The sequence below is a fragment of the Spermophilus citellus genome (genome assembly GCF_964194105.1).
Source record: "Spermophilus citellus genome assembly, chromosome: 18".
NCBI lineage: Eukaryota > Metazoa > Chordata > Mammalia > Rodentia > Sciuridae > Spermophilus > Spermophilus citellus.
Genome location: NC_138200.1, coordinates 65,456,369 through 65,579,983, shown reverse-complemented (window position 1 = coordinate 65,579,983; position 123,615 = coordinate 65,456,369). Strand labels below are relative to the sequence as shown.

Sequence of the window (123,615 nt, the reverse complement as noted above, 5' to 3'; positions counted from 1 at the left end):
CAATGATCTCTGGGTCACTTATATTACCTAAAACTGTATAAATGTCACATGAAAAAGCTTTGTTGCTCAGGGAAGAATGAAAAGAAATGTTTCTACAAGTTCAGAACAGGCTCTTTTCCCAACTATTTTCAGTCCAAGGCTGGTTGAGTCTGGCCTGGGACGAGGAGGGCAGCTGTGCCTGAGTGTTGTGAGCACTCTCGAGGCGGCCAGGCCTAGCCCTGTGCGTTTTCAGCTGAGGCGGTTTTCACCTTAGAGTAGCTTATTGGGCTGAAACCCCACTGTGAGACCGGGAGCATCTGTGGCTTGGCTGTTGTTCTCCATTTTGAAGATTCATGTGTTTAGTGTGTATAAAGCAAGGGAAGGACGTTCCAGATTCAGTAGAGCTATTCTGTAGCATGCTGTGGTGGCTGAGGGACCCAGAAGAGGCTTTGGAACCTGCACCCCAACATGTACAAAAATAACAGAGTACCCCACCTACCAGGGGGTCTCAGGGCTGGGAGCATGTTTCAGAAATAGCCCGTGGGAGCTAACTGGTGCAGGCCCAGGGGCTGGGAAGCCAAAGGGCACCAGCTGGAGGCTGAGCTCTGCTGCGGGACCAGACATGGCGTGGGCAGCTCCTGGGGGGGGGGGGGCCTCGGCTCAGGAGGTTCTTCCCAAGTCCTGCTGCTTAGTGTAGGCCACAGCAGCATCTGGAGACAGGGTCAGTTTGGCACAGTCCTGGAGGGAGTGCCCTTGTTTAGGGGTGGGATGGGGCTACTGCAGGTTTGGGGCCAGTTTAGACAGGGCGGTGAAGCTGCCTCATGGCCTGGTGTGTTGTGGGAATTCTTAAGGAGGCCATCATCAGGGAGTCTGGGTGGGATCCAGCCAGGCAGGACACGATGCTGTCAGGCTCCGTCCTGCAGACACCACTGCTGCAGTAGAGGTAAGGCCATGCTGCTGCTCACAGCTGACCCCAGGCCATACAGGCCCCAGGAGTCCACACACTGGCCAGAGGACAGGATGCAGGCGGGAGTTGCAGCTCTGCCTCGTCTGCCCTTGCTCTGCGGGTCTGGCGGCACCTCGTTTGTCTCCAGAACCGCGGGTTCCTTTTTTTCCTGAGATGCTCAGAGAAGGGAGGTTTCCATCCCTTTATTGAGGAGCTTAAGAGCAACTGAAAACCTCAGGGGAGTGGTGAGGCCCGTGACAGGAGGTGGAATCCAGGAGTAAAGCACTTGTCCTTGAACAGCTTGCTCGTGGTCCGCCCCCAGGGATTCATAGGAAGCATGTTCTGGATGTGAGGACGTCATGGGGTTGTTGTGGGAGGTGGGCCCTTTAAGGCAAGGGGACTCAGAAGCTACCACTTACAAGGGCTATGTGTTGTACCCTGTACACTTCACAACAGTCTCAAAACTGCCCTTGCTGACTCAGCACCTCAGGAGCGAGGTAATTGAAGAGTCCCACGCAGCCTGTCTCTGTTCCTGTTTGACCTTGCTTGCCAGCCCAAATCTGGTTTTCACTTCCATGTCGCCGTTTAGGAAGTTTGCCAAGCTTGAGGTTTTTGTGAGTAGCTCAGATTTGGTGCATGGTCCGGTACTAAGGACAACCTGCCACAAACTTGGGGGTGCATGGGTGCTTTCCTCCTCTAGGGCAGCTCTGGGGAGACCTCTGGCGGCACAGCTTCAGCACCATGAACATGAAATTGTCCTAGAAGACTACAACCTGTTGGTGGGCAAAGGTGCAAAGGAGGATGTCTCCATGGGCATCCTCTGGTGCCGTCTGGGCAACACTTAGGCACACTCTTGCCCTTGATGTCTAAGTTGGTGTCTATGTTGAGATTTTGAAGCTCATGGTCAAAGCTGTCCTTGCCAAACAAAGGTCTGCACATTCTGCCACTGGCTGTGCAGATCCACTAGGACCCTGTGGATCTTTTGTGCTGGTGGAGTAGAGCAGAGTGGAGCAGTTGCCAGGGCCTGAGAGATGCAGCTTGGGAACACTGGCTTTCCTGGTTCACCTGATGCCTGCACCATTAACTCTTACTCTTAAAGATAACATTGAGTTTGAATAAAGATCTACCTTCCCCTGGAATTGAGAATGCTTTGTTTTTACATGAAACAAGATTTGAAAAGTTATCTTAGACTCTGCAGTGGTGGAAAGCCACTGGTGGTAGACCAGATCCTTTAGGTCTCAGTTTTTCGTTATCTCTAAGTGACACTTCTCTGCCCTGTGCCCCAGCTCTCTTTACCTTACAGGCTTTCTCAGGAACTGTAGCATTGTCATCTTGCCCTGCTTTTGGGCTTCTCTGTCACATATGACAAGGATGTTTGCATCTCACTAGTGCCCTATTCTGAACAGCTGGCCTGTATTCAATGGCATAGTGACTACAGGGCTGTTGAAAAGAACCCAGGTCAAGATGAATTTACCCCAAGTTAGAACAGAATGACATCGTTAAGGTTAAGATCAAATGCATTACGTGCTTTGGAGATTTGCAAATGAAAAAAGAATCAAGAGTTCTCAGAAACTTCATAAAATGGAATAAGCTGACTCTCAAAAGAACTTGAGTTCACCATTTATTAAATTATACATAAGCCAAGCACTTCCTGTGTGTTTTGCTCAGTCCTCATCTTTTTTTTTTATTTTTATTTTTTTTAAGAGAGAGTGAGAGAGGAGAGAGAGTGAGAGAAAGAATTTTTAATATTTATTTTTTAGTTCTCGGGGGACACAACATCTTTGTTGGTATGTGGTGCTGAGGATCGAACCCGGGCCGCACGCATGCCAGGCGAGCGCGCTACCGCTTGAGCCACATCCCCAGCCCAGTCCTCATCTTTTAAGGTAGGTCTCAGTATCCTTGCTTTTTGGATGAGGAAGCTGAGGTACAAAGAAGTTAAACACCCTCAAAATTACAAAGCAGATGCCCGAGGGGGGATATAGTGTTTTGTGATTCTGTATGTATCCATTACATTATAAGTCAATGTGATTAAAGCATGCTAAAGGGAAGATGAACTGCTTGTCATATTGGTGCCATTCAGCATTCCTATGGTGCAGTGAAAGGTTCAAAAAAAAGATGTGCTATAGTTTTTTCTCACCTTATAGCACATCCTGACCCATTAGCATTGTCACATGCTGCAGTTCCCTCAGGCTCAACTTTTAGATGGAAAACGACCTGTCTTCCTATTGTCTAAATTACCCAGGTAATCTTTTCAGATCCTGGTTTCTTAAAGAAAGAAAAGGTAAACCTCTGGCCTTACAAAAGTCCTCCCGGTCTTTCAAGGCACAGGCAGCCTGGCACCAGGTGAGTGCTGGGCGGTCGTCAGGAGGCCCTCCCAGTCGTCAAGCCCAGGCTGCTAAGGGTAGAGGAGGCTGCGTCCATGGCACTGAGGGGTCTGTACGTCTGCGTAGAAGTCGGGGGCATTTCAACCACCTCTCCACGTCTCAGCTTCCACACGCGTGTCCCAAGTAGGTGCCCCGAGGTGCCAACAGGCGATGGAAATGGGCGCCCCTAGCTGGGGAGGAAGGACAGTGGGGTTGCCTGGATGTGGACACCTGCAGGAAGCGATGGCGCTGGAGTGAGAGTTTTAGACGCGTTGACGGCAGGAGCTGGGGAAGGAGAGAGCTTTTCCCCAGCTCGGCCGCGGTCGCTGTGGGGCCGGGGCTTCCTAGGCTGCTCCACGCCCTCCCGCTCCAGCGGCTCCCTGCGAGTTGGCTCCGCCCCCTGCCCGCAAATGTCGCGAGACTTCGGCCCACCCTCCGGCCCGGGCCCGCGGACCTGTGTCCGGAGCGCGCACGCAGGCCCCGGGCGCGCGGAGCACGCAGGGCACGCCCGCCGTCGGACGACGCTTCCAGCCGGTGGCCTCGCGAGAGTTGCGAGTAAACAGCCCCGAATGGAGAGCCGAGGAGCGTCCGCGGCGGAGGCGCAGTTACCCTGGGCCGCTCGGCCCAGAGCTTGAGGCGGCCGCAGGTACGTCCCCCGCACGCGCCCGGCCGCCCGGGCCGCCGTGTCTCCTACCCTCCGCGTCCGAGGCTCGAGACCCCGGGCTTCCCGCGTCCCGCCCGCCCGCACTGCGGCGAGGCGCGCCCGGGCCCAGCCGCCAGGCCCCGGCCACCCTGCTCCCCGGCCGCCGTGCTCCCCGGCCACCCTGCTCCCCGGCCACTCTGCTCCCCGCCCAGGCCCCCGGTCACGCTGCTCCCCGCCGCCACAGTGCCCCTCGGCTCTGGCTGCCACTGCTCCCAAGCTTTGCACTGCTCCCTAGCCCCGGCCGCCGCTGCTCCCGGCCACCAGCGCCCCGCGCTGGCCCGTCCTGCACGCGGTTGGTTAGCTTGCCAGTTCGCTCTTTCTTTCTGTGAAATACACTTTAGCGGAGCGCAGTGCCGCCGTGGCCCTGGACCTCCGGACAGCCGCCCAGTTAGTTCTTGAGGGCTTTCAGGGAGCTGCTGGCGTCAGACTTTACTTAATTGACTGCAGTTCCGTGCGGTGTCGCAGTCTGCTCATTTCGCATCGCTACTGATCCTTCAAATGCAGTTTGAGAAGCCTGCTGGGCACCGGAGAGTGGTTCGCCCTCAGATTGAGTGCCTTTCACACCTTAGGGCCCTGCAGCCTTGACTTGCTAGGCATGTTGTGCCGCCGGAGACTGCTGTGGATCGCTGGCATCATTTTTTTTTTGGTGGGGGGGGGGAGATGCAATGCAAGGCAAGCATTCCACCAGCTGAGCTATATCCCTAGGCTTGGCATCATTCTTATTAAGATGTTTACCCTTTGTTTTAGGCAGAGCCCTTGAGAATCTTCGCCTATTTGTCTGTGCAAATTAGATCAATTATTTATATTACTTTAGATTCTGAATGACACTTCCAGATGTTAGAGTGGAGTAAGACCTCGAGGCTGAATTCTGGAGATTCGCCCTTTTGTGCATACTAGTAAGCATCTCTGACTTCTGGGTCTCAGTTTACATGCAATAGTTCCCCCCCTCCCCAATTTTTTAAATTTTCAGAAATTTTTATTAATATTTATTTTTTAAATGTAAGAGCTTCGTTTTGATAAAAATACCATGCCACAAATTCACCTGTTTGAAATGTACTATGTATACAGTGGTTTAATAAACATGCAGAGTTGTGCAGTCATCACACCAGTCCCCTTTTAGAACATTTCTGTCACCCCAGGAAGACCCCTGAAACCTCTTCTGAGGTTTTTCTGAGCTGATGTGTTTGCCCTTTGTCTTCGTGGTAGCATGAACTGGTGCTTCACTCCTTTTCTTGGCTGAATGGTAGTCCATTCTATGGACAGCCCACATTTTGTTTATTTAATCCTATGCACAACACTTTTTGTAAATAAAATTTTATCTTATGCTTCAGTGTTTGATGCACATGACAGCCGACCTGTTTATTGGGGGGTGCAAGCTGGTATTTGCCATTAGGCCTCTCCTGCATTTCAGTCACCCTTTGTGGTGAAGAGTTGGTGGCTTCTGTGTGGAAGGTGAGTTCTAGTGCAGTGCTGGCTGGGCCGCCGCTGCCCCTGGGCATGAACAGAGTGATTTCCCCCAAGAAGTGTTTGTCATTCTCTTCAAATTCATGTCTTTGATTTTATTTTCCATCTACTGGTGGTGGATAGTTCTTGGACTGCTGTCTTTTTTGGTGGCAGCCATAGTTAGTGACACAACTAGAATAACAAAACTAAAAAGATGAAGGCAAAGGCAGAATGCACATCTCCCAGTAGTGTTTGTAGTGGGTTCTCTGGGAGGTAGGCATTTTGCCTCTCCACCAGATGTGGTTATAGTTTATTAGAAACTCCTCACCTCCCCAGCTATTGATGTTCCAGCCTTCCATTGGTGTTTTGAGTACGGGATGAAGGGTTGAAGAGGCGGGGTCTTTTTCAGCATTGCCTGAGGGAGATTAAGGAGATAATAAAGACAAATCAATTTCTTTCTTGTGGCCTAATCCATTTTGACAAGTTGCAGAAATCTATAAACTATTAATCTTAACCATGTGTATTTGCTCAAGGAAGAGAATTTTAAGTAAAATGAGGAAGGAGGAAGTTTGGGAGTGACTCCTGTGTGGCTGGCTAATCTTAGATGACCAGAGGTTGAGAGCACACTGCAGGGAGCTGCGAGCAGGCTTGCGCAGGAGTCAGGAGTCGCTAATGATGCTGCAGACCACGCTTCTCTGTTGATAAATGGAAGTCTGATAGAATGTGTCTGAAGAAATGGTTCAATAAGGTTTAAGAATGTACCTTTATTTTAAAATGATGTGTCCTGACATTGCTTAATTGTTAGCCTGCTAAACAATGGTAATACAACCAAGTATGTAATTAGTTAGCGAAAGTGGTAGTTTTCCAGCCAATTTTTAATTACACTGGATAGTACCCTGTCATGGTCTAAACACAGTTCAGTCTTATGTGGAGTTATTTCAGTAAACTAGTTTGTTAAGAAGCAAGCCTAGCTTCATAATTAGATGATTATCATGTGATAGCAAACCATTTCCTCTCACCTGAATTGTTTTAAAATTATTTTCAAAGAAATCATTTCAGATGTATTCATTATACACAGAAGTATATCTTTGTGATATTCGCTAATTATGCAAATAATAAGTAGAAGAATCTCAGAGCTTCATGGAATTTTCACTGTTGGTTAGACCAGTGGCTTTCCCAGTGATAGAATTCCTCTGTTTACCTCCCTTTACACATGTTGCATTACTTCGTATACCTGGCACATAGGACTGGAACTCTCTTTTCCTCTTAGTATTTGACATCAGAGTCACCCTTCAGTTACATGTGTTATTAGAGTGCAGCCACATGGAGAAGCCACTGGTGGAAGCTCTGTCTTAATAGAGAATGCGTTTTAGTGAAGATAGGCAGATCTTCTACGTAAGAATTCATAAAAGTTAAATCTTGTTGACACAGCGGATCCAGTGAAGCCTGAGAGGCCTGGAGGGTAGGTGGTAAGAAATGAAGAGCCTTTCTCCAGTGCACCAGCTAGATGCTTGCTCTTTTCAAAGAGTAGCTTTTCCTTAAGCTGGAAGGTAGCTGTAGATATATTTTTGAGAACAATCTAGCATTAGATTTGAAATTTTGTGCTGCCATTTTATCAGAGAATGTGATTTTTTTCTTTAAAATTTATTTGAAAAGGTCTATTAAAGTATTTAATGTTTCATCTAATAAAAGTAACATACTTTGTAAAAATATAAATAAAACAAAATAGCTATGCAATCAACCTTTTAGAAGGTTGAACCGGGGCTGGGATTGTGGCTCAGTGGTAGAGTGCTCACCTAGCAAGGGTGGGACCTGGGTTCGATCCTCAGCACCACATAAAAATAAAGGCATTGTGTTGTGTCCATCTATACCTAAAAAATAAATACTAAAAAAAAAAAAAGAAGGTTGAGCCACTGTTACATTTTGGCATGTACCTTTCAGTTTTTTTTTTTTTTTTTTTTTGCCTCTGTTGCACATAGACACTTTTTTAAAACCAAAAATTTTGGATGCACTGTCTTGTTGAATATTTCATCAGCATTTTTTTCATATTCCCACTTTTGCTGTAACACACGACCACAGACAAAGGCGTAACACGACGTGCATCTCCTTTCTTACAGCTTGGGAGGTCAGAAGTGTCCACTGGGCTGAAGTGAAGGTATGGGCAGGGTGGCCTCCTGGAGCTCTGGAGAGAGAGTGTGTCCTTCCCTCCCCTAGGTTGTAGAGGCCACCTGCATCCCTTGTCCTGCGCTCTTTTTCACATCACCTCCAGCATCATGTCCTGGCAGGATGCTTGTGACTCCACCTGACCCACCCGGATTGCAGAGGCAAGTCTGCAGAGGCAAGTCGCAGCTCCAGATTGCCTGGAGGCACACTCACAGTTAACACCCACAGGTCTGAGGGCGGGACCTGGACATCTTAGTTAGGGACCGTTATTCAGCCTAGCACAGGGACATAGTTTGAGATTGCTGCATGGCATTCCCTAGTGTGAGTGAATCAGAGTTATTTTCCAGTTCCCTCTTATTGCACATTTAGATGGGCTCTAATTTTCCCCAGTTATAATCTTGCAGTACCTATCTTGCTTGTATATCAGTGTCCTTTCAGATTCATGCATGTTGGAATGAATTCTGAGGGGAAATTTTAGAAAATTAGGTTCCCTCTCTGAAGGATGTGGCATTTGGAGCCAGCCTGCCAAGCTCACAGACAGCTTTCCCTTTCACAGGCCAGGGTGCCCCAACCACGGGTGTAGGTCTGATGGGCCTCAGTTTCCTTACCTGAAAGGGAGTGATAACAGGTTGTAGTGAGGATTAAATGAGTTAATAAATGCAAATTACTTACACAGAACCTGTCAATGCTCAGTAAATGTTACTCTTTTTTATTACTGTATTTATTATACCAAAAGTTTTTAAAAATCCCCCCGCCCTTCTGGGGGTTGAACTCAGTGGTGATCCACTCCTGAACTACATCACCAAACCTTTTTATTTTTTATTTTGAGACAGGGTCTTGCCAAGTTGCTGAGGCTTGCCTCAAACTTGCCATCCTTCTGTTTCAGCCCCCCGAATAACTGGGACTACAACTGTATGCCATTGAACCTGGTGTTTTATGAATATTTTGGGAGTTTTAATTTAATGCATATTGGCAAATTACCATTCTAAAAGTTTTTAAGAATTTTTTATATTCAGCAACATATGAGAATAGTAATTTTATTGGGTATGTTGTATTCTTAAACATGTTTTGTATTATGTACTGATTGCTTTCAACTTTTTTCCTGTCAGAATGTTGATTTTTGTAATGTAAATCATGCAGACGTTGAGGTTAATTTTAACAGAAATTTATTGTTAATCTTTTCAGGAAATATGTCAATTCCCTAGAATGAGTGGGCCTTCCATATACCAAGTTTCACATCCACACATTGAACCAACAACTGATGGAAAATATTTGAGATAAAGAAATTGGATTGTCTTTGTTCTCTAAGCAATAGAACATAACTATTTATATAACCTTTACATTGTATTAGGTGTTGGGAATAATTTAGAAATGATTTCAGGTATCCAGGAAGCTGGGCAGAGGCAATACTGAAACCTTGTGCTATTTTAGCTAAAGAACTTGAGCCTCTATGGATATTGGGGGGCCCTGGGACCAATATCCTACAGGTAATAGCTAAGCTTTTAATTTCTTGGTAGCTCTGTCCCATTTACTGGGATGTTTGGGTGTCATTCTGTGTAAAGTTGATGACATAAAGTAACTTTGTAGAATGTCTTTTGTTTGGGGTTCATCTGATATGTCCTCATGGTTTGATTCCAGCTGTTCCTCTCTGGCAGGAACCTCAGGTGGGACGGGCTCTTTTTAGTTCATCTTCCTGCCTGGAGCCAGGACTGCTGCCCGTGGCAGGGAGCTTGGACCACTGGCTAGGCTTCTCTAGTGAAGTTACTCTTTCCTGCTTAATACATACTTTGTGAGAGGCATTTTTAAGACGATGTAAATATCTTTTTCAAACTTTAAATTTATGGTATGTATTTATGTCATTGTAGACTCCTGTTTTCCTGTTTTCTCAGGAGGTTAGGATCTTACTCCTGATGTTTACTGTGATGCTCAGATGTCCCTGGGGTGGCTGGTGGAAGTCCTTCCACTCTGGCTTCCGTGTCTCTGTGACACATCCACATCATTATTTGAGTGCTTCCTCAGTCTCTGGTACAAGGTGTTCCAGACTCACCTGACCTCACCCTGCCCTGCCGGGAGCTACATCTTTCCCTAGGAGCCTGGCTTCTCTTCCTGGAGAGCACGTCCTTTCAGTAGAATGTATGTGTATACGCACATGTGCACACGTGTGTGCTTGTTTATTTCTGCATCTGCCAGTCCATACAGTGAAAACCTGGAGTTTACAGTAGCACTTCAGTTTCAGTCCAATACTGAATGGTTCATTCAATTTTTTTCTTCTTATTTCTGACTTCTTTTTCTGGCATTAAGAAAGTTGCCTTCCATTATCTGTGAAATGTTTATTTAATCAAATCAGTCTTCCCTTTGATGCTGCCCCCTCTCTGCCTGTGCAGTGTCCCCTCCCCAGCTGCCTTCTCCTCACCCTTTGCCCGCCCACCTCCCTGCTGAGTCTAGCACCCACAAATGCCTGCCTTGTGCCCAGCACATTTTCTCAGGGAGGAGAAACAAGGGGAAAGTTAGTGTTTTTCTTCCCACGAGTGTCTGCCCTTGTCTGTGTATACTCGCTCTGTCTTGGGGACGTGCTCCTTAGGTTTGCATTCTGTGGTGGGAGCCAGGGAGGGTCAGCCGATGTCCCAGGGGAGCAGATGTATCAGACCTGGAGAGTGCTTGTGAAGCTCTGGTAAGCATAGAACCGAGGACACAGGGGCTACGATGGTGGCTGGCCTCGGTGACCCCAATGCCCCGCCTCATTCACTAGATTCTAGCACCCTGGTGGTTTTCCTCAACAGAGTTTTTATTTTGAGGCTTTCTCATTCTAGAGTCAGAAAACCAGAAACCTCAGGATGCGTTGTCATGATTTTGAGCCGCAGGCCTTGGGTTTCAGTGCACCTCCTGGGAACTTAAGCAGGACAGCTAGATCCAGGCGAGCAGTGAGGCACCTGGTCATTTGCTGTGATTGTCAGCCTGTCATCCCATGGGAATTTTGTACTCGAAGGTGTCTCCTCCCCTCCTCCCTCCCTCCTTTCAAGCTCTGGTAGGTGTTCAGGACAGGACAGGCACCTGGATTGCATCTAGGTCAGACCTGCACCTAGTGTGCTCCTTCTCTGGAAGGGGTCAGTGACCTTTTAATCACTAAACGGGTATTCTCTTTCACGGCCCTCCTTCGTTATGGAAGAGTCTGATTTGGGTTTCCTTTTGACTCCCTTGTCTGTCTTTTCACTCACCCAGAGAAAATGCCCTGAATTGCTAGAATTCTGACCTCAGGCTTATGCTCACCCTGGATACTGTTCCCAAATTGAGCACGTTCACCATCAGCCACTGCAGGCGCTCCCCAAGCCAGCTCCTGAAGCCTTCTCCCTTCCTCTTAGGGGTGTGCTCTGTTGGTCCAGGTGGACAGGAGGCCTCAGCCTCTCACTCCTGGCCTCTGTCAGCACAGGCTTCCTATTGCTCACTGGGTCCATGCCACATCCCCCTCCTGGAGTATGTCTGTACAGTGCCCTCGGGTGCTCTTGCCTTCTCTTACATCAGAGCAGGGGCTGTGTCTCCTCTGCTCAGAAACACCTGTGCTTCCCTCCCTTCAGAGTCAAAGCTGGACACCTCTCTGACTCACGAGCCTCCCTGGCCTGTCTCCCCACTTCTTCTCTCCTGTCCCACCTTCCCTTTTGAGAAGCCCTCCTCTGTAGGGCTCTGACCTGCTGGCTTCTGGGCTGCTCCTCACATACCCAAAGCCCTCTTGGCCCAGGCTTCTGTACCTACCTGGAAGAGTCTTTCACCAGTTTCCTGCTTCCTTCGGGTCTCTTCTCAGAGACTGCTGTGTCGGCTGAAACTTAACCCTCTTGACTTGTCCTGTTCCCTCTATTTTTCCTCCTTTCCAGATGCTGTGTTTATCACTAGCTTGGTGCTGCGGGTCGCCCTCGCTTCTTGTCTTCCTCCCCACATGGGAAGGTTAGCTCCCTGAGCTCAGATATCTGCCCTGATTTGTTCATTTCTCTATGGCTGGGATAGAGCAGCTCTGCTAGCTGCCTGGCAGTCTCACCCATGCTGTTTGATCTCTGCAGGCTTCCCTCCTGGTGGATGGAGGTGGCTGCGTCCAGTTGTTTGCTGGCTGTTCTGCTTATGCCAGATACCTGCTGGAGCTCCTTTTCCTCTCTGGACATCTTCCTGCCTCCCCCTCACACTGCATGTCCTGCTGGTCCTGGGCGCCTCCTGTGTTCTATGCTCAGTGCTCCACTTCTCCCTCTGTGGTTCCGGGCTCCCAGCCTCTCCATCAGCTTCTGCAGGAGCTGGCTGCAGTGCTCTCACCAGTAGAGGCCCCTTCTCCACCCCAGCAGGGGCCCTCTGAGCTTCCCTGGACTCAGGGGTCACCTCTCCTTTGGCCTCTCTTCTCCTGCCTCTGTTCAGCTGTGTGTTTCTGGCTGGCCTCCCTTGCTGCCTCTCACCTGGAGGCTGTGGCCCTGCCTTCCCTTGCTCTGCAGTGTCTTGGCTTGGTATGGGCTCTATAAAATCAAATGATTTGATGACTAATTGTTTAGACTGTCTTATTCTATTGCTGCCTTGGTGTCCCAATTTCCAAAAACCTGAAGAGTTTATTTTTTTAATCTGGGGGAGAACTGGTGACCTTATGGACTTTTCTAATTTAAAAACCTCCAAACCATCTCTCTCCTTTTCTCTTTAAAAATCAGGCTCCTGCCTGAGTCACGTGAGATCATCGGCCATCTTTCCTGACCACATGGGAGAGGTGCTCACCATCTTTACCTGGGAATGAATTATTTGGAACAGGTTTAATGAAAGTTGATTTGCTCAATTAGGTCAGATTATTACTAGTATTGCTCATTGATATTTGTTTTCTGTGGAGCCCAAATAAGTTTTAGATTCTTTAGCTTGAGGCAGAGAGATTTAAGATTTTTTTCTTTAGTTTTTAAAACATTGAGTGTATGACCTGTTTAAATCTTTTAAATACATATTCATGTACTGTAGCATGAGAACCCTTTTTTTTAAAAAAAAATATTTATTTTTTGTTTTGGTTGAAGTTGGACACAATACTTTTTATTTTACTTATTATTTATTTTTCTGTGGTGCTAAGGATCAAACCTAGGGCCTCACACGTGCTAGGTGAGCACTCTACCACTGAGCCAAACCCAACCCTCTTTTTTTTTTTTTTTTTTTATAATATATAGTTTTTAGTTGTAGTTGGACACTGTACTGTTACTTTATTTATTTCTATGCGGTGCTGAGGATCGAATGCAGCGTCTCACACGTGCTAGGTGAGAGCTCTACCGCTGCGCCCCAGCCCTAGCATGAGAGCTCCTATCACCAGTGACTGACTTTATCTTCTTTGACCAGTAGTTTTTAACTCCTCTTCACATGCTGCATGACACTGTGCTCTTCGACACCCACGTGGGGAAGTGTCAAGCTCAGACTGAAGGCCAGGTGAACTGCTGTACGGCATGCTGGGATGGCTGCAGGTGCCTTCTGCTCCTTTTCTAGTCCTCTGTCTGGCCTTGGTCTGTCTTCTCTCTGCCCTTGTGGTTGGCCTTCCCTCCGCACCTGCTGAGGTGGACCTGACTGTTGTAGGTTTCCAGTATCTTGGAGGAGCCTGTCTTGCCAGCCTTTGTCTCTAGGCCCAGTTCTAGAGATGGGCTTGCTTCTCAGGGTCTTGAAGGTCCTACTTGTTAAATCGAAAATTTCTTTAGCCCCTTCACCCCCTTGGTAGTTTCCCAGTGTGGAAGTGCATGTGGGCAACTGCAGAAACCCCAAACTCCCTGTTGCTCCAAAGCATTGAAGCAGCAGCACCAGTCACTGGGGGAAGGAGTCAGCAGCTGGCACTCCTCCCCAGAGGGGGCCTCCCTGTCCTGCTGTTCCTGCAGCAGCACAAGGCGGTCTTGTCTCCTTTGTCTCCCCTGCCCCTGGCTGCCTGGCCCGTGTCTTGGGTGTGATCCTGCAGCTGACTTTGCTGGTGGTGCTGCTGCAGCCTGTCTCTGCTCTTGCTGCTTGGCATTGTGAATAACATGTGTTTCCTGCAGTTCAGAAATTTTAGAGGTTATGTGTCCGCAAGTAATTTAATTCTCAAATAACAGTTTTCTTTAGCAATAGTTTACCTCACTAACTGCCCTTTCATGTCATTTCCAGTAAAGAGGTAACCTGTTTTTACAACAGATTTACCATGTTAAATTTCTTTTAAGTTTAAGACTTCTGGGAAAATAAATTAATGTGGATAAAACCTTTCTATGCTGTATTCATAGAATTGGTAGGAAGTTTTTTGAAATCTGCATAGTTTCAATGTGTTATTTCTTTTAAAAGGTGTTATGAGTGACTTGTATAGAAATTAGTTTGCTCTTAGGTATTTATTATACAGCAGATAATAAGGATGATTATACTAAGTTTTTACCTGAAAAATTGGTGAAACTTGGGGAAGTGCTGTTTGGGGAGGTGCCGTGGGGATGGAGAATTGGGAATGGTAGGAAAATGCACAATCTGAAACAGGAGCAAGGTGAAGGGTCAGAAGAGAGGATCAGGGTTCTTTCTTCTCTCTGGCTGCCAGGATGTTCACGGACAGTGTGCTTCATATTCCTTGTGTTATTTTGTTATCCTTAATTTCTTCTACTTTTTTCATTTATTTTATAGCTTTTTAAAAAATTTTTAAAACTGCCTTAGAATCCTCCCCATGCACATACAAAAACAGTGAGGGATAAGGAAATAAAAGTGAAATGTATTACCATGGTAGCATGGTAATACAACCTCACATTTACTTTGTAAGTGTTGCCTCTTTTTGACCCTTAATATCTGAATTTTAAGTGTAACTGCATCGCACCTGGCTGTGTCAGTGTGCTCCTAATATCTGTGTGTGCTGTTCTTTTCCCTCTCAGTTCTGCGTACTGTGATTACTTGGTTAATACCCTTGGACTTGGTTCTATGTTGCAAATGGAGTGTAGGACTCAGTAGTCTTGGCTCTGAATGAGAGAAGCCTCACCTTCAAGATGGAGAAGAAGCGGAGAAAGAAATGAGAGCCTCTACGGGCAATACCATGGAAGGCCATGGACTTAACTTTTATTTACGCTGGACAAGACTGTAAGATGGCTCATCAGTAATGTTGCAGTTTTTAGCAGAAACAAGAATTCACTTCTAATCAAGGAAGAAAGAAGTGCGACTTGAATTTATAAGATTTGATGACCATATTCACTTATGACCATGAAGCTCATAAACATCTGGCTGCTTCTGCTGGTGATTTTGCTCTGTGGGAAGAGACATCTGGGTGACAGACTGGAAAAGAAGTCTTTGGAAAAGGCCCCCTGCCCTGGCTGTTCCCACCTGACTGTGAAGGTGGAGTTCTCCTCGACAGTTGTGGAATATGGTAAGAACCTTGTCTTAGTGTCCTCTTGTTAGTATTAGCTTTTCCCGGAGGAGCACAGCCTGTCTGCTTTTGTGCAGTAAATTTCAAGTGGGAGGAGTGCACAGCACTTGGGCAGTGCCTTACTTAGTTTTGTTTCCCAGCATACTTAGCTTGTGTGAGCAAGGAAACGGGCATCTGAATGCTTACCCACAGCTTGGTTCCTGGTGGGGGTTTTTGGAAGTGTTGAATGTTTGTTTTTAGTTCAGGTGACCAGATATGAATAGCTGAGCAAATAGTCTCATATAATCCACTCCGGAATTTTGTTTTGTTTCAGTAAATCTCTGGATTCCTTTTTCCTGTTTGAAAAGCTACATTTCTTTACCATATTTTCTTTTCTTTTTTTCCTCCCCTGCAGTACTAGGGATTGAACCCATGGGTGCTCTACCACTAAGCTACATCCCCAGGCCTCTTTAATTTTTAGTTTTGAGACAGGATCTCGCTGAGTTGCTGAGGTTGACCTCAAACTTGCTGTCCTCCTGCCTAAGCCTCCTAGTAGCTGAGATTACAGGCATGGCTACCCTGTCCTGTTCTTTACTGTATTTCAAACTTCTATAGATGCTTAGTTTTTTAAAAAGAATCCATAGGTATCTGGTTCTGAATGGTGTGTTATTGTGGTCAGGGGATTCATGTACATTGTTTTAACTCCAAACTCTGCACACTGCCATCCAAGGCATTTAAACCAGTCTTCTTGTTTTTTTATTCTTTTTTATTGTGGACTTTTAAGATACATCATTTTCTTTTGCTAGTTAAATTTCAGATTAGATACGATCTGTGTTTTGTATACATAAGTTCTTATTTTTATTTTTGGTCATTGATTTCAGAATATATTGTGGCTTTCAATGGATACTTTACAGCCAAAGCTAGAAATTCGTTTATTTCAAGTGCTCTCAAGAGCAGTGAAGTAGACAACTGGAGAATTATACCTCGACACAATCCATCCAGTGACTACCCTAGTGACTTTGAGGTGATTCAGATAAAAGAGAAGCAGAAAGCGGGGCTGCTGACGCTTGAAGACCATCCACACATCAAACGGGTCACGCCGCAGCGCAGAGTCTTTCGCTCCCTGAAATACACTGAATGTGAGTACTGTGGCCTCAGTTCGAGGACTGCGAGTCTCTGCATCTAGTTCACCTGTCGTGAACATCCCTGGGGCAGGCCTTGTTTTAAATCAGGGCACTGTTGATGTGGTGGGGAGAGGGGCTCACTGCAGGGCCTCACAGGTTCGCCTGGAGCCTCTGCTTGCTGAAGGGAAGACCTGTCCTGGCTTCTCCTCTTCACCTGCTGCTTGTGTTCTTTCTGGGGTAGGTTTTGTCTCCTAGCCTCCTGTGCTCCTTTGGTGTGGGCGGCAGCTGCAGGCCTGAGAGGGGAAGGGGTCTGGCCTCCCTTTTGACTCTAGGCTTAGGCTTTCCTTCTTCCTGGGTTGGGCTGGTGAAGTCAGTTCATCTGCACGTTGTAGATTACATATTTATTGCGTCATGTTTTCCAAAGCATATACATTACCAAAGAAAGGTCTTTTCCTGTTTATCAAAAACCAGGTGAGTACATTGCTAGTTCTATTGTTTACTGTCATTTCTTTCATTGGAAGGAAAAAGGAAAAACATGTTCTTTCTGCTTCATCCATCATGTGCTAGACCTGAGAGTCTCCAGGCATCTTTGGAAAAGTTAACTAATTTGTGTGGTGTGAGGAGCCAGTTCTGGAGTCAGCTGTAAAATTCTGGGATTTGGCTCCTTTAGGGCCTTTTCTCCTCGGCCAGATGTTTTATATTATTTTTTATCCTTAAAAAAGCAATAGCACCCTGAAATGATCCACGAAGAGAAGAGCAAGATAAGGCTGGTATAGTTTGTCAGAATATATACATTGTCAGGCCATTTTGCTTGACTTGGTTTTTATTTTATTTCATTCTCTTAGAAGGTTTTAGGAGACACGGAGATGCCTAATTTTAGCACAAGAACCCTAGACTGTCCTGCTCGGTTTCCTGGCTGTACCTTTTCCACAGCATTTGCTACCTATTGCTTTCTGACATGGTGGTTCTTGTGAGTTGGCTAAGACCTTGAACAGTGAGCTCCTTTTTACCTTTAACCCTGATCTTTGCTCATCATTAAAATGAAGGTACTGCCTACCTCTCCAGATGCTCATGAAAATAGAATGAAATAATGCTTGGGAAGAGAGCTTTACAGGGTGTTCAGGGTGCTGCAAGAGCATCCAGTGGCATTATTTCTTGGCCCTTACTGGAAGAAGGTTTTGCTTTATTTTGGACTGAAGGCTGTCTCACCCTGGATCCTGTATCCCATGGGCTTTACGGCAAAGCTCGCCTCTTCTCCACGAAGCAGTATTAAAAAGATACTGTAAAGGTATCTGTCTTTCTGCTCTTTGAAGATATCCCTGGTGTCCTCTTTGGCACTTTCCTCTCTTTAAGTTAATAATTCCTAGTCCCTTCAACAGTTATGCATGTTACATGTCTCACCTCTCCTTGCCACATTTTATTTTTCTTTGAATACAGTTTTTCTGAAATGTTCCTAAAAGGTGAAGGCCAGAACTGAGAATAATACTTCAGGTATAATCGGTATGTTCAAGGTGAAGCAGAAGCCCACTCCCTTCTTCTAAATATCGTTCCTAATGGGTCTTTCTAGATTTGTCCCTGCCTAACGTTGACTTAAGACCAGAACCAACACATGAAGTCAGTTCAGCCAGTTTCAACTGGACTGGAAAAACAGTTTCTTTGTGAATTGACATGAGTATATATTTTCCAGGTGCCTGTACCTTCATGGAAGAGGCTTGGTAAGGGTGGAAGAAAAGTGGGAATGATTGGCTTTAGAAACCGAACTCTCTGTGGTTAGATTTATTCTTTTTAAAATTGGCTTGAAATAATTTGTTCTTCATTTTTTTTTTTTCCTTTTGGAGAGCTCAGCTACTCTCCACTCATTTTTTTTTTTTAAGAGAGAGAGAGGATTTCAATATTTATTTTTCGGCGGACACAACATCTTTGTTTGTATGTGGTGCTGAGGATTCGAACCCGGGCTGCACGCATGCCAGGCGAGCGCGTTACCGCTTGAGCCACATCCCCAGCCCAATTTGTTCTTCATTATAACAAGGACTTTGAAAGGCAAAAGAAAAACTCTTGCAGTTTTCATCCCCTGCCCCCCCCCCCCACTTTTTAAATAAAGGGATTTACAAATAATAAAATCCATTCTTTTTTAAAAAAATATTTGTTTTAGTTGTAGATGGACACAATATCTTTATTTTTATGTGCTGCTGAGGATCGAATTCAGTGCTTCACACTTGTGAGGCAGGCGCTCTACCACTGAGCTACAGCCCCAGCCCTAAAATCCATTCTTTTTGGAGTACAGTTTAGCAAGTTTTGGCAAAAGTATACAGTTAGGTAGGTATCCACCAACAAAACTGAGTTACAGAATTGTTCCATCACCCTTAGAAATGCTCTTCTTCTCCCTCCTGGTAGTTCTGTTTTTTGAAAGGTAAGAATATTAAGAATATGGAGCCCTGCGGTGGCCACACCTGTGATCCCAGAGGCTCTGGAGGCTGAGGCAGGAGGATTGTGAGTTCAAGGCTAACCTCAGCAACTTAGCAAGGTTCTGAGCAACTTAGTGAGACCCTATCTCAAAATAAAATATAAGAAAGGGCTGAGGATGTAGCTCAGTGGTTAAGCACTCCTGGGTTCAATCCCTAGTACTTCCTCCCCCCAGTATATATATATATATATATATATATATATATATATATATATATGTAAGTATGTGTGTGTATGGAGAAATATACAATTTTAAAAGATTCTATTTTTTTAAATTTTTAATATTTTATTTTGTTTAGTTTTCGGCGGACACAACATCTTTGTTTGTATGTGGTGCTGAGGATTGAACCCGGGCCGCATGCATGCCAGGCGAGCGCGCTACCTCTTGAGCCACATCCCCAGCCCTTAAAAGATTCTATTGATGTTTGGCCACAGATATGTTCAGTGGGATAACATGGCTTTTTCCTGTCCCAGAAGTGCAGTACTGTATTAGTGGCCAGTTTCTTCAGTACCCTCTTGGCTGTTTTCTGGTTCATTGAGAACAAGCTACTGATAAGTAATTGAGTTTCTCTTTAGTTTTATTGGCTTTATTTCTTTTCTTTTTTTTTTTTTTAATTTTTTTTTTTTTTTTTTAGTTGTAGGTGGACACAGTATCTTTATTTATTTTTCTGTGGTGCTGAGGATCAAACCCAGTGCCTCACATGTGTGAGGCTGGTGCTCTACCACTGAGCTACAGTCCCAGCCCTGGCTTTATTTCTTGAGTAGTTATTTGATCAGTTTTTTGCTTTACTTTGATTAGAAAATTCCATGTCAAGAACCATTTGGGAATAATATGAATAATAGGGCAACTAAATCATGCTGTATAATTATAATTCCACTGAGGAAGTCCTAATGAGAGGGAGAGAATCCCACTTTAAACAGGATTTCAAAGTCCTTGCTGCATGCAGAATGGCAGCATTGCCTGACATGGTGTTTTTAGTACTCTGGGTTCTAATTGTTCTCTTCCTTGACTCCAGCTGATCCGATCGTGCCCTGTAATGAAACCCGATGGAGTCAGAAGTGGCAATCGTCACGTCCCCTCGGAAGAGCCAGCCTCTCCCTGGGCTCTGGCTTCTGGCATGCTACAGGGAGGCATTCAAGTCGACGGCTGCTGAGAGCCATTCCACGCCAGGTTGCCCAGACGCTGCAGGCGGACGTGCTGTGGCAGATGGGATACACAGGTGCGTGTAAAGGTGGCACCAGGGGTCACCCTCGGGAGTCCCTGGTGCCACAGCTCTGCCCTTTGCACTTTTGTCCTTGCTGTTTATCAAGCTGGGTGTGGTCACTACCCCTGTCCTTAACTCCTGTTATAGTGGGCATCCAAGTTAGAAGTCACAGGAGCTCATCACTGTTTCTGAGATTAGAGGGGCAGATTATGGAGAGTTTCCTTCCTGTCAGCATGAACGTGAACACGCACAGCCCTGCTCACAGCCAGGCTGGCTGGCAGTCCAGGAAAGGGGTCTGACTTGGCAGAGAAAGAGTTCAGGTTGAGAGGTAGTCCCTGGACATGAGTAGGTTCATGAAAATGGGTTTCTTGCTTCTTCTGCCGCTCCTGGAGCTGCTTGTGTGCTCGTTCGGTGCGGACCTGGTACCTCTTTTGTGAAGCGGCAGCTGAGGAGACTCCAGCGCTCCCCATGGCCGACGAAAAGCCCAAGGAAGGAGTCAAGACTGAGAACAACGATCATATTAGCTTGAAGGTGGCGGGGCAGGATGGTTCTGTGGTGCAGTTTAAGATTAAGAGGCAGTAAACTAATGAAAGCATATTGTGAACGACAGGGTTTGTCAATGAGGCAGATCAGATTCTGATTTGACTGGCAGCCAATTAATGAAACAGACACACCTGCACAGTTGGAAATGGAGGATGAAGATACAATTGATGTGTTCCAGCAGCAGACAGGAGGTGTCTACTAAAAAGGGAACCTGCTACTTTACTCCAGAACTCTGTTCTTACAGACCAAGAATACATTCTCAATTACAAAACTGCAATTTGGTTCCACCACATCCTGATTACTACAGTATAGTTTTCTTTATTCTTTCATTTTCCCCTTCCCCATTCCTTTATTGTACATAGAGTAACTGGTGTATGTGCACAAGCATATTGCATTTTTTTTTTAAACTAAATGGTCAATGATATGTTTTGATTGGCATCAAATGGAGATGGGATGGGGAAAAATACTAGTTCTGTGAAAATATCCCCTTTCTCTATTAGTGGCATGCTCATTCAGCTCTTATCTTTATATTCCAGTAAGTTATTTTGCTCTCACTGTTTTAACAAAAAACAAAACAACAACAACAAAAAAAAAAAACCTGAACAACATCAAAATCCTTGCATACCTTGTTCAATTGGAGAATTTTAATGTTTTTCATTTATCATTGTAAAACCAAGGACAATTTTATAACTTTTTTGTACGTAGCTGTTACATGTAGGGCAATCTGTCTTTAAGTAGGGGTAAATTACTCTTAAAAAAGATTCCTAGATAGTTTTCCCTTCAAGTCAAGCGTCTTGTTGTTTAAATAAACTTCTTGTTTAAAATGAAAAAAAAAAAAAAAAAGAAAATGGGTTTCTTGCTTGAGTTAGGAAGACTAAGTGACTGACCGTCCCCCTTTCTAGTCACTTATTTCAGAACAGAAAATGTTAAGGATCACATTTTATGGGGAGGAAAAAACTCACAACTAGTAAAGTTTTTCTTTTCCTTATTGACTGATCACAGCAGAACTTTCCTGTTTTAACTAATGCAGAATTTTTGCCCTTACTTAGATGTGAGCCATGTCTTGCTCCGGGATACCATAGTTGGTTTGGGTGTCCTCCCACTTGTCTCCCAGACTTGGGGGGCTGCCTCTCCTGTGACTTCTGCAGCTTCCACCTCTTCCTGTGTGCATGGTCTTTAGGCTTAACATTTGGGAGACTAAACATTTCTTTCTTTTTTCTTTCTTTATATTTTAATGGGTGGGAAAAATACCTTTATTTTATTTTTATGTGGTGCTGAGGATCGAACCTAGTGCCTTATGTGTGCCAGGGGAGCTCTCTGTCACTGAGCCTCAGCCTCCTTTTTTTTTTTTTTTTTTCCCTTAGGTACCAGGGATTGAACCCAGGGCACTTGACCATTTGGCCACATCCCAGCCCTATGTTGTGTTTTTTGTAAACACAGCGTCTCACTGAGTTGCTTAGCACCTCACTTTTGCTGAGGCTGGCTTTAAACTCGCAATTCTCCTGCCTCAGTCCCGAGCCTCTGGGATTACAGGCATGTGCCACTGTGCCAGGCTCCAAGACTAACCATTTCTTAAAATGATTGTCTTCCCCTCCTCTCAGTTTTATCTTTTTAGAGTGAGAACTCCCTCACAAAACAAATTCTATGATCGTCAGAAATCATTTTTTCTCCAAAACCAGGTGGTTTCCAGTTTTACGTGTATATTTTTAAAAAGTGCTAGTGATTTTAATGGTTGTCTCAGTGTATTGGTTGTGCAATGTAGTATTGGTAGGTAAAGAGCTCAGCAGATAGACATCACCTTCATTACATTATTAAGTAATATAGGTGTTTTTTTTTTTTTTTTAGATGTTTTCTAAGATTTGATGAAACAAGCCCATCTTGTGTTACATTAATGCAGATAGCTTTTGGCCAGTCTCTGAAATGGATTCATTATAGAAAAGTACCAGGAGCCAGCCCCCCTCAGCTGTGATTAACTCTGTGTGGTGTTTGCAGTCTGTTTCCACAGTGTGTTATTAGTGAGCAGTGTCGGGTGATTGCTGCCTCTCAGGCATGGAATATGGTTTTCCCTCTCTGATGGCCATGCCACGCTTCTCCAGTGGGAGGGTGCTCTGCAGGGCTCAGAGGTGGTGTGGGGATGGTACCTGAAATAAATTACCAGGAGAAAATTCATCAGCGGTCCCATCCTGCAGCCTGAGGCATCCTCAGATGGAGCAGTGGTTCCGTTCCTGAGTACTGATGATTGTTGAGGGGTCCAGGGGATTCCATGCCCAAATCTTGTTTCTTAGCAAGTGATGGCAGTTCTCCACCCTTCTTTCCTTAGTCTTGGCTTAGCCAGTAGCCCTGGAGCATCGACCCAACCTGTGGCACTTGGGCTTTGGCCTCCTGTGACATTCCTTTTCCTGTGGCTTCTGGAGAAGAATATTTTGTAGACACAAATCCAAAAAGATGACTTCTACAAATATGGTTGTGTATTTTTCTTTTTGGAACAAGGTGCTAATGTCAGAGTTGCTGTTTTTGACACTGGGCTGAGTGAAAAGCATCCCCACTTCAAGAATGTGAGGGAGAGAACCAACTGGACCAACGAGCGCACCCTGGATGACGGTAGGGCCTGGCCTGGGGGGCGTGGCCACCTGTGGGCTTGGGGCTTCGCCTTGGCCCTTTGTTGATTAGGTGTGATTTTTCATGTCCTAACCACTCCACAGTCTGATCCCAAGTTGTTATTGTACCTTTGTCATGACAGGAGCTGCTCTGAAGGTCTCAGAGGGTGTGGGACAACAGAAGCTGGGGAGAGGAGGGAGGAATGCCTGGGAGGAGCAGCTCCTGACCAAGGAGACGGTGTGGACAGCCCCAGTGGCACTGGTGTGCTGGGCAGGCAGGTTTGGGTGGAGGGCAGTGGAGTGCAGAAAGCTCGCCATGAGGCCTCTTGGAGGCCTGTGTGGAGTGGACGGTTTGGAATGCTCTGCTGGGGCATGCATTTCCAGCTGTGTCTCATGGGGCTTCCTTTCCCTTGTGCTCACAGGGTTGGGCCACGGCACATTTGTGGCAGGTGTGATCGCCAGTATGAGGGAATGCCAAGGCTTTGCTCCAGACGCAGAGCTTCATATTTTCCGGGTCTTTACCAACAATCAGGTAAGTGTTCAAGGACTCTTGACAATGTCTAAGGAGTCAGTATTGAAATGTAAAGTACGGCCATAGAGCTGGGGTGTGGCTCAGTGATTGAATGCTGCCCCGGGGTCCACCCTCAGCACCACAGACAGACAGAACTGCAGAACACACACACCTGCTTTACAGCAGTGCATGCCAGCGATGCTGAGGCACGTGTGACAGTCTCACTGTTGATCCTTCTGCCTTCATCCCATCACCCCCTTCACCACCTCCCTGGAATGCAAAGACCTTGTCCCCTAGGCCACCTGTCCAGTAGTTCCTTGGTTTCCCATTTCCTCTTCACCCTCAGGTTTGTCTGAGGCCTCTGTGCCACCTGATAGAGTAAGTCCTTCCTGTATGTTTGCCTCCCTGACTGGGCTCCTACCCCTGGAGGGTGGGGACTGTGTTTCTGACCCCTGTATGCAGGCACCTCCCATTATGTCTGGTAATGTGAATGTGCAAGCTTTGTTCCCTCACTCTTCATTTGGAAACTATTTATAGAAAAGAGGAAGGCTGCTGGTGTTTACCTTAAAATTTTAATTCTTGTAGAGTTAAAACATCCCTCAAAAATACTAAAAGGCAACATAGTGATGATCCCTGGACCCCATCCAGAGTGTTCTTAGCTCACTTTGCACATCTCCCATATGGTGGTGGTCTCCATTTCTTGTACCTCCTCTTAGGATATATATATATGTAAATATGTAGCCTTACTTTAAAAAACTTGTTAAAAGCAATTCCTAATCATTTTACTATTTTTCTTCCCACTGTAAACTGAATTTTGTATTTTTAAAAAATAGTAAATGGTGATTCAGAAAGTCATTTATTTTATGTGAGAAAGTAGGAGGAACTGAACATCAGAGACATACTACTGTGAAATACCTGTTAGTGCTGCCATTTGTCCTTTTGTCTACTTAGGACTGAAGATTAGTAGATCAGTATACTGAACCATTCAGAAATGCTGAAGTACCATAGAATACATCCTTTTGTAAGCAGGCAGTTAGAAGCTTGGGGCCTTATCTAGCAAGACGTGCCATAGGTAAGGAGCTGTCCATGGCACCTACAGAGAGGCCACCTGCCTAACACAGCATTTCTCCCTAGGCCCATCCCTGAGAACTTAGAATGTCTGGGTATATTTGTACTTGGTATGTTTCTGATTTTAAGTTACTTAAAAGATATTAAGAAAAATACTTCATGCTTTAAAGAGGCTATATTTACCTTTAGGAACAAACTGTCCTAGAACTTTGAGGCTTTTACGGAAACACTAAGGGGGCTGTTTCACTATAACTAGGTATCTTACACATCTTGGTTTCTGGACGCCTTCAACTATGCCATATTAAAGAAGATCGATGTGCTGAACCTTAGCATCGGGGGCCCTGACTTCATGGATCACCCCTTTGTTGACAAGGTTGGTTGAGTCAGTGCACAAGGACATGAGTTTGGATGATAGCTCCTGCATGTTTGTGTCTCTAGCTATATCATGTCTAGCGTGCTAGTGGCTTTTCATCCGGGTGGGACAGCTTTGTGAGAACAGATGGCCAATGACATGTATTTTGATGTACTAGAGTGCCATAAACCCATTGAGGGAGAGACTTCAGAAGTAGGTATTTGTAAGGGGAACTTGTTGGTTCTTCTGATCTAAACCTACACTCTGAGTTTTCCTGAAAATGGCCAGCAAGCCAATGTCTGCTCTGGGCAGTGCACAGACCTAATGTTCTGGGCGCTGTCCTCCCTTAGACTTACTGGTCCCAGATGTACTGGCCTCTGGAATGGCCAGTGCTGCATTGGAGGAGGCTTTCTTCTTTTTTAGGACTATTTATAGGGTTTGGGGGGACAGTTGCATATTAGTTGTTTAAAGTGCTGTGTTTCGGGGCTCAGGTTGTGGCTCAGTGGTAGAGTGTTCACCTGGCATACATGAGGCACTGGGTTCGATCCCCAGCACCACATAGAAAAAAAATTTAAAAATAAAAAGGTATTGTGTCCACCTACAACTAAAAAGTAAATGTTTTCTTTTTTATATTTATTTTTTGTTTATCGGCGGACACAACATCTTTGTTGGTATGTGGTGCTGAGGATCGAACCTGGGCCGCATGCATGCCAGGCGAGCGTGCTACCGCTTGAGCCACATCCCCAGCCTGAAAAATAAATGTTTTTAAAAAATAGCATAAAGTGCTGGGTTTCATTTGTTTCATTAAGTGAATACTTGCTCACCTCTTAGGTGTGGGAATTGACAGCTAACAATGTGATCATGGTGTCTGCCATCGGCAATGATGGGCCCCTTTATGGGTAAGTAGTCTCCACAAGGGTGATGTTGACAAGGTTGGTTGAGTCAGTGGGTGTTGAGTCAGTGGGCTGGGTGTTTTTCCTGAAATAACTAAAAATTGTCAGTAGATTTGTATATCTGTGTATACTTATTTTTATCTCTCCAAAACTTTGAATTATGAATGTTTTACTGAAAAAAAGAAAAAAATCCCAGAATATGTAATGAACCCCTACATTCTTACCAGTTACTGCAGCTGTCAGTCGTCTTGTTTGATTTTTTTAAACTTTGTTGTAAATAGTGAGTTCTACCCTAAGTTTTTATTCTGTTCTTCTTTTCTTTCTTCCTTCTAAATACCAAGTAAGAAAGAGAATTCATAGTTGCTGAGCGTTTATTGACACCCACTATGTACAAAATCCAGGGACCAAGAAGGAAGTAGACAGGTGCCTGCCTTTCCAGGAAAAGTTAGGTGCGAACATGGCTTGAGGGAGAAGTCCAGGACTAGGTGGGGACAGACAGCTTGGGAGTTGAGGAAAGGGTCATTTGGTTGGGAGAAGAGCAAAGGACAGTCTCAGTGTGCCTGTGTGCTTGTTAGGCATTCAAGAAGCATGAAGTGCTAGATTTTCACTGAAACATCCCCAGCAGGCTCTTGTCTGATTCAGATTCTCAATTTTCTTCCTACCTTTGGCTCTGATTTTTATTCTGCAGATTAAAGTATATAAATAGTTTCTTGTACTGTAAAGCTACTGCAGTCAAACATTTGTCACCCTCCTCTATTGAGGTCCCAGGATGGGTGCAGTTTGGTATTATGGCAAAGGATTTGAGGTAGCCACAGAGATAAGAGAAAAATCATAGAGAGGAACAGAAAAATGGCTGTACTATGTGCCGCGGCACAGTGGAGGGTAGACTGAATGTTTGCGCCCACCCCCGTGTGCACGTGCTTCTGCTGTGACACACTGCATCTGGCTGGCCACATCCTCGAAGTTCCTGCTGAGGGAAAGCAGGTGGCCTGGAGAGCCAGTGCCAGGGATAATATGAGACTGCTCTGGGTGAAGTTTGTGTGGGTCAGAGACATGAATGTTGGCAGTCATAGGGTTTGAGCTTAGTTCAGCAAGTGACCCTGTCCCCTTGTAAGAGGTCCTAGGTCTGGATTTTCTGTAGCATCACTAATGCATATTGTGATTAATAAATATAAGTGAAATTACAAGTGACATTAATAAATATAAGTCACAGTTAGAGGTACAGTGACATACCCTCCCTGTCTCACTGTACCTCTAATGGTGACCAACACTGTTGAGGCATGTCAGATGCTGAGTTTTCTTTCTTCCCCTTCATATGGTTCTCTGGTTGCCACTTCTCTTATTCCCGATGTCTCCACTAAATGGTTCAGAGATAGCCGGTTGTCAATTTTCTGTCCTCTCTTCCTGCCACTATCTCCTCCCACCCAACAGCAGATAGGAGGGAAGCCAGACAGGCGCAACCTGCCTTGTGAGAGCTGAGGACCTTCCCTTCTCTGGCCTCAGCACCTTGCCTGTTGTGGGGGTGCAGTACTGCTTGCACAGTGGTTGTGGGACGAAGCTGGACCACAGTGTTCCAAGTGGCTGTTGAATGTCTACTTCTACTGTCCAAACAGTTTTCTTTTTGCAGAGAAGCTGCCCGTTTGCTCTCTTGGTTTCACGCCATGGAGCAGCCAGGAATGCAGCCTCCTCTATTCCACCACTTTCTATTGTATGTCTGCCAGTTTTCTATTCCGGAATCCACAGTGGCTCATTGTTACCTAATAAATCAAGTGGACATTTTTCTTCTGCTATTCAAGATCCTCTAGAGTCTAGCAGGAATTTGCAAATTTTCCCTGCCTTCCGTGGGCAATTGCACTCCAGAGCTTCTAAGCAGAAAGTTGTGATTTTGAGTATAGTAGAGAAGACAGACCTCAAGAGGAAGGCCTTTGAGGGTCTCCAAATCATTTGTGTGGACACAGTGCCACATACAGACCTGGCATGTCTGTATGTCTGTACTGTCTTTTGCAGTGATAGCAAATGGCATGTGATTGGTCCCTGCAGCCAGCTGGTTGTGGTTACAGTTGACCGCCTGGACATTAGAGGACTGCTCCCAGCACTGGTCAAGACAGAAGCATGTACCTATCAGTACCTTTTGAAATAAGGCATGCATTTGAGAGCCCCTCTTGCTGGAATCTCTTGAGTCCTGTACCCACAACCCTTCTTTGAGCCTCTGAGGCTGTGGTGCCCCTTTTTAGTATCAACGATGATTTCTTTATTTGTCACCCTGTTTTTCTTGACGCCTTCCCTATTTCTTAAGGATTAAAAGCACTGCGAGTATTAAAATGATTAACAAGTCGAGGAAGGATGGGAAGGAAGGTGACATTCTTTCATCAACTTCAGTGGGAGGACTGTTGGTGACCTGTGTACTAGCCTCTGTTCTTGAACTCATGGAAATTCGCAAACCATTTTGGTTCTTCTGAATAACTACCTGGTAGCATATTGGTGGCCAGTGAGCTGAGAAGGTAGAATCAGAGTTTGTTGGATGTGATTTGAAGTCATTGCTTAAAAGCATACACTTCTAGAATCTTGCTGTTAATGTCTTTCTTTTTTAAAAAAACCTGTATTTATTTTTATGTGGTGCTAAGGATTGAACCCAATGCCTCACGTGTGCTTGGCAAGCACTGTGTCACTGAGTTACAACCTCGGCCCTAATAATGTCTCTTAAGCTTCTTGAAATCAGTTGTAATTATTGAGTTGTCAGAGTTTGGTAGTGAAGCTATGATATAAAAAGGTTAGAAATACAATTTTGTAACTGGTTGTTATATGCTTTCAAATCAGCTGCATCTTGACTTCAAATGTTTTTGTTATTGTTCATTTTGTGATAGCTTCTTTGCAGGTATAGTGCACTTGAGGTACTGAAGAGAATGACGTGGGCTTTCCTGTATATTCTTTCTCCTGTGGAGGCCAAGGTTGCAGAGAAATGGTGGTCCCCACATTCTCTGTGAGGGTGCAGATACTTGCAAAAGGTCCATTGAAAGCTTTTGCTTCTAACTGGTGATGCATATGTGCTGATCTGGTGGCTTCCCAGGTAACATCTAGTCAAGGAGGCAGGATGCCTCTGAATGGAACGATTCAAGTAAAAAGAGAACACTTAACCGGTGGTGAATTGTGACATGTCAACTCCTGGAAAGTTCAGGAGAAGTGAGGGAGTGAGTTTGGAGCTGGGCCCACCTACGGGTGGAAAGGTGACAGGACAGAGAGGGCAGAAATGTTTGACCACAACACACAGGTGGCAGAAAACATGACATTTCCCAGGACACAGGGTGGCTATGAGGAGCAGTGGTATGTTGAAGCTACACATTCTTGTCACAGAAGAACCTAATAGAATCTTAAATTTTTCTGGGAGCATTTGCCCTTATTTGAATTGTTCATTTAAAAGTATTTCTCTCCCCCCGTTTTTATGTGTGTCTCAATTTAGCACTCTGAATAACCCTGCTGATCAGATGGATGTGATTGGAGTGGGTGGCATTGACTTTGAAGATAACATCGCCCGCTTTTCTTCCAGGGGAATGACCACCTGGGTATGCTTTTCTATTAGTCTAATGTGGCCCAAGGAGCCTTTGGTCTGAATGCTTTGTGGGTGCACAGGTAGAGAGCAGCTTGTGAGGCAGATCCTCAGATCCACAAATCCAGCAGCCAGGGCTGTTGGGGCGGGCGCTTCATGAGGACAAGAGACCTGGCCCCTCTGGTGCCTACCACCTCAGTTTGACAAGTCCTGAGCTGCCGCAAAGTCCAGGGGCGGTTTCCGAGTTGTATTCCCCAGTTCCTCTTCTTTTTAACTTACTTTCAAGTAGCTCACTTTTAGGTGAGTTGGATTCATGCCTGCTTATTCTGACTAGTAGGAAGGAAAGCAGTTCTCCTTAGGACGAGGTGAGAAGGTATTTTTTTTTAGGCCTTAAGAAGTCGAAGCTAATAGCAGCTTAATAGCAACTTTGCTAATAAAATAATTATGAAATAGTTATGTTTGTATACAAACCAAAGTGGCTCCAGCAGGTTAATAGCTCAGCCGTGAGGAGTTTGACTCTGTAGCTGACCGAGCCTCCTTCACCTGGAGCGGCACTCGGGCTTTAGCCTTGCAGTGCCTGGGCAGCATCTCCCCCTAATGTTCTTTGGGGACAGGCCATCTCTTGGTGTCCTCACTTGACATGTGCTGTGCTGGAGGTCTCAGATAAGGCCCTGGGGGGACTTACCACTTGCTGGGAACGCTTGTCCCCACCAGCAGCTCCGTGTAGGACAGCCCTCCACTTGAGCCTTCATGCCTGGACAGTGCCAACACACTGGTGCCCCTTCCTTCTGGTGCCCCGCCACAGGCACTTGATGCCTCCCCCTCGAGTGGCCCATTGACTTGGCGCTGCCCTCTGGTGGATCCCACTTTGAAGGTCAGACGGTGCTGTGCTGTGCGTCCTCACCTGTGTGTCTTGGCACGTCCTGTGTGTGGTCAGAGGCCAGCAACAGTCACCTGCCGGCCTCAGCCCCACCCTGTTTTCCCTGAGCTGTGATGTGCTATCACAGCCTTGGCCTTTGCAAGAGGCTCGCTTTTCACTGGCCTTTGAGAAATATTCCTGAGTTCTCTCTGAGCTACGGCGGTTGACGTCACCCAGTGCCCCTTGCCAGTGGACTGCAGGCAGGTTTCCATTTCAGAGTACAGACTTGCCAACAGAGTGCACAGTCCTGTTGTGCTCTGACTTTGCCCCAGTTTGCATGAAGCTTAAGAGTACTTCCTTAAACTCTTATTTAGGTCAGTCACCCAGTATCTCGATCATCCTAAATGGGTTCTTATTCCCTGTGGAAATATCTAGTCGTAACTGTACTTTTTTCCTTCTGCAAAAGTTTTTTTTTTTCTTTCCCTTAACTTTTAATTTTAATTTTGTTATTCTAACAACTTTCTAATTTTTAATTTATCTAGAGATAAAGCAATTTCCAGTTTCTAGTTTTAGAAATAAATCAGTGCCTAGCTTCTGGTCCTGCATCTTATCAAAACTAAAGTTTTTTTTTTTCATTTTTTAAAATTATTTTAGCTTTGATGTCCTACTGGTTGTTATAAAACATACTAACAAATACTTTATTTTCTACATTACCACCCCAAGCCAGTACCTCCCTCAGGTGGCACTGTTGAGTCCCCGTTTTCTGTTCTGATTTTACTTGTCATCGCCCTACCCGCCTGAGTGCCAGCTTGGGTGGTGCAGAAACTGAGCTCCTCTTGTTTGTAGGAACTGCCAGGAGGCTACGGTCGTGTGAAACCTGACGTTGTCACCTATGGTGCTGGAGTGCGGGGTTCCGGTGTGAAAGGGGGGTGCCGGGCCCTCTCAGGGACCAGCGTGGCCTCTCCAGTGGTGGCAGGTGCTGTCACCTTATTAGTGAGGTGAGTATTGGGGAGCATAGGCAAGAGCATCTTCCTCGGGATTGGTACACAGGTGGCAGAGTGGACGCGAGGCCTGTGCCTGACTGGGTCTGAGGTCTCTGTTCCTTCCTCTCTGTACGGGAGATGGTTGCCTCCTATGAGGACTGGGTGATGTCTGTGCCCGCGCAGTGTAAGCTGGGGGAAGGTGCTGGGTACCCCACAGGGTGAGTGGCTCTTCCCTCTAATGAGCATGATTTTAATGCTTTTGTGCCCAGCTAGGCAGGGAATCAAATCAGCTCCTTTCCTGCTTGCCTCTGTGTCCTAGGGGATGTGCCTTCAAAGAGTTAAATACATCTTACCACGTGTCTTTAAGGCATTCAGAGTTATATGATGGCACACATACAGAGGTAAAGAGTTTCTCTAGGGAGGCATTATCCCACGTCCATCTTGTATAGTACTTTGTGTGTGTGAATTCCCTTTTAACATGCTCTTAGCGAGTCGTGGTCGGCCAGCCAGGGGCTGGTGTCAGCCCTGCTTTGTGAGAGGTGGGTGTTTATGCTGCTAGGCCCCGACTCTCCGAGTCTTGGGCCCTTTTGGGGAAGCTCAGTCATGCACCCTCACTTTGCAGAGGATGACAGTGGATGGAGTTCTCAAGCACAGGCGTCCAGAGTCAATAGCACGCACGCTCTGCCTTTCAGTCAGCACCTTGTTCTCCAGGTCGTAAAAAGATGCCTTGTGTTAGCCTTCATTTTGTCATTGTACGTTCCCTCAAAAAAATCTTAGTTTTTCTGTCTAACTGAAGTCTTAGTGAGGTACTGTGTCAGCAAAAAAAACTCGACATATTTGAAATTTCTGTTCATTTAAAAATTAAAACAGATAAATGATAGTAAGTGCTTTCATACTTAAAATTATCTTTAGCTGGGTGTGGTGGTGCACACCTGTAATCCCAGTGACTTGGGAGGCTGAGGCAGAAGGATCACAAGTTCAAAACCAGCCTCAGCAATTTAGTGAGGCCCTAAGCAACTTAGCAAGACTCTTACTCAAAATAAAAAATGAAAAGGCCTGAGGATGTGGCTCACTGGTTAAGTGCCCTGAGTGTTGTTTAATCCCTGGTATTTAAAAAAAAAAACCTTGAAAAGTAAGGGAATTGCATGTTGATTTTGGCATCTAATGCTGTGGATTATTTTGTCCAGCATTGTAATTCATTGTAGTTCTTGACAAAGGTAGGTATCTGCCTCTTGCCTTTGTCCTCCCTTGCAGGTCAGAGCCAGATTCTTGAAGATGTTGACATTGGCGAGAGTAATCTTTGGGAACATCCCTGTCCTTGCTAGAAAAGTTGTCATTTTCTTCCAGGTGTGCCCTGCCCTTAGAATGCAGAGGGAAACAAGGGGGTGGGCTGGGGCTCACCCGCTCACTCATACTGTAGTGTCTGCCGAGTGGCGGGGCTTCAGCAAGCGCTCCTGTTTGTAGTCCTGTGGGGTCAGGAAGCAGGAAACCTGGCCCAGCTCTGCCCCTTCCCGTGGGCTTAGCAGGAAGCGAGGGCCACAGCTGCAGTGGGGAGCCCTCCATCACTCTGCAGGGTTCCAGCTTGAAGGAGACCTGCCACTCTTCTCACCTGGAGCAGGTAAAAGTGCCACAGTGAGGGCTCAGAAATAGCTCGTGGTGGTGGCCATGCCACAGGAAAGTGCAGCCTCACCCTTGGTTTAGCTTTATGGCAGGAAAAGGAGAAGGAGGAGGACTGGCTTGTACTGTGAATATCCTTTTATTCTGTCGTTAAGAACTAATCCTACAGGATTTTCACACTTCTCCTGTCAGGTTTCCCACTTAGAAAACTTGCCTAGACTCCAATGCAACCACCAACATGTAAAAATATTGAGGGACTTAGAAGAGATGGTTTCCTTTGTGCCCACTGATGTTTTCCCCCTCAGTGTGGGGATTGAATTTTACCTATATATAGCATCTACACGCACAAACTGAACGCCTCAGTGCTAGAGTTGGCTGGGCTCCTCGCCAGGCAGAGCAGGGCTGAAGTTGCTCAGATGCATCCTGAGTGAAAGCTGAAGGGTCTGAGGTCTGCGTGTTCTACATAACCTTATGCACCAGGTGATCATCCTACACGGGCCTCCAGATCTGCAAACAGGAAGGCCAGGGTCAGCCATGGAGGCGGTGGTCTTCACTCAGCCCACGCCTCCTGCTCGTCCTTACTTACGTTGCAGGGCCTCCAGCATCCACCTGTGTGCCTTTTCTCCTTCCGGCCAGCTGAGGTCTCAGGGTGTCTTCTTCCTGGGCCAGCAGACCTCCCTTCCCCTGAGAGCCAGTACCTTTTTGATATTCTTCCTGCAACCGGTGTGATTGACTTGGTTAATTTATTGGGGAAATAGGCATTAATTACTCTTAAATTTAGCCCAAACAGGCCCTGGCCCATAAGTCACTGAGTAGAGTGGCAGGGGTTAGGGTACTTGGTCCTGAGGCCACTGTGGCAGTTGAGTGTGATAGTCTCATCTCATGTGGGCTCTGTCAGTGATGCTCCTGTTAGATGGAAAACAAGGCTGGGGCCGCACATGTGCAGGCTAAGGTTAGTCTGATTTTCATTCTTCTGCTGAGAGGAACTGAACACATACTTTATTTTCTCACCAGCACAGTACAGAAGCGCGAGCTGGTGAATCCTGCCAGCATGAAGCAGGCCCTCATCGCATCGGCCCGGAGGCTTCCTGGGGTCAACATGTTTGAGCAAGGCCATGGCAAGCTGGACCTGCTCAGGGCCTATCAGATCCTCAACAGCTACAGACCACAGGCCAGGTCAGTCAGCATCTGCCGCCCAGAGGCCTTCCTCTCCTTCACTGGGCTCTTGGGCTTTTCCTCTGCACAGAACACTAGCCTTGAAACCCAGCACTGGTTGCACACTCTGTGAGGCCATGCTGCTGCTAGGGTGCTGGCAGCAGAGTTTATGACACTGTCACCTAACTGCAGTTCTGGTGTCTGTAATATAAATACTAGTGATGTTGCATCTACACGGTGGACAGCTTAGCTGATCATAGTGCAACTATAGACACTGATCCCTCACCACAGGGTGGACGAGTGTGGGCACCACTCTCATTGCACAGCTTCCTCCTCACCTTCCTCACTGGCTCCGGGTCCAGACCCACGTGGGTGTGTTGTGTAGGTCTCTCCACCTCACAGGTCGTCTGTCTTCACTGTTGCTCGTGACTTTGACTCCTCCAGAGTACTAGTGCTGACTTTGTGCGCTGTTTCTTGAGGTGGATTTATCTGATGTCTTCAGAAAGGCTTAAGGTTATTTGTTTTTTACCCTCTGTATTTTAGATTTTTGAGTTTCACCACTAGCACAGAAAACCCCATTCCTCACCTAGCTCTCCCTAATGTTGACATGCCACATAAACAGCACAGCCCCCAAGGCCTGCACATGCACACGGACAGAGTGTGGTAGACCAATGAGCTGATGTGGTACTACGGGTCTTGCTTATTGTCCCTTGCAGGCCCTCTGTTGGGTCTGGGCTCCCAGGTTGCACTTGGTTGTCATGTCACCTGTGTCTCTGAGAATCGCTGTCCCTAGCCCCCTCTTATTTATTCAGTTACCTATATCAGTATGGATGCTTGGAGGTGTTTTCTTAGATATAATCCATTGATGTATATGTATCAATGATGATAATCCATTGATCCTATAGTTTTGTTTGTTCAGATTGCTCCAGATATGGCTGGTGGTAGCTGCTTTCAGTGTGTCTGTGTCTCCTTGGCGTATGTCTCCATCTTGTTTTTATTTTGCCAGTGGACATCCCATCATGCATTTCCACACTCCAGCATGGTGACAGTTCTTTACTTCAGTAAGAGGATGGTATTTGGAAGACCAAGGGCCAGCCAGGGGGTGCACATGTATGCAGACACCATCTGTGTGTATAGTGGAAACGTGTTTGTGCTGTTTCCTGACTCTACCCAACACTCGAGTGCTTCTTAGCCTTCCCTTTCTGGTTCATTACCCCTTCCTCCCACAGTGAGAAGCCTGGCTCTCTTACACAGTTGTACTGATTGTTTGCTGAGTCCTAGTAGGCACATATTGAATGGTTTTAAAAAGAATTACTGACCCATATCTTGTAACTAACTAGAGTACAGTCCTTGTATATGGTGCATTTTAACTTCACCCTTACAGAATTGGGTCAAGCGGTTTTCCAGGGTTACTTAGGTCTTTGCTGTTCAGGCACATTGTAGCATTTGGGTTCCTTTATTTTTTTTTAAATCGATATATTTTTTTAATTAAAAAAAATTTTGTAGATGGACAGAATGCCTTTATTTTATTTATTTTTACGTGGTGCTGAGGATCGAACCTGACGCGTGCTAGGCGAGCGCTCTGCTGCTGAGCTACAGCCTCAGACTTCAGGTTCCTTTTGGATTTCCCCACCTCCCACCTCCTGGTTGATTTCAGCAAGCGGCTGGGCATGTGAAGCAGTACCATGTCCTTCCCTCTTCCACATACCCCTGTTAACAGGCAGGCAGAGTTTTGTTCCTTCTTCAACTCCTTTTGCACAAGTGAGCAGGTGAGTAGAAGAGCAGCAGTGTCACAGTGTCTTGTCACTTTTCCACCTCCCAGGATCCTGGAAAGCGCTGCCAGCTCTTGGTTCCCAGCTTGCGCCCTGACAGCAGTGCCGTGTGACTGTGCCATTTTCGATGCAACACTCACCTGTGCACGGGTCAGAGTCAGGTGTAGAGGTAGCTTTGTTAGAGTGTTTGTCTCCGCTTTTGTTTTGTATGTGGTTTTTTGTACTGGAGATTGAACCCAAGGGTGCTTTATAACTGAGCTATATCCCCGTACTATTTCTTTTTTCTTTTTCTTTCTTTTTTTTTTTTTTTTTTTTGAGACAGGGTCTCATTAAGTTGCGGAGGCTGGCTTAGAATTTGCAGACCTCCTGCCTCAGTCGCTGGGATTACAGGCAGGTGCCAGATTATTCCACCAGCAGTGAGAGAATTCCCAAAGCTTCACGTTGGTTACTGTTTGCCCATCTGACAGATGAGTGGTGACTCCCCAGAGTTGTTTTAATACGCAGTTGTTTGGTTAGGAGTGGGGGACATTAAATGAAGTCTGTGCTCAGGGCATTTCTCCATCTTCCTTGCGAATTGTCATTCATTTCTCTTCCTATTGTTCTGAGGCTGTGTTGTTCCCTCCATTTTTAAGTCTTTTATTAGAGACAGTGACTCTTGGTCAGTGATACATGTCGTAGATCTGTCTCCCAGTTTATTGGGATTTTGTTTTTGAATTTACATAGGGTTTTTTTTTTTTTTTTTTTTTTTTGCCATGTTGGTAATTTTTTTTTTTTGGTCGGGGGTGGGGGGCGGCTTTAAAAAATATTGTTATGCATTGCAATTATACCTAATAGTGGGGTTCATTGTGACAGGTTCATGTGTGCATGTGACATAACTTGCCCCATTTCATTCCCCAGTACTTCCCCTTTCCCTCCTTTCCTCCCTCTCTGGTTTATACAGTGCTGGAGATTGAACCCAGGGCTTCAAATATGCTAGCAAGTGCTCTACCCCTGAGCGCATCCCCACACCACCCCATACTCATACATATGTGTATGTGTGTGTCTGTGTATATAGGCGCACATTTTTAAAATACCCACATGTTTATTTTTGTTTTTGTTTTTTGAAATGGGGTCTCACTAAGTTGCTCAGTCTGGACTTAACAATCCTCCTGGTCTAGTCTCTTGAGTAACTGTAATTACAGGTGTGTACCACCACACGTGGCCGGTTTTTCTTATTTTTTTCTTAGTCAGATTTGTTAGTGTTTCGAATTGCTGCTGCCCCTGACCTTGAGTCCTTTTTCTTTATTTAGTGAAAGGGAATCTTGCCCATCTTCTGATACTTGTTTGCTTTCTTCTGTTTACTTGAGAGTCCCTGATCCATTTGGAGTCTGTTGTACGTTTTGTGACATGCGGATCTAATTGTGTCTTTTGCCAAGTGTCCAACCACTTGTTGCAGGTCCATTTGTTAAAGAGTTCACCCTGTGTCAGGGATTTGAGGTGCTGTCTTCCTCATGTTGTAAACTGATGTGTACTGGCATGCCCCCGGGCTCGCTCCTTCCACCCTCCGGCCCCCTCCCCACTGTCCGGTGGTGAAGACTTTCCAGTTCACTTCAGGGCCTGGTTCCTAGTGGTGTGTTCACCTTTTTCTTGGCTTTTCTTGAATGCTTTGTTCCTTCATGTGAATTTTCATATCGCCTTATCAAAATCCATAACAGAAGCCTGTTGGCACTTTGGATTTTATCAAGTTTTAAATGAACCGAGAAGTGATATTTTTTGATGCTGAATAATTTTGTATGAGGGCAGAGGATGTCTCTGTTCATTCAAGGCTTGTGTGTCTTCTGGGTTTGCAGCTGTCTGCCCATAGGTTTTGCACATTTTTTGGTAAGTTCAAGTATTTAAGCTTTTTGTTATTATATCCTCTAACTGTGGTTTTTATTCCTTCATGTTAATTTTATGTTCTGCTTTCCTGTGAATTACTGTTTGAATCGGTTTTACTATTGATTCTCTCGGGTCTGCCAGGCACACTGACACACCATGGAGTAGAGACGGTCGTCTGTCTTCCTCAGCCAGTCCACAGCCTGTTAGGGTTTTTTTCTGGCACCTTTCACTGCTAATACCTCCGGCAGAGGTTACATCTCACTGGAGACTCTTGGCTCCCTGTGTTGTTGTTGTCAGTGGAAATGCCTCTTGTGTCCCTCCATCAAGTAAGACGCTGGCTTTCTGATCAGGGTTGTGCCTCAGTTATGGTAGAACATCCCATCACTTGTTTTTTCTTGAGTGTTTTTTGTCAGGACTATGCATTGAGTGCTGTAGGCTTTTCCAGCATCTATAAAGGAATCTTTATGAATAGTTTAGAACTACTAATCTGGCTTGTGATATTAATGACTTCCTAATACCAAACCAGTTTCACACTCCTAAAATAAATCCCGCTGCATTTTTATAATACTATTCTCTTAATGTGGTGTTGAATTCTGTTGGCTAATAACAGTTTCTTAGTTGGATTTTATTAGTTGGCTTACACTGTTTACAGAGCATAGGTGCCAGTGAAGTTCACAAGCACGTCAGCTAGAGCAGGCACTCTGCTGACTCGTGCGATTGTAGCCATGTGGCCAGCCGTCAGGATTTTTGGAATTAAGTGGTATCTGTTTTAAATGACTGAAAGTGACACATGCAGATTATAACTGCCTATGAAACTCATAGTATCCCTAAAGACATTGTTTGGATTTGTCTTGGCTTTGTATTTACTGGGCCCAGATAATCTTTGTTACAGTGAGCTGATAAAGCCCTGTTTGTGTGATTGACCTTTGAGCTAGGTAGCCATCCTTAGATGAAGAAGCTGAGCAGAGCCCGTGCCGCCACACACCATGCAGCTTGATAGGCAGGTCCACAAACGCCTGGCCTTCCAGGGAGGTCATCTTGGGTCATTTCTGAAGCACTGGCTTCCTGCCGTCCTCTTACCTGTGCATAGGTGACACTGGTTTTGTGCTAGGAGTGGCGCTGACCCTGCACAGGTTCATTCCAGGTGAGGGGACTGGGAAACAGGCAGAAGCACAGGAGCACTCGTGCAGCAGTTCCCTCCAGGCCCAGTGCCACGCCAGCTCAGATTTTGCCAGCAGTGCAGCAAGGATGCAGAGGACACATGTGAGGGAAAGGGACATCTCGATCAGGGAGTCTGCAGAAATCCAGCTTGGCCTTCCTAAGCTCCTCCTCCTGGCCTGCCCCCCAGGCCAGGTCTTAGAGAGTCGCCCCCGCCCCAGTAGCCAAGTACATCCACCATGTACACATTTCTTCCTGGGAAGCCCCCTTGAGATTCGAGTCCAAGGTTTCCTTTGGGGCCGGTCACACACTCTTCCCTGCCAGCCGATCGTACGACAGTCCAGCAGGCCTCACAGCAGCCTCAGCAACACAGCCAGGTCCCAGAAGCCAGCCAGGGCGGTGGCTGCAGGCAGGTCCTCTACTGTGCCCTGTCCTGCTCTGCTTCCCCTCCACTCTCTAGTGTGATCTCTCTAACCCTCTTCCCTTGTTTCAGTTTGAGCCCCAGCTACATCGACCTGACTGAGTGTCCCTACATGTGGCCCTATTGCTCCCAGCCCATCTACTATGGAGGAATGCCGACCATTGTTAACGTCACCATCCTCAACGGCATGGGAGTCACGGGAAGAATCGTGGATAAGGTGAAACTTCTCTCTGACTTGGTGGTGACTTAGACAGGGCCCAGGCCTTGAGCTCTTAGTTTTCTCTTTCGAAGTTAAGAAAGGAAAGATACTCTTCACCTGTCTCAGGTGACAAAGCTATCAGAGGTAGTGATTTGCCAGACCCTAAGTCTTTGCAGGAAGTCAGAACATAAAGAAACAAATTTCCCTTTTTTCCTCTGAGTTTGGCTCCTGTAATTTACAGGCACACTTGTGATTATTTTATTCCTTAATGAGCATAAGTGAGCCTTCCTATTTAGAATGTATGGTCTTTATTTTGAATTTTGCTTTTATAACATTTTGACTCTTTCCTGTGTCGACATTATCACAACAATAAGGGGCAAGGAAAAGAGCAGAGCCCTCCCTTCCAGCCCCAGCGCACTAGCAGTCACTGTTGAGGGCCCTCTTCCCTAGCCCTTGTTGGAAGTACATATTTTCATGACCTTTGAATGGTAGGCAAACATTTCCTTCTTGAAGTGTACCAGTATACTTTCAATGCTTGTTTGGCATTATCTCAAGTTTGTAGACTATAATTTGTTCACCGTTTCCCCTTGGGGGATAGCAGGAGGCCTTCAGCTGTAAATATTTCACTATCTTTGCATGTATGCTTTTCTTTTCTCCTGAATTATTTTCTTAACATAAACTCCCTGGATTGGAGTTTTGAATCAGAGGGTGTGAACATTATTATAGTTCTTGGCACATGTAACCACATCCTTTCTAAGAGTTCCACTGGCTTAGATTGCTGCTCATGGCATTAAGGGGAGGATGTTTCTCCTGTGCCTGCAACTGGTGGTACATGTCTTTATTTTTGCATTTCATGAGTTTTAAAAGTTGATATATAATTAATATACCATAAAGTTTACCCTTTTAAATTATGCATTTTGGTGGGTTTTAGTATTTTCACAAGGTTGTACCAATATCTCATTCTAGAACATGCCCATCACTCCATAAAGAAATTGTGCCATTGGCCGGGGTTGTGGCCTAGTGGTAGAGTGCTTACCTAGCATTCATGAGGCACTGGGTTCGATCCCCAGCACCACATAAAAATAAAAACAAATAAAATGAAGGTATTGTGTCCATCTACAACTAAAAAAAATATGAAAAAAGAAACTGTGCCAGCCAGGTGCAATGGGCATGCTTGTCATCCCAGCGACTGGGGAGGTGGAGGCTGGAGGATCAAGTTCAAGGCTAGCCTCAGCAGCTTAGCAAGGCCCTGTCTCAAAAAGTAAAAAGGGCTGGAGATATGGCCAGTGGTAGAGTACCCTTGGGTTTAATCCCCAGTACCAAAAACAAAACAAAACCCCAAAACAACAAAGCCTTACCCATTAGCAGTCACTCCCTGCTGCCTCACCTCAGCCTCCAGGCAGCCAGCCGTCAGTTTACCCACAGTTGAATGGCAGCATGTTGCACTGCCTTTCCCTGAGGGGCTTCTTTTTTGCTTGTTTTCAAGGTTCCTGGTGGGCAGGGCCCCATTCCCTTTCAGGGCTGATCAGTGCTCTGGTGTGTGTGTGCCCACTGCCCATCTGTTGGAATGGGTGTGCCTTGGCTTCCTAGGTGGCGCGGTTTCCACTTGACATTCTGAGGGGATGCTGTGCACGAGGCACTTCTCAGCCGTTCCCGAGGTGGAACTCTCGGGTATATTTGCTGATTTATTTCCTTTGAGCATTGCTTCTTCATTTCCTTGGCCTATTTTTCTACTGGAATTGGGATTTCCCTTGTCAGTCTTAGCAGGTCTTCCTGTTGTGGAGAACATGTGGGAAGTCCTGCCTGGCTGCACTTTAGTATTCCTTATTGTGGTGGGGTTTTATTTGTTTGTTTTTGCTTCTGTAAGTTTTTTATTTTGATTTAGTTGAATTTTCATCTTTTGTGATTGCTTCTGTTTCAAAGATTAGAAACTTACACCTACAGAGAGATAAAATTTCAATTTTAAGTTTGTTCTGATTTTCCTTTAATGTGATTGCTAAATTTTCGTCTGTGTTAATTTACATGTGCTAGGAGAGATGGAAGAAAGTTACCTTTTCTCATTTGCTGGCCAGTGACCCCAAGAGCATTCACAAGTCCCTTTCTTCCTCACATTCTGTGATGCTCTAGCTGGCAAATAATTTTCTTTTCGATAATTCTTTTAAAATGCCAATTGACGTGGGCTTCATTCTTGCTATGTGGAACAGGAGGAAGATGAGTGGTTTGGTTTTGTAGAAACCCGGCTGGTAGAGGAGCAGGTGCTTGTGTCTTCCAGGTGGTTGCCTCCTGCCTCCTGCTGTGCCTCCTCCCACCCCCGAGGGACAGCTGGGCAGTGGCCCTACAACTGCAGCGCCCTTCTCCAGCTGTCCGTGCAGGCCATGGGGTGTGATTAGGGTGCTTGGCATCCTTGACTTTTGATTTCTCTGAATTGGTGTAATTCTTTCTGTGTGTGCGACAAATGGGTATCTAACCTGAAGGTGGAATGTTTTCATTATATAAATTCTCTAATCAGATCAAAGTTGTTTATCAAAGTTCTTTGATATGTGACCCCAGTTTTTATTTTTTTATTTTTATCTTTTTTTAAGAAATGAAAGAAGTAAGTTTTTCCCTTTATTAAGGACTAGAATATTTTGTGGAGCTACAAAGTGAGGAAAACTGAACACTGAACAGTAGAAAGACAGTAAATATACAGTGTTTTCCAACAAGCCATAAACTATTTTCAACATTAATTTTTCATTTATTTCTTTAAAAATACATTCAAATATATTTTTAAAATCAGAAAATTCAAAAAGAAAAAAAATGAACTCTCCCTAGTATACCTTGAGGAAGCTTGTTTCTCTGAAAAGAGGCACCTGGACTTCAATCTCTTTCCTGTTACGTAAATATTCATATGCAGGCAACAGCCAATTATGTGCTTTGTATTCCTTTCTATAACACAATTAGTCTATGTTGCTTTTTAAGTGAATTTTAAATACACTTTAGATACCAGTACATATCAACCCACTTTGGACTCACCCATTCTTTAACAAGTTCAATTAAATCCAATGGGATGGATATAACTATGGAAATATCTTTAAGTAACAAGCAAAATGGCCCCTTTACTGGATGTTTAGTTTGTTTAAAAAAAAAAAAAAAAACACTGGAATCTAAAATATTAGACATGCAACATGGGGTCTTACAGGCAAAGTTACTGGGTCAAGAGGTGAACATCTAAGTAATTTTGATACAATTTGCAAAAATAGTTTCTGCATCTTACTAGCAGAAGTGGTGGTACGAAAGTGTCCTGAGAGCATTAACCCCTTCCTGAAATGTGGGGGAAGGAGAATGGGAAGGAGGCTGTATCCTGTCCTGGACTGCAGCACTGTCCCCTGTTTTTATATGGTGGGGAAAAGTCTCCATAAATTGGAGACTCCAAAATAGTGGTTTCTGGACTTTCTACTGCATATCTTCCAGACCCACAGGCTGCTTCTCTGTTCATTAATTTCATTTTGCCCAATTAAGTGAAGTATTTCTCAAAAGCCAATTGGGTAATGTAGGAGTGGAGGTCTGTCTGTCTGTCTGTCTGTCTGTCTGTCTCACTTCAGCCCCAGCCTGTCTCTTGTCCTGCAGCCTGACTGGCAGCCCTACTTACCGCAGAATGGAGACAACATTGAAGTCGCTTTCTCTTACTCCTCGGTGTTATGGCCTTGGTCAGGCTACCTGGCCATCTCCATCTCTGTGACGAAGAAGGCAGCTTCCTGGGAAGGTATCGCCCAGGGCCATGTCATGATCACCGTGGCGTCCCCAGCAGAGACAGAAGTAAGGACAGGCCAGGACATGGCACGTTTCTCTTTACCTTTTCCCATTCCCTGCCAGGAAGGGAGAAACTGGCATAATGCCCAGGGTCGCGATTTCAAGTTCACAGGTAGGAGAGCCTCTAAGTTCAGAAACAGGGCTGTGATTCTCGTGCCACTGTGCCAACAGAGAGACCTCGTGCTGGATTTCAGGCTCGAGAGGAGCACATCAGAAGTGGGTCTTTCCGAGGAAGAAACACGGGCTCCTCCCCTCTAGTAGTTTTCAGGAACACCGTGCCTTCATTTTAATCTCAGCCCTGGAGAGTTTGAGGGTATCAATTGTGATACACGAATGTTGCCTCCGGTGTTTGTTGGTGCAGGTGGTCTTATTCAGACCATTTGGGTTAAACTGGTGCTAGAAACAACATTTTTGACCCTGAACACTTGATAGTTTTTCCTGGGATGGGATATTTCAAGGGTTTTTGTTTGTTTCTTTTGAAGTCAAAAAGTGGTGCAGAACAGACTTCAACAGTGAAACTCCCAGTGAAGGTGAAGATAATTCCTACACCTCCTCGGAGCAAGAGAGTCCTCTGGGACCAGTACCACAACCTCCGCTACCCCCCTGGCTATTTCCCCAGGGACAACCTAAGGATGAAGAACGATCCTCTGGACTGGTAAGCAGCTCCCCAGCCCAGGTGCTCTTGGCACCTCCACCCTGTCTTTCCTTCCACACCAGGGCTGGGCACCTTGTTCCTGCCACAGTTGAGGGTCCTAGTTGTGCCCCAGGAAACCTTTGTCTCCTTTAAAATGTTTACAAATACAGTTAAACAATTGCACAGTAAAAACTCAAGGTCATCCTCAGTTGCTTTTCCTTATCAGATTTCTCCCACTGAGTCAAGGGCAGACTAGATCTGAACCCTTTTAGGTTGCACCCCAGTCCTTTACACGTGGCCTTCTCTGTCCAGCTGAGTCCACATACTTGTTGATGCCTGCTAATGGTCCCCATGCTCCCCCGAATGCCATTCCCCATGTGGCAGACATGATCATCCTCTATAAACATGAACTGTCATGGTTTGCTTCAAACTCTCCAGTAACCAGCCACTCAGACTTGTTCATCTGGCCGCACCCAAGTTCACATGGTATGACCTGCATAGCCCGCCCCTGGCCCCTTTGTATATCCTTGCCTCACTCCCGATGCCCTGCAGAGCAGCTGAGCTGATCTTGGCCCAGGCTCACCTGCACATTAGTGTGAAGTGGAGGAGTTCGGCTCCATGGGACAAGCTGGAGCCAGGAGAAGCATTCAGAAATCTGACCAGGTGACTTACAGGACTTACAGGATCATTTTGCCTTTTAGACTTAGGGGACTGAGCCTGAGACAAGTAGTGGAGGATGAGGGGGCTGGCAGAGCGGTAGGGGCCTGTGGGCCTTCTGCGTGCAGGGCACTGTGGGCAGGTGGAGTTTGAGGGCCGAGGGGCCCAGGCGGGCCTGGGTTTGTCTGTGGGGTTTGGACAGACTACGCACCCAGAGCACGCAGAGGGAAAGCGAGCATGTTTGGCGGGGGGCGAGGAGAGGCGACACCAGGCTAGCTGCGTGTTGTCATACCCTTGTCCTGTGCAGCTTGCGCCAGCTCTGTTTCCATGGCTGCATGCTCAGCTCACGGTCAGATACAGGTGGTTGCTAGCAGTTTACACAAATACTACTGCCAAGGCAAGGCTTCATGCATATTTAAAAAAAATTTCTTTGACTGTTTCTTTATTTCACTATCATTGCGCCGTGCCAGGCCCGTGACCTCCTCTCATTACCGTTGACTGCGTCGTCGGCAGGTCTAGGATGGCTGAGGCGTGTGCCAGCTGCTGGTGCCTCAGGCCTCCTCCACTCAGGATGCTGGGGGCCTCCTGAGCTAACCCTGTGGCTGGACAGGCCTTAGTGGCAAGTGAAGGTGTTACTGCAGTGGCTTATTGCTTTTCAGGAATGGAGACCACATCCATACCAACTTCAGGGACATGTATCAGCACCTGAGAAGCATGGGCTACTTTGTGGAGGTCCTGGGCTCTCCCTTCACGTGTTTCGACGCCACTCAGTATGGTGAGCAGCAGTGTGCTAGCCAGGCCTCTTCCCCTAGAGTCATGTATGCGTGTATGACAGTGGACCTCAATTCCAGTGATAGGCAGTAAAGGGGGCCTGGGGAGCAAGGCCAAGCGGGAGTGAGACTCTGAGTGACACACTAGTGCTGAAGGGGGAAGGACAGGCATTTGTGGTCTTTTTGTTTTTAATTAAAAGAAGTTCTAGCAGAGTTATTCCCCCCACCAGCAGTGTATTTTTATTCCACAAAAACCAGGCTGTCTCCCCTTGTGGAGGTAGCCCACATTCTCCCTGAGCGTGTGCCCCCTGCTTTCCTGACCACAGCCTTCTCACTGTGGAGAGTGCCCACGTTCTCCCCGGGTGTGCCTCCGAGATAAGCGCTGGGTGTTTCTCTGAAGAAGAAAGGCAAACCAAAGACCACACAGCTGGCTGTTCCCTGTGCGTGGTTGTGCCCTGATCTTTAGTTTCCATCTCCTCCCTGGTGGCACAGGTGTCATAGAACAAGCTGTTGCAAATCAGTAACTTGAGGCACGGCTCCAGGAAAACACCACATTTCCAAAACGTTGGTGTCCTGCTGTTCAGAAGTGACAGTTGTCGAATCTGGGCTTTGTTGCAGGGACTTTGCTGATGGTGGACAGTGAAGAAGAGTACTTCCCTGAGGAGATCGCCAAGTTGAGGAGGGACGTGGACAATGGCCTTTCACTGGTTGTCTTCAGTGACTGGTACAACACTTCTGTTATGAGAAAAGTGAAGTTTTACGATGAGAACACAAGGTAATGATAGAAGCTGCTATTTGGATAGAAATTTGACATTTGGGGGCTGGGGATGTGGCTCAAGCGGTAGCCGCTCACCTGGCATGCGTGCGGCCCGGGTTCGATCCTCAGCACCACATACCAACAAAGATGTTGTGTCTGCCGAGAACTAAAAAATAAATATTAAAAATTCTCTCTCTCTCTCTCTCTCCTCTCTCACTCTCTCTTAAAAAAAAAAAAAGAAATTTGACATTTGGGGAATTAAACTCTATCCTGTTACTGATCTTTGTAGGTAGCAGAGTGTGGTGGGAAGAGCTCTCTGTAGGCACAGGAGCACGTGGCTGTAAAGTGAGAGGCTCATGGACCCGAGGTGCCCTTCTTGGAGGATTTCCATCTTTCCTCTTGCTCTTGCATACTTGAGTTTTCGAATTTCTATTTAGTTCTTTTCATCCTCCCATCTCTGTTACAGAATATGCACATTTACATGTACCAAAGGAACTGTTATCCGAAGAGACCATCTAGTTAATTAGTTATTGATTGAGGATTCCTAGGATATTAGAAATATCCTTGTATTTTTGAATTTTTTTTTAATGTAACTTGTACTTTTATAAGCTGCTTTTTTTTTTTTTTTTTTTGGTAGTGCTGGGGATTGAACCCAGGGCCTTGTGCACACAAGGCAAGCACTCTACCAACTGAGCTATATCCTCAGCCTATGAGCTACTTTCTTACCGCTTTTGCCTCATTGATTCCAGCTTGGTCTAGGCTGAGCAATTGTATGTGGTGCATTTTGATGAAGTACTGATTTTCATTTCATGAAATAAAGCTTTAGTGTGTTCTGCACCGTGGTGAAGCAGTTAACGTTTGTAGTATTCACAGTTAAGCTGCTAGTTTCAGTTGATGCTTGCTTGTAGATGGATGGATTGGACTGTGGCGGGGGTGTTCACTTGTGTTGTGGAAAGGGGAAGTGTGCCTGCAGTGTTTGACCTTCTGCCTTCTCTGTGCCTGTCACACTTTTCCAGGCAGTGGTGGATGCCAGATACTGGAGGAGCCAACATCCCGGCTCTGAATGAGCTGCTGTCTGTGTGGAATATGGGGTTCAGCGATGGCCTATATGAAGGGGAGTTTGCCCTGGCAAATCATGACAGTAAGGCTGCATGTGCGCGTGTTTTAAGAGGGTACATTACCACCAGAGCTGTAGGAGCAGAAGCTGTAGGAGCAGAAGCCATAGGCCTTTGAAGTCTTAAGTTTCAGAGAGAGAGAATGATGTGGTTTCCTAAGTAAATTGGAGTCTGTGGAAAGAACTGTCAGTGTTTTTCATAAAGTGTGTCTGCAAAGCTGTGTATCAGCCACTCCAGTTTTGTCCAGGTTTTGGAAATGAAAACCCTTCCTGTGAGCATCCCTATTTCAGTGCTACCTGGGAGGGTCTTTAGGTGCTGCATGATATCCAATAGGAAACACCTTGTAGGTTCCCAGTTATTTATAATATTTTGTTTATGAAACAACTTTGCACATTTCATTCTCCAGAGAGAAGCTTCTGGCTCTAGTTTCTAGCACAACATTTTCAGCATTATTGTTACTGGTCCTACAAGTCCTACTCTGACTTAACATCTGTCTGCAGAAGCCATGTTAATAATATTTTTTTTACTTGAATTTTGAGATGGTTTCTTATTTTAAGTGTAGTAAGGTACAGAAACTTCTCTTGTAAGATAAAAACAATCTGAAAAAAATAGATAATGCTTAAAGAGTTCATTTGGGTAGGCTAGTAGTTGTCAGCTGAACCTCTCGTGTGTCTGCTCCTGTAACTCTGAACAACTGTTTTTTTAGTGTATTATGCGTCAGGGTGCAGCATTGCTCAGTTCCCAGAAGATGGCGTGGTGATAACACAGACTTTCAAGGACCAAGGTAAAGGATCCTTTCCCTCCCTCTCTCCTTTTTTATTTAATAGCTTTATTGCATATGATTTACACACCTTCGAAAATGCACACAATTCAGTGATTTTTAGTGTATCCACAAAATTGTGTATTCATCACCCCCGGAGAAGTCCCATCAGCCATTCTGGTTCCTTTTCACGCTTTCTGCAGTGCTGTTGCTTGGCACCTCATCACGCATGGCATGGGAAGGGCGTGAAGGCGGAGGGAGGCAGAGGACGGGGAGACAGATTCCGACTGATGATTTGAGTGTATGTGTGTGGTGACCCCTGCAAAGGGAATGGAATTCCTTTAGGAGAGGGGTCCACATGTCTGCTTATTATTGCCTGTGAGTTTTTCTACTTCTGTGATTGCTAGATTACTACAGGAAGAGTCTGACCATGTTGTAAACTTCTTAGCTGTGTGAAGATAAGCAGCCATAATCACGGAGTGGCTCTAAGGTCCCCTTCAAGGTGGCGTTCCCATTCAGTTCGCTTCACGTAGACAGCACCCAAGAGGCCCAAGACAGGCTCCACATTAGTCTTTGTGACCACCAGGTGCTTGATGTTCAGGCCCCCTGGTGGGTGTGGAAGAGAAGGGCAAGCTGGGCCACTGCTGCCTTTGAAGGCCAGGTGCCAGAAGCAGGACAGTGAACAGAACCCAGGACATCCTTCCTACAGCTGTCACTCTGGAACTGGGATTCTGAACCACATGACTCCTCTTTGTTGAAAGTGGTGTGTCCCTCGTGGCAGGCTGGTAAGGATGTGCCAGGGGACCGTTTCCTCCTGCAGGTTGATAACTGTTCTTCAGAGTGACCAGCCTCTGCTGTTGTAGAGTCCTGCAGTTGAGAGCTAGGGACAGATTGATTAGTGGAAAATGTAGAATTCCTCAGCTTACCTGTCTGTAGCTAGAAGGTAGAACTTACTTCTGTATTGCCTGGAAGGTGTTTTGGTTTTGGTTTTTATCTTTTGTCAAGGCAGGTAGTTAGTGCACAGATCTGTATTTCCTAGGGTTAGTTTTAATTTTAAGCACATGATGATCCTGTCTTCCCAAGTGCTTGGCACTGTTCATGGGGGTTGAAGATTCTTTCTAAAAGCAGCTCGCACAGGCATGTCATGTCTGGCACCAGGCGTGTGGCACAGGGCAGAAGCCATGCTTTCTTCTTAAGGGTCTTGCTGCCTGTGGCAGTTCATTCATTTGGGGGTTTTTTTCTTTTTCTTTTTCTTTTTTTTTTTTTTTTTTTTTTTCTTCAAGGGGAGGGAAATGTCAAAAGTAGGTTTAAGGATGCATACTTTATTTGGAGGTTCTGATAGAGTCTGAAAATGAAAGTCAGTTGCCTTGGCTTTAAGTTGAATGATCTTTTTTGGATTCACAATAGGACTTTGAAAAGGATGCCTTTTAGAAAAAGGACAAAAACCAAAACCAAAACCAAGACACCTTTGGAAGTCCTGTGGTGCTGGAGCAGAAAAGACTATCATCAAAAACAAAGCTCTTATCAAGCCACGAGGTCACATGGCAGGCAGTGTGCAGTTTTCCCCATTTCTTCTGTTTTCCTGCTTTGTCGTGCCCTCCCTCCAAAGAGGCTTTCTTCAGTCTGCTCCTAGTGAAATACACAGAGGGCAGCAGATACTCTATGTAGCTGCAGGCATTCGAGATGTTATCAGCACAGAAGTGTCGGATTCTGATGAAGTGCTGGATTCGTTTTCTAGTGCTAAGGAAAGCCTTTGCTTTAGGGATCCTGTGAGTTACATGAGACCACTGATGATGGACACTCCTGGCGTTTATCCATTTTTACTTCTTGAGTCACTGAACATTTTAAATTGTGTCATCTGCTTGGGGAAAGGTAGGAAGGCTCTGCTGTTGGAATGTTTGTAATTGTGGAATTAATATAACATCTAAACTGAAGCTGAAAATATGTGGACATACACTTTAAATACTAGTTATCATGTTTATTAACATCCTAGCTTTTAATCACAAAGCACGAAGACGCTGATGTCTGTATATGTGACTACTCATGGACACCTCGGTATAGAATGAGCTGTTGGCTGCTTCCCCTGTACATGAGGGCTGACAGCAGGCTTCCAGCATAGTAAGAAGGGGAAACATTTGTTATTTTAAGATGAAAAGGGACAGGTAACACCTTTAGGAGCACAGACATCGTGTGCCACCATCTAAGTGAAAATGACAGAAGAGGGCATGGAAATACACACATTAGTGAATTTCACTGAAAACAAAAGTGATGGTGCTTAAGATGCACTTTCCTGTCCAAAAAGTTTGCTCTGTTTGTTTGAATATTAGATTTTACAAATTGTTTTTGGAAACTGGAAAGTCATTTCTCAGCAATAACTGTCATATTGTTGTGTTGTTTCAGGATTGGAGGTTTTAAAGCAGGAAACCGCGATTGTTGAAAATGTCCCCATCTTGGGACTTTATCAGATTCCAGCGGAGGGTGGGGGCCGGGTCGTGCTGTATGGAGACTCCAATTGCTTGGACGACAGTCACCGACAGAAGGGTGAGAAGAAAGTAAACAGGCACACAGCCCTATGCCCTGGGTTCCTAGGGAGGCAGAGGTAAGGCTCTGCTGGGTGAACGTGAGTGCGGACAGCTAGGGACTCCAGTCACTTTGCCAGCCTGGAGTGTTTTGATAGGTATCTAAGTGTGGGCCCATTTAGTAAGTAAAACAATACTGCCTCTACTGGCCAAGATACCTCTCCTCCCTTCTCACTGCATTTAGTGGAGAGCCCCTTGATCTGAGTGACCAAGGCTCTGCCCATCCTTGCCGCCCTGGGTTTTGTGTCCCTCCCTGGCACGGCATGTGCAGGTGCCCTGATCGGGTCTGACCCACTCTTCCCGCCTTCTCAGCCCTGTTGCCTGGAGGCCCTGCAGTCGCTGTTCCCCAGGACATGCAGGTAGAGGCTGTGTGAGCCTTGTCAGGGCGGGTCTCCAGTTACTCTCCTCAGGGATGAGGTGTGTCGGGGAGGCAGCCTCCTCTCGTTTTTAGCCTCTTGGTGCATCTTTGAATATGGAGTTTTAAGATTGGACACAGACTGGTGTTTTTCTTATTTATTAAGGAGAAAGCAGAGTGGCAAAAGTGTTAACCTGTTTTACCTGGTAAGGTGGTGATGGAGCCGGAACTGAGACCGAGTCTTCTGACTCAGGGAGACCAGGGTGGGAGGGTGGCAAGTAAAGGCCAGCGATGGCAGATGGCGAGCAGCTCCGTGGGCACTTCCTCCAGTTTTCAGTTGAGGTTGACTGAATCATAAGCCTTTATGTAAATCCTTAGAATATAATTAGTCTTTTTAAAAATCAAAAGTAGTGTTAAAGTCACAGTTAAAAGAAGATTAATGCTTTTATTTCCAGAGATTCTAAGACCTGAGAGCAACTGGTAAGAGTCTTTATTCAAAATTTAAATACCTGAGAGGATGTCTACATCCTTAAATGTGGAATGACCGCTGTGTGCTCTCTCACAGTGACATGCATGGCCCAGAAGTGTTCTTCCAGGAGAGGGAAGCATTTACTGGGACTTCCCCCTCTCGAGTCTCATGTAGTTCCCATCGATGTTAACATAGTAGGTGGGCAGACACAAGGAAAGACCAGAGATCCCAGCTCTTGAGTGCTGCAGAGCTTCAGCAACCACCTGAGGAAGGAGTGGCGCTGAATGGGAGCTGCTCACAGCCTGGTCCAAGATGTCCCTGAAAAAGAATTGTCCATCTGGCTGGGTCCACTGACTCAAAGGCCAGCTCAGCAGGCTCTAGGAGACCCACTTCCTGCTTAAGGGGTGCTCTAGGATGCTGACAGAGGCGCCGGCCCCCTGTGCTCCTATACCTGGAGCCACTCTTCTTGAGTCCAGCGTGTAACGGACATCTCATCATCTCACTGTCTTGGAAGCAGCTCCATTCCGCCCTCATCCATGAGGGGCCCAGAGCCGAGGGTGGCCCTTGGGCAGTTGGTCCTGTCCATGGCAGTGGTACTGCTCTGAGTCTGCCAGCTCGTGCCTTAGGTGGATTCATGTTTCTCAAGAATGGAAGCCAGGGATGTGTCCCTTTCACTTTGACCTAGATTTCTGACCTTTACATGCCTGTTTTCCCCTCCTTTAGAGAGCTAGCTTTCTTTTATTTTCCTGTAGAATTATTTTTTAAAAAATAATTGCCATGGCTGGGGGTGTAGAGCACTTGCCAGCACACGTGAGGCCCTGGCTTCCATCTTCACCACAAAACAGCAAAGTCCTCAACAGCTTGCTTCTGACTCCACAGATTGCTTTTGGCTTCTGGACGCGCTCCTTCAGTACACGTCGTACGGGGTGACTCCTCCCAGCCTCAGTCACTCGGGGAACCGGCAGCGCCCTCCCAGTGGAGCTGGCTCAGCCACACCTGAGAGGATGGAAGGTGAGTGAAGGCTGGAGCTGGCCAAACTCAATGTTGCCACCAGCGGTTTGTCCTGGATGCTGCTGGTGGCCAAGCAGGTGGCAGCTGACCTGTAAGGGTCCATCCTGGCAATTCCAGGGTCGATGGGCATGGAGGGCGTTTGGGATCTCACCCATGCTCCCCTGGCCCTGGTTCATGCTCACTGTCACAGAGGCCATGCTGGCTCCAGGGGTCTGCAGGGATAGCCGCCAGCGTTCATAAGCACTCATTAGGTACCAGGCACCAGACTGCAGTGCTCTAGGGAGGATTAGCTCACTAATACCTCCCAGTAATCCCGTGAAAGGAGATATTATTACGACCAGTTTATAGATGAAGAAATGGGAGCTGAGAGAAGTTAAGTAGTTGCCCCAGGTCGTGGGGCGGGTGTGTGGTAGAGCCAAGGGCCCCCAGCAGAGCTGCATGGATCAGGCCAGTTCACCACAGACTCTGGCTGCCCCAGCACTCTCAATAGACATGTTCTGGGACCATGTAAAAATATGTAGCAGCTACACGAGAAAAGTAAGCAGCCCATCTACTCAGGACAGGGAAGTAGGAGCATCGCAAGTTCAAGGCCAGCCTGGGTAGTTTCTCCAATAAAACAAAGAAAAGGTCAGGGGTGGGGCACGTGCAAGGCCCTGTGTGGAATTCTTACTACTGCTGGAAAAAACTAAATGGGCTGGGATGTGGCTCAGTGGTAATGTGCCCCTGGGTTCAAGCCCCAGTCAAAAGAAAAGTAGAGTTTGCTTTAGTAATATTCCTTAGCCCAGCACATCACAGATGTGTTCACTCAGGTGGGAGACACAGGCCCTGTTTCCGTTTTCAATAGCCACATGTGGCTAGTGGTACAGCACTGGGTGGTGCAGATTTAAGAAACAAAACTTTAAAATTATGGAACCTTGTTTGTTTTGGGGTTTCGCTTTTATTTTTTGCCAGGAAATTGTTCCAGAAGAGAGGATTTTTCTGTGGCAGCTATCTGGTTACAGAGTCTTCAAGGGTGGCCTTGTGCATGTGGTGATGGTCAGCAGACGTTGACTGGCCAGTGCTTTGTATGCGTGGTTCCATTTAAAGGATCTGTGCAGACTCCTCTGCTCCCCTTCCCAGTGAAGGCGAGTGTTGTCTGGGGGCTGCCCATCAGGTCTGGTCCCGAAGCTCGTGGGGGGCGGTCCGACAAGGCACCGTAGGCTGCTGGCAGGAGCCACAGACCAGCTCCCATAGCCATGTCTTCTCCCTGCATTTTAATAACAGTGCTCGTTTCCCTTTTTGTTGGTACTGCTGCTGACCACAGGAAACCATCTGCACCGGTACTCCAAAGTTCTTGAGGCCCATTTGGGAGACCCGAAACCCCGGCCTCTGCCAGCCTGTCCACACTTGTCTTGGGCCAAGCCACAGCCTTTGAACGAGACAGCGCCCAGGTCAGTGTCTGCATGTGCTTTTCCCTATTCCACAGGGCTTGTGACTCATTCCTTTTTTCTTACAAGAGAGAATGGAATTTTACTGCCATCATTATTGGAAAATCCGACTTCCTGGCTTGTTTCTGCTGAAGGTTATGCATGGCATGTGCCCTCACCTTGGCCTTTAGGGTGTGCTCTTTTGTGGTGTCCCGCAGCAGGTGCTTGGGGAGTTGGGGCTGTGCTCCTGTCAGCCCTGTTCACAGCTGCTCACAGCCGTGCTGGAGCAGAAGCTCTGGCCTGCGGTGGGGAGTCGGTGGCTGCGGCAGGTGTGCGTCCTGTTCCAGGTGTTGGTTATGGAACAGACCAGGTCTCTCTCCTGCCCTCACGGGCAGAGGCTGCCCGTCGGCCTGGGTTCTGCCGTGGCAGCCTGACCAGGAAGAGTGCCATGTGCCATTCATGTCCTGTGCCGGTGGCATGGCTGGTGAGGCTCCCTGTCCCACAGCAGCCCTGGCCTCTGTCTGCAGGTCTCTGCTCCTCCAGGGCCGCCTGAAGCCGCACTCCGCCCACTCACTGTCTGGCCTCTTCATCTGCCTCGTTTCCTTTTGGCTGCAGAACTTGAGTATTGCTGCTGTTTCTCTCTTGGGCCAGCTCAGGCCAACTCTTCTCTTTCTTTGGGACATCCCTGCCTGTGCAAGACAACATGACGATGCTTCTCCTGAGAATGGGGGTGGGTTCTGCAGTGGTGCAGTGGGCAAGGTGTCAGGGATGCCATCGGAGCCCTCTCCTCGGGAAGGCGTGGAAATGCTCTCTGCTTTCCTAGTTGCCATAGCAGAGTGCTCTCATACACCAGCCAGTGACCTAGTCGTCATAGCAGAGTGCTCTCATACACCACTCAGTGACCACATGCCTTCATTCAGAACAGGCTCCACAGACAGCCAGAAAGTGGTAGAATCATCACACTGTCTTCTGAGCCGTAGAGTTCTTTCTCAACTTTAATTACTGGGTACTTTCCATTCTAGTTAACATCCCATCATTTAAAACTTTTGATATGTTTCTATTTTTGCATCCTTTTTATTTGTAACCTACTATTATTGTAGCATTCTTTATATTCCATACATGGTCAGAAATTTACACTCGAGGACAGTCAGTACTGGCTACAGTTATGAAAACGCAGTTTTCTCCATAGTGCCATGCAGGACTCTCGTAAGAGTGACAGAATTTCGGGCTGGGGATGTGGCTCAAGCGGTATCGCGTTCGCCTGGCATGCGTGCTGCCCGGGTTCGATCCTCAGCACCACATACAAAAAAAGCCAAAAAATGTTGTATCCGCCGAGAACTGAAAAATAAATATTAAAATTCTCCCCGCCCCTCTCTCTTTAAAAAAAAAAAAAAAAAAGAGTGACAGAATTTCTTCGTATCTGCCTGCCACATAAGTGGTCATCAGACACTGCCGTCAAGGGTGTTGGTCATGTGCAGCTGCTAGGCTTTGATGTTCTCTGTCATTCCCAGCAATTCCTTCTCCTTAATCCATTGCCCTGCTTCATATTCGTCTCATGATTCACATCTGTTGAAATTTATTCTCAGTCCTCAGAGATGGAGACAGATGTTCTGGTCCCTGAGAGGGAGACCAATGTTAGCTAGCCGCGGCAGCCACTGGCCAGGCCAGGTTTCCATCTGTCGGAATGATGGATTTCTCGCTCCTTCACTGGGCATTGGTGTCCTTTCCTAGAGCCACTCTGGGAGTGTCAGCCCCACGAGACACCCCACTGAAGGTGGACCCTCCCCTCCACCAGTGTGCTGCTCCCACCTCTGCTGCCTCTGGAAGTGCCAGCACCGATGTTAAACTCCAGGGCAGGACATCACTGTTAGGTGACAGTGCAGCCCTCACACACCCAGCTACAGACACGAGGCTCGAGTGCCTTTAATCCCATAACTTTTGTCGGTTAAGTTTTCAGACGGGTGAACCCTCAGCTGCAAAGTCACACAAAACAGACCGGCTGCAGCGCCTGTGGGCACTTTCCCAGCCACCAGTAGCTGGGGCCGCTGACGGCTCCCTGCCCTGCCTAGGCATCCTCTCCGCACCCCCCACCTGTATGGGCTCCACACTCCTCTTCCCCTGTGGCTGTCATGGGACCAGGTGTCCTTACCTTCACTTGACCAGAGTAGAAACTGTCTGACGGCTTCCAAATGCACTGACAGCAGAAAGACAGAATTCGTCATTTACAAACATCTCTCTCACTGAAGCCAGAACAGCACGGAGTTTCCCTCCGCGCCCTTCCTTGGACCTCAGTGTCTACCTGTGCCGTCTGCTGCTGGTTGCTGGGGATTGGACACGGGCTGCTTTTTCTTTTTAGTTATCGATGGACACAATACCTTTATTTTGTGTATTTTGTGTGTGTGTGTGTGTGTGTGGTGTTGAGGGTCAAACCCAATGCCTCACACGTGCTCACAAGCCCCAGGCTGCCACTGACTTCTTGAGTTGGCGGTCATATTGCTTGAATGGGCTGCTCAACTTCTGAAGATTAACGATCCTGTGCTACTACAGAGAGCACATCTTGTCTGAGGGTCACCACCACACACATGGAGGTGGTGTTCCTGTGTGTTGTATCCATGCTGTCTCACTAGTTGGTGGCTCGTGTGCTTGTCCAGTTCTCACCCCAGGTGGTTTTGTTGAGGACATGCTGGTGCCCAGCACTGGTCTGTCCAGTCCCTGTGCATGGTCCTGGAGTGCCCTCCACTGTAATGCTTTGCACCCAGCAACGCTTGGTACCCAGTGCAGCAGAAGGCCTCCAGGCACCCACCCATGTCCACTCCTCAGCCTCAGTCCCCCCATCCCTGGCTCCTTTCAGGGGTCCATCTGGACTGTCCTTGTGTTGTGTGGCAATGTTTCCAGTTTTAAGCAGGAAAGGGCTCCTGTTGGCAACACTGTAGACCTAGTAGAACACGGAGAGCTCAGAGCATGGACCACATGGTGGTTTCTCTCAGGACCTTGAAGTGGTCACTTGCTCTGCAGCGGTGGTCAGGCAGGTAGAGGGGGAAACTTGTTGCTTTGCTGCTGCTTAGGTGCTGGCTGAGCTTCCTGGGATGGCATGTTGCTTATCCTTGTTTTCATCTGTTCCCCTGAAGCAATCTTTGGAAACATCAGAAGTTACTCTCCATCGACCTGGACAAGGTGGCGTTACCCAACTTCCGATCAAATCGCCCACAAGTGCGACCCTTGTCCCCTGGAGAAAGTGGTGCCTGGGACATTCCTGGAGGTGAGTCCTCAGGTGCTTCGCCCTTGTGCTGAACTTTGCTGTATCTTGTTCCAGATGGTCTCCTCCTGCCCCTAGAAGGTGGACAGGCCACTCCTGCTTTTACTTTTCCAGGAGCCATGGCAGTCCTGGTTTTCTTTGTGGTGTGGGTCAGCCAGAAGTGGGTCTGCAGGATGAAGGTGTTACTCTTTCTCTTAGAAAATTCCTCATTGATGTTCTAGTCTCATCTTCTTTCGTGCTGGCCAGGTGATACACTTGAAATGTTCCCAAGTCACTTGCACACTCGTGAGAGCTGTGCAAACCAGCAGGACCCAGGGAGCCTGTCTTACGCTGGTTTGCAGCAGCTGTGCTGGCCATAGGTCTCTGGTTCTCTACCCTCCCATATCTAGGATGGCAGTCAGCTGAGCTGGGCTGTGCCCTAAGGTGATCTGTCCTGTGTCCTCCCCATACAGTGCCTTTGACCTGAATAGAATACTCGGGACAAGTCCTTCTTCTTTAGTGAGATGATCTGTACCAAGTCACTCCAGCTGAGTATGGGCAATTCTTCTGCCCCATGAACCCCTGCAGTCTCCCCAAGGACTCTTAGCTCCAAACAGGGTTTTCTGGGTTTCAGGACTTGACCAGAAACCCCTGGGATCAGGAAGGAGTGCCCTTGAGTTGTGGTCACACGACCTGAACAGGTTCCTCACTTCTGAAGATTAATGATCCTGTGCTGCCACAGAGAGCACGCCTTGTCTGATGGCACCTCCGTGTGTGTGTGGTGGTGACTGTGGCGTTCCTGCGTGTTGTACCCATGCTGTCTTACTAGTTGGTGGCTCACAGTCTTGTCCAACCTAACCTGGGATACTGAGGGTTTCACATGTTGGTCACAGGGTGCGCTGATGATGGCTGCAGAGTCATTGACGTTCTAAACCAAGGGTCCTGCAGTGGCCACTCTTGGTTTTCACCCACGTCTTGTCCTGGAAGGGCTTTCCTAGAAATGAGGGTGTGGCCTTCCCAGCTCTTTGCCTTGCTTCCTTCCTCTTCCTTCTTCTATCAAGGCTGATCCATCTTCTGTTGCTGTTAGGGACACAAAATGTCTGTCTGAGCCCCACTGTTGTAGGCTATGACAGGAGCGAAGCTCGTTCCTTCCCAGGAAGAGGGGCCAGAGCCCCCTGCCCTCTGCTAGGAGTGCTTTTGCTTGACTGGGGAGCCATGCTGCCCCCCTCTCTCTCCCACGCTCTGTTAACAGCCTGGGTCACTTTAGTGGAGGCTGAAAAGTGAAGTGTGTCCTGCTCCTCAGCTAATGAAATCAGAGCCGTTGGTTTCTGAGGAGTCTGGCTTGTAGAAAGGGCTTTGGCAGTAGCTCTGTGACACTGCTGACTCTCCATTGTCCTCCTGCAGGGATCATGCCTGGCCGCTACAACCAGGAGGTGGGCCAGACCATTCCCGTGTTTGCCTTCCTGGGAGCCATGGTGGTCCTGGCCTTCTTTGTGGTGCAAATCAACAAGGCCAAGAGCAGGCCGAAGCGGAGGAAGCCCAGGGTGAAGCGTCCCCAGCTCATGCAGCAGTTTCACCCACCAAAGGCCCCATCAGTGTGACGGTCAGACTGGCTGAGCCTGCAAGCCAAAGAGTTTTTGAGGATGGCTCTGGTGGGCAAGCAGAGCCTGGGAGGGTTTCCCAAGAGGCTCCTCTTTCAGCAGGATCCAACCTCCAGTTGCAGCTCAGTTAGAGTGTCCTGTCTGCAGGCCCCCTCCTGGGTCCCGTGCAGGCCTGGTGGCACACCTTGATGCACCTCACACCTGGGCCCCTGCAGGAGGGACTCGGCGGCGGCAGCAGCAGTGGCAGCAGCTCACCAGCAGCTGAGCGCACCAAAGATGGCGGAGAGCTCCTGTTAACTACGTGAGACAGCCACCAAGCTGAGCTGGTTAAAGGCTACTTTCTATATTTATTGTTGGGAAAGTCACTTTAAAGACTTGTGCTATTTGGAAGCAAAGCTATTTTTTTGTCAATGGAATGCAGTTTTTTACTATGACATCATAAGGAATCACTCTCTTTTCTGACTGAGGTTCAAAGGAGACTGGCACAGATCTGTGAAACACAGACCTTTGCTTTATTTTTATAAGTATCGATTGCCATCATGTTTTGTAATTTGGGGTCTTGATTTCACCATTGTCGGTGAAGAAAATTTTCAATAAATATGCATTACCCATATGAAGCTGGAGAGCACTGTGTCCCGCCGGCTCCTCTTCTCATTTCTCTCTGGTGACAACCTGGAACAGGTGCCAGTTGGCCTGTGAGTTTTTCTACTGAGAGCTAAGTCACGGACCACACGACTTTCCACTCTAAAGTGCCCTGTCCAGGGAGTCCTGGGGTTTGCTGAGTTAGGCAGCCATCGCCATTCACTGTCAGATTCCAGAAGAAACCCTGTGCTGTGTGCTGTCACCGACTCAGGGTGACTCACAGGTGGTCCTTGCAACTGGCTTCTTTGACTCTGAGTCCCGTCCTCAAGGCTCTCGTGTGTCATGTGTCAAACTTTGTCCTTTTGTGCCTCGACACTCCTCCACCCCCAGTGGTCAGTCTGCCCGTCTACCTGCTGCTGATGGGCACTCGGTGGTTCCCCTCTGGCGCTGCTGGGAGTGTTCGTGGGCAGTTTTGGTGGGGTGTGTTTCTCTTTCTCTTGGGCACATGCCTGGGACTGAAGCCATCAAGCTCTGCTGAACTCTCGGGGAACGGCCAGGCTTGTTCCCGAGACGCTGGCACCACCTGCCCTCCTGCCCTTCCAGCAGCCCTCCTCACAGCACTGGGGTTTCCCTCTCTTTGGTCAGCGCCACGCTGCAGGCGCGAGGGGGCGTCTCGGGTGGTTTGGATTTGTTTCCCTGAAGAGAGGCCTGGGGCTCCTTCGCTCCTGGCTGTCGGCTTGTGAGTCTCGGGAGGTGTCTGTTTAGAGCCTGGGCCCATTTCTTTTTTCTTTTTTTAATATTTAATTTTTTTAGTTGTAGTTAGACTCAGTATCTTTATTTTTATGTGGTGGTGAGGATTCACCCAGGGCCTCGCACATGCTAGGCAAGTGCTCTACCGCTGAGCCCCAGCCCCTTGGCCCATTTCTTATTCTGATTATGCACCTGAGTTTTTTATATGTTCCCAGGACAGGTTCCTTATCAGACTTGGGGTGTTCTCTCTCACTTGTTGGGCTGGCTTTTCACCTTCTTGGTGGTGTTCCTCGACACATAAGTGTTTTTGATTTTGTTAAGGTACAGTTTTTCCACTTTCCTCGTTGGTTGTGTGGGTGTTGGGGTGACGTCTGGCTCCAAGGCAGCCTGGCACTGCTTAGCCCCTGCCTATCTGCACATCACAGGTGGGGGGCCTGGGGCTGTGGCTAGGGCTCTCCTGAGTCTGGCACAGCGGCTCGTAGGGGTTGCCTGCAGCTCTCTTGCACTTGTGCTACTCTTGCCTGCCGGATTTTGGTGGCATTGCTGTGGGCCGAAGTGCTGGCTTTTCAACACGGGTGGCCTCCCGGTTGTTGGTGTTGAGCACAGCCGTGCTCACGGGCAGCAGCTGGCAGTGGATCTCAGAGTGGCTCCTGCTTGTCACTGGTGGCGCTCTGGCCTCCCTACCAGTCCTCCCGTGTGTGGGCTGCCCCACTCCGGCACACCCCTAGCACTCGGAGCAGGCAGGATGCAGTGGGAAGGGCAGCGGGATGGGACTCCCTGGGGACGAGGCCCTGTCTGGCAGCGCAGCTTTGGATGTGACAGAAGCCTGAAGTCTGGATTACATGAAACCTTCCAGTTTTTAATGTTGGCAAGTGATTGAATTAAAGTGGGGTTTTTTTTGGTTTGTTTTTTGGTTGGTTGGTTTTATTTGTGTGAAGTGACCAAAACTCTCTGTTGTTCTTAGTGGCATCAGCCTAACCTGCTAGGTGATAACCCTGTGGGATGATGTTCCAACCAGAGGTGTTGGGCTGGAGAGCTTGCCTCCACGTTGGCTGCGTGGCCTGGGGTCACCTGCCTCCTTGGGCGTGGGTCCCTCTTCCTGCCCTGGGACCTTCCTGCCTGGGACTCTGCTGAGCCACGGCGGGCATGACATCGCCATGCAGCACTGCACAGATCCCCGCATTCTACAGATTCAGGGGTCCCTGTCTGGCTTCCCAGGTCGGCATCTGTCGTGCTTCTTGTCCTTGTGAGCAGTTCTTCTGCCGCACTCTGCTTTTGCCAAGGGGACTTCGGGGGCCTCTGTAGTGGCGGTGGCCCCGCCAGCCCATGATGGAACATACTTAGCTTGGGCTCAGGGTATACACACACTTTGGGCTTAAGTCAGACAGTTGGGATAGAACGAGGACAGAGGGACTAGCATGGATACCCAGAGTGCATGCAGAGGCTGTCGGGAACCGAGTGGGGTTTTCCAGGTGTTCAGGGCCTTTCCAGGAAGGAGCCTGCACAGGGACACTCTGACAGGTGGAGCTCTGCCTCAGCCACAGACCATGGCGGAGGGCAGCCTTGCATCCAGGAAGCCTGAGACCCATGGGAGCTGCGTTAACAGAGAGCAGCCCCAGGAGCAGGACCCTGCCTCCTGCGGCGGGGGCTGCCATTGGAGCTCTGTGCCTGTGGTGACGCACCTTGGTCACCGTCACAGGCAGCCTGGTCCCATTCGCGGAGGAGAGGAGGCCCAAGGATGCCCACTGCCACCCTGACTCGGGACAGATAGCAGAGGAGATCGTGAACTTGTCCTGCTCAGTTCCAGGACTTGTGTGCTTACTTCCTGTTCTCTCCTGCTGGTGTCTGCTCAGTGTTCCATGTCTATCCTCGCTCTAAAAGGGACAGTGACACCCTAGGAAGGTGTCTGGGTGCTAGAGGCCTTGGGACACAGTCCTGGGAGGAATGCAGAACAGGGTTGCTGCTGAGATGAACCTGGAGAGAGAGCTCCTTGATGGGGAGAGTTCCTATAGAGCAGGGCTCAATTCTCAGAAGAAGAGGGTCACTGGGGTCTGGAGAGGTGGCTTGGAGTCTGGCCAACAGGTTTGTTGTCCCGGAGCCAAAGATAGTGGGATTCCAGGGCTCCACCTTGGAGGAACGTTCAGGGGAAGTTGTCAGAGGCTCTGGACTCAGACTGCCTGGGTCCAGCCTCAGCCTGACCACTTGCTGCTATGAGCCTTGGAGGGAGCCTCAAGTCCCTGAGCAAAGTGTTGTAGGCTGTGTGCTTGGCCAGCACCTGCAGGGTGCAGCGAGTCCCTCACCTCAGCAGTCCTGCTTCCAGGGGTCCCTTTTACCCCTGGTGTGGATTCCCGTTGTCTGTCCCAGCCAGCCACAGTCACAGGTATGCTGGGAGTCCATGTGCTGGTGTGTCCCCAGGGACCTGGTGTCATGAAGAAGCAGACAGAGGCTGACCGCGGGGATCTGTGCAATGCTGCATAGAGATGTCATGCCCGCAGTGGCTCAGCAGAGTGCCCTGGCTGCCCTCAGCCATCCTGCCCACCTACACTCTCCTCTGTGCCTTTCTTTGCCCTGCTCACACAGGACATCTCCCACAAAGAACCCTCCTCATGGGCAGCAGGGCCCAGCAGTCACTAGCACCTGCAGAGCCCTCACTGTGGGCATGGGCGGCGTGTCTTCTGCCTGCTGCGCTCCCTGTGGTCCCACCACAGAAGACCCGGCTGGCCTGGCACAAGCTTGAGACCCTTGCTTGGCACCAGTCTGCTTCCCTGATCCCCGACAGGTGTGAGTGTAGAGGGACCCAGCAGAGCCACTTTGCCGTGGGAGTCCCTGGCCTGTCCTCTGTCACGCTCCGTGGGGAGAAGACAGGATCCAGGGGTGGCCAGGGCGTGTGGGTGCAGGGGAGAGCTGCCTTTGCGCATCTCTTTGCCTGCCTTCTGCGCCGGAGGAGGCTATGTGGGGCCAGCGGGACGGGGAGCAGGGCTCTGGGGGGGCACCACCCGGCTGCTGCAGATGGGGCCCCACAGGGCGCCCCTCCACAGCCCAGGAAAGGTCATGCAGCCCTGTGATGCCGGCAGAGGGTGGATTTCAAAGCCCCTCAGAATTAAGAGGTTTTCCCCACGGCCTGGAATTTCACAGCCCAGTGGCCAATTTCCAAGTCATGCACATTAATGGGCAGCTAATGAGGGACCCACCGGCAGGGACAGGAAAATGCCCCTGAGCCCCCAGAGCCAGATTAAGGAGTACAAAGTCCCCAGCCGCTGATGAAGGGCTCTTTATCTTTGCTCTCAGGAGGCCAGGAGTGGGCAGAGGGCGAGCCTCGGCTGCTCGCAGGGCCAGGGCAGGCTGCATGAATGCCGCACGCCTCTTCCTCTGGCCCAGGCTGTTGCTGTTCTGCTGCCCTCCCTGCTGTGCCCAGCAGCATCGCCCAAGGTTCAACGACCTCACTCCAGTGAGAAGGACAAGGAGTCGAAGGCAGGAAAGGCCTTTCCCAGCAGTGCCCGATCCCAGGCCCCAGCCGGGGGCCTTCCTGGGAGCCTTGGCACAGGGAACCCCCGTGAAGATGGAGCCGAGGTCGGAGCAGTGTGGCCTCCTCCAGGGAATGCCCACAGCCCAGAAGCTGGAAGAGGCAGGAGAGGCCCTCTAGAACCCTCAGAGGGAGCACCACCCTGCTCACACCTGGACCTCAGATTGCTGGTCTCCAGAACTACGAGAGAATAAATGCCCGTTGTTTTAAGCCACCTGGTTTGTGGTGCTCTGTTACAGCAGCCACAGGAACCTAACGCAGAGGCCGGGGTCAGGGCAAGCCAGTGACTCTCCCTTTCTCGTCTTCTCTCGTCCATGTGCTCACTCACTCATTCATCCAGCCTGTCCCCAGCACTGTCAGAGTCAGAGGGGCAGGGAGGTGTGTGGCATTGGGGCCTTCAAGGTGAGATGCTGGGCACCTCTCACGGCCCTTGCCTGAGCCCAGGCCCTGTTGTGTGCAGCAGGACCATGGTGACATTCTCAGTGTTTGAGGTGGACGTTCTCGAAAGCTGGGCTCTCAGCCCACACATGGTGGCAGCCCAAGTGCTGTGTGAGTCCTGAGCTCCTGGACCTCCAGCCCTGCTTCCTTCAAGCTGTGCATGCATGCTGACAAACTGGTCACAGCTGGTCAAGCATATATTAAGCGCGGCTGTGTGAGCCTCAAGGAGGTAACCAAATCAGAGGGTGGGACCTTAGGAGCACACAAGGAAAAAGCCTTTTGAGGCCCCCCTGGTGTCTGACAGGTGTGGGCTGGCCAGATGGGGTGGGGCTCTGGGCATTGACATAGCTTACAGCCACGGTTCCCACAGGAGGTCCCCAGTCAGCAGCCTTAGTAGCACTGGGAACTCATCAGAAACGCAGGTTCCCAGGCCCCAGCCGGACCCGCTGGGGCAGAAGCACTGGGGAAGGGCTGCAGCCAGAACACGGCTGCCCCAGGGGACTCGGGTCCACGGGAGTGTAAGAATGGGAGGGGGGCTGGCTTCCAGGAACCAACAGACTCCATTTCAAGACCGGACTTCGTGTGCTCTTTCAGAGCGGGGCCAGTGCCACCTTTCTGCCATCTGAAGAGGGGGTCCCCTTCCAAGTGCGGTTCAGTGCCAGCTGCAGCTGCCTCCCCATCAAGCTTGTTAGAGGTGAGGAGTCTGCCCGTGGCAGGCCTCGGTGAGAGGGAGCCCCGTGCTGGAGGAGCTCCCAGGGCAAGCGGGGGAGGGAAGCCCCTGGCACCCCACGTGGCGCACCTGCTACAGATGAGGGTCTGGCCAGGAGTCACATTGCCAATCCGTGGCAGGCTCAGCTCAGAGACCTCCACCCCACCCTCAGGCTGGGGGCCTCACAGGGGCACCTGAGGGCGGGGCCCTGGAGAAGCCAGCTGAGCTCCTTCAGAGCCCTAGGAAGCCCCACCCCGAGGAGGGGCCTGTGGGGGTATCTTAAGACTCCCTGGTGAGGTCAGCTGTCTCAGAAGCTGCAAACTCTTGGCAAGGTGGCTCTGACCCCTTGTCCCTGTCTCCCTGGGCTTTGGGCCCTGACCCCACATGCCCGCTGGGGCCCCCTCCGTCATCAGCGGTCAGCCCATCCCCAGCTGAGGGGGGCTCTTCCTCGGCAGCCCTCCCTGCTCAAGCAATGCAGCAGAGGCAGCTGGAGGGAGCCTGAGACCTGTCCCTGGTGGCCGGGACTGTCTGGCCCCTTAGCGTTGGTATCTGTGGTAAGGACCAGATACCCTTGCCATGGGTGCAGAAGGTTGGAAGCTTGGTGGTGGTGGAGTGGGCTGAGGGTGGATGGGGGAGGGAGTTGGAGGACTGAAGGGGGGGAAGGACAGGGTCAGGATCACCACGGGGTTCAGAAAACAGAAGTGAGAATAAATGGGTAGAAAGTGGAGGGGTGAGGGCAGAGGTCACGGAGCTAATGCCTGTGTGGCGCTTCAGACAGGCCAGTCCGGGCCGAGGAAGAGGGCTGCGGGGGTGGGGTTGACCTGGGCTTTTAGCTTGTACCCACCTGACCTGGAGGGAGGAATCTGAGGTCTTGGGAATGAGACCTTAAGCTGTGAAGAAAGGGGGGGAAAAGACTACCCTTTCTCTCTGTCCCTCTGCTGTCCCCAGCCATGGAGGGACAGACCCGAGGAGGCAGAGGCCCTCCAGAAAAGCCCCTCCCTGCCGCTGCCACCCGCAGCTTGTCCTCTGTGGGCGCCATCTTCATTCTCCTGAAGTCCGCGCTGGGAGCGGGGCTGCTCAGCTTCCCCTGGGCCTTCCACAAGGCCGGGGGCGTGGGGCCTGCCTTCCTGGTGGAGCTGGTAAGTCTCAGGAGGTGCTCTGGAGCCCTGTGTAGCTGCGTGGCCGCTTCGGCTTCCTGGGTGGGATCCGCAGGCTGCTTGTCTAGGATCAGGACCTCTGGGGTCTTGCCCTCTATCTGCTTGGCTGATCGGGGAGGCCACAGTCCATCTCGTGGCCCTGGGCAGGAAACATTCTCCACCATGGCTGGTGAGGTCGGTCACAGCCGGGTGGTTCACAGGCAAAGTTCTGAGCACCCCTTACATAAATCTGGCTCTGCTGCTGGGAAGGAGCCACCTTCGGGCATCCTTTCTCCTCCAGAGCTGCCCAGGAGGCCCAGGCCCCTGCCAGGAGCTCAGTGGGCAGAGGCTGGAGGGCTCCGATGGCTGCGGTGGAAGGAGGTGTAACTGGTGAACCTCAGACTCTTGGGAGTTGTGAAGGCCAGACCTGGGACAGATTGCCAGACTTTGCTGTCCTGCCGTCGCTTCGTGGCCACTGGTCCTGGGGGAGGTTCTGGGCCGAAGCTCCTCTCACACTTCCTTCAACCCCCGAAGGTCTTTACTGAGCACCTGCTGGGTGTCAGGAACTTCTCTGACGCAGAGAAATGTGGTGTGGTCCTCACGGAGCCAGACATGACCGTGCTGGGGTGTGCAGAGCTGCGCAGCTGCCAGAGTCTGTTCCCCCAGCTGTTGGACAGAGCACCTCAGATGGGTGTTTAATGCCCCAGGAACATCTTCCCACAGTGTGGAGGCCAGAGTCGGTCAAAGGTGTCAGAGGGGCCCACTGCCTCCACGCTCTTCTGGCCCCTGGAGGCCCAGGGCCTGCAGCTTGTGTGTGACCACCTCACTGCAGACTCCACCTTCTGCTTTTCCTGGGGCCCCTCCTCTCTCCCAGAAGGATGCTCATCACTGGAATTGGGGCCAGCTGCATGATCCTGGCAACTTCACCTGAGGCTCTTAACAACATGCTTTAAGACTCTTCGTCATCACTGACATCTGCAAAAACTAAGTTGAAGCCGCAGGTTTGCAGGTTGGGGCACCATCCCTGCACATGGTGGACCATTCTCTGCGAAAATGGTGATCAGCAGCACACACAGCACAGGGTACTGTCATCAGAGCTATGCCGAGTGGAGGAAGCCAGATAGGGACACAGAACGGGGGGAAGGGGAGGTCAGGGGTTTCTTCCAGGGAAAGACAGGCAGAGCTGGCTGGAAGGGGCCTGCGGACCTTCCAGGGACTGTGGAACACTGTGCCCCAAAAGGAGTGGGTGTCCACGTGCATCTCCTGCGCAACTCTGACACGGAAGATCCTGCCCTTGATTCTGTGTAAATTCCACGGGAGGACTGGGAACACATGGCCCTCTGTAGCTGCGGGCAGCGTGTCGGGGAAGCACACTGATACCAGCAGCTTGCTTCAGATGCATCCATCAGTGGAGGCTACGAGCTGCAGAGGCCTGGCCAGCGGGTGGAGACTGAAGCCATGAACAGGAGCTGCTCTTGGCCCAAGCTGGGAAGTGGGTATGGTGCTCACTGCAAAATCATTCTAACTCTCCTGTATGTTTGGAAATCATGGTAAACAGTGGGGAAAATATTTCAGCCGACATAGAGGGAGATTGGAGCACTGAAGGATGGCCACCACTTCTGGAGCACTCTCCCTGAGAGGGCCCTGAGCTAGGCCTGTCCCCTGCCATGGTCAGGCCTGCTGAGGTGGGCAGGCTGTACCCATTTCACAGAAGAAACAGCAGGGGCGGATGGTCTGGCCCCACACAGCAGGCCACACACAGTTAGATTCTGGGCCCAGGCCTACTGTTCCTCCTTGGGTTCCTAACCGCACACACCCACACCCAGGCGACCCAGGGGAGTAGTTTAAACTCTCTGGACTCCTGTTATCTCTTCTGTCCTGCTGGGGCAGGATGGGGTCAGAACCCAGGTCTGCAGAGCCAGAGTGGCCATTGGGCTCCACCTGCTCTGCAGCTCTGACTCAGGGTAGGGAGGGGTGGAAGCCCATCTGGTGGAGGCTGCAGGCTCCAGGCTCCACAGCCAGTCCCCAGCCCTGGCCTCCACAAGGCCCAGTGGAAGACCATTTGGTGGAGGCTGCAGGTTCCACAGCCAGTCCCCAGCCTGGCCTCCTCAGAGGCCCAGTGGAGGCCCTGGGGCTGCTGACCTGAGCATGCATAGTCCCACAGTCTTTCTCTGCAGGTCTCCTTGGTCTTCCTGATCAGTGGGCTGGTCATCCTGGGCTACGCGGCCTCTGTCAGTGGCCAGGCCACCTACCAGGGTGTGGTCCATGGGCTCTGTGGCCCCACCATCGGGAAACTGTGTGAGGCCTGCTTCATCATCAACCTGCTCATGATCTCCGTGGCTTTTTTCAGGGTAATTGGAGACCAGCTCGAGAAGTGTAAGTATCCTTAAAGAGTCAGAGTGGCCCAGGGTACAGAGCCCATAGTAAGTGGGACACAAGATACTGGGCAGGGCCCAAGGGGCTGCACATCCAAGTTCCCAACATGGTGGGGCAGGGAGACTCAAACTGATCATCAGCAGTAGAGCAGTGGTCCTGGACTGAACAGGAGAGACCATGCCTACATGGGATGTCCAGTGGTCACAGCCCATTTCACAGACGGGGAGATGGAGCCAACTGCAAGAAATCCTTGCTGAAAGAGGCCCAGTAATGCCTTCAATTTTGAAATGCCTAAGTGACATGGACTCTTTCTGGTCCCCTGCTAAGACTTTTCCTCTAAGCACTGCCTTAGCAGCACCTTACCAGTGTCCATATGTTCTGCTCTCATTTTTATACCATCCTGAATATCTGCTAGTTCTTGCTGTCATTTATTCTATAACTTATGGGATGTTTGAATTGTGTTGTTTAATTTCCATTTGTTTGGAAGTTTTTTAGATCCTGTTTTAGTCTCTACCTTCATTATTTTATGGACAGAGAACTTGGTAATTTCAACTTTTTTGTTTGTTTTTGCAGTGCTGGGGATCCAACTGCTAGGCAAGCTAGGCAAGCGTTCTACACGGAGCCACACCCCAGCTGTCAGTCTTCCAAGATCTGTTGGGACTTGGTCTGTGGCCTAGCACTTGGTCAGCCTTGGTAGCACTCTGTGTGCTTGTGGGGAGCTGTGTTCTGCAGTTGCTGAGTGCAGCATGCAGGAACGGGTGTCAGGCCAGGTGGGCAGCAGCCCTGTGCAGGTCTCCTGTGGCAGCCCTGTTCATCTTTTTATTTTGTTCTAGTTATTTTCTCAGTAGTTCAGCTGCAATTGCAGATTTGTCCATTTCTCCCTTTAATTCTGTCAATCTCTGCTTCTTGGTTTTTTTGAAGCTCTGTGATTAGGGACATTCTGTTATCGTTATGAAACATTCTGCCTTATCTCTGAGTGAGTCCACCTTCTCTGCTGTAGATAGGCCACTTGGCTCCCTTCAGATCAGAATGTGTGCAGTAGACATTGTTCCTTTTCTTGCACTTTAAACTTGACGGTGGCCTGGAATTTTAAAATGCATTTCTTGTAGACAGCATCTGTTCCGCTCTTGCATTTTTCTGTCATCTTGACAATCTCAAGACATTTAATTGGATTGTTTAGACTTAATTGGAATGTAATTAGTGATAGGGTTGGGTTTAAGTCTACCATTTACCATTTGTTTTTCTCTGACCTTTGACCCCTGTATGAAAAGGTCCCTGGCCATGGGATTTTGGAATTAAGGCCACCATGTCTTGGGAAACACTGTCATACAGCATCACAGTTGGTCTCCCTGACCCTCCTGGTGGGCGAGTGGCCACAGAGTGCCTTGCTTCTCTCAAGTTTCCTGGTGGTGAACTGCTAGCACTGTGCTGAGGAGGGCTGGGGACCAGTGTTGGAGCACTGTGACCGTGGTGCTGATCAGGATGCGAGTTGCCCGCTTGACTGGGGTGGAGAGTACCGCCCATGTTTCTGGTTAGGTATTTGGGGATATAACCAAAGCTCCTGGGAAGGGGAACTAATTAGATGTTGGGGTGTTTAGGGGAGTCAGTGAGTTGGGTAAAAATGACCACTGTAAGTAATGCTGAAGACCTCAAGAAATATCCTAGAAACTGCACCTCTGAGAAGAATCTGGCATAGCCCTGACACTGAACTGGAGTTTCCTGGCGGCTAGGGAGCTGGTGGGTGAGCACCTGCTCTTTCCCATGACCCACCTGTGAGCTCCGGCATCCGCACCCTCGCAGCATCTCCAGCTCGGAGCACCTGCCCTGACGCTCCAGCTGCAGAACCCCACTGCCTCCTGCTGCTCCAGTGGACGTCCCCTCCTGCCCCTCTGTCCTGCCTCAGATCTGCTCCATGTTAGCCCTCTAGCTGTGGCAGAATAGCAATAGCCCCAGCTTCTCTGTTATCCCTCCCCTGGAAGTGGGTGAGGTCTGAGCACCTTGTCCTCAAGTCAGGTAGGCTCTGGGACAGCTCTGTCCTGCAGATGGGCTGTCAGGAGGCTCCAGAGCAATCACCATCAGCTCAACACCCTTCCAAGATGCCCTGGTCCCCACGTGAGGCAGCCCTGGCTGGCTCAACTCTGTCCTAACTCTCCTGATTGGCGACCTGGGTCATGGTGATTCTAGACCACCAAGTGTGGGCTGCTGTTGTGCTGCAGCTAGGCCGTAGAGCAGCTCTCCACCAGAGTCACGGCCAGAAGTCCCCCGCAGGTCCCAGTCTGACCCCAGCCAGCCACCGAGCTCGGTGGCTCACTTGTGCCTTATCTCTGGCAGTGTGTGATTCCCTCCTGCCGGGCGGCCTGCAGCCGTGGTATGCCACCCAGCGCTTCACCCTGCCCATGCTCTCCATGCTGGTCATCCTGCCCCTGTCCTTGCCACGGGACATCGCCGTCCAGAAATACACAAGGTACAGGGGCTGCAGACGCTTCCAGGCAGAGCAGCGTGCCAACCAGGTCTCCCCTTGGCAAATGCTGGCATTAGGAGGGATGAGGGGGAAAGGGAAGAGATTGAAGCTTGTAGAAACGACACTCGCCCCTGGTGGGAAACACAAATTGGCAAGAAGCTTGCTGTGACATGACATTGTGTTCTTGAACTGTCACTGACTTGTCCTGCCCACAGCCACACACAGGCACAGAGATACGCACAGCTTTTTCTTGATTTTTTTTCCCTCTGAGGCCTTCGGTTTACCTCACCTGGGCACCTCCACCCAGGCTGCACAGGCCTTTCCCTCAGTGCATGTGAGCAGAGGTAGATTTTTGCCTCTGGAACAATAGACGTGGCAGGCCACAGAGCTTCTGTGTCACATATGGCCGAGCCACGGTCTTCTCCTCTTCCTGAGGTTGATTGCTGGTACCCTGACCTGGGTGCCAAGTCTGAGCAGCTGACTGGCCTTCGTTAGTGAGGGGCAAGTTATCATCCCCGAGGACGCCAGTGACATTCAAAACTCCACATGCCCAGCCTCTCAGCCTGAGTGGCCAGTGCTGCTGCCCTTTGTATGAGGGGACGCATGCTCAGGAGGAGAATGTGACCGCGCTGGCCAGGGAGGGCAGGAATTTGGATGCCAGTGTGCACCTCCCTGCACTGGCTGTCGCCCAGTGTTGGCACCCTGACGCCCACCCGTCTGTGTCAGCACCCTAGGCACCCTGGCCTCCTGTTACCTGGCCCTGGTCATCACAGTGCAGTACTACCTCTGGCCCCATGGCCTCGTGCAGGAGCCCCGTCCTTCCCTGAGGTGAGTCTGTGCAGACAGCTCTTCATGGCCTCCAGAGGGAGGCCCCCGGGGAGCCTGCATGTGGGACTCCTGGCCCTTCCTGTGAGGTCTCTCTCTTTCCTTATGCGTGACAAGGCCAAGGAAAGCCCCTTCCTTCTTTAGAAAGGTTGCAGCCATCCCCAGGGATGACCAGCTACAGGCCCAGGCCACACAGGTGCTGAAGGCCACACTAGCCCGGGCTCCTGGCCACGGTAGATGTGTCCCTGCAGGGGGATGCAGCAAAACCCAGCAGCCAGGTTGCTGGGGCACAGGGGACCGTGAGGGGGCTAAGCTGGTGGGCCGCTCAGCCAGGACAGAAAGTGGGGCAGGGGTGTGGGTAAGGACTTTGGTTTGCACTGGGTGGGTCATGAACAGCACTCTTCTGAGCATAGCAGGGATGTGACGTGATCTTCTCCTAAAAAGGCTCGCCTGGTTGTTTGTGGTCTCCAGAGTCAGGCAGAAACGGGGAGACCAGGCAGGAGGTCCACTGTGTCCCGACACTGCAGACCACAGGGCTTCCAGAGAGATGAGGCCCGATGCTGGATGTGCTGTGTCCGACTGGCCCATGGCAGGGCCAGCTCATGGCCTGTGGCTCTTGGGGGCCTGGGCTCAGTTCTGCTCTCTGGAACCTCTGGATTGTGCTGAGTGAGGGGCCCAGCATGTTCACCCTGCAGCAGGCCCACAGATCCCACGACAGGTCACAGGTCCATTCGAGGCCATTGAGAAGGGAGTGGATGGGAACCTGAGCTCTTGGCTTGAGTAGCCCGAGGGAAGGGGACACTGTCCTGCCTGAGGGGTAGGGCCAGGAGGAGGTCCCGTGGAGGCGGCTGGAGGTGTGGAACAGGTGTCGAGGCGCTGTCAGGCCCGGGTGCCTGCCGTTGAGGGCAGCGGCCACGCTGGAGGGAGCAGGGTGGTTGGCGTTGGCTTGGAGAGTTGGCGTTGGCATTTCAGGCCTCCAGCCCGAGGTCTGCACCCAGCCTCTGGTGCTTGGGCACTAGGGGTGAGTGGTGGAGGAGCGAGGAAGACCTGGCCAGGGGTGGTGAGTGAGTTAGGCTGACACAAGTGCATCCTTCACAGTTCTAAAGGGCAAGGTCAACAAGAGTGTCACTGGGCTGAAGTTGGGTGTGTGAGACACCAGGGGAGAATCCAATAATCCTTGCCTTTGCCGACCTATAGCTGCTGCTACACACGCCTCGGCTTGTGGCCCCTTCCTCCTCCTCCAAAGCCAGCCACAGTGTACCTCTGACCCACCTTCTGTCATCATTGTCCCCTCCTACCATAGCCAGGGTTCTCTGTTTCCAGGACGCTGTGACGATGTTGGGCTCCCATCTTGGAGCCCTTAACCACATCTGCCAAGTTCCTTTTGCCCTAAGGGACCACACCTGCAGGTTCCTGATGGGGACATGCACCTCTTTGGGGCCTGATTCTACCAGGAAATGCTTAGTCTGCGGGGGGCACTATTTGATGCCCGCTCTGCTCTGTGTCCCCAGGGTTGCTGGAGGCTGGTGTGGAGAGGTGCTTGTGAAAGGAGGCAGGGAGCCCTGAGAGGGACCACCTGGAGCTTCTGCCCACGCACACCTCTGTCCCTAGGCCTGGAAGGAGGTCACACCCTCCTTGCATTACTGGAGTGTGGGGTGGAGGCCGCCTCTGCCCCTGCCCTCTACTGCACTGGCAGCAGACAGCTGAAGAGGGAGGGCAGGGGCTGCTTCCAGAGCAGGCTTGCCCCATCCTGCCCACCTGGAGAGTGTCATGGTGTCCAGTGTTGGCAAAGACCTACTTAGAAAGCGTAGCATTTAACAAGCCCTCCTTCCATCCTCCAAAGCCTGTCATGGGCTGGGGCTGGGGCTCAGCAGTAGATGTGCAAGGCCCTGGGTTCAATCCTCAGCACCACATAAAAAATAAAAATAAAAAATAAAGGTACTGACAACTACAACTACAAAATAAATATTTAAAAGAAAATAAAAACCACATCTTGTGGGCGGAGATTGTAGCTCAGTGGCAGAGCACTTGCCTTGCATGTAGGAGGCACTGGGTTTGATCCTCAGCAGCACATACATAAAGGAATTGTGTCCATCCTCAACTAAAAGAAATTAAAAAAAAAACCAAACAGCTCATCTTGTAGCCGTGCTCAGGTGGGGCCTCTGGCAGGGTTTAACATCCATCCTCTCGAGTTGCAGGTGCTTTGAGTTCCCTTCCTTAACCAACGCCTGTTCTTGTGACTTACAGCCCTCCGCCCTGGACGTCTGTGTTTAGTGTCTTCCCCACGATCTGCTTCGGTTTTCAGGTGAGTTCAGAGTGTGGCCGTTTCCGAGGCTCCCTGCTCCTGTCGGGGAGAAGTCCAAGGACTTGTTCTAGGGTGCCCTGGGCTCTCGGCACCCACAGTGGCCAGAGGCTGTTTTCAGAGACTAAGTCAGTGGGTTGGCGTCTGGCTTCCCTGGTGGGTGGTGAATTGTCATTGAACTTGGGAACCTAGTCCTCACCAGCAGCAGCTCCATGTGTGCTAGGTTTGCAGTAGAGTGTGGGGACCTGGAGCCTGTCCCCCTCTGCAGAGTGCTGACAGAATGTCACCAGGCGGGCAGGCCTGGAGCTGCCCTCCTATGCTCCAGGACACCATGCCTGCAGGTGGGTTTGTCCCAGGGGCCAGGTGAGAAGGATCGTGTCTCGTGAGGTTCACAGTTTGGAGGGACCAAGTGGCAGAGGCAGGCGAGGAGTGAAGGCAGCTGGTGTGGCCCCCCCAGCAGAGGCGGAGGCAAGGACTCTGGAAGGATGGGGGCGCAGCCAGGTGGAGGAGGGTCCGCCAGGCGGAGGCCGCAGCACAGGGAGCCCCCAGCATGCCGGCCTGGGCAGGCGGAGGGCGGTGGTGGAGGAGGGGCGGCCCACGCCCCCTCTGTGGAACTGGGGCTCCCTGCTATCCTGGCAGCTGCCACCTTTTTTCGTGGTTTCCTTTGGGGAAGTTTTGCCTCCATCTCCTAAAAACAACCACCTCCCCTCCACTGATGCTACCCCCAACCACAGGACTCTGCAAAGTAAAACCCAGCTCGAGGACTGGCACAGTCCAGCTTTCAGCCTCGAGGCCCTCCCCCTCCCACAGCCAGTCTCTGCTGTCGTCTTGCCTTTTTTTTTTTTTTTTGGAGACGCGTTTTTGGAATATCTGAAACACTCCTGTTTCTCATCTTTATAAATGACTCAGTGCCGCTGCTGGGGTTCAGCCAGCAGCTCAGGCGTGGATTTGCTGTTGGCTGTGATCCGGTCTAGCTTGGCTGCCCCTCCTGGCCCCGGCCACATGGTGGGCGCCTGGCCCTGGCTTCACCTTTGTCTTGGCTGCCCCAGCTCTCCTAGCAACCAGGCCGGCTCCGTTTCCAAGGACACCAGCTGCGCTGCTTGGCTGCCTGACAGTGGGGGCAGGGTTAGGCCAGAGGTGGGGAGAAAAGAGATGATGGAGGCTGAGCAGCTCGGGGAGGGGCAGGTGGGCCTGTTGTCCTCAGGAAGGGACCTCATTCAAACCGCCACCAGGCGTAGTTAGCAGTGGACAGTCCCTCCCGCATGGCCTGTGCAGGCTGGGTGTGGGGCCTGAGGAACAGAGGGGCTGCTGGGATGATTCCAGCCGCCCAGGCCTCCCTGGGACTTCTGGGTTTGGTTTTACCTCTTTGTTGAGGGGCAGGTCACTTATTGTATGACCCGCCCTTCTGAAGCGCACAAGTTGACCTATAGCTGCCACCACCATCAATTTCAGAACAGGTTTGCCAGGCCCCAAAAGAGCCCCCTAAGTGTCAGCAGCCACTCTGCCTCCGTCTCCCAGCCACCGCAGAGGACCTCTGACCTGCTCTGTCCCTGGGTCTCCCCTTATATGCCTTTCATATACATGGGACCAGTGACGTGGCACTGCGTCTTCCCCTCGGCACCACGTTTCCTTCACGTGGCGCGTGTCTGCTCCCTTCCTCGCTATGGCCCAGTAGCGTCCCACCCAACAGTCAGCCACAGTCTCTGTGTATGGTGTCTCCACCACTGCTCGGCCTCTGTCACAGAGCAGCTGTGAGCCTGCACACGCCAGCCCCCTCACCCCAACTGCCCTGCAGAGCAGCCACCCTGAGGGCCCCTCTTTGTCACCCACCGTCAACAGACAGAAGCCCCACGCAGGAGCACAGGGAAGGAGGCTTCCTGGTGCATCCAGCACCCTGAGGTCTGCCCCCATGTTGGGCCCCGCCGTGCCTCTGCACAAAGAGATGAAAGCAGAGCCTGGGATGCGGGGCACCTGGGGTCTGCTGTGAACAGGGGACGATGTGTGGAGGAGCACCCTCAGGTCATGGCCGGGCGGAACTCCAGGCCTCCTGGCCTTCTGGGAAGTGTGCGTCCCAGGAGCGCCCAGCATGGAGGAGCTGCGGGCCTCATCCAGAGTCTGCTGCCCGTGGCGGGGGGGGGGGGGGCTTGGGGCTTGGGGCTCAGCTAGCCTGTGGCCTTCATCTCCTGGGGTTCAGGGAGACCCCAGGGAGAAAGCAGGCACACAGCTGCCCCAAGGGAGGTGCACCAGGGCTCACCCAGGTGGGATGAGGCCAGTGTGCCGCCCCCACCTCCGAGAGGGGAACTCCATGACAGGGCACTGTGGCCGGCTTGCTGACACTGTATCCCCAGCACGCACCAGCATCTGAGTGACACGGAGCCTGGGACAGGGAGGGACAAGGGCGGCTGCGGGGAAGTTGGGAAGTTAGTGGGTAACTATAGTATGGTTGTCAGCCTTGCCAGGCTCTGGGCAGCCCCAGATGGGCAAGGTGGCCCCAGTCATGATCATGCAGCTGATGGCTGCTGAACACCAGACCCAAAGGAGCATTTGTTGGGGCCAAGTGTGAGAGGGGACGCTGGGTCCAAGCAGGATGAGTAGGGCTGGGTGGCAGGTCAGCTGCAGAGGGGCCCAGGAGGGCCCTGCTCAGTGAGTGACCAGTGGGGCGGTGGTGAGCAAGGAACCAGGTGATGGGACCCGACCTGGGAGTTGGGAGCCTGGAGTGCGGAGTGTGTGAGAGGAGGCAGCGTCCGTCCATCCTGGCTGCTCTGCCGTGCCAGTGCCTCGTCTGCCCAAGCGCGACACCCAACCACAGGGGCTCTTGCATCCCCTGCACGGTTTATGTGGCAAATCCTGTAAGAGGTGATATATTGCACATGAAGTATGCAGGTTTAAGTCTGTGCTCCTGAGTGACGCTGTCAACCCTGGGAGGCCCCTCGCTGCCTTTTCCCACCAGTGGCACCCATTCTACCTGAACCACTGTTCCACCATCAGTCACCTAGAGCAGAGATGCTCCTGAGTGACGTTTGGCCACATCTGGAGACGTTTGGGCTGTCACAAATGGGGGCATCTAGGGGATCACAGCTGGAGTGCTACACACAATCCTTCAGTGCACAGAGCAGCCCCCACCAAGAGACTACCTGCACCCACAAAGCCAGTAGTGCCGAGGTCAGGAATCCTGCTGCAGACTTGTCTGAACTTCACCCCGCGGCATGCTCTCCTGCCTGGCCCTGTGTTCAGGGTGGCATGCCTGCGAGTCTTCGGGGCTCAGGTGGAGAGCTGGGCTCCATCTTTTTGGAGCCATGCAGTCTTGCCTGTGTGAGTCTCCCGTGGTCTATTTATGTCTTCTGCTAATGCTGGACACACAGGGTGCTCCCCGCCTTTGGGCAGTATTCCCAGTCACTCAGGTGGTCCTGACACCTGCTGACCTGAGTCTCGCTGACCACACTTCTGCCCTCCAGTGTCACGAAGCTGCCGTCTCCATCTACTGCAGCATGCGCAGCCAGAGCCTCTCCCACTGGGCCCTGGTCTCCGTGCTGTCCCTGCTGGCCTGCTGCCTCATCTACTCGCTGACAGGTAGGACCCTGCGGGGCACCCAGGGGTGGGCAGGGCGTGGCAGAAGGAAGGGGAGCCACAGCTAGTGCTGGCTCCACAGTTTCCATTCTGAGCGCCCCACAGTGTCATGAAGGCTGCACAGGTGCAGCGGATCCTCAGATGTGTAGCTTAGAAAGGGGCCATGACATGCCTGAGGTCACGGGCACATTGTAGCACAGAGCCAGGTTGGAGGTGGGGCGGGGATGACTTCTGGCCGGCCACTTTCCAGCCTGGTGGCCTTTTTAATCCACCTGTTGGAGCCTCTGATTTGGAAAGGCTTGGGCTGCAGCAGGCGTGTCAGGCAACTTTGGACTTCTGAAGTCACCCTAAGGAAACTGGGACATTGCCCTCAGCAGAGCAGGGCTTGTCAGTCTAGCCCCGAGTCGGAGGGCCGTGTCTCGTGATCGTCAGCTTCAGACACCCGGAGATGGCAGATCCCCTTCAGAAAGAGCCCTGAGCAAAGCCAAGAAGGCCTCGGCTCCTGGCCAGAGGTGTGCTTTAGGGCAGGTGTGACCGTGGTCACTGAGGCCAGGGGATTGTCCTTGAGTCCCAGGCCACCATAACTAGCTGTGTGGTTCTGGGTGGCCACTGACCCAGGGCTGTCCGAGGAGCGGGCTGGGCTGGAGCAGGTTGGATTTTCAAGCACTGAGCCTCCAGCCTCCGTCCACTCTGGGCAGGCCACTGGCACCAGCTGTGAGCAGACACCAGGGCTAGGCAGGAGTGCAACCCAGGGGCATCGCAGGCTGAGGGCCAGCAGGACGGCCTTGGAGAAGGACAGGATGGGGAACCCTTCTGGAACCTTCGCTCAGCTCCCAGGGAAACCCGCGGGCCCTATGTGTTGGGGGGGTTGGCCTTCTCCGTCTGGAGTGTGCCAGATGCTGTGCTCCTGCCGCAGGGGCTTATGGCTTCTTGACGTTTGGGACCGGAGTTTCTGCTGACATCCTGATGTCCTACCCGGGCGATGACGTGGCCATCATCGTTGCCCGGGTCCTCTTCGCCGTCTCCATTGTGACGGTCTACCCCATTGTGCTCTTCCTGGGGAGGTGAGCCGGGTGGGGGTGGCTGGCAACTAGTGGGTGGGTTCAGCCTGTGGTGGGGCTGTGTTATCTCAGAGGAGAGAGGAGGAAACCGGGCACGGAGGGCCTGGGGAGTTTACCCAGAGCTGCCCAGTGCTGCCCAGTGAGCACCAACCAGGACTGGGCCGAGCCACACGCGCTGGACCTTCCCCCATGCTGCACTCTGCTGGCAGCCCATCTGACAGTCGCTGAGCCCCTGAGGGTTGGGGGTCCCCTGGGGAGTAAGCACCTGGGGGCAGAACGGGGGACCGGAGGAGGACTTGGGGACTGGCAGTGCCCAGCACTGGCTGGGGCCCCTGGGGTGCCATGTTTCTGGGTCGGCACGGTCTCCAGGTCTGTGATGCAGGATTTTTGGACAAGGAGCTGCAGAGGGACTTGGAGGCCCCTGGTGCTAGCTGACCCCACGGGGCCGTGGGTTCGAGTGCCGCTGACCATATTGTGGGTCGCTGTGACACTGGCCATGGCCCTGTTCCTGCCCGACCTCAGCGAGATCATTGGCATCATCGGGGGCATCAGCTCCTTCTTCATCTTCATCTTCCCGGGTGAGTGGCCGCCTCCAGGCTTGCCCCCCTCCCCTCGCGCTGGCCCAGCTCTGTGGGGCCTTAAGGTTCTAGCAGGTGGGAGCCCTGTGGGAAGCTGCGGGCCCCAGGCAGGCCCCTGGTCACCAGGCATGCGGCCTGAGGCTTTGCACACCTGCCCTGGTTTAGCAGCTCAAGATCCCACAGATGGGGAGGCCCAGGCCAGAGTCCCAGGAGGCTCAGCCGGAGCGTGGCAGGGCCGAGCCCACCGCAGCTTCGTCCACTGCTGCCTCTTACTGCAGGATGAGGCTTAATTTTTTAATTGCAGTGAAACTCACATAGCTCCAGGTGCAAAAGGCACGAGGGATGTCCCACCCGGAACTGGAGGCACAATCCCTTTCCTGAGGCGAGGGCTTCCTGAGAGACCTCCCAGTGTTGGCACGCATTCCAGTCCCAACCCGGCGTTCTCCCCAAAGGAACCCAGCCAGGGCCAGCAGGGGCATGCTTCAGGGCCCGGGGAGCCCTGGGGGGACAGCTGAGGCCCACAGGCCTGCAGTTCTTCTGGGAGAGCAGCCACATTGAGCAGATGGTAAAATTGGGGAGCCTGTAGCCAGACACCCTCAATGCTGCAGTCCGGCTACCATGTCAAACAGGGAGGCCGGTGCCCCTGGGTGGACCTCCAGAGACCCAACGGGAAGTGAAGTTCAACTTGGGGCCAGGTAGAAGGGCAGCGAGGGTGTCACCAACAGCCTTGGGGGACAGATGTTGACATGGAGGGCCGGGGAGAAGCTGGGTATCAAGAGGCTGAGGACACTTACAGAGTGGGAGCAGCAGGCTGTCTGGTGGGTTGAGCTCGGGCTGGACGGGTGGAGGGGGGCTTCCTCTGTCCTGGGAAGAGCTCTCCCAGCCGTGTGCCCTGAGCTCCTATCTGGGCGCCGTATTCTGGTTTAGCTCGTGCTGGGTGCCTTGAGTCCCAGCCCTCCCATGCGGGCTGGAGGTTGGTGGTGGGGATCCCGTGGGCCCTCCAGAGCTACTTTAAAACGGGTACACACAGGCAAAGGGAAAAGAAGCCGTGTCTGCCAGCCGCTGCGCGCCTCCAGGTGCCGGCCTCATCTGCGCCATACCCTCACTGACGCTGCTGTGGGCGGTGCTGTCACTGTCCCTGAGAGACTGAGGCTCTAGAGGCCACTGTTGTCACTGGCCAAGGTGTTGCAGGGGTGCAGAGCGGGCGCTCCCCCACCTGCCTGACTCCCAGTCGAGCCTCAGGCCCCCACAATGTGCCACCTAGCCAGGAGGGACTGGCCTGTGGGCCACCTGTGGGAAAGTCCTCGAGGGGCCCCTGAGGTCACCTGGGTGCTGACTGCGTCTCTTCCCAGGTCTGTGCCTCATCTGTGCCGTGGGCGTCGAGCCCATAGGACCAAGAGTCAAGTGAGTGTCCTCAAAGCCAGGAGGGTGGCTCGGGTGTGCCCATGGACCAGGAGTGAGAGTGCTTCTGTCCACCCTCCTCCTGTGGATGAGAAACACCGGCCTCTGGGGAGGGGGCATCCCCGTGGTAAGAGGATAGCTGAGCCAGATGGGTGCCCAGCCAGCAGTGCCTGGCCTATGCACATCCACCCGGTCCTGGCTATTGGCCAGACCCAGGGCAAGACAGGCTGCCTGCTGGTGGAGTCGGGGAACTGCAGTGGCAGGCTGGACCCAGGGCTACATGCAGTGTCCTCAGACAGCAGGTCTTGCTGGTGCCCTGGGTGCGGCCACGCTGGGCCTGTTACACACCACCACCGTCCTTCTGGGGAGCCTCCACCATCAGGATGAGGCCTGTCAGGAGACGACAGGACAGAGTGGGGCTGGTTCCCATTCACAGGTGCAAAGACAGAGGCTGGGCAGGTGAGGACATGCTGCTCTAGTGTTTTAGGGCCACCAGAGCAGATTTGATTTGCACCTCCTGAGGCCGAACGCAAGGAAAGCGCCCTCTCCCAGCCCTGGGGACCAGCCTGGGCTCGGGCTGCCCACTCTGCAGGCTGCTGGTGGCCCCTGTGTCCTTGGCTTGTAGCTGCTGCACCCGTGTCTGCCTCCGTCCTCCTGTGGCCATCTGTCTCTGGGTCTCGAGTCCCCCACTGCCCTTCTCTTAGAAGGACATCTCCTCACAGATCCTCATGCCGTTACTTCTGCAAAGACCTGTTTCCAAAGAGGTCACACTCATGGGTCCCAGTTGGACGTGAGCCTTGGGGGACACATTCAGCCCAATTCGGACACTCTGAAGTCACAACAGCCAGGGTGTGGCCCGGCTGTAGCCCTGTCCCCCAGCCCCCCAGCCCCTCTGGACTCAAGCTCAGCTTCTCCAAAGAGCAGGCTCAGCGTGGCTTCTCCCCACCTGAGCCCAGAGCTGACCCTGGCCATCTGGCATCCTAATGGCATGTCTCTGGTACGCTCTTTGGAATCTTGCTCTTGGCTCTGTCCCATGACCCATGCTCATCATGGTTTTTACTGGAGAGCTCTCAAGACGATTTTCTTCCTCAGCTGCTCTCGTCCTGAACCATCGAGTGGTTTCAAGGGGTGCTGTGGCTGGGTCACACCTGCCATCCCCCCACTGTGTGCGTGGGTGGCACTGACATGTGCTCACCAGAGATGCCCCTCCTGGTCCCTGGGTCCTCCTAGCCTCTGTTGACAGGGCCAGAGCCATCTCTGGCCACCCTGCTGTTGGTGGGAGTCTTCTCATTGCCCCAGCTCCTTGACTCACCTGATCATATTAGGAAGCTTACGAATGTGGCCCTGGCAGCCAGTCCCCAGCCCACACCTCCACCACGCTCCTCCCCCAGTGGGTGTGTGACTGTGACTTACAGCTTTTATCTCATCCCTCACTGGGGGGCTTAAGTAGATGAGAAGAGGGGAGTTTGAAACAGAGCCCTTCACCCCTCTGATAAAATATTGGGGAAGAACAAGATTATGAACTAAGAGATGGAGAGAGGAGGTTTTGGGAAATGCCTGGGTACTTTATTTCCCAAAGTTGACTCAGAAACCCATCCCCTCAGGTAAAGGAGAGAAAAGAATTTTCTCAAAACCGGTGACTCCCCTGGGGTCCAGCAGCACGTTTCCAGGCCGGCTTCACTTGTGGGTGCAGGGCCGGCTTTGCCGGGCGCTGACGTGGTGTGTTGAATTGGCAGGTGCTGCTTGGAGGCCTGGGGCGTGACCTCTGTGCTGCTGGGCACCTTCATCTTCGGGCAGAGCACAGTGGCAGCTGTCCTGGAGCTGCTCTGAGCAGCCCCCACAGGTGACCTGTGTGGCTCCCACCTCTATCCCTGAGACTGACGCGGGTTTCATCACGAAGATGCTGGGCAAACAGACGGCTTCCGCCTTCCAGGCTGCCCATGGACTCTGCTCCTTCCAGGATCTCTGGTGAGGAAAGACGGAATTAGGTTCTGGCAGCTGCTGTGACAACCGCCACACACAATGACTCAAAGCAACATCAGCGTGTTGCTTCCAGTCCGGAGGCCAGATTTTGCAGTGGAGGTCTGGTGGGCCGTGCTGTCTTACTGTTGGTGGCTGTTGGTGCTCCTCCATGACCCTGGCTTGCAGATGTCACTCAGTCTCTGCTTTCGTCTTCACCTGGCCACCTCCCTTTTGTGTGTCCAAATCTCCTCCTCCTCACAAGGATACCAGCCCTTCATTCGGGGCTATCCTCATTAAGTATGTCCTCCCCTGAACTTGACTGCATCTCGTCTCGGTTACTCAATTAGGATGTATAAAGATCCAGTCTCCAAATAAGGTCACATTGGCAAGGGATCGGGGAAGGACTTCAGCTACCTTGGGGACAGGACTCGGCCCAGGACACAGAGGTGGGAGCCGAGGCTTTGGGTGTATTGATCAAGGTGAGGGCAACGGGAGCCCAGGAGGAGACTTGGGGGCACGACTTGGGGGCACGACTTGGGGGCATCCCTCGGGGGCAGTGGAGGGGTGAGCCCTCTGCCCAGGGCCTGGACCAGAAGGTGCGCAGGTGCGGCCCAGCGTGGGTCTCAGGAGACGTCTTCCCTGCCACTCGCTCTGCCTGGAGAGCCCAGGAGCCGAGTGGGCCCATCGCCCTGTAGCTCCCTCCTGGCCCCACCCTGTCCCCTGTCCCCTGACCCGGCCCTGGCAGGAGTCGGCCTGCTGCGGAGAGTGTCAGGGCAGAGGGTCCTTCAGAAGGGCGCTTTCCCCTGGGCAGGACGCGACCAGGCAGTGGCCCGTGCCCTTCCCATGTATGTCACACACGGCGTCTGTGACTCAGTGAGGTCGATGGTGACAGGACTGTGTGTGTGCCAGCCTGTCCACGTGCACTCAGTCTCAACGCCACACTGTAATTCACACGCTGTGAGACAGCCCCTGAGGTGCACGGTCCAGGCACTTGGCATGTTCAGTCACGCCACCACCCCGCCACCTCCCTGCAGCAGCTGTCCTCATGCCATCAGCAGCCCTGTCCCCTCGGTCTCCAGGCCGTCCTGACTGGACACTCCTGGTGGACCCAGGCGGAACGCAGTCCTGTGGGGGGCTCCCTTGAGGGAGCACAAGGCCCACTGCACAGGTGTCGGCCGAGGCGTGGGAAGGCCAGGGCGGCCTGTCCTGCAGGCCGCAGCGCTGAGTCGCAACCGCCCTTGGCTTGAGCTCCACTGTCTGCTTCCTCTACCGCATGCTCCAAGCAGAGGAGTGACCCAGGAGGGGACGTGTGCTCAGCCTGCAGACGGGGTGGAGCCCCTGCCAGCCTCCTCCACAGCCGCTGGGGGAGGGGCGTGGCTACAGGCAAAGGCTCTGGACCCTGTGAGGGGACGCAGGACCTCTCTCCCAGTCCCCTTGAACCAAGCCATTGTGACCTGCCCACCCTGTGTCCAGCGGCCACAGGGTCCTCCCAGACAAGGGCTCGGGAGCCAGGACGCACACCAGGCAGAGTGCTCTAGCAGGTGAGCTGAGGGTGTGGCCTTTGTTGACACCACCTACCTCCAGGGCTCTGCTGCATGGGCCAGAAGGCTAGGCCAGGCTGAGGCTGTTCAGAGAATCCAGGAATAACAGAGCGGGCACAGTAAGGGTCCTGCCATGAAGGGAGGCCACGTGACTGGCTTTGAACCTGAGCTTGGTTGGGAACCTGGCTCCGCCACGTGCTATCTCAGAGCTGCTGGGAACGTAGGAGCTTTCATCCTGGCCCAGTGGAGCCGGCTACTGTTCCTGTGTTTTCACTGTGAAGCTCGAGGGGGGTGCTGCACCTACAGCCGCTAGGGTGTCTCTCACCAAGAAAGGCAGCTGCGTTTCCAGAAACCACCAAGGTTGGCAGAGGACACTGAGTTTCCTAGCAGTTATGGGAAAAGGGAAATGGGAGGATTTGAGGGCTCCCCCAGCAGAGCGACACAGGAGGGAGTGGACGGGCATTAAAGGTAAGAGGAGGAGAGAGCAAGGGCTTTAGGGGTGACCGCATTGCCACCAGGACCAAGGTTTCCAGCCGGTTCTGTGGCAGGTTCAGATGTGAGCCACACGTTGGCATCCCAGCACAGGGACAGCGGCCTGCCAGCAGAGGGAGGCCCCCTGGCTGTCTGACCTGGGGAGGAAGGTGCTGATGGCCTTTTGGACTGTCCTGCTCAAATGCCAATGGTGCCTTGAGGTCTGTGCGGGACAGGGAGGCAGAGGGCCGAGGAGGGCGTGGGTGGGGCTGAGCCTGCAGGATCCAGGCTGACCTGGGTCACCGGCTGGCTGTGTGGTCCTGGCCCAGCCTGTGCCCTCTCTGAGCAGTGCCTGCCTCAGGCCACCGCCACAGGGACCCGCCATCAGTGTGCTCCCCGCCTCCGTGTCCTTCTGGCCCCACGTTTCCATCCTCTCGTCCTCCAACACAGGCCTCCACAGCCCTCCCCTCAGGACCACGGTGAGGATGAGCAGAGGGTCCCCTGTAAGCCCCAACAGAGCCTGGCCTGTCCCAGCTCCCGGTCAATGGTGACAACTGCTTGGGTGTAGAGATGCAGGTGCCTAAAGCCACCTCTTCCGAGAGACCACGTGACACATGTATACCAAGGGCCTCACCCTGCTCTGAGCATGGTGGCTGCAGGGGCGCTGAGCACCTGGGCAAACCTGTCCACGAGCTCAGGGTCACACAAAAGACCCTGTGCCACAGGGCCACCTCTGAGGCCTCCCACGGACAGTCTTGGGTGGAGCAGGGCCCTCGAGGGTGCGTCGGGGATCTCTGTGCAGGTAAGTCGGTGGGGACTGTGACATTCCTGTAACATGATTGACAGCTTCGTGGTGACGATCCCGGGCTTCGGTTGTGCCCGGTGCCACCCCTCCCCAACCCACGACCACAGTCACCCCGGGCTTGCGGTTCTGGCACTGGGCAGGGTTTGTGGGTCCTGGCACTGCCTCCCGCCCTGGGGTTTGCGGGTCCTGGCGCTGGTGGGAAGGAGATGCGGGGTGGCCTCCCTTGCGGTTCTGCAGCACATCCTCGCCGTGACCTCGTCAGCTCCGTGCTCCCTTATGACCCGGTGCAGTCCTCCCTCTGTACCACCTGGCGACTTGGCCAGGGTTCCAGGGCCCCAGACACCAGGCGCTCTGGCACCCAGTGGTGTGTGCGTCTGTGACGAGGCGCGTCCTCTGGGTATTTCATTTGTGCTGTGGAGGGAGCCCAGGGCCCTGCACCTGCTAGGCAGGAGCTGCCCCTGGACTCCCCCGGGCACACTGCAGATGGCCTCTGGATGATGCGGCCCCGAGACATCATGGGTGGTAGGCAGCGGTTAACGTGGTGTTCCGGGAATAACGGCAGGGAAGGTGGGGACGTGTCCAGTGCAGGTGCAGCCATCCGGCTGGATCACCTTGCACCCACCCCAGAGCACCCTGCCCGTGGCTGGCGACTCTGGCTGCGCAGCCTGGGGCTGCACAGGGCCTGCTGGCTGCAGCGTGTTCTGTACCTGCTGCTGGTCCGTGGGTGTTTGAGTTGTCTCCCCCTTTTGGCTGTGTGGCCAGTGCCGCCGTGAATACTGGTGCAGATACGTGTTTGAATGCCTTTTAAAAATTCTTGTGGGTATAGTGTGTATCCAGAAATAGAATGGCTGGGTCATAGGGTAATTCTGCCTTTAACTTTTTGAGGAAACTGATTCGGACATTAAGGGTCTTCCCCCTACCATGGAGTGCAGGGTAGTTGGACACAGGGTTGTGGGTAGGTGGCTCTCGGTTAGAATCCACCTGAGCTATTAATTTGCTGTGTGACCTCTGGCAAATTACTCATCCTCTGTGTCTTCATTTCCCTGCTCAGGATGGTGCTGTGAGCATGAGGGAGATGGTGCCAAGTGCTTGATTCTGTGCGTGGCTCTGAAGTGTCAATCAAGTGGAGCTCTTATGCCTTTTAGGGTTGAAATGTGTTCTCTTCAGAGCCTGATCCCACCCACCCTGCCTGTGAGGGGGCTGCCAGCAGCCCAGGAGGTGTGTGCAGGGGGTGCAGGGCGCCTGTTATGCCTGGAGAGACTTGGCGCCGAGTCCTAAGGGTACAGTGGCCCCCTCTGGGTGCCGCTGCAGGTCCCTGCCCTGCAGGAGGAGGGCACAGGCGGGGGGCTGGCGCCAGGGTGCACCTCAGGGACAGCAGGCCTCAAGCCCACTCCACTGTCCCGAATGCCTGCTGTTCTGGTTGTGTGGGGTGCCAAGGGGAGGGCTGGGCAGGCATGGGAAGAGGCGCATGTGTGGGTCTGCTTCCTGGGCCATGGCCTGCTGCCCCCCACTCCCCAGCCTCCCTGCCCTGCAGGAGCCCTGCTGGCCTCACCTCTTCCTTGTCCCTTGAGCCTTCTGTGAGACTGTCCTCTAACCAGGACAGAGCTTCCAGACCAGGACCTCAAGGCCAGCGCGGGGCTGCCTTGCCAGACAGCAGCCACACCCCAAGCTCTGGGCAGCCCTGGCCTTGCCCCCCAGAAGGCCAGCTCTGCACCCCCAGGGTGTCCTGCAGTCTTTGTTAGCATGGACACAGATGGCCCAGGTAAAGGACTCAAGATGGGGTCCCTGGGGCGGGGCAGGGCTGACACACTACTGCCACCTGGGCTGGCTCTGCTGACTCGGAGGGTCCCTGTGCTGCCCTAAACCACAAGTGACCCCAGCAGCTTCACTGAGTCCCTTGGCTGAGCTCCTGGAGCTGAGGGTGGTCCTGGGACCCAGAAGGGCTCACAGGCAGGAGCGTATGTGTCACATGCCTCCCCAGAGCGGTCACCACCTCCACACTGCAAACAGGACCTGGAGGCCAGGCGTCTGGGTTAAGGTCTGTGGCAAACCCGGGGCCATCCTGGCGGCCAGCTCTCACTCGGGAAAGGGGACACAGAAGCACAACACACAGCTGTTCCCAGCGAGGGTTTATTTGGTACCTAGTGTGGCGCTCACTACTGCCACTTCTGGGCTTGACCCAGGCCTAGGTTGGGCACTACAGGGCCACGGGAGGGGATGTCAGGAGTGGGGGGGTGAGGAGAGGCGGCTGTGGGCTAGTCCTGCTGAGCCAGGGCCGGCCTTTCGAGGCCAGCCGGGGGGCAGGAGGGTCGGTGGGGATGCCAGCCCAGGAGCCTCGGGGGACCCCCAGAGCACAGTGCCCTGCCGGCTCGGGTGGGGGCAGGGGACGTGGGGGCAGGGGTCCTCTTCACTTCAAACCGCAGAGGAAATACATTCTTGTTTAGAAGTAGACTGAAAAGACTGTACCAAAGTTTCTAGAAAAGGGGCGTCCTTGACAAGAGGGGTGCTGCCTCCACAGCCTCGGCGGCGGTCAGTCTCGGCCCACGGTGCACCAAGCGGCTAGAGGCGGGAGGAGAGTCAGTGGGGTGGTGAGCACGCAGCCCCTGCCCTTGTGTTCTGAGGAGGGGGCGGCTGGCAGGGGAAGAGGGGGCAGGCCAAGCGCGCCCCCCCCCACCTGGGGCCACATCCGCTTCTCCACCTGGCCCTTCGGGCACGTGCCTCACTTGCGCTGGCCCAGGGTTGCAGAGGGCCAGCTCCGCCCGCTCTGAGTCCTGGCCTGGCCCCCTGTTCTGTGGCGGGTGGGGTGTGGGCCTGGGCCTCTCCTGAGCCCTATGCCAGCGTGGCTGTCGAGACTGGGCATGGGGCTCTGCTCCCGGTAGGGAGGTGGCGGAGAGTCACTGCAGGACTGGGCCCTCCTCAGCTGGAACTTGGGAGCTGGGCAGCCCTCCCCAGTGCTGGCCCTTATCCCTCTACCTGGCACTGAGATCCGGGAGAGGGCCTCGGGCTGGCGCAGTGTGTCCACCTTGACGTGCCGGAATGCCTTGCACACGGGGCTCTGCAGGTGCCTGCGCCCCGGGAACAGGTTAGTCAGGACCACGTGGGCCACCCCCGAGCTCAGCTCTGTCTGGGATGGGAGCTCCGAGGCTCCTGGGCAGAGTAGGAGGCCGGGTGCCAGCTGGAGCAAGGCCCATGCCCCCAGGCCAGGTGGGGCCTGCCTGGAAACAAGGACCCTCCACCTTCAAGGTCACCCAGGGGTCAGGGAGGACTGCCATCCACCTGTACAGACAACACCAGTGAGGCTGACCAGGGCCCGGGCCCTGGCCCCAGAGGAGCCCACTGTCTTCCTCTGTGGTCACTCTGCTACTGCAGCATCCCTAGGTCTTCAGTCTAATCATCCCTCAGTGCCAGGGAGGAAGGACTGGGGTGCAAAGCCACCCACACCTGGAGGGACGCGGTAGCATCTGGTGAGTCAGAAACCTCAGGACGGTGTTGGATTTCCCATTGCTACCCAGGGAGGACAGCAAGGTGCCCCAGATGTGCTCTGAGCAGGTGACAGCCACAGATGGAACCCCCAACCTACCACCGCCTGCCACCAAGCACTGGGTGGGGGCCAGGCGCAGGGAGGGAGCAGCTGACCGCACCGCTACCTGCTCCGAGTCAGGCTCTGACGCTGGGAGCTGTCCAATGGGAGAAGCTCAACAGGGCTTCCCAGAGGAGGGTGCTGGATCAGGGGATCCAGGGCACAAGGGACTCTGAACCCACCCACCGAGGCGCCCCAGGGGCTGGGCAGAGCTGGTCTGCCTGGAACGGGTGCTCAGGAGCCTGCCCTGTGTGGGAGGCTCCCTACACCTGAGCAACCGCCACCTGTCCAGGACACAGGCTGGGCCGGGGCTCGTGCTGGGAGAACCTGGGCACAGTGCTCTCCATGCCTCTCCAAAGTCCCTCCGCCACGGAACCAGCCAGCCCACCTCACCAGCCCCAGCAACCCAGGGACACGGCTGTACCCACCTCTTCCACGCCTCCTCTGTCTCCCAGAACTCATAGATGACGAAGGTGAAGCCGTCCAACAACCTCACAGCGGCAATGCTGGGGGGGAGAGGGAGGGAACCTGCGGCGGGCCGGGACCGGCCCTGACCCCACTACCCAGACATGCCATGGCTGGCGGAGGCTAGGGGGAGGCTGCAGGCCTTGGCATTCGCTCAAGCCCACCCCGGACCCACTGCTGCTCCCACAAGCTCCGTCCCAGTGTCGGTCCCGGAGCCCAGCCAGCAGCCCCACCCTGGGCTCCACACCCTGCAGGCCAGGCGGGCCCCCTGTGGGACCTGGCTATCACTCTCCCCATTGCAAATGGAGCAGATCCTACAGGGCTATGGGGCCTCCGGGAAACCACGGTGATGGGGCTGGATGGCTCCTCACGGTCACAGCATCTGGTACTGTCCTTGTCCCCCCACCCTCCTCTCCTCTTTCACCCACTTGGCAGTAGTGGAGGGGCTCACAGGCAGTGCCAGGCTGGCTTCACCCGACAGGCTGCTAATCTGTCCTTAGTTCATTATGCTCCAGTGTCATGTGGAGAGCGGGATGCTGCCTGGGACCAGCCCTAGCCCTCTCCCAGCCACTGGCAGGTCATCTCCAGGGGCCGGGCTCCGCTGAGTGTTACGGAGTGCCACCATCACGGGGTGAGGGTGGCATATGTTGGGCGCACACACTTGTGGTTTGGGGGGACGATGCCTCTGGCCAGGTGGGAAGACTGAGCCTGGCAGACTCCAGCCACAGTGAGGACATGTGTCCCACAGAGAGGTGGGGAGGCACCCCACAGTGCCACCCCTCCAGAGGGACTGGGGACCAAAGTGGAGGTAAAGGGCCCCAAGGGCTGAGGGCCTGGCCTCCTGTCTCCTATGGTGAAGACCATCTGCAAGAGCACTGGCCAGGAAGCGGGCCCCTCTGTAGCACCAGGAATCTAACAGGGTCCATGCGGCCTTCAGGACCCTGTGTCCTCCCACCTGCTCCTGCTGGAGAGGCCCCATCCTCCATGGAGTCTCTGAAGCCGGAGGAGCACCCCCTCTTCCCACCCCTCCACCCCCAAACCCCCTTGGTTCTGCCCCTTCCTGCAAAGGCCCCCCACCCTCCTCGGGGCGACCCCTGCTGCACCCAGCCTGTCTTCAGAGGGCAAAGAAGGGGCGGAGCCTGCTCCTGCCTACGTACTGTGTCCATAGAGACGGGGCCTGTCCCTCCGCCCCCCTGTCTGCACAGGACGGGTCACCTCCCCTCAGAGCCCCTGAGACCCCTGTTGCTGACTCACATCACCTTTGTCTTCTCCCACCAAGGAAAAACCGAACAGCTACCTGCCTGGCTGCAGCGGGGCCCCCAGGGTCCAGCAGACCCTCAGGACGTGGAGGGCAGAGGAAGGGAGTCGGGGAAAGCCCTGGAGAGGGAAGCCGGGCAGCACCCAGAGGCAGGGCCTGAGGGCTGGCCGTGGAGACAGACGGGGAGCCTAGGGCACGTGCCTGGACCTTCCGGACCACCAGCAGCAAGGGCACAGTCCCTTGGCCACATCTGCAGGCTCAGGGGCAGGGCCGAGGGTGGGGCTGCCCAGTGTCTGGATGTAACTGCTGTGGGCCAGCCTCCGCGCTGGAAGGTCAGTGCACACCCTCAGGTCTCCCCTCCGCCCCTCTCTGGCCTGTGCTGCTGAACCAGCAATGCAGCTGAGGGGCACTGGCCTGGCTCAGCCCTTCCTGCCCCTCGGGCCGCGTTCAGTCCCAGTGGGCCCGGGCGGGGTCTGCTGGGGCAAAGCTCAGACAAGGTCAGGAAGGAAAGGGAGACCAGCCTCACCCTCGGGCCTCCCACCTTCCTTCCCCAGCTGGTCTCCCCCAAATCGTCACAATCTTACAGTTACTGGAAAGTCACTTATCAGAACTGCCCTGTGCAGTCTACCCTCAGCACAGATGAAGCACAGGGAGATAGGATCTCTTAAGAAACCTGTAACCAGGCACATTCCAGGCCAGGACAGCTGTGGACCAGATACTGGAGAGCAAGATCCCGGCATGGCCAGTCCACCAGACTGTCATCCCGCCTACCTCCCACGTCCACCCCCATACCTTCCTCGAGGGGAGGGCCCATCTCACTCTCGGTGCCTGTGCCTTACTTTCTTGAATAAATCTGTTTTGTCGGACACTGTGGAGTTCTTTTTTACAACAGCCGAGGACCCTATCGTCCTGCGTTGAGGTCCCCATCTCCTGGACCTCCTTGGACACCCTCTAGGGACACTGCCAGCAGCTCCCTTTACAGATGAGGGAGCAGAAGTTATCTGCTACAGCTGCAGGGATTGCCCCGTCCCCTCCCTCCACCGCCTGGCAGCACGCCCTGCCAGGCTCACTCACTGGAAGCAGCTCCCTACTCCAGCGGTGCCCCGCAAGTACTGTCGCAGGGAGTCCAGGAACTCGCTCAGCTGCTCGGGGCACACGGCCATCTCCTGCCGGACAAGCTGCAGGTGCTGCCAGGACAGAGCACTGAGCCTGGGCCTTGCCTCCTCCCCTGGGCTCCCTGCCGGGACCTTTCTGCCTGGCCTGGCCCAGCCCAGCCCACCCCTACAGTTTTTGTTCAAATGTATGAAAACTGGCTGGAGCAGCCAAGTCCCAATGCATAGAGCATCCCCAGGGCGGAAGGAGGCTGCCTGGGGCATGGGTCCCCAGACTCAGCCAGAAGCACCCAGGAGTGTGTGGACCATCTGGCTCCCGGCCACACCCCTTCATCAAAGTCTTGACCTGAGCTCACTCCAGGGAGGGTGCCTGTGGGGTCCTGCAGCCCATTGCTGGGACTGCTCCTGCCCATCTTGGTCCCAGGCAGGAGGGGTGATGGATCTTGAGGGTCCTGGCTTGGGCAGGGGAGGGTGACAGGGGCTCAGGGAAGGGCCTCACCATGTTGGAGCCTTCTTCATCTGACAGGCGCTGCTGCAGGTCAAACCAGAGTGTCTGAAACCACGAAGCACATGTGAGGCCTGAGAGGCCACCTCGACCAGGGTGGCCTCCAGGACCATAACGACACCGGAGCACCGGGGGCACACAGGGCCCCGCCCCACTGCCCACATCCCCGAGGCTGATGGGCACTCCTGGGCCAGGCCTTGCTGGGCAGGGCTGGTTGTGGTCCATGCACAGAGCTACCTCAGAGGGCCCTGGAGCAAGGCTGGAGACCCACCATAGGAAGTGGCAGAGAATCCTTCTGTCCCCTGGGGGCACTGGGAGGGCAGGCCAGGAGTGCTGGCCTTGCTGGGAGGCCTCAGGAGAGGCAGCAATGGTTGTCCCTGCCACCGCTGCTGCTCTGGGAGTCACCCGTCTTAACCTCTGGAGCCTCAAGAGCCTAATGGTCTGCAGGGGGCGGCCCTCCACCAGCCCTAAGCCAAGGGATCCCTGAGCCATCGTGGGACTTCCCCGACTCCCCAGGAGGGCTGCCAGGCAGGCTCCAGGAAGGCTGGAGAGGGAGCCTGTCAGTCTCCTCTGCCTGGGACCCACAGGGCCCACTCCCAGATGCTCAGCCCTGGGCCCTGAAGTCACAAAAGCAGGTTCTCTGCGTCTTGGTCTTTCTCCACCTGATATGAGAGCCACAGTTCATCCTCCTTTAGCCTGGGCACCCAGTCAGGGCTGCTCCTGGCTATCCCTGTCCTTCCTCCGTGAAAACAGACTGCCACTGTCACAGGACCACGTGTGCACACATGCGTGCACACACGCAAGGGCATGTAGGAAGCGCATCTGTTAAGGGAAACCGCTGGCGGGGGAGCGGGCAGCGTGACCCACTTTACAATTCTTGGTGTTTCCCCCGCGGGGCCTTTGCACGTTGGCGGTTCCACAAATCACACAGCCAGCGGGAGAGCCCCGACTTCTCCAGGTCATGCTTTCAGAGAAAGTGCTTTCCAAGTGGCCAGGGAGTGCCCAGCAGGGACAAGCCCGTTTCTGGGTTTATAACCATGCTTGTGGGCGCCTGGCCCCAAGTGGCTCCCTCTGGCTTCCAAGTCTGCCGCCCCAGAGCCTTCACCCTCCCTGGCCGGCTAGGCCCAGAGCCAGCTCAGGTGGGCCTGCGGGGGCCCGGAGTGGCCCCTGCTCATGGCCTGGGCCAACCAGAGACAGGGAGGGGAGGAGGCCCCGCCCCTCCCCCAGGACGCCCAGGTGCTCCCTGGTTACCAGCCAGCCGCGTTGTTAGAGCGACCCATCGACCGACCGACCGACCGAGCCAAGCGCTAAAAATAAGCTTCAAAGAGCCTCCCTCCCAAGGCCCCCGCAGAGTTGTTATGACAACGGGCCCAGGGTCCCCTAGCTGTTCCCACTCCGGCAGCTGGCTGTGAGGGGGCGGGATCCCGCTTCGGCCTCCTCCCTGCGACGGGATGTCGGCCTCCTCCCTCCAGCTCTGCCTCCCTCGGGTGGGAAGCCGATCCCGTGATCCCTCCCCAACCCCAAGCCCACCGAAGTACTAGTGTCCTTTGCAAAAGACGTGAAAAAATACAGAAAAGTAGAAGTGCTGTCGCCTCAATCCTAGAGCGTGACACACCCTTAGCGGAGGTCCCGTAGGTGGATGTGTACCTGGAGCCTTTTGGTGACAATAATTGCTGACACTGCTAACTGTAAGTGCTAAGTGGGAGCCTGGCTCTGAGGTCAGCCATCAGGACATCATTTTCCTAATCCTAACAGCACCCGGTGAGTGGCACGGCCAGAATTCAACGCCACAGATGATCCCCGAGCCACCTGAGCCCCAAGGCACGTGTGGTGGACTCTACTGATCACAAGCCACCCTGTAAAGGCTGTGTCCTTGTGCCATTCCCCCACCTGTGGGTGTGCCACGCTGTGCTCAGTCCATCTCCTATGGTGGCCAGTTCCTTGGGGCTGACTGTCCTGGATCTCACGCACCATGATGCCACTGCCTGGCTCCACCTGCTCAGGCCACTGCTACCTCAGCGCCAAGCCCTCTTTGCCATGATGTCCCCTGGCAGCACGGGACCCCACTGGCCACTCTGCTCCTGGGGTGCCTGCCCAGTCCTCAAGGCCAGGGCCCATCCTTAGTCTGCTCTCCACCCCCATGCCTCACCTCAGGGGGACCCGTCCCATGGCTCCCTGACTCCTGCCCTGATCTCCAAGCTAACTCTGCTCTGTGTGTGGAGAAAGGGGTGTCAGGCAGCGGCGGGCTGGGCTTACCTTGTTCTCCAGCCTCCCAATCAATTCTGCCAGCCGGCTGATCTGGACTTCTAGACCCTCCTCCTTTGGGTCCCCAGTGACTAAGAGAAGCACATGGTGGTAAGCAGGGCCGGGCCTGGGGTAGAAGCACCCAGCCCTCCCCAGGCCCCACCTGGGCACTCAGTGTCCTGAGGCTCCCAGGCAGGCCCCTTCCCCACCAGGGCCACAGCTCTCTCACCAGGTGGCAGGCTCTTCCCTGGCTCCACAGCCATGAGCTTGTGGTTGGGGGCGTGGGGAGGAGAGGGGCTTCCATACCAGGTGCCCATGCCACCGTGGTCGGGCTTGCTGTGGTTCTGTCTGCAGTGTAAGTGGGGAAACAGACCATGATGACAGCTGCAGGACCCTGGGCACATTCAGCAGCTTCAACAGGCACTTATTAAGCACCAACTGTGGCTGCAGTGTGCCCAGAGTGCACCCTGCGGACTCCTGTCCCCTGGGATGGGCGACTTGGTCTCCGTTTTGAAAGAGGCGGAAACAATGTCCACAAAGAAGGTGACTTGGCCAAGGCTAGCTGGGGTCAAGCCAGGGCCAGAACCTGGCTGGGCAAGGCTAGGGCAGATGCCCACCTCCTGCCCAGCAGCTCACAGCGTCCCCAGGCACCTGCTGGGCCCAGGCTGTGCGGATACCAAGTCCCCTCCCTGCCCCACTGCCAGTCAGGGTTACGTGCCTCCTGGTGTGGGGGATCTGGGCTTGCACTACAAGACCCCCAAAGCGGGCGTCCTAAAAGACATTGAGAGTGGGGACACGGCAGGACAGAACTGGGATCCTAGCCTCTCCCGCCCCTGCACCCCTCCCCCATGCACACTGACCTGGGGCCCAGCTGGCTGCCTGCACACGGCTCACAGGCACTGTGCATGGCAGGGACTTTGAAAAACGCCTGGTAAACAAATCCTCATGCACAAGGCTGCTGGGAAACAGAGGCCAGGGATGGAGCGCGCACACCCGCCAGCGCCTGCCGCAGCGACACCCCGTCACCAAGCATCATCGCTGCCTTGGTTCACTCTGGAATCCGTCTCCTGTGAACCCTGACCGCTCAGCACGGCTCTCCTGTGTGGATGGAGCAAACCTGGCTCCCCAGGGAGTGGGAAAGGCTCTGGGGTGTCAATCACGGCAGCTCTACAAAGCAGCAGCAAATTAAATGTGTCCCTTAGACCATGAAGGGCTAAGTGGGAGGCCCCGGCTGCGGAGTTTGAACCCGAGGCTTGTGCCTGGAACACGACATCCTGAGGGACTGCTTGGGTGGGGAAACAGGCTGCTCCCAGGGACCCAGGGACCCGGGGAGGGGGGCGGGGAGGAGGGGGGCCGGGGGGCGGCCGGTGTAGCCACCGACATGGGGAAGCAGGCCGGGTGCAGGCGGCCATCTGTGAGAACCACAGGAGGACCCGCGAGCCACAGCGGATGAAAAGGGCAGGTCCTGGTCAGGACAGGAAAACAACACACAGCACAGGAGAGCCAGGCGTCAGCTTCCAGAGTGGCTCTCGGATCAAGACTGGCGACAGACACAGAGCTCTGCCTCCGCGCGGCATTCCCACCAGCGCCCGTGCCTGGGCTCTGCACCCTAGGTTTCCCAGGTGCTGGGCACAGTCAGCACCTTTGCGATCACATCTGATTGAGGCAGCTCCATGCCAGCCGGGAAACACCCGGAACTCCCAGCCCAGGGCAAGCCCTCTCCCCGGCTGCACTGTGCCTGAGGCTGTAGAAACTCCAAGCCCTCTAGAGCGGGGCTTTGCCCAGCGGCTGCTGCCACCTGTGAATTTTCTTTCCCCTCTGCACTGGCACATCAGCTGCCCTGGGCAGAACTGGGCAGGAGAGTTTGCCTCAACCCGGGACTGGCGCTGCTGAAGGGAAGGAGAAAAGTGCCCCTCTCTAGGAACCAGACACACAGTCTCCACCTGGCACCACGAGGGGACTCCGGGCAGGAACAAGTCCTTACTAAACACTGAGTGACACTGTGACAAGACCACCCACTTTCACTTCTCTTTCGGTCCTCCCGGGAGAGCCTCAGTTTGCTTCTACCCCCTCTTCAGTGCCTCCCACAGATGGCCCAGTCTCTCCGTGGGCGAGGAGGCTGGGCCTGGAGGCCGGAGTCCAGCAAGAGCAAGGCTGATCTCGCTACTTCATCCAGGGCATGGGACGCTCTTAACCATAAAGAGGGGGCCAGACAACAGGGTCACTCTGCACCAACGGTGAGTGTCAGGCGGGTGCAGCGAGCCTATGCGTCTCCAGTGGCATTTTAACTGTCCTGTGCAGGCCCTGCATGTGCACACCAGGTGTGCATCTGGCATAGCCCACCTCACCCGCTCCTCACGGTGACAGAGAAGCAGCTAGGTATACAATCCTCCCGTGCTGCAGCCTGAGACACGGAGGCCCAGAGGAGCAGCTTGCCCAGTGCAGCAGGCTGGCCTGTGCACACGGCACACCCCAAGTGACCCTGCAGGGTCCCGTCCACGCACCGGATCTGGCTGGTCTGCTCTTCGATGGCCTCCACCGCACTCTCCACAGAACTCAGCAGAGACTGGATCTGATTGGCCGTCTCCTTCAGGAGGAAGCGGGTCACAAACTGGTCCACGTTGCTCCCGCCCTCATACACCTGTGGAGGGAAGGGAAGGGACATGGAGGAGAAGGGGTGGGGACCGAACGTGGAGATGTGAGGCACCTGGGGTCAGTGTCCTTGCTTTGCAGGGGGAAGGGGATACTCTACTGCTTCTGCATCTTGGAGGCTGTAGAGTACCCAAGACAGGGCATGAACTCGGACATCAAGGTTCTAACCCAGGTTTTACCACTTACCAGCCTGCGGCCTACTGGAGTCTAACAGGGCCACTGTACTCTATCTTACAAACTTGTAATGGGGATTCAATGACCACATCTACGTAAAATGCTCAGTCCAGTACCTGTCACAGCAAATAATAACCAGCTGGTATGATAAAGGTGATGGTGATGATGTTGGTCGTGGTGATGGTGGTGATGGTGATGGTGACGTGATGATGGTGGTGATGGTGATAATGATCATGGTGATGATGATGGTGGTGATGGTTATGATAATGACAGTGATGGTGGTAGTGGTGGTGATAATGGTGGTCATGGTGATGGTGCTGATGGTTGTGGTCATGGTGATGGTGGTGATGATGATGATGGTGAATATAATGATGATCATGGTGATGGTGGTGGTGCTGATGATGGTGGTGGTGGTGGTTATGATAATGACAGTGATGGTGGTAGTGGTGGTGATAATGATGGTCATGGTGATGGTGGTGATGGTTGTGGTCATGGTGATGGTGGTGATGATGATGGTCATGGTGATGGTGATGACAGTGATGGTGGTGGTGATGATGATGATGGTGAATATAATGATGGTCATGGTGATGGTGGTGGTGCTGATGGTGGTGGTGGTGGTGGTTATGATAATGACAGTGATGGTGGTAGTGGTGGTGATGATGATGGTCATGGTGATGGTGGTGATGGTGCTGATGGTTGTGGTCATGGTGATGGTGGTGATGGTGAATATAATGATGGTCATGGTGATGGTGCTGATGGTTGTGGTCATGGTGATGGTGGTGATGATGATGGTCATGGTGATGGTGGTGATGATGATGGTGGTGGTGATGATGATGATGGTGAATATAATGATGATCATGGTGATGGTGGTGGTGCTGATGGTGGTGGTGCTGATGGTGGTGGTGCTGATGGTTGTGGTCATGATGGTGGTGATGGTGATGATGATGGTCATGGTGATGGTGCTGATGGTGCTGATGGTTGTGGTCATGGTGATGGTGGTGATGATGATGGTCATGGTGATGTGATGATGGTGATGGCGATGATGGTCATGGTGATGGTGACGACAGTGATGGTGGTGGTGCTGATGATGGTGGTGCTGGTGGTGGAGGAAATGATCATGATATTATTGCTGGTGCTCGGGGCCAGTGGCACGACACTGATCAGCAGTGGTGTTTATGTTGCTGTCACAGAGCATCAGGGAAAAACTTGTCATGATTTGGCTCCCCCATTCCTCCTCCAAGGAGAATTCTTCGGGCTCTTGAGTATCATGTTGCTAAAGAGAAATGACAGAAGAAACTCAAATACAGCCAGAGGGTTACAGTGGCTCCCCAAAGAAAGAGCAAGGCTCAGTGCTCAGAAGGAGTGGGGGAGCAGAGCCCAGCGGGGGTGGGGGGTGCGGAGAGGGAGCAGCTCAGGAGGCTGAGGACCAGGACCAGGTGAAGCACCGTCCCCTGCTGTCCTGAGACTCCAGCGCCAACTCTTCTCATCACTGAGATTCTTTTGGCTGCAAAAGGCTGCCCAGGAGATGGGAAGACTCGGCTCACCAGGCCACTCGAGAACGAGATGACGACATTGATGCTGCTCAAACCCTGTGTTCCCCAGCCTCCCCCGAGGTCCGGGCCACCCGCTCCAGCACTTTGTTTTGCAAGGGAAAACAGGGCTCCCAAGGAAAGCAAATTAAACCATCCATCACCCTGACTGGGAATTAATTAGCAATAACTGAACAGTGGAGACATGGTGGAGAGACAGAGGCCGAGGAGGGAGGCAGGTAAGGCTCTGACGGGAACGTCCCGGGTCAACACCCGGCCAGGGCTGCGGGGGACTGACCCCTGGCGGCTGGGTGCACCACAGTGATGGATTATCCTTCCTAGCGGACAGCTGAGGCCACACACAGCCCAGTGACCGCTGGACTCTGGACAAATGAACAAGACGACTTAACTTGGTAGAAAAAAAATGGAACACATAAGAGGAGGCTGCTGGAGAGTGGCATAGCCGGAAACCAGCTGAGGATGTGGGCTAAAGGCACCCTCCCCCCCCCCCCCGGGACAGGGACGGGTCAATAATGGCCTGGCCTGTGAAGCTGTCTTCCAGGGCGCAGAGGAAGCTTTCCAGATTCCTCCTCCGCCACAATCGCAGCCTCAGCCAAGAGACCAGCTCTGCAGATGGCAGGGGGAGAAGGAGAGCTCCGAATTCCACACTCACCGACGGTCACTCACATGCAGGAAGACGGGAGATATCCAGCAACCTGTGAATCTGTGACTTTCACCAGATGAGCATCTTCCCAGAAAAGCATGCTCATAAGCCCGAGGCTTGAAGCTCGGCCCAGGGAAGCGGTACCCACAGGACCTGCGACCACGCAGCTCCAGCCTTCAGGTTACGGGTCCCTAAGTGAACCGGACAGTCTAACTCCAGTGACCCTGCATCAAGTCAGTAGACCATTAAAAAACAGCCCAGATCTCAGAGATTCCTTCATTCCCAAAAGGAACAGAAAGCATTTTGTATTAGCCAAGTATAAAAATGCCACTAAGGGTGACCAGTACTTTAAAAACGTCACTAGTAAAACGACGATGAGGATTTTTAACTTCTCAGTCCTGATCAACAAGCAGCAGACCATCAAGAGGAAGAACGTAGGAGAGATGAGGAAGGGTTAAAAAACCGGGAGAACAGGAGACCACAGCAGCAGCCAGGGGACAGGCGGCCCATCCCCCGGGTCAGTGATCTGCCAGGGCGCACCGTCCCCAGAGCACAAGGGGCTCTAAAGAGCTGCACAGAGCTTCTGCACAGAGCACTGGATCAATGTCACCGCAGAGCTAGCGCCTCAGTGAGAAAGTGCCACGCAGATGAGGAGGGACACCGTGAGGCCAGGAGGCGCCACAGTTAGATCCCCGCGGCAGGAACTGCCACAGGTGTCACAGCTGTGTGACGCGGCAGCAGATCACGATGCCTCAATGACCATAACCCACACTAGAGAGCAACGGTGAGCGCGCGCGCCCAGGACCTGGTTAAGAGCCAAAACCTGGAAATGGCCTAGTACACCCAACAGTAGAGGAGACACGAGCCCATCCAAATAGGGGCGTTTAAAATTATGCTTTCAAGGTTTTCAGTGACACGGGGGAACTGTCAAAATATTAGTGAGAAGCAGAAAATAAACTTTTCTAATGGGATGATATTAAAAACATTGAAGAAATGCACGTGGAAAAAAGGTATGAAAAGGTAAAAATCTTCAGTGTTCACAGTGGTGGGCTGCTGGGGTCGGGTGATCTAAAAGGTCAGCGCTACATCCTAGAATTTCATGCCGAATACCCACCATTACACAATAAAAATATCACGGAAGTCTGCACGCATCAAACCTCCTGGCTGAGACGAAGGGAAAACATTTGGATACAAAGGTGACGAGACAACAGCTCAGTGGAGGAATGAGCCCTCCACGCCCCACAGGGAGAAGAAGTCGGACCACGGTGGTCAGGGAGGCGCAGGACCTCACCAGGGAGCGACTGCAAGTCTCTGAAACGGACTAAAAGATCCCTGTGTGTCTTGTCTAGTCCACTTTTTGGGACCACCTAAAAGTGATCCCGTCTTGGAGCTGCTTTTAACACCCCGCAAGATGCAGAGAACCTGGAACGACGCAGCACTCACAGGCACGCTGGTGGGTCCTGCCTGGCAGAGCGTTAACTGACAGCACTCCATTTGGCACCATCCGCAAATTCACTTCAGAACCTCCACACGTCCCAGAATGGTCCACTCGATCTCATTACAACAATGAAAGGAGAAATGAATGAGAACAGCAGACTCTTCCGAGAACAGCGAGACCGAAAGAAGGCACATCAAACCCATGGTGGCCCAACACAGCACTCAAAGGTCAAACTGAGTTACCAAAAACACCTGAGCATTCCGTTTCACACGGGGCGTGGGGGTGGGGGGGCAAACAGCCACAACCGCAAACCCCAGGAATGGGGAAGGAACTTGTAACAACGACACATCAATTAGAAAACGTATCTTGAAACGTAAATAAAAGTAATGGGCTGTTTGTTAGAAACAACTAGTTCAATCAGGCCTGTCATATATACAATTAAAATTTTACATATATATGTAAATTTTTTTTAGTTGTAATCAAACCCAATACCTTTATTTTATTTTTATGTGGCGCTGAGGATCAAACCCAGGGCCTTGCACTGCTAGGCGAGCGCTCTACTGCTGAGCCACAACCCCAGCCCTCAATATATAAGATTTTAAGATGTGGAAAATGGTATCAACTTAAAATAAGATCTGAGCGGTAACATTAGATGTTTGATTGTTCTTACTCTGTTAAACGAATCTGTTGTGTGTCAAACGGTGTTTTAGATTTTTAAAAAAATAGTCCAAAGACCATGCCATGTGTAATTGATCATAAAACCAAACACATCCAGGGCAGTTTTGTTTAAAAATATACTAAAATGAACATAAAAAGTTAAAAAAAAATCTAACGAAAACAGGGCTTGCCTTAAAGTACCTACTAAAACACACCCTCCTCCGGCAACACCTTAGCCCGAGCACACAGATGACTTCTGTTTTTGAGTAGAGACCGATCCTGGGTTTGGGGAGCCAACTCACGCACAGAAGCTGCCCAGAAGCCCCTGCAGAGGCCCCTGGAGCCACACCCACCTCAGCTCCTGGAGGAGATTGAGCGACACTGGGCCAGTGCTGAGGACTGGGCAGAGCGGCCACAGGACGAAGTCCCCGTGAGGCTTTATCACAGGGAGCCACAGACTGTTCAATACCGGAGTCTAAAAATAGAACCCACCATCCAGAGCTCGAGCAAGATCATTTAATGGTTAAAAAAACAAAACACCACAGTGGCGTTGAGAGAACTCGCTACCCTCCTAGGACAGCATCTAATAAAGGCAGGCGGCGCCTCTCTTCAACAGGCTGGAACAGATTCCAAAATAAGAGCTGGCATTAATATCATAATTAGTGGAAAAATCCTAGAGCGGCGACTGGAAATCTAGCACAACCAGGCAGCTGGGGGGCGTCAGCGCCGCGCCTTAGAATCCAGGAAACGCGACACACCAGCGTGACAGGCACGCGCAGCAGGGCCTGTGAGTGGGGCTGCTGACCACGGGTGCCTGATGCCCGCGGTCAGCTATAGCCAGGGGACATGAGAACAGAGCACACCCGAGGGCTGCTTCAAGAAATGGCAGTCACCACCTTGAGGACCTCGAGGACCTGGGAGCCACCCAAGGCCACAGACAACAGCCCCCACCCGCCACTGGTGCACAGTTCCCGGGGCAGTGGCCAGGCTGGCCTGCACGGCACAGGAGATGGTAGACCCCCTCCTGGCTGGGGGCCTGCAGCCGGGTCTGGGGGCCCAACCAGGGCCAACAGCAGCACCACCCCACCCTGCCAGGGAGCGGCCCCCTCCCAGAGGAGGAGAGAGGGCCACGGAGGGGCCCTGCTGCACAGCACCCAGGGGCGTGTGGCAGCCTTCCATGGGCCATCTGTAGCTGGCCCAGAATCCCTGCTGACCCAGGGCCCTCACAGTGCTTCAGGCCAGAAGGCGCTCAAAGACCCACGTGAACAGGGGGTCACTCCAAGACGGTGTTAAAATACACTCGAAAGCAGCAGGACTCAAGCAGCGGCACGGTGGGCCAGGAGAGCATGTGTACCCAGGCAGTGACCGGGCAGCAGCTCACCACGCTGGGCACACGACAGGGGCCTGATGATGAAAACTGCCGGTCGCACTGCTCGGTGCAGGTCCTGTGCTAAGCAGCTGCCACAGTCCTCCCCAAGATGGTGAGATGGAAGCTCCCATTTCACAGAGGGAGCAAATGAGGCTCAGGAAGGGAAGTGACTGGCTCGGGCCCTTCAGCCAGGTCTGCTGGACACCATCCGCTCAGCTCCCCAGCCTCCGCCACCATGGCCTCCCTGAGCTCTGGTGAGCTGTAGCCCTGGCTCCTGCAGGTGTCCCCTGGGGCCCTCTCCAGCTCCCTCTTGGTGGGCCTGGACTCGTGTGCCCAAGCGGCTGCCCCCACCCCTGCTGACAGCCCTCCGGTTCCCCTCCTGCCATGCGCTGTCTTGCAGGCCCTGACTCAGTTTCCCCTCCTCGTCCCTGAAGCTGTGGCTGTGACCCTGCTGGGTTCCCTTTGTGCACCCCGTTTCCAGAGCTATGAAATGGAAGGTGAAGACCACCACGGGGGCTGCCCTGAGACCAAAGGAGACGCGGAGGGCGGGGCCTGAGCACGCGCCAGCCTCCGCAGGTCCTCAGGACGGCTCCGTGGCTCTTCCCTGTGGGTGTGGAGAAGCAAGCCCGGGGCAGTGGAGGGTGCTGTGACCGTCAGGGCTCCAGGGAGAAGGCACAGAGGCCCCAGGGAAGGCTCGTGGCACCCAGCCTGCCGCCTGGCTCCACTGCCCTGTCCCCACCCTCCGAGGTGGACACGAGGCAGCAGGACTGTGGGCAGGCCCTCTCTCCAGGACACAGCCCCTCCACGGCCCACAGTTCCCAGCTCAGCGGGGGCTCCCTGCCTCTCCCATAAGACCACCGATTCTGGAGTCGGTGCCGTGCCGATGCATGAACCCAGGGCTCCCTTCCAGTCTCGTAGGCCTGCTAAGGAAAGGCACGAATCTGTCAGGTGTGGCACCTGCCCAAGGATGGGTGTCCCAGCTGCTGCCCATCCCGATTAGGTGGGAAGGGGCCTCATGCCCTAAACAAGCATAAAGGGCCGTTCACCAAGCTGCTCCGCTCACTCCACGGTTTATCTGAGCTCCCTCCAGGAGCCCCACCAAGCCCAGCCCAGCCCTGTCGTCACACAACCAGGAAAACTGACCTTCTTGGTGTAGCCCATGGCCTTGAGGACAGAGTGATTCAGTGTCTCCAAGGACGCCAAGACATCCTCATAGTCTCCCATGTGGTCCACAAAATAATCTGGTGGGGAAGGGAAAGGCGGGGTAACCCGGATTCTGCCCCTCCCACCGGCCTCCCAAGCCCACCGTGCCCCTCACGGCCTTGCCCTCCTTCAGGCCCTCTCCCATCCCCCTGCACCCCATCTTGGGCACCTACCACACAGCTCCTTGGTGTCCACGTGGCTGGGGAGAGGGGGAGAGAGAGTCAGCAGCCCGTCCTTGCCCTCCCGTGTGAACCACGCGCCATGCCCTCTCCGTTCTCCAGAGGGGAGGGGGCAGCAGTGGGGGCCATCTGCCCACCTGTCCTCATCTTGAGGCCCACAGACCACAAAGTGAATGGAGGGCAGTGAGCGGGGCTCAGCCGGGGGTGGGGAGAGGCAGGGATGGGGGGTGGCCCCAGCCCAGGCATCACTGCCTCTGGGTCCCGGCTCTGCAGGACAGGGACAGCCTTCCTCAAGGTGCAGCCTGGGTCGTGAGCAGGCGGGAGAGGGGTTCAGTTAGCTGCAGGGGGAGGTGGGGGCCAAGCTGGAGTGGATTGGAGTCCAGGTCGAGGCCAGCAGCTCGACACCAGGGTCCAGGCTGGGGCTGGAGAAAGCCCGAGGCTTTGGCTTAGGGCGGGGTCAGAAATGGGTGACATCACTGCCAACTGCCCGTTCTCACTGTCCACGTGTATAGGCAGAGCTGAGGGCTGTCCTTGCCTGGCCAAGATGCTCACTAAAGACCAATTCTGTGACAGTAGCCAATGCAGAATCGACCTGTCCACTCCCCACATCAGCCCGGGCAGTGAAGGCCACATGGATCTGACTTTTGGACGAGCACGGTTGGGGGTTTTGGGGCCCTGCCTCACAGGGGCCTGGGAAACGAGGCTGGCTTCAGGACAAGAAGGGACAGCTGCTGCCCACGGCTGCGCGTGCCCTGGCCGGCCGGGGCTCACTTGGTGTTGTCGGAGTCGATGGTGTGGAAGAGGTCCTCCAGCTCCTTCTCGTTGAGGACGCCATCGGCGAAGAAGAGCTGGAATTCCTCCAAGGACAGCTTCCCGTCATCTGTAAGGTGGCAAGACAGCAGAGCAGCTGGCATCTACAGATGAGACTGGCAAGGCCCAGCGCACCCCCCCATCCAGATAGGTCCAGCCGTTCCAGTTAATCAGCAAACTCCAGTTCACAGAATCCCAGACTCACCCAGGGAGGCCCAGACCCAGCCACAACCCTCCAACCAACAAGTGCTACAACAGCTAACCCTCTGGGGCTCACTGCAAAACGGCCATCTGCATGCACTCAAAGAACGGAGTGTCCGCCTCCAGGATGGCCTCTGTCCCATCTCCGCCCATCCCAGCAACACGCCACAGGTCAGGGTGCAGCTGAGCCTGTGGTCTGACGAACGCCTACTGCTTCCACCTGGTCTCTCCACAGTGACCGGCAGACCCCGGCCCTCGGGCCTGACTCTGAAGAAGGACCCAGCCCCTCCACTGGGCCCATCTGCAGGGCGGCCAGAGACGCCTGTCCATGGTCAGCACTACTTTTCTCTCTGGCCATGAACACATCTTTCAAGGCGCCAGACCACCAGGGAAGGAGGTGCCGGGCAGGGCCGAGCCCAGCACCACAGGAGCCTGCAGAGCTGTGGTCTGGGGTGGTGGGTGGCCCTAGAAGAGGGTCACATGCATCCGCCCTGCACTCGCCTCCCCCTCTCCCCCTCTGCTGTCTGTGTGCACTTATCTGTAGGGGACACCACTGGCCCCACCAGGAAGGTCTGGTGGGATCAGGTCAGCCTGGGCCACTGAGGGAGGCAGCTAAGGGGGACTCCAGTCCTGCGTGTCCGCCCTGCTCCTTCCACCGGGCGGACCTGCTGAGCACTCGGCATGCTGGCCCCACACCTGCCCCACCTTATAGGAAAGCTGCAGAGCATGGGCAGAAGGCCACGAAGCCCCAGTGGGTCGGCAATCAAAGTCAGCTGCTAAAGGGGAAGATCCCTGCAAGTCCCGGCACCTGCGTGTGATCAGAGACGCCCCTCCCCCTGCGGAGGGACGAAGCCCAGGATTGGAGTGGAGTGCCACCTGGACCCGAGGCCTCTGTCCCCGGGGATTGAGGGCCCTTGTGCAGGGCACGACCTGCCCAGTTGCATATGGCAGGCCCTCTTGGGTTCAGAATGGAAATCATTCTTAAAGCTTAAAGGCCCAGCCCATGCTTCTGCCTGCACCCGGTGCCCTGCCAGGCCCACAGCACACTCAGGGCACCTTCAGGCCCACGGCGGCTCCCCGCGTTTCCCTGGGGGCCGTAAGGGATCGGGCTGGGAGAGGGGGACGTGGTGTCGCAGAGGAAGGAAGCATCTGTACCTTTCAGACACAAGCCCCTACATACCAAGACCCCAAAGGCAACCGTGAGACCTCCAGCCAGCTCTCGCGCTCTGGGACGCGTCCAGGTGTCCTGGCAGGGGGCAGCCTCCCCCAGCACCCCTTCCCTGCCCCCACTGCTCCAGGCTCTCCACCCGAGGCCCAGCACCCCACTTTCTAGGGACAAACCCAGGTCCTGCAGCTGTAGCTTGAGCCCAGAGCCTCAGGCCAACCCAGGCCAGGGTCTTGTGACAAGACCCCTCATCTACCCAGCCCTCGGCAAGGGCCAGCACAGTGCCCCCACTGCTTCTGGCGGGGGATGGTGAGCAGTCCTGTCCTGGGGGGGGAGAAGCTGAGGCCAGGCCTGGACGTGCTGCGGCTATCTGCTAGGTCTGACGGCCACCAGGCACAGCGGGGTTGCAGCACCCGCCTCCCTCTCTTCCTCTTTGTCCCAGCACCTGGGTCCTCTCTGCACCAGGGAGAAGAGGCAGCGCCGGCCGTTCCCACCACAAAGGCTTTCAGCTGACATTTACCTTGAACATCAACCACCACGGGCCTAATGAACCTGTGTCAGTTAATGAGGCAAAACACCCTCCCCCCAGGCTTCGGGTCCAATTAGCCGAGCCCCGGCCGGCCAGCACTGCCATCTCCGCCAGAGAAGCCGAGCAGGGCCTTCTCAGGGGTCTTCACTAATTAGCACGAGCTTGGCCCGAGGCAGTGGCCTTTCAAACCTCAAGAGCCTGGTGTCCCTGGCCCTGGGGGGAGAGGGTGGCTGGCCTTCACCTCTCTGCCAGCCTTCAAGTGCCACCTTTGGGGTTCATATCCCAGGCTGCCTGTCAGGGTCCCCACTCCAAGGACCTTGGCCAAGCCGGACTCTGTCATGGGTGCCCCCATGACAGGCCAGCCCTCAGGTCCTCGCTGCTGTAGTCTCTGAGGCCTATGCCCTCTGATCTGCAGCCCGGGTGGACACTGCACGCCCATCTCCCACCCCCCCACGCACCCTGGGGTCCTTCCCTAGGTGCCTGAGCAGGGTCGCAGGGGCTTGTGATCTGGATCATCTGCGCCTGCGCCACGCACACCTACTGCCGTGGCTGCCCCCACCCCTTGTTTTTAACCTCCAGCATTGAGTCAGAACCCCACCTGCACCCTGCCCACCTCAAGAACACCATCTGCTGCCCACACCTTGCTTTGTCATCCGTGAAAGGGGAGCAGTTCATCCAAGGAGTCCTGACACACTGCAGGCGTCTGGGGACCGCCAGCAACCCACAGGGGGTCAGCTTCCAGGGGGCCCAGGGGGCCAGCAAACGCCTGCTGACCAGCCACGCCCATAGGTGGCCCTTCTCCAAGGGACTCAATGCCCGTCAGCCGATTAATTTCGTAGGAGCCAAGCCTGGAGCTCCTCTCTGCCCATAAGCCCTTGGGGTGGGTGTCACAGTCCCCTTTTTCAGATGGGGAAACGGAGGCCCTGAGTTTGGTGACATTCTTGCTCAGCTGTCAGCGGCTGAGCCACGACATGAATCCCTGGCAGAGGTGCTGCAGAGGCTGGCCACGCACTGTCCCTGCAAGGGGCAGAGGAGGGGCCCAGCCTCACCTCCTGCAGGCCCAGAGCCTGGAATCTCCCACTGGAATTGGCATCTCACACCACGTTAGCCCTGGTGACGACCCCTCATGGCCACACGGCAGTGGTGGGAACACACAAGACCCCGGGAGGAGGAGTGGCTGCAGGAATGAAACAGCCTCCCACAGGGTGGAAGGGCACGGAGGGCACATCCCACGCACCGGGGCAGGAGTGTGGACCCACAGCGGGGCTCCCGGGGCGGGCAGGCTTCCTCCCCCGCAATCACCCTTCAGCTGCGGCCCTGAGTGTGCGAGCAGCCCCGCGGCAGGGGACAGACCCAAATCCCCACCTGCGGGAGCAGCCAGGCCCGCAGCCCCAGGCCCACGCCCAGGGACTCACTCCAGAGCCCTGCAGCAGGACGCCGGCCTCCTTCAACTCCCGGTGGAGGCTCTGCAGGCCCAGTGCAGCGGCCATTTCTTGGGCTCCACTTAATCTTCCCACGTCCTCCCCCTCCTCCCCTCCTGGCGTCACTGCCAATGGCCTTCACCCTGAGCTGGCCTCACACGCAGGGATGGGGTTGGGCAGGAGACCTCTCCAGGACCTCTGTGCCTGCGCTCCACCCCACAGTTGACAGTGACCCCAGGGGAGGAGATGCTGGGGACCAGGCTGCGGCCGCGGCCGCGGTTGCTGCATGGGGAGGACCCCTGGGGTGGGCGACCCCAGCTCGGGATGGGGCTCCATGAAGGAGCACCGAGTTCCCTGGTGCCCACAGCTCCTGCCTGGCTCTTCCCTGAGCCCAGGGCAGCAGGCAGGGTAGGTGTCACCAGCCTGGGAGCAGATGGGACAGGGCATCCTGGGGGAGGTCACAGGGATGCTCTGAGCCCGACGGTGACTGTGGTGCTCAGCATCACAGGCCCAGCCCGGGGCCCTCACAGCACCCGGGTATGCAGACGCTACGGGGATGCCCGCTGTGCGGGTGGGAAACCCAGGCCCAGGGCAGCACCAGGACCTGGCCTTTGATTCGAGAGCCTTTAGGTTCAAGGTTGTCCACGTCTCCTACCCCTGATCCCGTCCCCGTGAAGCATCAGGACAGAGAGCCTGCTCCTCACTCAGCGGACAGCCCGCGAGGTAACTCACCATTTTTGTCCGCACGTCGGAAAATCTGCAGAGAAGAGAGATGGGGTCGGCCCTGAGCTGGTAGGGGCCAGGCGCCCTCCCCCAGGAGAAGCTCCGGCCCAGAGAGGAGACCTGGGCAGGGCCCGGGGGCAGGGAAGGACCGGCAGGCGGAGGCCCTGCCTCGGAAGGGCCACCCCCTCCCTCTGCCCTCCAGCCTGCCCACGGCCTGCCTGTGGCAGCCACACGCCCTGCACTCACACGCCCACACACATCCCTGCAGGTGTGCCCGGACACATCCCCACGGCTCACCCACCCGCTGCCTGGCACTCAGCAGGGTCCCACAGGGCACCGGCTTCACCCCACACCCCTTCCAAACCCCAGGGCCTCTCCAGGAAGGCTGGGTGAGGTCTGCAGGAGGTGTCCCCCAGGTGTGGCCACGACACCAGCCAAGGGCACGACAACTCCATTGTCTGGACAGGGGAGTGGGTGAGGGCAGGAGGCCAAGAGCTCAGATGACCAGCTGTGGACATGGGGGGCAGGCCCTGCCCAGCCTGAACCCAGAGACCAGGCACTCTGCAGTCCTCTCCAGACAACCGGCCTCAAGGTCAGGCTGGTGACAGGCAGTGAAGACGGCCGGGGGCTTCGAGAGCCCCTCAGCCCAGGCTGTACCTCAGAGCCAAGGGTCTGCTGCTCAGGAGCAGACCTGGGTCAACCACCACAGTGACCTGACCACCCACAGAGTGAGGTTTCAGGGCCAGCAGCTGCCCCACCTGGGGCTTGTCAGCATGTAGAGAGTCAGCCCCCCTGGACCCACCGAGTCTGAACGTGCACTTTGACCAGGCCCCAAGGGCTGAGTCACCAGCACAATGAAGTCAGAAGGATTCCAGGGTGTGGGGCACCCCCACCCAATGGAACTGGCTGATTTCAGCCACCCCCAAGGAGGGCAGTGACACTAGCAATCCCCCCCGCCCCCCGTGTTCTCCCAGATACCAGGGGGTCTGGCTGGGCCCAGTGAGCTACGTGGGAGGTGCCACCCCCTCTGGCCATCTATCTCAGTCCTCACTCTGGAGCGAAGGAGAGATGCCCTTAACCACCCTGCACCCCTACAAGTGACAGGGCAGGAGTGTCCCAGCCCTCCCAAGCCCAGTGTGGAGTCGGCCTGAGGCAGCACTCAGGGAGGCTTGCCTGCCTCCCTGCTTCCCCTGCTGAGCTCCCACACCAGCCGGGCCCCCCGAGACCCAGCCTGGGCACCCACACGGCTGCTCCCGACTGGGCAGAGATCCTTAAGGAAAGTCCTGACACCGCACAGTGGACACCCGGTGAGGCTGCACCTCCCCAGCCCCTTCCCTGCTTCACAGATGAGCACACCTAAGCCCCGAGCCCACATGGCCAGGCAGAGGAGGCAGAAGCTGGCCGGCCGGGCAGGGCTTCTCTCAGGGGAGGCTGTGCTGCGGCCTCTGCCTGGGACTTTGAGCTCACTCATGCTCAGCCAGTGTAGCTGCGTGCCCTGTGTGTGTGTGCAAGCATGCACAAGTGGGTGTGTGCGCCCAAGGCCCCAGAACGCCCCCCCTTCCAGCCCTCCAGTGAGACCCACCTATGGGATCAGGGAGGAGGAAACAGGAAACCCAGGTCCCTCCACTTGCAGGGATGCGATGCGTGGGACACATATGTGCACACACTCACACAGAAACACCCACAACCATCACAGAAACCCGTGACACACGCAGAGGCACCCCCAGCTGCACAGGATCCCCACTGGGACCCGCGCCCTCCCTGATCCCCCTCCTCCTGCTGCCCCAAGCCTCCCCCACCCAAGATGGGAGAGTGAGGTGGGCTCTGTGGGTGGTCAGGATGGGTGGGGAGCTAGGAGGGGGGAGAAGGATGGAGCTCTTGGTAGGGAGGGTGGTGGGGAAAGGAACGGCGGGCAGAGGGGCTCAGAGTGGAGCGGGTGGGGAGCCGAGGGGTCCCAGCACTGGGCTCCGGGTGGGGGGCGATGGTTCTGGGTCCACAGACAGGAGACAGTGGGGACTTGGCTGTCCGCGTGGATGGGCAGGGCCCAAGGGTCTCTGCAGCCCAGAACGGGAAGACTCGGGGTCCAGAGCAAAGAAGAGGGCAAGAGCCAGGGGCGTGGGGGGTCTCAAAAATTATCGGGCCGGGCAGGAATCCGGGGAAGAGAAGCGGGGGTGGGGCGGCCAGGGGCTCCTGTCCCCCCCCCCCCCAGGTCTAAATAGAGAGGGTTTGGCTAGAACAGAAATGGGGGGCGGTGGCCGGGAGCAGGGGCTCAGGGGTCCAGCCCGGATCCCGGGAAGTGGAAGCCAAGAGAGAAGTGGGGCCGACCTGGTCCAGGCGGAGACCGCCCCGGGCGCAGAGGGGCTGGGGGCTGGCGCTCGGGACGCAGAGAGCTGGGGTAGGGGTCCTGCCGCGGCCTCCGAGGCGGGTGGCCGGGGTCTCCTGCTCAGGGAGGAGGGGCCCCCCGGGTGCCGCCGGGCCCCGATGGGAGGAAGGGCTCGGGTCCCAGCTGGGGCTCCGCCGGGCGGGGGTCCCGGCCCGCGCGTACTCACGTCCAGGATGACGGCGGTGCCCCCGCGCGGCGCGGCGGGGCCGGGGTCCGCGGCGGGGGCGTCGGGGACCAGCGGCGCCCGGGGCTCGCCCATCCTGGCGCCCACCCAGCGCAGCAGCCCGCCCAGCGCCCGGCCCTGCGGCGGCGGCTCCCGGAGCAGCCTGTGCGCGCCGGCCCTGCACAGGCGCGCCGCCCGCTCGCACATCGCGCCGCGCCGCCGCCGCCCGGAAGCCCGCCGACCCCCGCCCGGCCGCGCCGCCCCCGCGCGACCCTCGCGGCGCCGCCCGCCCGCGCCGCCCCGCCTCCCGCCGGCCCCGCGGCCGCGGACACCACGGGGATGGCCGGCGCCGGGGGACGGGCGGGGACGGGCGGGGACGGGCGGGGGCGCCCCGCCCGGACCCCGAGCCACGTGCCCCGCGGCCGCCGCCCCCACGCGCGCGCAGCGGCAGGGGGCTGCCCGCCGGGGCGCGGGGCCTGACGACCGGACCCCGGCCCGCCGCCGAGGGACTGCCCTGTGGCACGGGGTTGAGGGGGACCTGGCTGCGGGCGGGGCGTCCCTGAGTCTGCCCCCCGAAAGTGTCCCGCTGGCCCCCGTAAGGTCCCCCCCAGTGGCGCCGCCGCAGGGGTCGGAGCGCGGTGTCCATCGAGCCCGGAGCGCCCTCTGCCGGCTCCACTCCAGGACGCGGCGCCCACGCACGGGCTCCCCTGCACCCCCACGCCGCCCACACTCGGCTGCTGGCTCGGCCCCAGCCCTGCCCTGTGCGACATCGCGCCCCATCAGCCTTGGCCCCAAATGCCTTCCTCCGGGTTCGGTCCATGCGTCGTCTCTCTGTCCATCTAAGGATCAGTTAAGGAAAACTCACTAGGTGCCAGGCCGGATGCTGGGCACTGGGTTCTGGTAGTGGACAAGGGAGACCCGGGGCTTGGCCGCCTGGAGCTCACATCCAAGTGTGGAGCCAGACACTTGGATCCCACAGATAAGCGAGAATTAAAACGGTCTGCTCAGGCCGACAGCAGGGTTTGTCCTGACCGTGGCCAGGCCCACCCTGTCAGAGAGCCTTCCTAAGGGCTGGTACTGGGCTCCGACCCAGAGGTGCCCAACTTCTGCACAGCATCCCCAGCCTTTTGGCTTTTTCTGTCTTGAGAAAGGGTCTTGCCAAGGCTAGCTAGCATGGTGAACTTGCCGTTCTGCGGTAGCTCCCCAGGTGTGGAATTAGGGGCCTGTGCCACTGCCACACTAGAGCAAGTGATTCTTTTTTTTTTTTTTTTTCTTTTAGTTGTAGTTGGACACAATCTTTATTTTTATGTGGTGCTGGGAATTGAACCCAGGGCGCTCTACTACTGAGCCACAACCACAGCCCCTAGAGCAAGTTGATTCTTATTCTGAGAGATTTAAAGGAGGAGGGAAGTTGCCTCTGGCTACGTAGGAGCCTGTGCAAAGGCTCTGTGGCAGGCAGGCAGGAGCAAATAGTCAGGTGAGCGTGAATGGCTGGAAGGAACTGTGACTAGAACAGACAGGGGGAGGGGTGGCCAGGCTGCAGGGGTGACAGGGGGTCCCTGTCCTTCCCTCCCAGAGCACACCCCTGTGCCTGCCCTCTGCGGGCCTGCTCAGCTGCCTCACCCCACCCTCAGCCATAAGCAACCCTGGTTACCCTGCCCCCAGGCACAGAGTCTTGGGTGTGGGAGTGGAGGCAGACACTGGTTTTATTTGTGACTTGATTCTGGAAGGAACAGGACCTGCACTCTTCCTGGCTGGGTGTTCAGCTGGCCCTGGTGAGCCCAGCTCACACCAGGTCCCGGGCCCAGGCCTACTCTGGCCTGTGGCCACCCTCCTGCCTTGGGCCTTGGTCTGCATGTGGGCAGCATGTACGGCCCTCTCCTCCCAGCCCACGAGAATGGCCTCACGGCCCTTCTGTCTCCGGCCAGGAGAGGCCCTCGCGTCGCGTCTTCAGTGGGCCCTGCTGCCGGCAAGGCTGTGGGGATGTCCCTCCTCCTCAGGGCCTGGGTGCCAGGACTCAGGTGGCACTAGGGTGGCTTCCTCGTCTCCTTCCTTAGCAGGGAGCTGGCCACCGCCAGGGCCCCGCCCTGCACAAACCGCACAAAGTTGTCCCCGGCCAGTGGTCCCACTGCGTACAGGCCCTCCTGGCGGGTGCTCTGGTAGGTGAAGGGGTCCACGTCGATGGGGTTCCTCTTGGCGCTCAGCGGCTGCTCGGGGTCCATGGCAAGGTCAGCGCCCGCCCCAGGGAGGAAGGAAAGGTCGGGGTGCGAGCCAATGAGGACCAGCACCAGGGAGACCCCGAACACCTGCTGGCCGCCCTGCGCGTCCTGGAACACGGCCTGGCTGTCCTCCTTGAAGAGCAGGGGCCGGTGCTCCGGGAGGCTATGGTAGCCCCGGTAGGGGCTGGGCGACAGGAAGGACTGCTCCCGCATCATCTGGTGCACCTTGTGGTACTCGGGGTACAGCATCTTGGGCAGCTGGTTGAACACCAGGCCAGGGTCGTCCACCGGCCGCCGGAAGGCGTGGACCACGGGGATGTTGTAGTGGCGGGCAAAGAGCACGGCGTCAGCGGCGGACAGCCCTGCGCCCACGATGAGGACCGGGTCCGAGGCCGGGGTCACGACCCCCTCCCGCATGGCCGCCTCCAGGGCTGACAGGTCGTGATGCACAAAGGGCAGGTCCTCCCCGGGGATGCCCAGCCGGGCTGGGCTGTCAAACGTGCCCGTGGCCAGGACCACGTGGTGAGTCCACAGCGAGAAGGGCCGCTGGCTCTGGTCCTTGGTGGTCAAGAAGCCGCTCACCTGGAACAGGGGGCTCGGGCCCTGGGCCCCGGGGCCACTGGGCTCAGGGGCCCCCCACTGCACATTCGTGACCACAGCACCAGAAATGAAGTTGTGGCTCAGCCCCTTCTTGACCACATAGTCCCTGTAGTAGCGGGCAATGTCCCCAGCTGTAGCTCGGCTGTTGCGAAGACCCCTGTGGGAGAACATGGGGGCAGGTGTCAGAGCAGGGACTACCGTCCAGAGTGGGCAGGGTGTGACCAGCATGGTGGTGTCAGGCCCTGGAGCTGGCAGCGGCTGTACCACTCACCCCCCGTAGGGCTGGGCTGGGCAGTTTAGCCTCGGGAAGCCTCAGTGTCCCCTTCTGTGAAGCGGAGCTGCAGGGGCACCTGGTGGGGCTGGGGCCTCCAGAGCCAGCTGCCTGGGTCCTGGTGCTGGCTCTGGTGCTGCTTAGTGTGCCAGAAACACCTGTGCCTCAGTGTCCTCTCGAGAAACAAGAGTGACCGTAGCCACAGGACCTGCTTCATGGGGTTGCCGAGGAGACAGGGGCCCTGATAAACCAAGAGCCTAGAGCCAACCGGCTGGCCTCCACCAGGACCCCAGGGGTTGATAGTGTTCCCTGGAATGTGCTTCGGCCCCGGCACCGCGAAGCTCAGGGGCAGGCAGGCGGCTCTGCACAGCTGGTGGCCAGGAGTGGGTTGCCCCTGGACGCGGGGGCTCTGGGGAGGGCTCTGCTGGGGCTGCTGGGACCTGCGCAGCCTGTGCTGGGTGAGCTGGGCGCTCCCTGGGGAGGCTGTCTCAGTTTAAAAGCGACTTACACACCCCTCTGGAGGAGCCAGGGCAGTTTTACATTTTCATTGCTCCTGTAGCCATGCTTGTCCCCTTTCCTGGAGCAGAGGCTGTGGGGCAAGCGCGGCCTCTGGCTTTGGTGTCCCTGCTGCCTGACTTTAGGTGGCGTCATCTACCCAGCTCGTGGACCTCTGGCTGAGGATGACCTGAATCTGGATCTGATTGGCTAAGTGCCACCATCCTGGCAGGGACTGACCACCCCCAGGCCACGGAGCCAGCCCAGCTGCCTGGCTGCCCCGAGACTTGAAGTCTGGGATTGACTTCTGTGGCTCCCTCTCGCCCTCTTCTCTGTGACGGAGACCTGTCCAAGGTTGCTCTAAGTGGGGCTTTGGCTGCACACTGGACAGAGTTAACGCTCCGTGGCAGGCCGTGTGTTGGTGGCCGTGGCAGTATGACTAGGGAGGTGCGAGCGGGTTGGGGGTTTCACTCTGACCCTGAAGCACAAGGCCCTGTGCCCGTAAGTATTCCACGGGCTCCTTGTGAGGGGTGCTGTGCCACTGAGTCCTCCCTGTGGAATTCCTACCACACGATGCTGACTTCAAAAGTGGGACCTAAAGGGCGTGTGTGCAGGTGAGCCTTAAGCTCACGCCACCTCACTACTGTCCTCCTGACCCTGCAGGGTGGAGTCCATGCCTCCAGGCCTGCTGGGCAGGAGATGCCCCCCGCAGCCTGGGAAGAGGAGGCAGCCCCACCTGCAGGGTGGACCCCACCCCGTGGGACCCTGCAGCAGCTTCGGGGCTGGGACGTGTTTGTCCCGTGATTCCCCTGCTACACCGGGGTGGCTAGGGGGCCGTGGTGGCCAAGATGGAGCAGGAAACCAGATGGGGGAAGAGACCCCAGGTGGGACAGGACTGGTGGAGGGGTGGGACTGGGGGTCCCTTTTCTCCATTTAAGCATCCTGTGGGGTGGTGATGCTTTCAAGGCTGTCATTTAGGAAGAGTCTCTCCTACAGCTGACCTGGGGTTCCAGGCTGGGCTGGGTGAGGAGGGGCAGAGGTGAGGGCAGGGCCAAGGCGCCCTCGAGGCCGGCCGCCATGGGACGCAGGTCGGGAGGCAGGTCGGGGGTCTGGCATCAGGGCACAGGACACAGGGGGTCGGGGAGCCCAGACTCACTACCCACTCCTCTTTTCGGGGTCTCTGCCATCCTTCCCTGCTCCTGGCCTCGGGTCCCCTCACCCGGGCCCCGCGGGCTGCCTACCTGCGCTTCTTCTGCAGCCAGTCCTTGACCTGCAGGTCAGGAAGCCCCATCCACTGGCCTTGGCTCAGGGTCACCATGGAGCCTTCGATGGACTGTGTGGAGAGGGGTCTTTAGGCCCAGGCCTCGCAGGCCGACCCGCTGGGGAGGAGGAGAGGGACGTGGGGGAAGGGGACGAGAAGTGAGGAGAACAGGGAGGGAGTGGCCCCAGACCCGCAGCAGCTCAGCCCGCGCCCTGGCCACTCACATGCCAGGCCCCGCCGGGGAGGTTCCGGCCCAGGACCACGTGGGGGATGGCTCTCTGCTTCTCCTGCCTCCAGGTGAGGACGGATTCCAGGTTGCCCCCAACGTCTGTGTCTGGGCGCAGGAGGGCATCGAAGAGCAGAGCCACGGGGCTCTGGCAGCGGCCTTCGAGGCCTTCGGAGAGGTAGTCTAGGTCCTGGAAAGGGGGAAGGTCAGGGGGTTGCTGGGGCAAGGCAGGGCCTCTCCCCGAGCCTCCGGCCGGGAGGAAGGTGGGACTGGGCTGGGCCACCTCCCTGAGGCTGGGGGACTTGGTCTTAGGGAGACGTCTGCGGCGGGGACTGTTGGGGACTCTCACTGTAGGGTTTCTCCAGGAGCCAAAGGCCCGGGAGCGCGGGCTGAGCGGGAGTCTTAGGGGGCACTCGAGCATTTGCCTGGTCCTGGGTTCCTACCCTGAGACCCGGTCAGGTAATCCTGGGAGATGCTGCCCCTAAATGAAAAGTCCCACAGTGGACACTGGCCTGTTGATATCGCCAAACCCAGTGTCTCGGGTTCCCTGGAGTGAGACCATCTTCTCTACCCATGAATGACATCAAGGAATCGGTGACTGATTGACTGATCGATTTAGAGGTTCCAGGGGTTGAACCCAGGGGCACTCCACTGCTGAGCTGCGTCCCCAGCCCTTTTTATTTTTTGAGCGAGGGTATTGCCAAGTTGCAGAAGCTGGCCTGGAACTTGTGAGCCTCTTGCTTCAGCCTCCCAAGTAGCTGGAATTCCAGGTGCGCACCTCTGTGCCCGGCTAGTTCTCCCGGACTAGTGTCCTGGAGAGGGCACTTTCAAACACCTTGACCCTGCTCAGCGGGGTCACACTTCTGTCCTCAACTCCAAGTTGGGGTGGGAGAGGCCTGGAGGGTGGTGGCTGCCTGGAGAGGTGTGGAGGAGGGCAGCCTCCCTGAAGGGGGCAGGTGCAGGGGGGAGGGAGGGGGTGCACCCTCAGGCTGGGGAGGGAGAGTGGGACCCAGCTGGACATGGGGTGGGTCCTAGTTCTCTGTGGCTGAACTGAGCATTAGAACGTGTCACAGCGTCTCTGGCCTCACCCCACTGTGACAACGAGGCTAGTCACAGACACTGCCAAGCATTCCCAGGGAGCATTCCCTGCTTGAGGGCCACGGCCTAGTTGTGGTCAGACAGCTCACGTGGCCTCTTGGGTCTGGCAGATGTCCCTGACTTCTCTGCCATGATGGACCCCGTGTCTGCAGCGAGTCTCGTTTCCCCACACATACACCTGGGTTTTCCTTGGGAAAGCTGCTGTGTCCTCCTGAGACCATGTGCCCCCCAGCCCTGGCCGCACGAGCCTGGCCCACCTGGTCCAGGATGGAGACCCCCGGAGCCTCAGCCAGCTTCCTCTGCAGCAGCGGGTGTGGGTGGACTGCATCTGGTCTCACATAGGGGATGTGGCCTGAGAGCAGGTAGGACAAGCAGATGCCTGAGGGGCCGTTGCCTGTGGAGACAGGGTAGGTCAGAGAGGGCAGCCGAGCAGTCACTGACCGTGTACCAGGTATTATACCCACAGCTTTGAACACTGCTGCCACCGTACACTAACTTTAGTGACGGAAATGCCGTCCTTTTTCTCATTTTCTACTTGGGGCACAGAGAGGGTAGGTAACTTCCCTGTGGTTACACAGCTTACAAGTAGATAAGCTGTGATTCAAACCCAGTCCAAGAACAATCAGGGAGTCTGTGATAAGTGTGAGCTTCTGAGGTCGCTGAGAACTAGAGCAACCGTCTGGTCCATCAGGAGTGAGCACCACACTCACTGACTGCTACTCGCCCTGGGGGTGAGCTTGCAGGGGTGGCCTGAGGAGGGGTACAGACCCCAGGTGGGGCCCCCTGATCCGAATGGATGCTCTCAGCATCTTCTCCGGGCTTTAATCAGGCCCAGGCTTCCCCCCCCCGCCCCCGCCCCAGTCTCTCCTGGCCTCTTCTAATTGGCCGATTGCAGAATGCTGTCAGGAACCTGGGGGTTGCGGACATCCCCCTACTTCAACCTGATCTCCCATCCCCTGTCCTGGGAACCAAGTGCCAGGGCTCTGTGTCCTTGTGTGGGCACCTAGGACGGTGCCAGACGCAAGGCAGTCACAGGGGCCAGCACAAGTTTCGGCCGCCCCCATAGTTCCATGTCTGTGGGTCCCAGCCTCCCGTGGAGCAAGGGCACAGGGAGGGGTCTATATGGTGCCCAGAAGCTTGCCACACGCACTTGATGGCTTCAAGACAACCACTGTCAGGGGGTCAGACCCGCGGTCCTGGGAGTGCCCGCCCGCCTGAGACGACACTCACCAATGATGGTGACAGGGAGGGGCTCCAAGCTGCTGGCGCTGACGTGGTCCCTCTTTGAGGAGCTCATGGCTGGGGCAGGGGGCGCTGGAGGCTGGCAGCCGGCCTGCAGGCAGAGAGGAGGGGCCCACCTGGTGGTCAGGCTGGGGTCCAGGCCCTTCTCAGCTACGAGGTGGCCCCTCACGAGGCGACTCCCCTTCTCCCTTCCCTCCTCACCCACAGGTCGCAGGACAGGCCCGGGTCCACTGGCTGGCCATCCCGCAGCTGCCTCTCTAACCCACTACTCTCCCCGCTCAGCACGGAAGCCTCAAGTCTCTGTCCCGAGGCCCAGCCGAGGCCCAGCCCTGCGGTGCTGCTGCCCCAACACCCCACCGGCCTCCGAGCCTCTCCGTGTAGCCCAGTGGGATTCGGAGTCACCAGCTTTGGGGAGTTGCTTCCTAGCTGGTGACAGTGAGCCTATCCGAGACCTCGCTGAGCCCCAGTCTCCCATCTGTAAAGTGGGAAGGAGAGTCCCTACCTCAGGGCCCTGGAGGAACCGCAGGGTAAGGTACCAGAGCGCCTGCTTAGGCCCTGGGCTAGTGTGGCTGGAGAAGGTGGGTCGCTGGAGCAGCAGCGCCCCCTGCTGGTCCTCTGTCCACTCACAGGACCCCAGCCGTTCTGAGAGCTGCAGGACCCCAGGGGCTTCAGACCATCTGCCCCAAGTCCCCCAAACCAGTGGGCAGCGGCTGCAGCCTCAGCCTCACCCAGCCTGCCCAGACCCCTGCCGTCCAGAGGCCCACGAGGCTAAGCCACGCTGGGTGAGGGAAGTGGGCATTTGGCGTCCCACGCATTTCCCCTTTTCCACATCCCGCCCATGGGACCGATAGCACGGTCATTAATCCATCGCGCAGGTGTGGAGTGGGGCTCGGCACGTGGCAGAAGCCGCTTAGTGGACTTGGCTTTCAAACCCAGCGCTAACTGGCCCCGCGGCTCTGCCTGTGGCCCCAGGCCCCTCCCTGGAGGATGCCCGCCAGGCTGATGGACCCTTGGCTTGCACACTGTCGGGGGGAAAAGTGGGGGCAGGTGCAGGGCCAGGGCCACCCAGAGTGGTGGGGCCTGGGCCTGCAGAGCCCTTTCAGAGGAGGCAGAAATCCAGGTGTTTGGGTGACTTCTCTGGTCAGGAAGAGCAGGCAACCCACACGCCCCATGTAAACCCTTCCCAGCTCACAGAGCACAGCTAGGGGCAGCACACAGGAACACCCATGCCCACGGGCAAGCTGACCTGGAGAGGAGCTGGGCATCATCCCATGGTGACAGCACCTGACCCCACCATTCTCTACAGTGTGCAGGGAGCTTGCACTAAGTGACAGACAGCTCTCTGTGCCCTTGGCAGCCTGAGCAGTGGGCCTTGCAGGCAAGAGGACATGGCCAGTAGCTGGCCACGGGTTTGGGGCTCTCAGTCCCTGAGAATGGGCTTGGTCTCAACTGGGTTTGGGCCCAGAGAGCCTCCCTGTCCCGTCCAGGTAGGCCCTGTGTCCCCAGAATCTGAGACCTCGTGCCTCTCCCAGGACAGAAACAAGGTGGCCTTTTCCATACAGAGGCCCTGTGCTGTCTCCAGCACAGGGAGAAGATTTGGGGGCGGCACCCCCGGTGATGGTGATGATAATTACTACAAACAACTAGCATTTCTATACCGCATGGAGTTGGTGGGGCGCCGAGTCTGCCCCCACCCGTATATGTTCACGGATTGGACCTTGTGTGTGCGCCTCTGGGGCTGGAACCCGGGATCTCGCGCCAGGCAGGCCCAGCCCCGACTGAGTCTCTGTTTGGAGTGTGGTCAGGTACTCTTACAATCACGCCCATGTGACAGATGGGGAAACTGAGGCCCTGGGAGGGCCTTCTCACGGCCCATTACAGTTTTCGAGAGGAGGGTGCTGCAGCTCTCACGGGCTCAGCTGGATTTGAGCCAGGCTGCCGATCCACAGCCTCTGGGTGTTCCCCGCAGCGGGCTGGCTCTTGCCAGAGAGCCCTCAGTCTGGCAGGTGCTCTCTGTCCCTGTTGCCCTGCGGCTCTGCCCAGTGCCTGTTGCAGGGAGGGACGCTCAGTGCTGGGCTGTCGCAGCTCCCAGATTTCTGCTCTGAGGGACAGTTTCTCTCCAGCCACCAGCACCAGGTGTGTCCAGAGCCTTGGAGACCTGGGCTGCAGTTCCCAGAGGGCATGCTCCCCCTCGCTCAGGGCCTCTGCTAATGGCCCCAGGGTTCCTCCCGCCTGTCTTCACTGTCCCCGGAGCACCAGCAACAGGGCAGCGACGGTCCCGAGAGAGCGCTTCCTACACCTCACCCCCTTTAACTCCCTTCCCAGAAGAGGAAGCAGGCTCAGGAGGAGAAGCCGCTCCTCCAGGGCTTCGGAGCCCCCAGATACGTGCGCCAGCCTGTGCCCCCAGCCACCCCCCACTTCTTTGGGATTCTGTGCTCCACAGGCAGGCACTGGCAGGAGTCCCCATTCACGGAGGACAAGGGGACTGCTTCCCTTCTCTCCCTTCCCTCCTTGTTCAGAGTTCCCTCCCAGAACTGGCAGGCGCCTGAACAGAAGCTTCTGGATGCCACACACATGAGGTCACCACCCAGGGGCTGGACCCAGAGGTCACTTCCTGTTCAGAGTGATACAGGATGTCCCAAAGTCCGGAGCGGCGCAAAGCCCTCACTCACACCCTTGCACAGCTGTGTGCTGCAGGCTGACAAGGGACCTTCAGGTGTCAACTGTCCCAGCCCCTTTTGTGCTCCTTGGTTGTGGAGTTGGAATGATCCACTTTTAATACTATCTTTGTCCCTCTGACTCAAGATGGCAGATTTGGATGGAAAAGTGAACACTAAAAGTTGATTAAATTTCACAAAAAGCAGATTAGAATAAGAGGAATGGAAATAGTTGTTCCTCAAACCATGTTTCTGTTTGCAGCGTTGGTACCTCAGGGCACAGGACTGTGGGACCAGTGCAGCTGCATTTTGGGGTCCTCTGGTGGCCCTTGGCCCTTTTGACTTTGACAACACCCGCGCTGGGTTTCCTCAGCCCCACCCTTCAGAGCAAGGAACTGAGGCAGGAGGAGGTAGCCTGGCCCCGGTCACCAGGAATGCCCCCACACACGTCTAGTTCTGACCCTTGACCCTGCCCAAGTGAGGACGAGTCCCCTCTTCAGCAAAGCCGCAGGTAATAGTGACATCAAGAAAGTGACATGAGATCCTGGGGGTGAGGATGAGGAAGTACACTGTCCCCCAAGTGCTACCTGTGCTCCGTTACCGGAGCCCTCACCCCGCCAGCGGACCGCCTCCCTTGGGCCCACCCCTCTCTCCCAGAGTCATCTCAGTGAGAAGCCAAGTCCCTGGGTCTCCATGGCTCTACCCCACCTGACCGGCAGAGGTGGGGACCCCAGGGCTGCGCTAGCCTGGCCCGGGGACTCCGCAGCAAGCCAGGTGGCCACGCCTCTTTCTTGCCAAGAGCCGAGTGACTGGGTTGGGATGGCTGGAGTGGGCCGGGGCCCTGGCAGCTGGCAGCTGTTGGGCTGGGGGCCAGGTACCTGGCCATGGGCATGGCCCCAAGGAGCCAGGGGGGCCCCTGCTGGGGAGAATCACACTGGGCCTCTGCTCTGGGTCACCTGGGAACTCTGCCTGGGACTCTGCCTGGCTTCCCTGAGGCTGGCCACCCCGGCCCCCTGCACCAGGATGGCCCACGCCAAGCCTTGCCCAGGCCACTCACCTGACGGTAGTGGGTGGAGGGAAACGGGGGAGCCCGGGCGGACAGACACTTGGAGGGCTGGGGTCACCGTGTTCAACGAAGAAGCAGCAGGCCCATTACCACTCTGGGCTCCCAGAGGCTGTGTGAGGCCAGGGGGAAGCCAGGGTATTTCACCGGGCGGGAGGAGGCGGTCCGGGAGGTGGGCGGGGCCAGGAAAATCACTTTCATAAGCGTGAGTCAGCAGGGGCCCCTGGGTGAATGAACTTGCCCCTGGGCCGGCTTAAAGGGCCCCTGCTGGGCCATCCGCCAGGGGGCAGTGGGTGGCCCTCCCCCAGGCCATCCCAGGAGCCTGGACTGCTCTCTGAGACTCAGTCCTGAAGGAAGGGTCTTGACCCCTGGAGGAACCCACCTGGCTGTTTCCGAGGAGCCCGAGACAGCTCTGCTGAGTCCACTTAAACCATCGCCCCTTTAATAGGAGAATACACCCCAGGTCCCTCCCTCCACCTGCACCCCACTGCATGGCTCAGCACCCCCGGTCCAGCTTGTCCTGCTAGGACCCCAGATCTGCCGCGTCCCGGCTGAGGGGCTCTGGACAAGCCGCCTTTAAGACTGAGCCTCAGTTTCCCCACCCCAAAAACGGGCTGAGAGAGTGGGGCGCGCTGTCTGCTCTCACTTCCCTGCACCCGGGAGGTGCTCCTGTGCCTGCAGGAGGCTCGCACACAGCCTGGGCTTCCCATTCAGCACACAGCATGTGGCCCACAGACCTGGGGACACACACAGTCACGTCAGTGTCCCTGTTGCCTCAGCCTCCTCTCTGCCACCATTGACTGGGGGCTGCAGGTGCCACCAGGGCTGGGTCCAGTGGGGGGGGGTGCAAACTTCAAGGGGAAGCAAAAACCTCACCTCACCAACCAAGTTAGTCTGATTCAACTTCTAAAAATCAAAATGAACGCAGAAGAGTCAGGACGAGCAGAACGTTAACAACAAAGGCCACGAGCAAGGGAGCGCGTGCCAGCTCAGAGCCCAGTGCAGAAGGGAGAGGGGAGATCGGGGCTGGGGATGTGGCTCAAGCGGTAGCGCGCTCGCCTGCCATGCGTGCGGCCCGGGTTCGATCCTCAGCACCACACACCAACAAAGATGTTGTGTCCGCCGAGAACTAAAAAATAAATGTCAATCTTTAAAAAAAAAAAAAAAAGATTTTGTTCCTTTTAAAACAAATTT

At 54.0% G+C, this 123,615-nt stretch overlaps 4 protein-coding genes and 1 pseudogene across 7 annotated transcripts; 3 read left to right on the top strand and 2 right to left on the bottom strand.

Annotated features, from left to right (window-relative positions):
* Nucleotides 1–3,795: 3,795 nt before the first annotated feature.
* On the top strand, nt 3,796–58,994 carry MBTPS1 (membrane bound transcription factor peptidase, site 1). 3 transcript variants are annotated; one of them, XM_081274810.1, is made up of 23 exons: nt 3,796–3,934; nt 14,455–14,939; nt 15,800–16,057; nt 19,522–19,725; nt 22,744–22,854; nt 23,273–23,382; nt 24,686–24,802; nt 25,613–25,680; nt 29,132–29,234; nt 30,924–31,075; nt 33,692–33,853; nt 39,113–39,257; nt 42,846–43,034; nt 43,511–43,683; nt 44,979–45,094; nt 45,708–45,864; nt 46,863–46,987; nt 47,668–47,745; nt 50,122–50,262; nt 52,004–52,135; nt 53,439–53,565; nt 56,670–56,800; nt 58,181–58,994. In XM_081274810.1, exons 2-23 carry the CDS (start codon nt 14,771–14,773, stop codon nt 58,375–58,377), a joined length of 3,165 nt encoding a protein of 1,054 aa, XP_081130936.1. In that variant the 5' UTR covers nt 3,796–3,934; nt 14,455–14,770; the 3' UTR covers nt 58,378–58,994. The 3 variants fall into 3 exon arrangements, with proteins under 3 accessions (XP_081130936.1, XP_081130938.1, XP_081130937.1); XM_081274811.1 differs by lacking the exon at nt 3,796–3,934 and adding an exon at nt 4,867–4,887; XM_081274812.1 differs by lacking the exon at nt 42,846–43,034.
* On the top strand, nt 19,737–20,651 carry LOC308637928 (small ubiquitin-related modifier 2-like; annotated as a pseudogene). Its single transcript has one exon. The product of its transcript is annotated as a small ubiquitin-related modifier 2-like (transcript).
* A 4,599-nt stretch (nt 58,995–63,593) lies between the features above and the next one.
* Nucleotides 63,594–86,701, top strand: SLC38A8 (solute carrier family 38 member 8). Its single transcript, XM_081274225.1, has 12 exons — nt 63,594–63,899; nt 64,265–64,364; nt 65,328–65,518; nt 67,693–67,891; nt 70,223–70,355; nt 71,079–71,180; nt 73,425–73,482; nt 76,935–77,049; nt 77,963–78,110; nt 78,477–78,685; nt 80,038–80,089; nt 81,823–86,701. The coding sequence occupies exons 1-12, from the start codon at nt 63,831–63,833 to the stop codon at nt 81,914–81,916; spliced, it is 1,470 nt and encodes a 489-aa protein (XP_081130351.1). The 5' UTR covers nt 63,594–63,830; the 3' UTR covers nt 81,917–86,701.
* A 454-nt stretch (nt 86,702–87,155) lies between these two features.
* NECAB2 (N-terminal EF-hand calcium binding protein 2) lies at nt 87,156–111,520 on the bottom strand. The gene is made up of 13 exons (XM_081275110.1): nt 111,293–111,520; nt 108,753–108,777; nt 104,666–104,774; nt 103,889–103,914; nt 103,656–103,753; nt 96,534–96,670; nt 94,259–94,377; nt 94,042–94,121; nt 91,780–91,833; nt 91,243–91,355; nt 88,874–88,951; nt 87,839–87,930; nt 87,156–87,424 (listed from the first exon to the last, which is right to left on the bottom strand). The coding sequence occupies exons 1-13, from the start codon at nt 111,494–111,496 to the stop codon at nt 87,396–87,398; spliced, it is 1,164 nt and encodes a 387-aa protein (XP_081131236.1). The 5' UTR covers nt 111,497–111,520; the 3' UTR covers nt 87,156–87,395.
* A 1,676-nt stretch (nt 111,521–113,196) lies between these two features.
* Nucleotides 113,197–122,567, bottom strand: OSGIN1 (oxidative stress induced growth inhibitor 1). The gene is made up of 6 exons (XM_081275887.1): nt 122,416–122,567; nt 118,690–118,792; nt 117,717–117,853; nt 116,360–116,551; nt 116,116–116,207; nt 113,197–114,265 (listed from the first exon to the last, which is right to left on the bottom strand). The coding sequence occupies exons 2-6, from the start codon at nt 118,754–118,756 to the stop codon at nt 113,317–113,319; spliced, it is 1,437 nt and encodes a 478-aa protein (XP_081132013.1). The 5' UTR covers nt 118,757–118,792; nt 122,416–122,567; the 3' UTR covers nt 113,197–113,316.
* Between the last annotated feature and the right edge of the window lie 1,048 nt (nt 122,568–123,615).

Coding starts and splice junctions, on each gene's coding strand:
- MBTPS1 (XM_081274810.1), top strand. CDS start 14,771: ATGACCATGAAGCTCATAAACATCTGGCTGCTTCTGCTGGTGATTTTG. Junction 14,940..15,799: donor CTCGACAGTTGTGGAATATG/GTAAGAACCTTG, acceptor CATTGATTTCAG/AATATATTGTGGCTTTCAAT. Junction 19,726..22,743: donor GTGGCAGATGGGATACACAG/GTGCGTGTAAAG, acceptor TTTTGGAACAAG/GTGCTAATGTCAGAGTTGCT.
- SLC38A8 (XM_081274225.1), top strand. CDS start 63,831: ATGCATGCTGACAAACTGGTCACAGCTGGTCAAGCATATATTAAGCGC. Junction 67,892..70,222: donor TGGAGACCAGCTCGAGAAGT/GTAAGTATCCTT, acceptor TATCTCTGGCAG/TGTGTGATTCCCTCCTGCCG. Junction 77,050..77,962: donor CCTCATCTACTCGCTGACAG/GTAGGACCCTGC, acceptor CTCCTGCCGCAG/GGGCTTATGGCTTCTTGACG.
- NECAB2 (XM_081275110.1), bottom strand. CDS start 111,496: ATGTGCGAGCGGGCGGCGCGCCTGTGCAGGGCCGGCGCGCACAGGCTG. Junction 104,775..108,752: donor CCGACGTGCGGACAAAAATG/GTGAGTTACCTC, acceptor GCCACCTTACAG/ATGACGGGAAGCTGTCCTTG. Junction 103,754..103,888: donor GGACACCAAGGAGCTGTGTG/GTAGGTGCCCAA, acceptor CTTCCCCACCAG/ATTATTTTGTGGACCACATG.
- OSGIN1 (XM_081275887.1), bottom strand. CDS start 118,756: ATGAGCTCCTCAAAGAGGGACCACGTCAGCGCCAGCAGCTTGGAGCCC. Junction 116,552..117,716: donor GGGTCTCCATCCTGGACCAG/GTGGGCCAGGCT, acceptor CCCCCTTTCCAG/GACCTAGACTACCTCTCCGA. Junction 114,266..116,115: donor TGGCTGCAGAAGAAGCGCAG/GTAGGCAGCCCG, acceptor GTTCTCCCACAG/GGGTCTTCGCAACAGCCGAG.